General features: G+C 44.2%; 6 protein-coding genes across 10 annotated transcripts; 1 reads left to right on the top strand and 5 right to left on the bottom strand.

The window, feature by feature from the left end:
• Window positions 1-6245: 6245 nt before the first annotated feature.
• On the bottom strand, window positions 6246-10649 carry LOC128841051 (uncharacterized). The gene is made up of 3 exons (XM_054035735.1): window positions 10562-10649; window positions 7712-8738; window positions 6246-6838 (listed from the first exon to the last, which is right to left on the bottom strand). Exons 2-3 carry the CDS (start codon window positions 8247-8249, stop codon window positions 6339-6341), a joined length of 1038 nt encoding a protein of 345 aa, XP_053891710.1. The 5' UTR covers window positions 8250-8738; window positions 10562-10649; the 3' UTR covers window positions 6246-6338.
• On the top strand, window positions 10623-22385 carry LOC128841056 (aldo-keto reductase family 1 member C1-like). 3 transcript variants are annotated; one of them, XM_054035756.1, is made up of 10 exons: window positions 10623-10707; window positions 11161-11312; window positions 14269-14436; window positions 15251-15367; window positions 15783-15860; window positions 18306-18428; window positions 19311-19420; window positions 19728-19893; window positions 20932-21014; window positions 21492-22385. In XM_054035756.1, the coding sequence occupies exons 2-10, from the start codon at window positions 11226-11228 to the stop codon at window positions 21532-21534; spliced, it is 975 nt and encodes a 324-aa protein (XP_053891731.1). In that variant the 5' UTR covers window positions 10623-10707; window positions 11161-11225; the 3' UTR covers window positions 21535-22385. The 3 variants fall into 3 exon arrangements, with proteins under 3 accessions (XP_053891731.1, XP_053891739.1, XP_053891722.1); XM_054035764.1 differs by having other exon boundaries at window positions 10624-10707; window positions 11166-11312; XM_054035747.1 differs by lacking the exon at window positions 10623-10707 and having other exon boundaries at window positions 10760-11312.
• Window positions 22386-22683: 298 nt separating this feature from the next.
• On the bottom strand, window positions 22684-58075 carry USP18 (ubiquitin specific peptidase 18). The gene is made up of 14 exons (XM_054035722.1): window positions 56706-58075; window positions 53523-53892; window positions 51477-51664; window positions 50283-50419; window positions 44431-44646; window positions 42784-42880; window positions 38262-38407; window positions 35405-35484; window positions 34066-34212; window positions 31485-31580; window positions 30513-30683; window positions 29218-29349; window positions 26811-26860; window positions 22684-26306 (listed from the first exon to the last, which is right to left on the bottom strand). Exons 5-14 carry the CDS (start codon window positions 44591-44593, stop codon window positions 26258-26260), a joined length of 1131 nt encoding a protein of 376 aa, XP_053891697.1. The 5' UTR covers window positions 44594-44646; window positions 50283-50419; window positions 51477-51664; window positions 53523-53892; window positions 56706-58075; the 3' UTR covers window positions 22684-26257.
• Window positions 58076-61502: 3427 nt separating this feature from the next.
• On the bottom strand, window positions 61503-71223 carry LOC128841030 (tubulin alpha-8 chain). 3 transcript variants are annotated; one of them, XM_054035690.1, is made up of 5 exons: window positions 70932-71223; window positions 66375-66597; window positions 64609-64757; window positions 63382-64062; window positions 61503-62455 (listed from the first exon to the last, which is right to left on the bottom strand). In XM_054035690.1, exons 1-5 carry the CDS (start codon window positions 70938-70940, stop codon window positions 62162-62164), a joined length of 1356 nt encoding a protein of 451 aa, XP_053891665.1. In that variant the 5' UTR covers window positions 70941-71223; the 3' UTR covers window positions 61503-62161. The 3 variants fall into 3 exon arrangements, with proteins under 3 accessions (XP_053891665.1, XP_053891674.1, XP_053891683.1); XM_054035699.1 differs by having other exon boundaries at window positions 70938-71223; XM_054035708.1 differs by lacking the exon at window positions 70932-71223 and adding an exon at window positions 70346-70445.
• Window positions 71224-79883: 8660 nt separating this feature from the next.
• Window positions 79884-94656, bottom strand: LOC128830335 (tubulin alpha-4 chain-like). The gene is made up of 6 exons (XM_054016187.1): window positions 94648-94656; window positions 85392-85487; window positions 83157-83379; window positions 82235-82383; window positions 81140-81820; window positions 79884-80177 (listed from the first exon to the last, which is right to left on the bottom strand). Exons 1-6 carry the CDS (start codon window positions 94654-94656, stop codon window positions 79884-79886), a joined length of 1452 nt encoding a protein of 483 aa, XP_053872162.1.
• PEX26 (peroxisomal biogenesis factor 26) lies at window positions 92135-106862 on the bottom strand. Its single transcript, XM_054035678.1, has 5 exons — window positions 106264-106862; window positions 102683-102823; window positions 99683-99996; window positions 96579-96725; window positions 92135-95680 (listed from the first exon to the last, which is right to left on the bottom strand). The coding sequence occupies exons 1-5, from the start codon at window positions 106479-106481 to the stop codon at window positions 95577-95579; spliced, it is 924 nt and encodes a 307-aa protein (XP_053891653.1). The 5' UTR covers window positions 106482-106862; the 3' UTR covers window positions 92135-95576.
• Window positions 106863-120282: the final 13420 nt, after the last annotated feature.

The following is a 120282-nucleotide window of genomic DNA, read 5'->3' as shown; positions in this document are numbered from 1 at the left end:
AACAATGAACAAAGACACTGTGTTGCTTCTGCCTAGCCAGATGGATTTGTTAGTACAATGAGAAAGATAAGGAACAGCGCTAAAGTGTTACTGGGTATGGTGGGAGTGTAATATATGGGCATACACTGGAAGGCTGCCTGGCTCGTCTCTCAAGACAAGGTCAAGCAACCAGTTAGAAGCGACAAGGAGGAGGCGGAGGGGGAGGCATAAGACATACTAAAAGCCAAAGAAAGGCCTGGCCTTGGCCAGGACACAACCTCACTCCTTACCCCTCTCAGGGGAGACAAAAGAGGTGTTACCAAGCCCCCAGACTCACAACCCTCCAAAATGAAACATGACCATAAATTGTAAGGGGTGGGACCAGGGGCGTACACTGCAGGTATATTTGGGCCTGCTAGAAGGAGGTGGGAATAGGGACATGGGTAAAGGCTCTGCGGCGTCAAAGCTATGGATATGCTTGCTTGAAGCTAACCCCAATAAACATCGCATTGCCTGCACTTCGGACTTATAGATTCATAGATTCTAGGACTGGAAGGGACCTCGAGAGGTCATCGAGTCCAGTCCCCTGCCCGCATGGCAGGACCAAATACTGTCTAGACCATCCCTGATAGACATTTATCTAACCTACTCTTAAATATCTCCAGAGATGGAGATTCCACAACCTCCCTAGGCAATTTATTCCAGCCTTTAACCACTTTTTCCTAATGTCCAACCTAAACTTCCCTTGCTGCAGTTTAAGCCCATTGCTTCTTGTTCTATCCTTAGAGGCTAAGGTGAACAAGTTTTCCCCCTCCTCCTTATGACACCCTTTTAGATACCTGAAAACTGCTATCATGTCCCCTCTCAGTCTTCTCTTTTCCAAAGTAAATAAACCCAATTCTTTCAGCCTTCCTTCATAGGTCATGTTCTCAAGACCTTTAATCATTCTTGTTGCTCTTCTCTGGACCCTCTCCAATTTCTCCACATCTTTCTTGAAAAGCAGTGCCCAGAACTGGACACAATACTCCAGATGAGGCCTAACCAGTGCAGAGTAGAGCGGAAGAATGACTTCTCGTGTCTTGCTCACAACACACCTGTTAATACATCCCAGAATCATGTTTGCTTTTTTTGCAACAGCATCACACTGTTGATTCATATTTAGCTTGTGGTCCACTATAACCCCTAGATCCCTTTTTGCCCTACTCCTTCCTAGACAGTCTCTTCCCATTCTATATGTGTGGAACTGATTTTTTCTTCCTAAGTGGAGCACTTTGCATTTGTCTTTGTTAAACTTCATCCTGTTTACCTCAGACCATTTCTCCAATTTGTCCAGATCATTTTGAATTATGACCCTGTCCTCCAAAGCAGTTGCAATCCCTCCCAGTTTGGTATCATCTGCAAACTTAATAAGCGTATTTTCTATGCCAATATCTAAGTTGTTAATGAAGATATTGAACAGAGCCGGTCCCAAAACAGACCCCTGCGGAACCCCACTTGTTATGCCTTTCCAGCAGGATTGGGAACCATTAATAACAACTCTCTGAGTACATTATCCAGCCATTTATGCACCCACCTTATAGTAGCCCCATCTAAATTGTATTTGCCTAGTTTATCGATAAGAATATCATGGGAGACTGTATCAAATGCCTTACTAAAGTCTAGGTATACCACATCCACAGCTTCTCCCTTATCCACAAGACTCATTATCCTATCAAAGAAAGCTATTAGATTGGTTTGACACGATTTGTTCTTTACAAATCCATGCTGGCTGTTCCCTATCTGTTTACCACCTTCCAAGTGTTTGCAGATGATTTCCTTAATTACTTGTTCCATTATCTTCCCTGGCACAGAAGTTAAACTAACCAGTTTGTAGTTTCCTGGGTTGTTTTTATTTCCCTTTTTATAGATGGGAACTATATTTGCCCTTTTCCAGTCTTCTGGAATCTCTCCCGTCTCCCATGATTTTCCAAAGATAACAGCTAGAGGCTCAGATACCTCCTCTATTAGCTCCTTGAGTATTCTAGGATGCATTTCATCAGGTCCTGGTGACTTGCAGGCATCTAACTTTTCTAAGTGATTTTTAACTTGTTCTTTTTTTATTTTATCTGCTAAACCTACCCCCTTCCCATTAGCATTCACTATGTTAGGCATTCCTTCAGACTGAAGACCGAAACAAAGAAGTCATTAAGCATCTCTGCCATTTCCAAGTTTCCTGTTTCTGTTTCTCCCTCTTCACTGAGCAGTGGGTCTACCCTGTCTTTGGTCTTCCTCTTGCTTCTAACGTATTGATAAAAAGTCTTCTTGTTTCCCTTTATTCCTGTAGCTAGTTTGAGCTCATTCTGTGCTTTTGCCTATTTGCCCCTGCATTCCTGTGTTGTTTGCCTATATTCATCCTTTGTAATCTGTCCTAGTTTCCATTTTTTATATGACTCCTTTTTATTTTTTAGATCATGCAAGATCTTGTGGTTAAGCCAAGGTGGTCTTTTGCCACATTTTCTATCTTTCCTAACCAACGGAATAGCTTGCTTTTGGGCCCTTAATAGTGTCCCTTTGAAAAACTACCAACTCTCCTCAGTTGTTTTTCCCCTCAGTCTTGATTTCCAAGGGACCTTACCTATCAGCTCTCTGAGCTTACCAAAATCCGCCTTCCTGAAATCCATTGTCTCTATTTTGCTGTACTCCCTTCTACCCTTCCTTAGAATTGCAAACTCTATGATTTCATGATCACTTTCACCCAAGCTGCCTTCTACTTTCAAATTCTCAATGAGTTCCTCCCTATTTGTTAAAATCAAGTCTAGAACAGCTTCCCTCCTAGTAGCTTTTTCAACCTTCTGAAATAAAAAGTTGTCTGCAATGCAGTCCAATAATTTGTTGGATAGTCTGTGTCCCGCTGTGTTATTTTCCCAACATATATTTGGATAGTTGGATAGTTCTGGTCTTTTGCTTTCTGTCTGCATGACAAAAACCAGGGGAGAGGGCAAAGGGAAAGCCCCGAACATGACTGAGTGGAACTTTCTCTTATAATGCAGCTCCCCATTCTTAGTCTATCTTTGCATGAAAAGATAAATTGGGAGTTATTTGAATTCTCTCAGACACATGCTTTGTAGGGAATAATCCTGCGTTTGCTGGGAAATGGGCTGGATTATTATTGTTGAAGTACCAATAATGTGCTCAGCCCTGTACCAGGCATCATGATGTGGATAACCTAGCAGGTCTTTCCCATCTCTAATGTCTTTGAGTCACAGCAGACAGCAACTGAGCACGTCAGAGATGGTCATGAGACAAAATTAAAGGGCTTATTTTGCTTCATGCTCAGTTCCTTTCCTGAGATAGCAGAAACCTCCAGTGTGTAACTTTGTACTTGTTGTTACTCTTAAACAAAGCACACTAAAGAAAATGCTTCAAATGGTGAGGCAAAGACCATGACTCTTACATTTGGGAATGACCCGTGATGTTTTCTGAGATAATTCCTGCACTGATCCACTGAAAGCACACAGTGTGGTTTGTTCTCTGGAGGCAATGATTTAAACATGCAAACATTTCAGCAAACAACAAAAATTGCTGGCTCAGGGCTATTATCCTTGGAAGACACTAACAGTCATTCTCTTCTCACAGCCTATTGGCTCATGTTCCTACTCAGCAGAGGCAATGTGAAGGTTGATGATCATACAGACAACACTTGAAAGCTGGATGTATAAGGTTTGGGGGAGAAAATTCACTTTTAACTCCACTGAAATTCTAAGGGTATGTCTACACTACAAAATTAGGTCGAATTAATAGAAGCCGGTTTTATAGAAATTGGTTGTATATAGCCGATTGTGTGTGTCCCCACATAAAATGCTCTAAGTGCTCTAGTCGGCGGACCGCGTCCACAGTACCGAGGCTAGCGTCGACTTCCGGAGCATTGCACTATGGGTAGCTATCCCACAGTTCCCTCAGTCTCTGCCACCCATTGGAATTCTGGGTTGAGATCCCAATGCCCGGATGATGCAAAACAGTGTTGCGGGAGGTTCTGGGTACATATCGTCAGGCCCCTCCCCCTCCGTCAGAGCAACGGCAGACAATAGATTCGCGCCTTTTTACCTGGGTTACCTGTGCAGACAACATACCACGGCAAACATGGAGCCCGCTCAGCTCACCATCACCATATGTCATCTGGGTGCCGGCAGTGGTGGGACTGCATTGCTACACAGCAGCAGCAGCTAACTGCCTTTTGGCGGTAGAGGGTGCAGCATGACTGGTAGCCTTCATCGGCAATCTGGGTGCTGGCAGCTGTGGGGCTGGCAGCCGTAGGGCTGCATTGCACCAGCCCCTTGCCTTTTGCCTTTTGGCAGTAGATGGTGTATTACGACTGGTAACCGTCCTATTACAAGTTGGATCATCGCACATTAGCAGAATCTTCCCTGAGCAGCAGATCATGCAATAGGCCTGAAGGCCATCGTAGTACACTAACTGCCAAGCGCTCAGTATTTGCTGCCAAGCACCCAGAAGATGCCGAGGGCTATCAGTCATGCTGCACCATCGTCTTAAGATGTAAAAAATAGATTTGTTCTGTATTCATTTGCTTCCCCCTCCCTCCGTCAAATCAACGGCCTGCTAAACCCAGGGTTTTCAGTTTAATCTTTGGGGGGACCATTCTGTGTGACAGTTGTTTGTGTTTCTCCCTGATGCACAGCCACCTTTCTTGATTTTAATTCCCTGTACCTGTACGTCATGTCATCACTCGGCCCGCCCTCCCTCCCTCCTCCCCCTGGTCCGTCAGATACTAGTTTCGCGCCTTTTTTCAGACCAGGCGCCATAGCTAGCACTGGGATCATGGAGCCCGCTCAGATCACCGCGGCAATTATGAGCACTATGAACACCACGCGCATTGTCCTGGAGTATATGCAGAGCCAGGACATGCCAAGGCGAAACCCGGACCAGCCAAGGAGGCGATTGCAGCGCGGCGAAGAGAGTGATGAGGAAATTGACATGGACATAGACCTCTCACAAGGCACAGGCCCCAGCAATGTGGAAATCATGGTGTTACTGGGGCAGGTTCATGGCGTGGAATGCCGATTCTGGGCCCGCGAAACAAGCACAGACTGGTGGGACCGCATCGTGCTGCAGGTGTGGGACGATTCCCAGTGGCTGCGAAACTTTCGCATGCGTAAGGGCACTTTCATGGAACTTTGTGACTTGCTTTCCCCTGCCCTGAAGCGCCAGAATACCAGGATGAGAGCAGCCCTCACAGTTGAGAAGTGAGTGGCGATAGCCCTGTGGAAGCTTGCAACGCCAGACAGCTACCGGTCAGTCGGGAATCAATTTGGAGTGGGCAAATCTACTGTGGGGGCTGCTGTGATCCAAGTTGCCAGGGCAATAAAAGACCTGGGGATATCAAGGGTAGTGACGCTGGGCAACATGCAGGCAATAGTAGATGGTTTTGCTGAAATGGGATTCCCAAACTGTGGTGGGGCCATAGACGGAACCCATATCCCTATCTTGGCACTGGAGCACCAAGCCACCGAGTACATAAACCGCAAGGGGTACTTTTCAATGCTGCTGCAAGCCCTGGTGGATCACAAGGGATGTTTCACCAACATCAACGTGGGATGGCCGGGAAAGGTACATGATGCTCGCGTCTTCAGGCACTCTGGTCTGTTTCAAAAGCTGGAGGAAGGGACTTTCTTCCCGGACCAGAAAGTAACCGTTGGGGATGTTGAAATGCCTATCGTGATTCTTGGGGACCCAGCCTACCCCTTAATGCCATGGCTCATGAAGCCGTACACAGGCAGCCTGGACAGGAGTCAGGATCTGTTCAACTATAGGCTGAGCAAGTGCCGAATGGTGGTGGAATGTGCATTTGGACATTTAAAAGCGCGCTGGCGCAGCTTACTGACTCGCTCAGACCTCAGCGAAAAGAATATCCCCATTGTTATTGCTGCTTGCTGTGCGCTCCACAATATCTGTGAGAGTAAGGGGGAGACATTTATGGCGGGGTGGGAGGTTGAGGCAACTCGCCTGGCCGCTGATTACGCACAGCCAGACACCAGGGCGGCTAGAGGAGCACAGCAGGGCATGGTGCGCATCAGAGAAGCTTTGAAAACGAGTTTTGTGACTGGCCAGGCTACGGTGTGAAACTTCTGTTTGTTTCTCCTTGATGAACCCTCCAACCCCCCCCACCCGGTTCACTCTACTTCCCTGTAAACCACCCTCCCCTCCCCACTTCGAGCACCGCTTGTAGAGGCAATAAAGTCATTGTTATTTCACATTCATGCATTCTTTATTAATTCCGCACACAAGTAGGGGGATAATTGCAAAGGTAGCCTGGGATGGGTGTGGGAGGAGGGATGGAAAAGGACACATTGCATTTTAAAACTTTAACTCTTATTGAAGGCCAGCCTTCTGATGCTTGGGCAATCATCTGGGGTGGAGTGACTGGGTGGCCGGAGACCCCCCCACTGTGTTCTTGGGCGTCTGGGTGAGGAGGCTATGGAACTTGGGGAGGAGGGCTGTTGGTTACACAGGGGCTGTAGCGGCGGTCTCTGCTCCTGCTGCCTTTCCTGCAGCTCAACCATACACTGGAGCATATCAGTTTGATGCTCCAGCAGACGGAGCATTGACTCTTGCCTTCTGTCTGCAAGCTGACGCCACCTATCATCTTCAGCCCGCCACTTGCTCTTTTCATCCCGCCATTCAGCCCGCCACCTCTCCTCTCGTTCATATTGTGCTTTTCTCATGTCCGACATTGACTGCCTCCACGCATTCTGTGCTCTATCAGCATGGGAGGACATCTGGAGCTCCGTGAACATATCGTCCCGTGTCCTCCGTTTTCTCTTTCTAATGTTCACTAGCCTCTGCGAAGGAGAAACATTTGCAGCTGGTGGAGGAGAAGGGAGAGGTGGTTAAAAAAGACACATTTTAGAGAACAATGGGTACACTCTTTCGTTACAAGGTCGCATTTTTCCTCTGCCTGCTGGTTTGGTATGAGAGATCACTCACGCAGTGCCAGGCAACAGATTTCGGCTTGCAGGCAGCCATGGTAAGCCACTGTCTTTTAGCTTTTTTAACCTTCTTAACCTGTGGGAATGGTTTCAAACAGCAGCGCATTTCCCATATCAAGGATGAATTGGGTTGGCCATTTAAAATGGGTTTTCAATGTAAAAGGAGGGGGCTGCGGTTTCCAGGTTAACATGCAGCACAAACCCAAGTAAACCACCCCCACACACACACACCTGATTCTCTGGGATGATCACTTCACCCCTCCCCTCACCGCGTGGTTAACAGCGGGGAACATTTCTGTTCAGAAGAGCAGGAACGGGCACCTCTGAATGTCCCCTTAATAAAATCACCCCATTTCAACCAGGTGACCGTGAATGATATCACTCTCCTGAGGATAACAGAGATAAGGAATGGATGTTGTCTGCATGCCAGCAAACACCGGGACCATACGCTGCCATGCTTTGTTATGCAATGATTCCAGACTACGTGCTACTGGCCTGGCGTGCTAAAGTGTCCTACCATGGCGGACGGGATAAGGCAGCCCTCCCCAGAAACCTTTTGCAAAGGCTTTGGGAGTACATGAAGGAGAGCTTTCTGGAGATGTCCCTGGAGGATTTCCGCTCCATCCCCATACACGTTAACAGACTTTTCCAGTAGCTGTACTGACCGCAATTGCCAGGGCAAATTAATCATTAATCATTAAACATGCTTGCTTTTAAACCATGTGTAATATTTACAAAGGTACACTCACCAGAGGTCTCCTGTGTGCCCTCAGGGTCTTGGGTGAGTTCGGGGGTTACTGGTTCCAGGTCCAGGGTGACAAACATATCCTGGCTGTTGGGGAAACCGGTTTCTCTGCTTCCTTGCTGCTGTGAGCTACCTACATTACCTCCATCTTCATCTTCCTCATTCCCCGAACCCTCTTCCCTGTGTGTTTCTCCATTGACGGAGTCATAGCACATGGTTGGGGTAGTGGTGGCTGCACCCCCTAGAATGGTATGCAGCTCCGCGTAGAAGCGGCAAGTTTGCGGTTCTGCCCCGGACCTTCCATTTGCTTCTCTGGCTTTGTGGTAGGCTTGCCGTAGCTCCTTAATTTTCACGCGGCACTGCTGTGTGTCCCTGTTATGGCCTCGGTCCTTCACGGCCTTGGAGACCTTTTCTAATACTTTGCCATTTCTTTTACTGCTATGGAGTTCAGCTAGCACTGATTCATCTCCCAATACGGTGAGCAGATCCCGTACCTCCCGTCCGGTCCATGCTGGAGCTCTTTTGCGATCCTGGGACTCCATCACGGTTACCTGTGCTGATGAGTTCTGCGTGGTTACCTGTGCTCTCCACGCTGGGCAAACAGGAAATGAAATTCAAATGTTCGCGGGTCTTTTCCTGTCTACCTGGTCAGTGCATCTGAGTTGAGAGTGCTGTCCAGAGCGGTCACAATGAAGCACTGTGGGATAGCTCCCGGAGGCCAATAACGTCGAATTCCGTCCACACTACCCCAATTCCGACCCGCAAAGGCCGATTTTATCGCTAATCCTCTCATCGAAGGTGGTGTAAAGAAACCGGTTTAAAGGGCCCTTTAAGTCGAAAGAAAGGGCTTCGTCGTGTGAACATGTCCAGGCTTAATTCGATTTAACGCTGCTAAAGTCGACCTAAACCCGTAGTGTAGACCAGGCCTAAGAGTGTCACTGATGGTCTAGGTGTATTTAATCCTGCCTCAGAGCACAAGGATGGACTAAATGGCTTCTTGAGGTCCCTTCCAGCTCTACATTTCTGTAAATCTATAGAAAAAAACACTGCATTGAAATACGCTGGACAAGGAGAGCTTTTCAGAAAGGTAGTGTGGAACATATTGCTAAGAATATAGCTATTCTGTTTCTTTGTTGCCCTATGACTCCTTTATGCACCTTACGTAGGATTCTGTGCTGCAGAAGCTCAGGGTAAAGGAGTAGACTAAAGTGGCTTTAAACCCCTTTTGCATCCTCTTAACCCTAGGCGGTTCTGGGGGCTGGACAGATAACTGGTGTATATTAGACAGCCCTAGAGGCCTCACTAAGTTACAGCAGCCTCCTTGGGCTGTTCAGTGAGCCACAGCACCAGAGACTAAAACCCTTACCCTTACACACGTATCCCCCTCCCAGCATGCCCCTACAGCACGACCTGTGAGGGGTGCTCAGAGCACAGCTTAGGGCTGTCTTTCTCAGAGCCTGTGCCAGGGCAATCCTCACCCGGAAGAACCCAGGTTTTTAGGGCCACTTTACACCACTCTGGGTCTTTAATCCATCACAAAGGAGTTGGAGTGAGGGTGAGGAGCTCATTCTTCTCTTCCATGCTTGGAATACTATCCTGGGATTACTTCCTTTATCAGTGAAAACTAGGGTGACCAGATCACCCAAGTCAAATATCGGGACGCCGGGGGGAGTGGGGGGAAAGGGGGGGGGCAGGGCAAAAAAAAAAAACCACACACACACCCTTCCTCCACAAGCGCTGGAGGGAGGCCCGGGAGACGCAGGGGAAGCACGGGGCCGGGGTGAGTGAGAGTCCGGCCTGGCCCCGAGCGCAGGTAGGACTCAGTCGGGCGGTAGGGAGAGTAGGGGGGCGGCCCGCAGGGCCAGGCGGCGGCTGTTCTCCCCCCCCCCCCGGGGCAGTGGGACTCGGAAGCAGCCGCTGCTGCAGCTCCCACTGCCATGGGGAGAGGAAGCGGCCGATGGCCAAGCTCGGCAGCTGCGGCTCTGGCGCCTGGGCCCGAACCCCCCGAGCCCGGGCCTGCTGCGGGGACCCAGCAGCGCGCACGCTGCGCCCAGCCCCTGGCCAGTCGCGTCTGGGCTGCTGCCCAGCTGGTGCTATCCCGCGGTGGCCCCGGAGTGGGGGCAGCAGGCCCCAGCCCCCCGACTCGGGTCCCGCAGGGGTCATATTTTCCCAGTGATGTGATAAACAACTTCAGTGCCAAATAGGGTTACCATATTTCAGCAAGCAAAAAAGAGGACGGGAGGAGCCCCGCCCCGTCCTGCCCTGGCCCCGCCTCTGCCCCTCCCACTTCCTCCCTCAGAACCCCCAACCCTCCCCCCGCTCCTTGTCCCCTGACTGCCCCCTCCTGGGACCCCTGCCCCTAACTGTCCCCCAGGACTCCACCCCCTACCTAAGCCTCCCTGCCTCTTGTCCCCTGACTGCCTCCTCCTGAGACCCTCCCCCCATCCTAACTGGCCCCCTAGGACCCTACCCCCTACCTGTACCCTGACTGCCCCAACCCTTATCCACACCCCCACCCCCTGACAGCCCCCCCCCCAGAACTCCTGACCCATCTAAACCCCTCTGCTCCCTGTCCCCTGACTGCCCCTCCCAGGACCCCTGCCCCTAACTGCCCCCCAGGACTCCACCCCCTACCTAAGCCTCCCTGCCTCTTGTCCCCTGACTGCCCCTCCTAAGACACCCCCCCCAATACCCCCCAGGACCCTACCCCCTACCTGTACCCTGACTGCCCAAAACCTTATCCACACCCCCAGAAAGCCCCCCCCCGAACTCCCGACCCCCCCCCTTGACTGCCCCCTCCAGAACCTCCCTGCCCCTTCTCCAACCCCCTGGCCCCCTTGTTGTTGCCCTTCACCTAATGTCTCTGTGATTGTTCGTCCCGGCAGGCTGGTGAGCAGCGGGGGAGGAGCTCCAGACTGCCAGAGACGATCTGTGAATGCAGGGAATGATCTCTGCTGCAGGGGAGAGGAGGAGGGGTCTCTCTGGCTGTCGGAGCCCCATGTAAGTGGCACCATCTGGCCGGCTGCCCTGTCAGCCGCGCGCGCTCTGCATGGGGGGGGGGGGGAGAAAGTCCGGACATTTACAAATTCCCCCTGACGCTATTTTTAGCTCAAAAAGCCGGACATGTCCGGGGGAATCTGGAGGAATGGTAACCCTAGTGCCAAAGAGAGAATGAATTTCAAAGCAAGTTGTTTAGGAAGGAGGAGACCTTAATTCCTCTTTTCAGCTCTTTTTCAGCGGTGATCAGATTAAATATCAGATCCCTACCACCACCACCTTTGAGTGTGTGCATTACAAAAACTGACTAATCTTTGAGCCTTGTATTAAGCAATGCTGAACATCTCCCAGCTGGTTTGCTGTGTTGCATTTTTGACCCCTTTGGAGACTGCAGTTATAGGCTTGGTTACTCCCTCAGTCTCCATGCCTCAGTAAACAAAAATAATATTCTGTCAGGGTAGACGTGTAGCAACATTTCAAGCTTCAAGAAAGAACTTGCATAAACCGTTCAGTGGAGGACAATGGCGTTCTGCAAAGATACCTCTATGGAAATGAATGATGGGTACAGAATTCCAGTGGTCGGATTTGGTACCTACGCCCCTGCTACAGTGAGTAAACCTTTTACAGATTATTACACAATAGGAAGTTTGTGTTTGTTGTATGAAGTTTGCTGCTGTGCATGAAAATGAGTGACTGACAGCACTAAGATCTAGATAGTGAGGGTAGGCACGGTACAGTTTCCTCCACAGAGCTCTCCATCCCGGCATGCAGCACTTTCTGCAGTTCCAACAATGGGCCCCATGCAGGTCTGCAATGAACTTCAGCTCTGACTTGCAGTCTGGTTAGCTGTTCCATTCATGGGCCCACATGCCTCTCTGCAATACACCTCAGTCCTGACCTGCTGCTTGCTTTGCTATTCCAGTTCTTTCCTCATTTAACTGCCAATTTGTTCTATACCGGGTAGTTTTTATACACTTGTGAAGGATTTCTATACTGCAATATTTGGAAAAAGGAGGCAACGCAGCTTATCTTTGTTCATCCAGCTATTTGTTCACAGCTTGTTCGCCATTGTGTTATATCTTCTAAGTGCCTGTCTGACTATAAAAATATGTTCACAACTGCAGCTCCTACTGCTGTTTTTGGGAATCCATTCCACACCTGAATTCCACATGCTGTGCTTAAAGGCACGTCTCCATGTCTTTCAGAGCTTTAATTTATGCTCCATTGTTTTTCACCCTGTTACTCTCTTGAGTAATTTTGTGTCATCCTCTCTGGGCCATTTAAAATGTTATACACCTCAGTCAGGACATGTGCTTTCAGCACTAACCTGTATTTCAGGAACATCCCTCCAACGATAATACTAAGCTGATGACAGGTGAGTGTCACTTTTGAGTGAGGAGGGAGAAGAAGTTGGTGATCTTATTTGTAACTTAATCACTACTTACAGTCTGCCAGCACCATCTGTTATTTTTGTTCTCTCTCCCTCTCTCTCTCGCTGACTGTGTAGTTACAGGTAAATACATGTTCTGTGCCAGATAAACAATAAATGTGCTGACACCATTCCAAACTGTATTTGCATCATGGGGTGAGCAAACAAAGACTGACCTTGAAAAGAATAGGGGACTTAGGTAATGGGATACAAAGCCTTTTATCTCTGTCACTCACTGGTTCAGAGTCCATCCAAATTAGTAGTGACTAAAAATCACTATGTTGTACTTACAGCCCTCTCACCCTTAGATCCCAAGCACTTTGCAATGGAAGGTCAGTATCACTATCCTAATTCTATACATAGCGAAACTGAAGAAAAGAACTTGCCCTAAGTCACCCATCAAGACCCAAATCTTGAAAATAGATTGGCATGGGCAGGCTCTTAGTCCATGCAGAATCCCTTTAATGTCACACTCACTCATGTACAGGGTTACCATCTTTCAGTTTCCCCAAAAGAGGACACTGCCTTGGGAGTGGGGGAGCTGCAGGGGGGTACAGTTGGGGGGTGCTGGAGGGATATGTGTGTACTGTGATTGGGTATTTGGGGGGCACTAGCGGGATATGTGTACTGGGAGCATAGGTGCAGGAATTAAGGGTGCTGGGGGTGCTGCTGTGCCCCCTGGCTTGAAGTGGTTTCCATCATATATAGGGTTACAGTTTGGTTCAATGGCTCTCAGCACCCCCACTATACAAATTGTTCCAGCACCTCTGACTGGGAGGGGGTACTTGGGGTGTGTGGGAGGAGGGTTTTTTGGGGGTTGTGGAGGGGTCTGTGTACTGGGAGTGGTATGCTGGAGGGGATATTTGAAGGGTACTAGAGGGGTGTGTGTACTGGGGGGGTATTTGGGCAGTGCTAGAGGGGGCACCTGTGGCCTCACGCGCGAGATGGCGGGCAGTGTTGTTCCCTGTCAGTGGCAGTGAGGCTGGCGTAGATCCAGGACGTGGCACCAGCCATCAGTCAATGCCTCCCTGCCTCTCCTCCTCCCTAGGGCTGGGAGCAGGGGCCTGGGTGGGCAGGATCTGGCAGCTGCAACTGCAGAGGAGGGACCAATCAGGGCATGGAGACAGCTTTTTCTGAGCTTGCAACACCTGCTCCACAAAAATCCCAGACATTTTATCTTATTTGAAAAGTCCACCTAGTCAGAGGGCTGTGTGGGTCAAACCTTTAGCTCCTTACTTGATTGTTATTCACTCCTTCAGGCAGAACTCTCATTGACTCAGATAATTAAGGACCCTATTACATTGACTCATTGTGCAGATTATCTGCATTCCAGTGGTTTAACTTGTGATACTCTCTGATGTATCAAGGGTTACTGAAATCAATGGAGGTTGCACTGGTATAAATTAGGACAGAACTTTCCCCCTCACTTTTAGGTGATTAGTGACTACAAGTACGGTTCTAGTCTGAAAAGCGACTCTGTAAAAGTTATAGTGTGGTTTCATATTATTGTCTTTCAAGTGATTTCAGGATTAAATGTGTTCAATTTACAACTGAAAAAATGTATTTTCTGACTGCTAGGGCTGCAAAATTGATGTTCAACCTGAGAGGCAAGCTGTGTTCTTTTCTTCTTGTGTATCATCGTCAGTAAAAGGGTTGTGAAAGCCAAGTTCTGGTCTCAGTGACACCTGTGCCATCCCCTTATCTTTAATAGATTGGCCTATAGCCCTATAAAATTTAATAGGGATGAAAGTAATAAGATTTTATAGCAATTAAATAGAGTTCTTTAAATGGTGTCTAAAAGCTTATTGAATGTAATAGAAATTGATCACTTTTCTGAAGAATTTTTAAACCAATGTGAGACTTTATTAGAAAATTACATCTGTTCTATAGAATCTGTAGATTGGTTTAAAAATTCTGTAGAACTATGGTGATTGTCAATTAAATTCTATAGGACTTTTCCATGATGGAAAATTTACTTTTTTCACTAAAGTAAGCAGAGGTGAGTGTGAATACACGCAGAGAAAGTGTCTGAATAAAAAGGTGACATTTTTGCAGTCACTGGAACCACACTTTAAAATATTGTCCCTGAGCCAGACATGTTGAGGCTTTTTCGTCTTTCTGTTTTTAATTCATAGGTTCCAAAAAGTAAGTGTGAGGAGGCTGTAAAGGTGGCTATTGAAGTTGGCTACCGCCATATAGATGGAGCCTATTTATATGAGAATGAGGAGGAAATTGGGCGAGCCATTCGAGAGAAGATTGCAGATGGAACAGTCAAAAGAGAGGACATATTTTACACAGGAAAGGTAAGTGGGTTTTGTTCTAAATCCCATCACTTGTTCTCTTGCTTCTTTCTGTGCTGCTTTTGGGCAGCAAGAAAACAGTGACTTCAGTGAGGGGTAAGTCCAAGTTGTAGCAGGCTGAAAGGATTTGCCTGAAACCCCTCACCTGTTACCAGGTGCTAATCCTGTGGGTAAAGGATTATATGTACTAGTACCAGCTGGAGCTTTAGCAGGCATGGTGCCTAGATACAGTTACCAGATAAAAACTACATTGAACTGAAGTTAAGGGTGAGTACGTGTTAGTAACTTAAGGCTAAAAGCATTACAGGGATGCTGTAATTTTCCCAACCAATCATTACAGACCAGGTGATAGAGATTTAAGGGTATACTTGAAAGAAATCCAAATATGTTAAGCTATGGAAATATACAGGTTAGGTACCTAAACGATCTTAACTCCTCCAACTGTAACTATGTATGCAATAGCCATATAATTACGATTGGTGCATTATTTGTGGTCCCAGACTGGATTAAATTGATTTTTGAAAGACACATTAGTTGTTTCCATTTTCTACCCTCATGGTGCCCCTACAAGACAGAGTTCCTGTATGAATGTTCACTTTTTAATGCTGCAGAGTATGATGATGCAACGTTAATTAAATGTCGGGCACCCTTAGACTTTGTATATTATTAAAATTAAAATTTGGATAAAATAATGCATAATATACTGTGTATACACTGACCTTTCATGCTTGAGATATAGCAGAATAAAGTTATTGAGGGAATCAGCCTTGTGAACATATAATTCTGATGGCATTTGTTCTCTTTTCACTTTTTACAGCTTTGGAGCACCTTTAATGCTCCTGAGATGGTCCCCTCAGCCCTGGAAAAGTCACTGAAGCGCCTGCAATTTGACTACATTGATCTCTATATTATTCATACACCCCTATCTTTAAAGGTAAAAAAAAGTTATGTCTGAACACAGGAGAATCTTGTCCCCACAGTTCCCCTTTTGCTTTAAGACAGACTGTAAGTTAACTGCTTGATTCAGAGACGCTGCTGTAAGGAACAAGAGTTTACAATACCAAACAATTTCCCTACGTATATTTCTTCCAGATCAGATGTAAAATGGGCTTTCATTTATATTAGGGATGCAGAGATAATCAAGAGACCTGATGGACTGAACATCCATCAGGTTTCAGAATGAACTTTGCACTTAAAAATAAAAGTGAAATGTACTGTGAATACTGAGTTACTGATATGTCACAATAGCTTAATATATTTCCAGAATTTCTCCAGAAAGCAATTCATGTCATCAAGTGCCAAACCAAAGGGGAGGTTTATCTGATTACATTGTTTCTTTTGTTTTTAAGCCTGGAGATGATTTATTCCCAGTGGATGGAAATGGAAAATTGATTTTTGATAACGTAGACCTGTGTGCCACTTGGGAGGTGGGTATCATGTACAAGTATAACATGAAAACACCTTTGCAAAACTGCCATGAAAACTTACCAGGCCAGGCACAAAATCTACATACCCATGATTGTATGAAAAAACAAAAATCAGATCTATATTTCAAGGCATAAGCCAAATTCTAAGAGGAGTTTAGGAAGAAACTTTTATTGGAGGTGGGTTATTTCATAGCTGTCCAATTGTGGATTTCTTGTATCTTCCTCTAAAGCGGCTGGTAGAGGTCACTCTTGGAACAGGACAAAATGGCCCACTGATTTGCTCCAGTATGGTAGTTCCTATGATCCTACTCACCTGCAGAAAAATGTTACTCACCTGGGAGAATGGGCGCACGGAATATTGTAAAGCAGGGGCAGTCAATAGGCGGGCTATGGGCCAAAACCAGGCCACCAGACGCTTTTGAACAGACCCTGAAATCTTTTTATTTACTTATTGAAAAATGTTTCTTGGGAGTCTGGACCTTGCCTGTACCTTGACCAAGAAATTTGAACCTTGACCAAAAATAATTGACTACCCCTTTTGTAAGGCTATATTAAGATACAAGGCAGTTCTTTATTAGTCCAGTAATGATGACGAAGGTGTATTGTGAGAGTCCCTCCTGATGCTGTTTTTCTAAAAGAAACGAAGAGCTTCTCTAAACACAAATGTTACTGTTTATCTCCCTTCTGGGAGAAAGAAGCTATGCCAGTATTAAGCACCCTTACATCAGTATAACAGCATCCACACCAGGGGTTTACTGGTACAAATGTTTTGGTTAAAAAAAACAAACAAACAAAAAAAACCCTAACTGAGATAGTTATTCCTGGTACAAAAACCACATATAGACCAGGCCTAAAAGTTACATGGTCTCAGGCTGCCATGGAAACCTCCTGGAGGAAAGAGGGGGAAGGGCAAGAAAGAAAATAGAGGAAGAATTAACCTAGATTTTATTAGCTTTTTTCTCTACTATTTCTTTGTACCTGTTTTCTTGTTGTAAAGGGGGTATGTACACCACCTATACATTAGGGAGTCCAATCCTCGGGCCCTTTCCCGGCTACTTTCCATTGCTCAGGCAAACCACAGTTCATCAAAACTCATGTTGTCGTCACATGAGAGGCCTAGGACTAGAGCTAGGTAAATGACTGATCTTTCAGTTTGGAAAATTCAAAAAAAAAAAGAAAAAGAAATGGTTCGGGTTGAACTGAATCTGAAGCTTTCCAGGACTTTCAGTGAATTGCAAAAGTCCGTTTTGGTCTGTTCCAGAGCGGGGATTCTCCCTCGGGCTCCCACATCCCTGATGAGTTCCCTAATCACTGGGCTAAACTTTATTAAGGGGGTGGCTGCTAGGGTTAACACCTGACTGGTGTTAGGTCAACCTGGCCAGTTTTTTTATGGATTTGCCAGTTGCCAAAAAAATTATTTAATCTGCCAGTTTTTTTACGTGGGTCTAAAGATTTGAATTATCATCACAATACACTGGGATATCTAGTGCTAAAAGTTTCTGTGTCCAGCTAAAGATGCTTCAGGGTTCCCACTTGCACAGTTTAAGCAATAACAGATCAAAACTGTTGAAAATACAACAGCCATCTGCCCAGTGCCCACCACCACACAAGTGCACCACATGTATGTGCGAGAGTGAGGAGACATGCAATGTTATCAATCTTATCTATATGTGTTATCTCTCTAGATACAATGAGTGGCTGTTGGGGGGCGTTGCGGAGCTACTTTGTGGGGGGGTTGTGCTGGGTTTTTTTCATTTCTAAGGTAATAACCCTAATGGCCGCACCACCATAATCACCAATTCCTTCTCCTCATCCGGCCATTTTATGAATTGCCAAAACTATTCATGTCCAATTCTCGAATAGTTTTGGATTGATTGAAACCACATTTTTTGTCGAGTAAACTATTTGTCTGAAAAATGTCTCACAGCAGTATCCAGGACTGATGATACAGGGGGGTTCTAAGTCAGAACTGAAGTGCCCAGTTTTCCCAACTCTCACAGTTTTATTGTGAGTCTCGTGATATTTACTATTTTTCTTAAAGCACAACTCCCGGAATGCTGTTATTATGTGCTAATCTCAGCTTTCATTTAAACAAAACAAGTAACTTTCTAGACCCCCATGGGTTTGGAGAGAAGCTTCTAAACATGACTCAGGTAAACCCTAAAGGTTCAAAAACCAAAAGGTAAATCAAAAGAGCCCCTCCTTTTTTAAGTCTCATATTTTTTAACCAGATATTTTCAGGCCTGATTCGTGCTTTTTGAACACTTGGGCTTGGCAATACTGAGTGCACCAACAGATCTCTGTAGGGAAGTAACACAATGACAGCAAAAAACCAAAGCAGTCTCTAGTATATACTAATAGGCGCCAGTCCTGCAAGCTGCATTGTGCAGACACCCATGCTATAGGCACCAGTGATAATGGACCTGACCATATTTTCTTTCCCAGGCCATGGAGGCATGTAAAGATGCAGGCTTGGTGAAGTCCATTGGAGTGTCCAACTTCAACCGCAGACAGCTGGAGATGATCTTGAACAAACCAGGGCTCAAGTACAAACCTGTCTGCAACCAGGTAACACTGAGCTTCGGCTAAAATGAAGGCCCAGAAGGGTTCATTGTGATTCCATAAAGAGAACTGGAAAACAAGAGTCACGCAGCAGAGCCTGGGAGAGAGAGAAGGGCTAGAAGGCAACCCAAGCCAAGTGAGGCAAAGCCAGGTCACTCTGCACTTTGCTGTGCTTCTCCTTTCTCCTGGAAACACCGATTCAGATAGTAATGAACTTCCATAGAAATCAGACTGTATTTTAAGGGAAAATAAAGAAAATCTACTCCTGTCTTGGGGGCTTTCTCCTCTGGAAAATACTTATGCTCTTGTTTTTAGCCAGTCTTCAATGAGGATTCAAATACTAAGTGTGCCATTATATTTCAGCTCCTTAACTGCAGGCACGTTTCTTTTCGCCTACAACAGTACCCTTTTAAATACCGAGCTGATTTGCAGGTGCAGTCAGGTATTTAGATTTCTCAGTACATGCAGTTACCGGCACCAATAAATGTGCCTGCCTTTAACTACCGACACACACTGGTGGCAATTTTGGACATGTAGGATAGAGATAATGATGTTAGGTGATCAGAAGTTTTTGAGTTTTTACCCTTCTGGCCCGGATATATTTCATAGGTTGGCCTTTAGGTAAGGAGTCTGGTATGTTCTTGTAACATTAATATTTAAAGTTTGCAAGGTTACCTAAAGGATTGTATTTTATTTCAAAGGAAGTTATTTGATATTTTAATATAATTTATCTTCTTAAAGTAGAAATGCACCTAGATGCTCTGGTGAAAGGCATATTATAAACACCTAGATAAATGAAGCCGATGATAATAGATAATTGGGGGGAGGGGAGTTGTGTGACTGTCACTGTTTGTACAATTGGAAATCTCCATTTTTCTAATGCTTCAGGTTGAATGTCATCCTTACCTCAACCAAAGGAAATTGCTGGAGTTCTGCAAATCCAAAAATATTGTCCTGGTGGCTTTTAGTGCCTTGGGATCTCACAGAGATGAGCTATGGTAAGGAAAGAAGCTGACTGTAGAGTCTCATTACTGAAAGAATGCATCTGATTCTCCACTACCTTGATCTTGTGTGGTCATTTACATGGGTGGAAAGTGGGCATAGCATGCTACCAAATTGGCATGGCTGTGTTTTGCACCCATTTGGTACAGATATAAATGATCACACAAGGAGACAGGCAGTGGAGAATCAGGCCCAATATGTTTGCTAAATATCTGATGATAAATGAGTATCGCCTCCAACAGGCTCAACTCTCACTGATCCTGAGATCAGATACGCTCACTCCGTGTCTGTATTTCCTTGCAGGGTGGATCAAAGCACTCCACTTCTGCTGGAGGATCCAATACTGAACGCTCTGGCCAAAAAATACAACCGAAGCCCAGCTCTAGTAGCCCTGCGCTACCAGCTGCAGCGTGGTGTGGTGGTCCTTGCCAAGAGCTTCACCAGAGAGCATATTGAAGACAACTTCAAGGTAAAGCAGTGGAAAGGAGAAATACCATTAGAAACGCTCACAAGTTTGCAAATAGTGGATGTAAAATATCACTGATAGCTCCTGCCCTACATGGACATGGCACCTCAAGTTGAGGACTGACGGCACCTCCATGCACCGTCCACCTGAATATAGCCAAGCTCCTTAGGACAGGGATTGTCATTTGCCCTGTGTTTGTGCAGTCCCTCGCACAATTCGAGCCCAGGTTGGTTAAGGCCACTAGGTGCTACTGCAATATAAAGGTTGCATAGTTATAAAGGGACATTTCAGAGAGAGATTTGTTGGACAAAGACCAAAGTGTTATCCTGTACGTGTTTCTCATTACCAAGTGAAGCTATAAGCAACTCAGGCAACACAAATTAATTCATGCAGAGAGGTTTTGTTCAGAATTTCTCTGCTAATCTAGAGCCAAATTCTGAGGTCTTTACTCAGTTTCTGCTCAGTTGTTCAGTTCAGTTGTTACTTAATCCTGACTTGGGCAAAACTCACATAGTCCTCAGTAAGTAATGATTGGGTGAGGACTTCAGTATCTGGCCTTTGCTACACATGCAGCAGCAATGTGCTGGGCCCATAAGCCAGAGGTTAGTGGATTAAAATCATCCTCTACTAGGTTGCATTTGGGAGAGGGAGGTTGGTTCAGTAATTGGGGCACTGGACTAGGCTGTGGAAGTCCCAGGTTCCATTCCCTACTCTGCCATGGATTTCCTGTGTGACCTTCGGCAAGTCAGTTACTCTCTCTCTGCCTGAGTGTTGTTTTCCATTACAAATGGGGATGATGATAGAGATGCGTCCCTACCTCCTAGAGATGTTGTGAGTATAAACACAATAAAGATTGGGAAGTGCTTTGAAATCTACCGATGAAAAATGCCATATAAGAAATAGGTATTATTATTATTTCAGTGATGGACACTCTAAATGACTAGCATGTTAGAACAAATAAAATCCCTTCCTGCTTTATGAAGGGCCAATTTGGTCCATCCCATAGGCAAATCTGATGATTAGCATTTTTTTCTCTGACAGGTGTTTGACTTCCAGTTGACAGAAGAGGACATGAAAGCTATTGATAGCCTGAACCAAAACCTTCGCTATGACCCGTGTCAAGAGTGAGTTGCAGTACTTGGGTTTTAAGAATTTTTAAGTGTGTAGAAATCAACTGTGGGCAATACAGCCTGACAAAAGACAGATTGTGCTAGTCTCGCAGCACAGTCAGGTTTGATACCTTCCTGTAGGTCCTGCAATGCAACAGGTAGTAGAAATTTGGAATCTAAGGCTCACCATCAGTTCTTTGCTCCCTAGACAGCACAGACTAGAAAGTTCTTGGAGTGGCTCGCAGTAATTGCTTTGGACGCTGAAAAGATCTCGCGGGCAAGAAGCTTTTCCTGGCAATCAGACCTGTCTCAATCATCCTATTAATTCCGGTTATATCCTCTTATACGGACATTAAATAATCCTTGATGATTATCATAAGTGTTGCATAGTTTGCATAATGCATATATGGAAGCCACATCTTAACTGCTTGCAGTTTGCATGGGGATATTTCATGGAAATTAAACAGCTGTTATCTGCATTTTGTTTTTTAGATATTTGGACCATCCTGAGTATCCATTTGCTGATGACTATTAAAGAGGATTCATTTGCAATTCCTGTGTTGTTAGCAAATAGTAATAATGCTCTATACCTAGGGCCAATTCTAGAGGAAAAATACCATTTATAACACCGTTTCCATCAACTTCTCTACTGTGTAATTTAACCTAAACAGTAAGCAGCTAAATCTCATCCTTACAATGACTTGTCTTCTTGCTTTTGATAATGCTGAGGGGGGAAAGAGGTATTTTGTATATAATCAGTTCCTGCCCCTGATCTTTCATAAATATTTTGTCTTCATTCTGAGCTGCTAGAACTTAATCCCTGGGAATGCACTGTGCCTCTTGAAAATCTCAGCCAAGCTAGTGTGTAAAAATTTAGTGACTAACCAAACATTAGATGGTGGTATAGCCTTGTTCATTCCAGGATTTTAGGTAGACAAGGTGGGTGAGGTATTATCTTTTATTGGATCGGTTTCTGTAAGTCAAGGAGGCAAGCTTTTGAGTTACACACAGCCTACACGACCTGAAGGAGAGCTCTGTGTAAGCTCGAAAGCTTGTTTCTTTCACCAACAGAAGTTGGTCCTATAAAAGATATTACCTCACCCCCCTTGTCTCTCAAACATCAGGTACTCATTTATGGCTCAATCCTGGAGCACTCCCATGGGAGTGGAGGATGCTCAGGTTTGGTGTCAGCTAGCATCTCAGTACTATCACTGAGCTCATCAGGCACAAATTTTCACTTAACACAATCCTGCCCTCACAACAAATATGTCACAGTATCTGTCAAACTAAATGAAGAGGAAATAGAAGCTCTGAGCTCCATTTAGAGACTTATTTAGCATATTTCATTTGACTCCATCATAATAATAAAAATTCTTAATACACCCATTCCTTTCGCTTTTCCTCCATTTCTTTTATATGCTGACAAGAAGGGGGTTGGTCACACTGAGTTTAGCAATCTGCAATTCTCAGGGAAGCAGGTGGTTGGCTCTGCTGCCCTCTGGCGGCTGCCAGGAAAGTCTGACAGGAAAGTGGACTTAAAAGATAAGTATCAGAGGGGTAGCCGTGTTAGTCTGAATCTGTAAAAAGCAACAGAGGGTCCTGTGGCACCTTTAAGACTAACAGAAGTAGTGGGAGCATAAGCTTTCATGAGTAAGAACCAGAAGTGAGGTTCTTACCCACGAAAGCTTATGCTCCCAATACTTCTGTTAGTCTTAAAGGTGCCACAGGACCCTCTGTTGCTTTTTAAAAGATAAGAAGTACAGTGAGGGACAGGCACCTGTTCTCTACATACAGACCTCTGACCTGTTAAGATGAAATTTAGTTTTGCTGTGGAGAGATGAAATCCCTGAGGTCTTACGTTTCGTGTCTTTAATGAGAGGAGTTTCTTTGATTTTGTTCCTAATTCTGTAGAACTATGTTTTGTGAGACTGATGTGTTCATGTGTTAATGCAGCATTCAGGATGGGAGTTTAATCACAAGTCAAATGTTTTATAGTCAAAGATGCCACAACAATTCCAGGCTTCTTAGCCTATGCATCATAATACGGCCTTTCAATATATAACAACACACAATATATTTGCAGTCCAAAAATACTACATCTGTGCATCCACATTGATGGACAGTGGCACTGCCTTTGCATTGCATTATGTGCCCCATAGCACAGGGGTCCTCAACACAGTGCCTGTGGGCATCATGGCGCCCGCCGGGACATCTAAGTGCGCCTGCGTACTGGCTGGCAGACGAGCATCCGCCGAAATTCTGCCGACAAGCGGCAATGTCAATAGGCATCGCCGCCGAAATGCCACCGAAAATCGGCGGCATTTTGGCGGCGATGCCTCTGGATGACGCTGCTTGTCAGCAAGCAGCAGCATCCAGAGGCGTTGCCGCTTGTCGGCGGCATTTTGGCAAATGCTTGTCCACCACCACGGTCCTCCGTGGCTCGTCGTCTGTCACTCACCAGACGAAAAAGGTTGGAGACCACTGCCATAGTACATCAAAGTGCTCAGCATGAGAATGTAAAAAAAAAACTTTCTGCTGTGGGGAAAATACTGAATTTCTAAACTTTTGCCCAGTTTCAATTGCACCATTAACATAGCTTTGTGAGTTTCATAAAAAAATACTGGGCCTCATTCTCCATTTACTCACACCAGTGTAAGGAAGGAGTAACTCCATTGAAGCCAAAGGAGTTGTGCTGGTGTGAAAATCATGTAAGTGAAAGGAATTGGGCCCAGTATCTTAACATTCTAATTCCACAGTGAATTGACCACAGCTCTTTGTGTTCCATATCCATATGAAACTGGTGGTGGTAAATTGGGGGGAGTTAACAGCAGAGTTTTGTTAAATGATCTAGATATATCCTCAGATATCAGGCCATGGGAGAAAATGAGGGCAGTTCAGTTGCTCTGGGAGTGGAGAAGAGACTGCTTGAATCAGGTGGAAGTGTGTCTTGGGGAGGGTGGCCAGAAGGGAAGAAATGATTGTCAATGAGAGATGGGGGCAGGGTGTAAAGGAAGTTGGGGAGAAGGGCAAACATTTGGCTAAACCAGGTCCAAGTTAGGCTTGATTCGCCTTTGGTTCATAGTCCATCACAGCAGAGAATACACTTTAACAGAATCCAAGCAGTAAGTTGTCAACTAGGTTTCAGAGAAATAAGAGAGAGCTTATTTTCAAGGGACACTGCCACACAATGTTTTATTCATAATAATATAAAAATTATATGTTTGTGTCACAGTTTATGATCTTTTGCATGATAACTGACTGAACGGATACTTAATATATATGATCAAATGCTTCTCAGTATAACGTTTGAGAGATATTAAGCACCAAAATAGGTTGCCCTGTATTTATATATTTTAGTTTATACTGAGCCAACCAATACAACTTCTGCAATAAATTAAAGCTATTAATATAAGTTTCAAATAAAATGCGGCAGAACAGAATAAAATAGATTGTCCAAACAATGGTGTAATTACCTGCTAATTAACTATAATCAGTCTCTCAGTTACACTCTAGCTCTTTCACCTCCCTTTTCCCTCTCCCCCTCCCAAAAGCCCATTTAAAATCTACATAAAAAAAATCTATCACTTATAGGCATTATCTTGGGAATTTCTTCATGATAACAATAAAGACAGAACACATACAGCTTCTGTCATTATTAAGTTGGTACTACACTCCTTCTTATCAGATATGAAGTGGATGCCAGAGCAGATATTCCAGGATGATCTAGTCTAGGTACAGAAAGCACTCTCTTCAGCACCGCCCAATGTTACTGTCTCTTTCCCAGGACTAGCTGCACATAGGCACTGTAAAATGTGGTCCTAATAAAAAATTATAACTTTCCCTACTGAGAAAATGTGAAACCTAGTGTACCTGATGATGAGACTTTATAAATATGTGTACTTCTGATTTTTACTTGTCATTGATGTCCAATCCTCTTCCTTCCTAATTCCCAAGTCCTCCCTCCAGCTGCATGACACTGAAGTTGGAGCCAATGTGCAAGCTGAACCAATGGCACAAGGAGGTCATGAATATGTGGCACAGTATAAAGATTTTTTTCTGCTGATTAAGATGATTTTCATTTTCTTCATAGACCCACTCCCTCCTGCACAGCCTGGAAGGCAGTAGGAAGCGTGGTTGAGAGGCAGTCTGCAGAGCAGAGTCATTGGCAGCAGCAGGCATGAGTGAGAATGACAATTTCTGTGCAGCAGCCACCAGAAAAAAACAATGGCAATCTGGGCAGGGTTGGGGGGGAAACAGAGGCACTGCTTGGGGGAGGGCAGCCCAGAGCCCCCCAGATTTCTCAGACCCCCTTTCACTGGGACACCCAGTAGTGAGAGGCAGCGGCTCCCCCTGGCTGTGTGTCTGTGCAGTGCGGAAAGGGAGGATGCATCAGGGCGTCTGGCTGAGCTCTCCCCTTCCCACCCACACACACCCGCCCCACTACATGGGGCTGCTTCTCCTTCCCTTCCTGCTGCCTGCTTTGTAGACCACCCCCAGGGGTGAGTCACGGGGGCATCTTCAAGAGGAAGCCCCACCCTGGAGCCCCATCCAGCCCGAGAACCCCATGGGTGAGTGAAGGGAGCAGGCTGTGGGGGGACAGTGGGAGCAGACCCTGTTGCTGCTGTTTCAATGCATCTGCAACCGCAGCTTGCTGCTACTGGGGGTGCATTGAAACAACAGCAGCCTCCAATGTGCATATCAAGGGGAAGGCGATTTGGGGGTGTCATTTACTCCCCACCCCCCCAACAAAAAGTGAAGGATAATTCTCCAACTTCTTGTTAACTGAGGTGATCCAGCCCCAACCACCATCCCACCCTGGCACCACCCACCCTGATGGCGCATGGGGGATTGTGCATCCCAACTGTGTCGCTCCTTTTGTTGGTCTTGATTTGAACACTTACTAAGTTGAATGAGGATTGTTCAGGCAGGGAGGATGCCTGCAAGCTCTGTGGGCAGCACAGGACAGAGAGCAGGAGGAGGAAGTGGTTGCTCTTCTCTGTTGTCTGATACATATCAAGTTCCGGGAGGTGGAGGCTGAGACAACACAGGGAGTGGTCACGGGCCCCCACAGAACCTTTCCATTCCCCCATACTCACACTATACACAGTGACGTGTCACTGCTGAACTGAGTTCAGGTCTCCCACTCTGCTGTACTGATGAATTTGTAGATATTCTTCTTGGAACAGGGTTGTCAGATTCCATAAATAGGGTGGGGCCTGCGTACAGCCCCCAGGTCCCTGAAGCAGGCCTGGATGAGGCTACTGGGGATTCTTTCTCATGTAAACCAGGAGATAGGCAGTTTCACTCCTAGCAGAAGAAAAGAGCAAAACAAATGTGTGCATGAGGCGCGTTGTAGTCAGACACGCTCCCCGGGGTTAGCTTTTATTCATTTGTCCTACCATAGGGTCAGGTGACCTCATCCTTCCTTTTGCACCCCAGATAGCACTGTAACTGTGACTGGGTAAAGGTGCTATATTGGCAGGATGGATTCTCTCTACCTTTTGCTCTCTTACGAGTTATCAGTGCAGAGGGAGGAGCGAGAGAGACCCTGACTGACAGGGTCTTCAAGTGTTTAGCACCTCACTCTCTTTATGGGCTGGGTGGCAATGGGGGGGGGGTGAACAATGAAAGATCTCTTTTGCTCACACACTTGTGACTGTACAGTATTACTACAGCCAGGTAGTAGTGTATTAACGTGGCCATAATGTTGTCTCCTCAGACAAAGACAATTCAGATTGTTTTCCATACCACCACTAACCCCATTCCTTACCGCAAAGCAGTATCAGATAAAATAAAGATACACCCCCTTACCAGTGGGTATGTGAATTTCCATAGGTACATTTGACATCATCCCACGATACCTGCAGTGAATCAAATATACATAGAGTGCTGGTAAGAACTCTTAAGTGCTGGTTAGACACATCATAGACTCTCTGATTTAAGGTCAGACAGGACCATCGTGATCATCTAGTCTGACCTCCTATACGTTGCAGGTCACAGAACCTCACCCACCCTCTCTTGTAATAGACCCATAACCACTGGCTGAGTTACTGAAGTCCTCAAATCATGGTTTAAAGACTTCAAGTTACAAAAAGAACAGGAGTATTTGTGGCACCTTAGAGACTAACAAATTTATTAGAGCATAAGCTTTCATGGACTACAGCCCACTTCTTCGGATCCGAAGAACTGGGCTGTAGTCCACGAAAGCTTATGTTCTAATAAATTTGTTAGTCTCTAAGGTGCCACAAGTACTCCTGTTCTTTTTGCGGATACAGACTAACACGGCTGCTACTCTGAATCAAGTTACAAAGAATCCATCATTTACTCTAATTCAAAGCAACCAGTGACCCGTGCCCCATGCTGCAGAGGAAGGAGAAAAAAAACCCAGGGGCTCTGCCAATCTGACTTGGCAGGGGGGAAAGGGGAATTCCTTCCCAACCCCAAATATGGAGATCAGTTAGACCCTGAGCATGTGGGCAAGATCCAACAGCCAGACACCTGGGAAAGAATTCTCTGTAGTAGCTCAGAGCTCTCCCCATCTAGTGTCCCATCTCCAGCCATTGATTATATCTGCTACTAGCAGTCACAGACAGGCCACAAGCCAGTGCAGGCAGTCTCATCATACCATCCCCTCCATATACTTATCGAGCTCAGTCTCGAAGCCAGTAAGGTTTTTTGCCCCCACTGCTCCCCTTGGGAGGTTGCTCCAGAACTTCATTCCTCTGATGGTTAGAAACCTTCACCTAATTTCAAGCCTAAACTTGTTGATTGACAATTTATATCCATTTGTTCTTGTGTCAACATTAGCCATTAACTTAAAGAACTCCTCTCCCTCCCTGGTGTTTATCCCTCTGATGTATTTATAGATCCTTTGTTTGGTTAGGCTAAACAAGCCAAGCTCCTTAAGTCTCTCTCATAAGGCAGGTCTTCCACTCTCCTAATCAGCCTAGTAGCCCTTCATCTGTAGTATTGTGTGCAGTTCTGGTCTCCCATGTTTAAGAAAGATTCATTCAGACTGGAACAGGTGCAAAGAAGGGGGGGGGGGAGGGATAGCTCAGTGGTTTGAGCATTGGCCTGCTAAACCCAGGGTTGTGAGTTCAATCCTTGAGGGGGCCACTTGGGGATGTGGGGCAAAATCAGTACTTGGTCCTGCTAGTGAAGGCAGGGGGCTGGACTTGATGACCTTTCAAGGTCCCTTCCAGTTCTAGGAGATGGGATATCTCCATTATTTTAAGTCTAACCAGTGCCTTGTTTAATGGTGATAACACTTCCCTGTCTCTACTGGAAATACCTCACCTAATGCCTCCTAGGACTGCATTAGCCTTTTTCACAATCGCATCACACTGGTGGCTCATTGTCATACAACAAATGACCAGTACAGCCAGGTCTTTCTCCTCCTCTGTCACTTCCAACTGACATGTCCCCAGCTTATAGCGAAAAATCGTATTGTTAGTCCCTAAGTACATGACCTTGCACTTTGCACTACTAAGTTTCATTCCATTTCTATTACTCCAGTTTCCAAGGCCATCCAAATCTTCTTGAATGATACTCCAGTCCTCCTCTGTATTGGCAATACCCCCCAACTTTGTGTCAGCTGCAAATTTAATTATTGATCATGATAACTGCACAGCCATTCCCCAGGGAGGTTCTACTCATCCCCTTCCAATAATTGCAGGTCCACTGATAAGGGGGGCGTACCCCATAATCTTCTGTGAAAGGCAGCTCCATTCTATCTACCCCTTTCCTAAAGGGTATATTGAATAACTATATGAATGTTGGACAACTGTATCTGTGAACTACACCTTAATGCCTAAGGACTATACTGTCTGCAAAAACTGGCAGCCATTTTGTGTTCAGTTCAGTGCATGTTGTTAAAGAAGAGAAACACGTGGTGTGCTCTCTTAGGGAGATCATTTAAATTATTGCCTCTTTTTGTTCTCCCAATCTAAAATAAAAGTCACTCGGACTGAAAGTATCCATTTGCTCACTGTGTAAGAAAAACATGACACTTCTGGTGGCTGGTCCCTCTTCTTGGTTGGCACTAAATCATCCACAGACATTTGTAGCATAAGGGAATGGGATGGAGAAATGAACTCAGCACCAGTCCAGCCACACACATCAATTTGAGTTAGAGGTGCTTTTTTTGTGTGGGCATAGCTAGAGAGCAAAAGAATGCACAGCAGAGAAGACAGAAGAGTTGTGGGTCTGGTTTTCTCACCTGACAGACACTGGAATCATTGAAGCAGTACCATTTGCCTTCTGTGAGACTCCGAATGTAGGCACAATAGTGACCAAAGCTGGCTAATCCCGAATGAGCAACAACACCAAAGAGTTCATACTGCCAATCTGCCTAAAAAGAGCCACAAAGAGATACTATCAATGCAGCAGAGACCAAATTCTGGCTGATGAGGAGAGACAAACACCCATAACAGAAGTCCATTTCCTTCAGGAGAAGGTGAAACATCCTCCCCAGTCAAACGAGGCGACAGGACGATGATGGCCCTGTCTAGAAGATGAAGATCATTTTCTTCAGTTTTGTGTAACGGGAATTCTTCCTAACTATTCAGTTCTCCCAAACAGGCACCTGGATACCAAGGCTCTAAATGCTTCATAAATACACCAGTTAGATTAGATGTTCCTGTTGTTCTTATAGCCAAATCCTGGTTCCTCCACACAATCTGAAGAAACCGGTTGTGAGCAGGGAAGTTTCCTGGAGACTAGGTGGTGGGAAGAAAGGAAAAGTTCCTTTCCAAATCAAAGTATGGAACAGCAACAAAACCAATCTGCAGCCAGAACTGCAACCTCAAGGCCTTGTTGCTCCCTCATGACTTGAGGAATACAGGAATTTTGACCAGCAGCTCCACATAGGCACATATCCACCAACTATGCCCCTGTCCTGTTGAGATGAAACCCTCCTGCAGTGGCATAGATGGATCCCTGCTAAACATAGTTCCATGGCATGCACCAGTGTGTAGATTGCTGTGAGTGGATGCCCCAAACCCTGGCCTCCCACACAATGAAACACCAGCTCTGCTGCTCATTGAGGCTTCAATACTGATAAAGTTGGGGGGGCGGGATGTAGGCCAAGGCAGGATTTGTCTCTCAGACACCATTGTGATTAAATAAGACATAAGGGGAGTGTGTCTTGATTTTTTCTGTAGCAAGCTGAAAACAAGGCAGTACTGAGACAGCCAGGCTACCTGGTCTCAGAAGAAGGAAGGTATAAGTTTTTGAGTCAGGTCAGCGTGGTAGATGGCCCTGGTAGCAACTGTCTTGGTTTGCTGGTTTAGCAAAGTCTAAGCACAAAAGTTGCATAGTGCCTGAAAGGGTTAAAATCACAGGATGTAGAACACCATTAGGTACAGCTAAAGCCCAGGGCATGACTCTATTAGAAAGATGGAGAACATTGAGGGTAATGTCTGTCTGACCTCCGAGTCTCTTCTTGTGAGAACTGAGTGAATAGAAGAGAAGGAAATCTGCTTCCCCGAAGTGCAACGGATGAGAATGTCTCACCTTCTCTTTGGCATCTGGGTGACATTGCTCTTGTGTCAGGATCTGGTTGAAATCAAGGCTTTGTGGAAAAGGCAGAGAGTAGCTGATCTTCTGAGTCCAGGAAGATTTCTTGTAGTAGAAGCGCTTTAGGTGAAGGGTAAGGGTGTGTGGCAGACATGTTAGCCTCATGCCCTGCAAAGCAATAAACACTTGATCTGAAAACTAAAGAATCAAGAATGGATGAAGATGCTGAGATCAGTGTGAGTGCAATTAGGGTGGAGAATGGTTAGTGGTACAGTGAATTAATTCCCCCAACCTATCACTTTAGAAGATCACAGTTCAGCTTCAAGCATATATAAAAGGCACTTGTTCACATTTTATTCCTAGAACTGGAATAGCATGAAGAGCTGTAGGTCAGAAATACAGGCATAGTTGTTTGGGGGATCCTGGAATGCAGGTGCTAAACATTTCTATATATATATATACACACACACACCTCAGCCTTAAGGTGTCCATTTTGTGCACTTCACTTTCTGTCTACTTTCCTTACCTGAAGCATGTACTATTCATGTATCTGCTCCCTCTGCCTCTTACACAAGGACACAGGAGGGAATGGAGGAGAGCACCTGTTAGAGGGATCACAGCAGGCACAGGCAGGCATGGGAGTTGCATGGTGCAGCATGGTGGGATGCTGACAAGAATAGTGGGCTTTCCTACAAAATGCAGGATGGGTGAGAGATAAGCTAATAGGGAATGTCCCTATTGGGCAATGGCCTGCAAAGGAGACTTTAAGCAGTACTATCCTAACTTGGGTGAGTTATACTCACCCTGACAGATACTTGAGGGGTCTTTCTCTTTTATTTTGGCAACATTAATATAGCTTGTCTTGCCAATTAAGCCTCACTGCACTGCTATATGCCTAGAGTGACAGCACCCCCCACCCCCCAATGGCAATTCCATGTCTAGGCAGAATTAGGGGAAACACTCACTTACTTGCAGACATGGTGTTTTCCTTTCACACTGTTCACAGAGACACATGTTGTTGTCAGTCAGCTGCTCAGGCTGGAAAAAGCAACGCAGGGAATCCTCCTAGAAACACAGAGAAGGATTCTATCAGCCAAATAGAACTTCTCTGAGAAGTTACATTTCTATTTCTGCTTCATTTCAAAGGCTGTAGTTTCAAGGCAAACCTTCAGAAGGTATTGTATTTCAAGGTGTCTAGCAAAGGAAAATAAATTGGTTTTGTTGCTACTTTATTGTGAATAAAGGAGACCCAAAAGGCATGTTGGTTGGTTTTAAAGGCTTTTTTCCTCCTTTGCTTCTTTTTCGCATTAAAAGTTTAATTTTTGCCTCTCCTGTTTCCCTCTGTCATATTGTTGTACTGTAGTTTAGGCTCCCTCTTAGGTTATAAGCTAACACAATTTTAAAGAGTTAAACTGTGTGTGCACTAGGTGTTAGGTGGTGTTTCAAGTCATGTTAGCCACATCAAGTTACCTTACTCCCTTTTTAAAAAACACAATGTCTCCTAGTCTACACAGGCCCAGACAGAGCTCCAGTTATGCTTTCTGTTTAGTTCAAACCCTAACAATCTTGGTTTCATTTCTTTTCCAGCACAGGACGGAAGGGAGTAACTTAAGCAAAGCATTGTTTGTTCTTACAGATACCAACACATTGTTTAAGTAGGGTTACCATATTTTAATTTTTTAAAAAGAGGACACTCCATGGGGCCCCAGCCCCGCCCCAACTCCACCCCTTCCTCGCCTCCAGCCCCACCCCAACTCTGCTCCCTCCCCTGAACACTCCGCCCCCTGCTCCTCCCCCTCCCCTGCTTCCCACAAACATTTGATTCGCAGGAAGCCTGAAACAGGGAGGCAGCAGGTAAGCTGGGGCTGGGGCGGGGTGCAGCGCAGCCCGTCCGGCCCCCCTGGCCGAGTGGCTCCCTCCAGCGGCCGGCCAGCCCAGGCCAAGAGGCTCTGGCCCCGGCGTCTCCCGCCCGGCTCGGCTCGGGCCCTGGGGCGCCGGCCCCCAGCCAAGTGCCTACGCCCCCGGCTCCGGCTGAGCACCGCACCGGCCCCGGCCCCCGGCTGAGCGCCCGTGCCCACACCCCCAGCCCCGGCTCCGGCCCCAGCTGAGCACCGCGCCGGCCCCAGCCCTGGCCCCGCACCCCCGGCCCCAGCCCCTGCTGAGCACCACCAGCCCCGGCCCCAGCGGCCCCGGCCGAGCACTGCCGGGCCCTCCCTCCCTGTTTTCCCGGACATGTCCAGCTTTTTGGGATTTCCCCCCGGACGGGGATTTGAGGCCCAAAAAGCCGGACATGTCCGGGAAAATCCGGACGTATAGTAACCCTAGTTTAAGGAGTGTTCTGTTAGAAAGGCTGTGGATCAAGCACAATGGAATGTGCAACCCTCCACCAAAAGCATGAAACTGCATTTGTGGACATTTTGGCCTACATTTTCAAAAATGATTAGTGGTTTTGGATGCCTTCATTTCTGTGGGCCCAGTTCGAGAAGCCTCAAAGGGGACTGATTTTTGGAAAGTGCTGAGCACTCATCCTCTGAAAATCAGGTGCCTTTAAGGTCTCTCAAGTTGGGTTCCCAGAAACTGAGGGGCACAAAATCACTAGTCTCTTTTGAAAATCTTGGCCTTCTAAATCTTCCTCTTCGCCCCAGGGCTTGATAATGTTCCCATTTGAAGTCAGTGTCAAAATGCTCATAATCCCCACTTTACCTATCCTCCAATGTTGGAGTCTTTAAAGAAGAAGTATGGGAACGCCCTTCTGGCATGCTGGAATGGCATTCTGGAGCATTCCGGCACAACTCAAGCCCTGCTACTACCCCTCCTAGCCCACAAGTGGCTATGCACACACACATGTATATTGTGATTCTGCTGGATCAGAACTCCTACCGAAATTCCTGTTTTAAGAAACAAATCTTTGGATTGATCTTAACTGGTGTCCCCTCTTTCTTTGGTCCCTGAGACAACAGTTGAAGAGATAAGGAGGACTGTTGATTCAGGAAAAAGGTGTTGACATGTAAATGTAATTTACAACCTCTTTAAGATCCCTTAAATGTACACTGCTACAGCAGTGCAAAGGAGCCTTAGTATAAATGAGAATCAGGCCCTTTGAATCCAAATATCATTGAACAACATAGCATCTATCTATCTAAACATTTATACGACCCCCTCATCGCTGTAGTATCTGAGCATCACTAAACACAGTACTACAGTATTAATAGTACAAGGACTCTGTAGGCAATTGCAGTATTTCTGCATCTAAGCTCTGATAAGCACAGAGAGCTTTTAGAGGAGGTGTTTTACCCAGAGAGGGGAATCCTAGCCTGGACACCAGAATTTTCCCCTATGCTTTTCAGAAAGGAGCCTCAAGAGCTTAATTTTCCACCTGTAAATCCACCTGGGATAAACAGAGTTTTACATCACTTGAAAGGTCAGTATCCCTTGCACAGACACTAGCTACAGCCCCTAGGAGGAGAAGCACCGGAAGTGGATGCCTGTGCCTGAACAGAGTGGACTCTTTCTCCCCATTAAGTGCGGAGTTTTGGATGGCTGAACCTACCAGTGTCTTCAGTCGCTGAGAACAGGAATTAAACATTGGGAGTGGGAGGCTTAACATGTTGCTGTCCCTCCTTGTTTCAAAGGAGCACTTCTGACAAACCAGATACTCCTGCACCCGGATAGTGTACAGCGTGGTCAACCTGTCAGCCTGAAGAGTAGAAAAGAACAAGAAACGGATATGAACCACACAACTGATGCTTTTCCCTCTGCAGGTGTGACAGTGGCTGTATTGGATACTTAATGCAGTGTCACTTCTTTAGGACTTGAAACCAGATCTTTCATCTACCTAGTCAGAGAGTACCTCACAGCATCTAAATGAGGGCAATATAAATCAGTGGTTCTCAACCGGGGTACACAGAGGTCTTCCAGAGGGTACATCAACTCATCCAGATATTTGCCTAGTTTTACAACAGGCTACATAAAAAGCACTAGCCAAGTCAGTGGAAACTAACATTTCATACAGACAATGACTTGTTTACACTGCTCTATATACTATACACTGAAATGTAAGTACAATATTTATATTCCAATTGATTTATTTTATAATTATATGGTAAAAAGGAGAAAGTAAGTAATTTTTCAGTAATAGTGTGCTGGGACACTTTTGTATTTTATGTCTGATTTTGTAAGCAAGTAGTTTTTAAATTAGGTGAAACTTGGGGGTACGCAAGACAAATCAGACTCCTGAAAGGGGTACGGTAGTCTGGAAAAGTTGAGAACCATTGATATAAACGCCAGGGGAGATTACATAGTCAGGCTACGGTAGCAATAGGGCCTTAACTGTGAGACACTTCTATGTATAGTTTTGTATTGAACCTGCATGAACAAACTGTGCTACTAGTGTGGAGGAAAGTCAGCATTACTGTTTACTGTTAGCCTAGGAGCCTCCGATGGGAGGAACTACCATCCAGATAATATGTAAAACATTACTGAATATTAGCGGCAGCTGACAGACATTAATGCAAGGAGAGGGGGCTGTTTAAAGATAATACTGAACAATATTTATGTACATTTGAGGTAGGAAGAAACATGAGTTAACCAAACCCAATTTTGCAAAAGGAACGTGTTTTTTCCTATTAACAAACAGTCTCCCCCACAAAGGGAATTACCACCTTGGTGTGGTCTGAAAGATGTACGGATATATTTTAATTGAGACTTGAATTGCCAAAGCCCATGGCTGCAAGATTCCTTGTGGCTGGGAGGTGAGAGGCAGGATTGCTTGGTAGCAGGATGGAGGTGACTTGTGTAATCTCACAGAGAACCAAGGTTAGTGAACAGGGAAAGCTGTGGAATCTCTAGGGTGCAGGTGGCACGTTCCTTTTTTCAGTCAGAGCACTTACCAGCTGCCCGTCTGTGATCTGACTCTTAATTAGGTTCCAGAGGCTCAGGAAGAGTTGAGCAGCATCATACTGGACAAACACTGGACAAACAGAGACATTACAACCAACATTAGCATTGCAAACAGCACATTTCATTCCTTGGAACCCCTCTCAGAGATCTGAGGTTTCCATCCACTTTCTTATCTGCAGTCCTCCCCGGTCTCAACCCCCCATACCATGCCAAGCACCTGCCTGACCTATGTGAAAGGGTGGAGTTTCCCCAGGAGTCCAGTCAATGTCGCTCTAGAACAATCTCTGTGTCTTCCAACCCAGGGGCTGAACACATTGCTACCACAGCACTCCTTGCCAGCTCAAGAAGTCAAGTACTATGCAGGAATCTTACACTTGGAGTTCTCACTGGTCCCAAATGGCACATTTACAAACCTAGATGCATGGAAGATAGTTTTCTGCAGGGCTTGCTTAAAAGAGCCCCATTGAGAAAATGCCTGAGAATTGTACTTAAGGAAAAAATCCTGTGCCTGCCTCCATGGAGCAGAACCAGTGTAGCTCCACTGCTCAAGCTGGAGCGAGGGGGGCAAAATTTAGGAATCAGGCAGAGAGCGCACACATACTGCGCAGCACAGAGCCCTGTTCCACGGAGGCTACCTGTGCAGTAGGGGCAGCTGAAATTACCTTTGTGGAATGGCTCCACAGCCTGTGGCACAGTGTTTTTGCCTTCAATCTCCCTGCAAGTCTGCCCAATGCCCAATGCAGATACTTAGGTTGTGTTCTTGCATAAGGATCTGCTCCTTAATTTGCATACCACTATGTAAATTACAGTCATCCATGCCTCTAATATGGAGGTATAGCCCATAGAGTTTACAGGTCCCAGGATTTAGTAGTCCATCCCAATCCAGACAGAGCATTGTAGGCTAGAGTCTATTGCCGGGGTGGGCAAACTATGGCCCGTGGGCCGTTTTAAGCCGACCCGCAAGCCGCACCAGGTGCCTCAGTCCGGCTCTGGCCAGGGTGCTGGGTCGGGGACCGCACCAGGAGGCTCGGCCCTGCTCCGGCCAGGGTGCTGGGTCAGGGGGCCGCACCAGGAGGCTCAGCCCTGCTCCAGCCAGGGGGCTGGGTCAGGGGGCTGCACCAGGAGGCTCGGCCCCGCTCCAGTGCTCCAGCTGGGGCGCAGGATCTGGCCCGCACCACGTGGCTCCCGGAAGCCACGGCATGGCTCCGCTCCAGCTCCTACACGCTCCAATGGGAGCTGCAGGGGCAGTGCCTGCCCCAGCCCTGATCCCCCTCCCACTCTCCAAACCTCTTGATCCCAGCCCGGAGCACCCTCCTACACCCCAAACTTCTCATCCCCAGCCCCACCACAGAGCTCACACCCCCAGCTGGAACCTGCACCCCTTCCCACACTCCTGCCCCAGCCCTGATCTCCGTCCTATCCTCTGAACCCCTTGGTTCCAGCCCAGAGCACCCTCCTACACCCCAAACTCTTCATTCCCAGCCCCACCCCAGAGCCTGCACACACACCCCCACACCCCAACCCCAATTTTGTGAGCATTCATGGCCCGCCATACAATTTCTATTCCCCAATGTGGCCCTCGGACCAAAAAGTTCGCCCACCCCGGTCTATTGTGTCTATGCACCATTCCTCCATATTAAAGACAAGAGAGAATGTGGGCCACATTGTAAAACTCTGAGATTTATTTGGCCATCTCTCTTTAATTGGAACAAAGAAGGCTAAATGTAGGCAACTCAATCTCAAAGGGACAGATTTAGCTCTGATGTAAGTAGGCACACTCAACTGCTTCCCTCCTGCCTATACCATGTCTGAATTTGCTGGTATATCTCTACTGTAGCTCTCTTAACACTGTCTTGTTCTGCATTTTACATGATAAAGATTAGTCCAATATATATGCAAAATTTTGCACATGTATGTGTGTGTTCACACCGACACACACAACACTAATCACTATTGATTGCATATGTACAATAATAGATCTGCTTTTGACACATGCTCAGCTGGAAGGTTGATCTGATCAGGTCTTCTCTCAGTATTTATGACAGAGCTAAAAAGTTGGATATGTTTTATAAGCTCAGGGATTTGAATGAGTCCAATCATCCACGTTCCTGCTCTTCCTTCCAGCTGACACTTAGGCGATGTCTACACTTATAAGCTTACAGCAGCAGAACTGTACCAATATAGCTGTGCCGCTGTAAGAGCGCTCATGTAGCCGCGTTATGCCAATGTGAGAAAGCTCTCCCATTGACATAATAAAACCAGCTCAACGAGTGGCTGCAGCCATGTTGGTGGGAGAGCGTCTCCCATCAGCATAGCGCTCGGCACACAGGCACTTATGCCAGCAAAAATTCTGTCACTCAGGGGGTGGTTTTTTTCATACCCCTGAGAGACAAAGGTTTCGCCGACATACGTGCTAGTGTAGACATGGCCTTATTTTCTAATAAGAGAGAGAGAGTGCAGCTTCCCCTCTATGATCATGCCAATATAACAAGATATGTCGAGCAGTAATCTGACTCGCTCTACTCCCAAAGCATTTCACACCTCTGTCTAGAACCAAAGTGCCTCCCTTCACCTACAGAAAAACATTCTGCTCCTATACAATATGTGCAGCCATCACATCCCCTGGCCAAAAGTGAGGTCGCTCTCCAGGGCGTCGGTCTCCTCTGATCTAGAAATAAGGCCCAGCTGCCCTTCCCCAGCGGGCAGGCTGCTGCAGCCAGCATGGCTCCGTCCTACCACTTCTCCAATTCCTAGAACACATGAGGAGGTGAGTCAGAGGACACACTGAGCTTATTAGTGCTTGGTGACTTCCCCTGTTCAGACAGGGGCTGGCTGGTTACTGCTTACATTTCAGATTGTGCCAAGTGAGACAGCTGACAAGTTCCTGGGGATACACGGCTCTCCGTTTGCTACGCTGCATCTGTTCCAACAGCAAGAGCATTTGGTATGGGACACTCTTCTTTTGTTCTATATGTACTGTCGGCACTCTGATCCTGTGAATAGAAAACGCAACAGGAGCAGTGAGCAAGCATCACAGGTATGAAGTACCAGGCATCATAACCGAAGGGGCAGAGTAAACAACACAGACAGCAGTTGAAGAGGCAACCATTACATATATGCCTACAATAAAAGAGTAAAGAAAGAAGACTTGCCAGCAGGAGGCAGCTGCACTACCTCAACCAGTGGGGCAGGTAGCATGTTTTAAAGAGAGAGGCCTTGATTCTAAGTTTCTTCATCCCTGCATTTGGGGCAGAATGGATGGGCCAGAAATGCCTATAAGTCACCCTGGGAAACAAAGAATAGCTGTAGCACAGTGGGCTCCAGACATATATACCTCTTCCTGCCCATCACCCACTTCCGTCTGCTCCAACACACCCAAAATCCTGCCCATGCTGTGTGCTAGGAAAAGGGTTGGTATAAAGCCCTTATTTCAACTCTCCCCCAGCTGGAAAGGTGCCCTGCCCGGGAAGTTATTTTGCCAAGGCTGTGGAAAGGGGCCTTAACATGACTGAAAATCAGCCTCATATTAGGTGGTAGAAATAGCCAATTTCAACAGGTGCAGTTTCCTGCTCTTGGTTAGAAATAGGGTGCCGGGGAGGAGCAATGGGGTGAAGGAAATGGTAACCAAGGACAAACTAGGATTAAGGTGACACCAGGAAGGGAGGAGGCTGGCCAGAGCACATTTTAGAACCTAAGAAATGCAATGGAGTTTTGTGGTTGTATTTCAGCCCTGGAGACCCAGAGGCACATCCCGTGATATGTTTGGGCTCAATCCTGTGATGCGCTGAGCACCCTTAGCGTCTCTTACTTCAAGGGGAATTGAGGGCACTCAGCATCTTGCAGACTGGGCCCAACACACAATGGTCCCTCTGTGGGCTTTTCTTCATTGCAGTGTTAGCTCAAGTTATCTACTCTCAAATTACTTACGCTGTGCAAAATGGCGCAAGGGTTTGAGGGGACCCCTGGAGGGTGTATTCCGTGTGTGGCACTCAGTTCTGTGGCAGCAGCAGCGCCAGACTTACACCTTATGTATCCCTAGGCACAGCATCTTCAGTGCCCCTCACCCCCTTCCCCTCCGCCTACAGCTGATGTCATAACTATAAAGGGAAGGGTAACCGCTCTCCTGTGTACAGTACTATAAAATCCCTTCTGGCCAGAGACTCCAAAATCCTTTTCCCTGTAAAGGGTTAAGAAGCTCAGGTAACCTGGCTGACACCTGACCCAAAGGACCAATAAGGGGACAAGATACTTTCAAATCTTGCTGGGGGGGGGGGAAGGCTTTTGTTTGTGCTCTTTGTTTGGGAAGTTGTTCGCTCTTGGGACTGAGAGGGATCAGACATCAATCCAGGTTCTCCAAATCTTTCTGAACAAGTCTCTCATATTTCAAACTTGTAAGTAAACAGCCAGGCAAGGCGTGTTAGTTTATCTTTGTTTTCTCAACTTGTAAATGTACCTTTTGCTAGAGTGTTTATCTCTGTTTGCTGTACTTTGAACCTAAGGCTAGAGGGGATTCCTCTGGGCTCTTTAAGTTTGATTACCCTGTAAAGTTATTTTCCCTCCTGATTTTACAGAGATGATTTTTACCTTTTTCTTTAATTAAAAGCCTTCTTTTTAAGAACCTGATTGATTTTTCCTTGTTTTTAAGATCCAAGGGGTTTGGATCTATATTCACCAGGGAATTGGTGGAGAGTCTCTCAAGGCTACCCAGGGAAGGGAATTAGCTTTGGGAGTGGTGGCAGCGGACCAGATCTAAGCTGGTAGTTAAGCTTAGAAGTTTTCATGCAGGCCCCCACATTTGTACCCTAAAGTTCAAAGTGGGGAAGCAGCCTTGACAGCTGACCTTTGTGTTTTCCGTAAAAAATGAAACCAAAAGAAATATAAACACAGCCTCTCTAGGAATGCACGGGACCCTTGGCCACGCATGGAGCTCCCACCCTGAGCCGGGTGCAGCCCACCCACCCCAGGTGAGGCGCAAGGGGGGAACTGTAACTGGGTGCCTTCCATACCTCCCGCAGCCCAGCGCAGTAGCCGCGCTCCGGCTCTGCCTGTGCAAGTGAATGGGGCGCTAGCCACACCCTCCCTCCCCGGCACGGGGGCAGAGGCAGCGGGGCGGCCGAGATTGGGAAGGCGCTGGGACACTCCCTGCACCTTCAGCAGCCACCCGGCCCAGCCGTGGCTCACAGCACCCCCACACGGGCTGACTCAGATGCTCACCCTGCTCCAGCCCCACATGCTCAGTAGCCACCAACCCATGCCAGGAGCCCGCAGGGGAGCTGTATATATTAACTTTTTAACTTTTAACCCGCTTTTAACTTTTAGGCACCCCTAGAACACCAGCGCCCCTAGGCACGTGTCTACTGTGCCTAACTGGAAATCCGGTCCTGGGCAGCAGGTGGGGAATGAGCAGGGGTTCAAAGTCAGCACAGATCCCTCTTCTTTTCTGAAAGCAGAGGGGAGCTCCCCTTCTTCTCCTTGGGCTGGTAAAAAGCTCCCTCCACATCTCCCCATCCCCCCTTCAACTCCCCTTAGCCTGGGTAAGCAGTGCCCCCCTCCTCCCTAGCTGATGCAGTAAGAGCTCCCCCTCCCGGCTCATTCTACTTTAACACCAGGGCGGGGGGTGGGGCCAGCTGAAACATGGGGCTGTCCCTCCCCCACCATCTCTTTGCCTGGGGTCTGCCATAATGGCTCTGGAGCTGCCCTGTGGCTATGGGGGGAGGATTCCTTCCCTCCCCTCCCCTCCACTGCTCATTTCCCCACTCCTCATACCAAGCCTAGCAAGCAGACATCAGTGACATCTCTATGCCAGTTCTAGTCTCTCTCCACATCTCTGCAGCACTGCAATCCTGTCTCTTTCCCCCTGGGCGTGTATGATGGGGAATACAAACCCCACACTGGAGAGCAAGGGGTTAAAGAACAGCTCTGGTGGCCCTGCCCAGCCACACCTGCAATGCCTGCACAAGCTGAAGGCAAGGCTTTAAAAGGGACAGTGGCAGAGCCTCAGAAGCAGGCAGTGGAAGGGAGAAAATGGCTGTTTGGAGGGGAAAATACTGTGCTGGAGCTCACTGCTTGGGACCTGACCCCACAGCCCTGTGCAAACCTGCAGAGAGAGGAGAGAAGAGGCTGGTGACTGAGTATACAGGTCAGAGCCTGGATTGGAGTGATTTACTCCTGCAAGCTAAAGGAGAGTTGGGTAGGAAGTGGTCTGGGGGTGGCTGCTTAGCACCCCAGGGTGTTGAATGTAGCTGCCTACCATTGGGCCCTGGACTAGAACCTGCTGGAGAGGGCAGGCCTGAGCTCCCCTACGCACTCTGAGAGGATGTTGCAACAACAGGAGCTTTTACTAGGGTGAGAAGCCAACTGGAAAACACCTTGCCTGTTCAAGGGCCCAGTCCCCCAAATCTCTGTGTGAAAGGGGAGGACTAGAAACCTCTGGTTTCGGGGTGTTGAAGGACAGGACTGTGTCTTCAATGGGGAGATGACCTGCCACAGGCTGGTACTGTTGGTGGCTGTGAACTTTCTACAGCATGTCAGTGAGTGTATCATTCCTCTGGGAAATATGGAGGTAGTGGGGAATATACAGAGACTATCCACTTTAACGAAATAAACTGTAGTGAGCTGAACAAACTGGAAACAAATTGAAATAGCTGTCACTGTGGTCAACAGAAAGGTGCAGGGTCCAAATCTGCCCTGTCTCACCTGTTCTATGCAACCCCCTGAAGTCAATGCAGCACAATAAAGGGGCAAAACACATTCAAGCAAACCAATGGGACACTACATGCTGTCTGTCCACCCAAACAAATATCTATCCCAGGCAGGCGTAAGGCTGTGCAATTTGGGCCTATAGCTGTGGAATGTTTATAGTTGTGAAGTGAATGATTTATATTGTGGCACAGGGATTATTTTCCATTGATATAACTAGAATAAAACGATGTGCTGTTATGGATAGGGTGACCAGATGTCCTGATTTTATAGGGACAGTCCTGATTTTGGGGGCTTTTTCTTATATAAGCACCTATTATCCCCCACCCCCTGTCCTGATTTTTTACACTTGCTATCTGGTCACCCTAGTTATGGAAAAATATAATACTTAGATCAGTATACATATTATCTCAAATATCCCAGTCTGGGATTAAATTATATGAATGTGCAAATATGGCCTATTTTCAGTCTCTAATGAACCCCCGTGAATCAAAATTGCTGTGTTTTGCAGAGCCCTAGTCTTCCGCCTCAGGCATATTCAGGGCCCACTCTTGTTTGGGAAGCACCTGGCAACTCCTGATAAGCCATTCCTTTGGATGGACATTGCACTTGAAAACAGGTGAGGCAGTCTGAGCTCAGGGAATGGGCACTGCTCCTGTGCATCGCTTACCTTCGTAGTATCACGGTGAAGTGTGTGTTCATGAGGAACACCTGAAGCAGAGAATTCAGGCAGCAGCTCAGTCCCATATTGTACAGCCCAATGGCTCCTGTAGGGACAAGAGGAAGTGGGGCTTAAAGCTCACATGGAGGCAAGGAGAGTAAGGGATGGTGAGAAGATGGCAAATTTCCCTTTGGTACTTTCAGCCTATTTAACATATAGGCCCAGCATCTTCACCAGGATGGTGGAAGGGTCCAATCTACTCTTACTAGGGTTGCCAATTTTGGTTGGGCACATTCCTGGAGATTTCCTCACATGACATAATCTTTAAAGCTTTCATTCCTGAAGACTCCAGGCCAATCCTAGAGGGTTGGCAACCCTATCTTACACCCCTTTAAAATCTTAGCATTGGTTTGCCTCTGACAGCTGGAGAGAGTTGGGAGGGTGCCTCCAAAAATGAGTTCAAGCCACAAAATCTGGATCTAGGTTAGTCTGACTTCGAAACCCATTCCCCCAAATATGTGAGGGTTGTCTGGATGAGGGAGTTTATTCAGACTTCTATGGAGCTAGGCCCTAATCACAAAATTCAGATCTGGCTTAGGGTCCGTATTTCAAAGCCCTGTCACACCAGTTCAAGGAAATAGATTCAGGGTTCCTGTTCAGGTCTGACAAACTATCTCCAGTATTTTAACCAATTTGCCCAGTTTCAAGGAAAGAGACAAAGCTAAAGGAGAGGAGGTAAAGAAAAGTAATTTTCACTCAGAGGTGTACGAGAAACAAAAGCTTCTGTTTTCATGGGAAGTGGGGTAAAATGGGTAGAGGTGAGATGTGTTGTCCCTATCAAGGTAATCAGCTTACGTCAGAGACAGACACTCACAGGATTTGTATTCACTGCAGTGTTACTTTGAGCTGTTGCCTGTAACTGGACTCCAATCCACACACACAAATCTCTAGCTTGAGTTGAGTGGCGCTTTAAATTTCAGCTAGCAGGCTCATCAGAGGGCATGGGTTAAAACTCAAGTGCTGCTGCTGCTGGCGCTATTATTGCAGCTGGGACTTGGCTACCCTGTTGCTAATCCAAACAGTCTGTAGAGCTGGAATGTTGTTTATCACTGTGACCACACTCTCTAAAGCTAAGCTAACTTGAGAGGAGGTAACTGGAGTATAGAGAACTTGAGTTAACACTGCAGTGAAGAAAAGGCACAATGGAAAGGTGAATATAGTGGGTGAGAAAGGGTAACTGCATGGGATACAACAGTATCTGCATTTTAAAAAGTGAAGAAAGCTTTTGAGAGGCTAGTCCAGTGATCTACCTTGGCGATTAGGGTCCATAACCTAGAAGTGACCCTTCAGCAAACCCAGGAGCAACTTTGATGTAGTGTGGAGGAAGATGCAACCAACATCTAACCATCCTTAACTAGAAAGAAAATCTGCCCAGTTTAGGGTTTTAAAGGGAAGTAAACAGTTGGGATCCTCAAGTAGCCCTTTTCTAAAGCACAAAGCTTTCACTTGGTACGACTCCTCCATGTGTGAATTTTAGCAAAGGGAAAAAGAATAGGAGAGAGAGAGAGAGAGAGAGAATGAGGAGAGAGGGGAGTGAGAACAACATGGAGTGAATGAGACAGAAAAAGGGGGGGGGAGGAGAGTCAAAATAATTACCATTGTTTAAGTCTGCCACACCACGGAGAGCTCTTAGCTGCTTGTCACCTCTCTCCACAGCTTCCTCTCTGCCCTCTTCTCCATCTTCCACCTTCTTCATGCTCTGATTTAGTGCGGGCTCTGACTTTCTGCTTTTTTCTGGGCAGCCAATTCCCTGGCCCATCAACAGCACAATGCAACACAAGGACTACAGTAATACAAAAGGACCTAGAGAGACTGGAAAGATGGGCAGAACATAGTAAAGTGAGATTCATCTTAGCATTTATTATACAAACGCAGAACAGTTTTCACAATGAAGAATGTTAGTAAAATAAATATGATTAACATCATTACATGTTGGCACCGCAGAAGTATATTTGCAGGGCAGTATGAGTGGAGATCACACTGCCACTGGACATCCTGTACCTGTTTTGTGGCTAAATTAAAGACCCTGGTCTGCAGGGCTGTCTGTTAGGCATCTTTCATCAACACTAAGTTTCTTTAGACACAAAGGAAAACAGAGAGAAATGTTCAGAATCCCTGTAATCTAGCTGGCTGGCCTTGTCTGGTATGCCACAGTAGTATCAGACTATTAGTTTATAGCCACACAGATGGAATTACAGTAATTTAGTTGCCAAAAATCTTTGAACTCCTCTTTATTTGCCTCAAATGTTTTTATATGATCAGGAAACCAGGCTAATCCTATCATTCTCAAACAATGAAAAAGCTGAAAAACATACTCTTGATATCAAGAGTGAGGAAGCCTCAACTGTTGTACTGGCACCTAGTGTAATAAAAAATTAGTACAACTTCAACATTTTCTCTACAATAGAGTAGATACTCAATCCTGCAATTGCAGCACCACTTAGTGAGAGAATTGTGAACATTCCATTTCAGGAAGGCAGGGTGAATGAAGGCACAGACATCTGTGGAACAAAAAGTGTTGCAACAAAACAAATGTTCTTTTAACAGGATGCTGGTGTGGTTGTTAAAAATAACGTTTTCTTTAATCCAGCACAAAAGGAAAACACAATACATCATTAGGTAAATTTTCAGAAGAGTTGCCTACCCCTTGCAGGCACAAATCTCAGTGGTGGCTCATTTAGTTATCTGATAGTTGTTTTTCCTGTCTTTGAAACTATTTTTTTTTTAAATGCTACTAATCTCTGTTGTAGAACATGGGGTGGGGATTTTCAAAGGAGCCTTAGAAGTTAGGCACTTACCTGTCTCCTTCATGCTCCTTGGGAAATTCCAGCCTTAACAGCTTAGCAAGAGAACTATTACAACTCTCATGCAGGTCAAGGGGTGCTGAGAATGTCATTACCTCGAAGAATGGGGCCTTTAGCATACACTGATGGGCTTTCAAAAAATCGCCACAATAAAGCTGCAAAGCAATGTGATGCCCTATACTGTTCATCCAGTAGCATATCTGTATAGCCAAACTCAAACATCCATCTCTGAACAGTCACAATGTAAAAAAATGTTACAACTTAATAGGAATGAGCAATTTAAAAAGCACCAATAGCAGAAATTGACTGCAGTATCCTGAGGAGGCAAGAACAGGTACAAATATAACCAGAGTAACCAGCAGCTAGAACTACGTAACAATATCCAGGATACCATAGCCAAAGGAGCCAGCTAGTACCAACCGCTGGAGCAAAATGATTCGTTGCATGGCTGGAGTCTGAGTGCTAGGCTGGGAGAATACCATCAATAGTGGGACTAAGATGCTAAAGGACAGATTTTCAAAGATATTTATACACCTAAGACCATTTGAAACCTAGCCCTAGGAGAAGCTTGAGCACTATGACGGACCTTAAACTCCCTCTCTCTTGTGAATGGGTAGGATTTAATCGTAGGGCTCATCTATACTAGGGAAACTTGCATCAGAATAGCAATACCATACTAATGCAAATTTTATTAGTATAGATGAGCTCTAACATTAAATCTTACCCATTCACAAGAAAGAAGGAGTTTAAGGTCCTTCATAGGGCTCTAGCTTCACTGTTAAATATGTTTAGGTGTCCAAATACCTTTTGAATATATCTATATTCAAATCTCTAGTAGAGATAGAACTTTAGCTGGGGTAGGCATAAGGACTGGACACAGCCCAAGATGGTGGCATGAGCTAGACATAGCCAGAGATGGAAGTCTTTACGCCAGTTTCAGCTAAGAGGGGAGAACTTTAGGCCAATCACAATTCAGGGGGTAGAGCAGGTGACAGGGCCGGCTCCAGGGTTTTGGCCACCCCAAGCAGCCAAAACAAACAAACAAACAAAAAAAAGCCGCGATCGCGATCAGCGGCGGCAATTCGGCGGGAGGTCCTTCACTCCCAGGTGGAGTGAGGGATCGTCCGCCGAATTGCCGCCGAATACCTGGATGTGCCGCCCCTCTCCAGAGCGGCCGCCCCAAGCACCTGCTTGAGAAGCTGGTGCCTGGAGCCGGCCCTAGAAGGTGAAGAGGATTTTTAAATCTGTTACGACTCTGAAGTGGCCATAGCTGAAAGGGAGCACTTGAGAAAAGGGAGGAATACTGATTGTGTAAGCGGCAGACAATTGTGAGGATAAAATTGATAAGAAAAGCAAAGGGACCCCTAGGAGAAATCTATAGCCAGCAGAGTTAAGGACAATAAAAAGGAGATTTTTTTAAAGTATATTAGGAGCAAAAACAATCCTGACAATAGTGTTAGTCCATTATTAGATGGAAATGGTAGAATTATCAATAATACATAAAATATTTCTGTTCTGTACTAGGGAAAAAAGCAAATGATAACATTATGGATGTTTCCATGCCACTAGTATCTCAGGAGGGTGATAAACAGAAACTACTAAAGTTAGATATTTTTAAATCAAAAGGTTCAGATGACTTGCATCCAAGAGTTTGTAAAGAACTGGGCTGAGGAGTTCACTGGATTGTTAATGTTGATTTTTTTATAAATATTTGTAAGGCCATCCAGCCATGGCTGGAGCAGAAGCAGGTACAGGCTAGAGCTGGAATAGTATGACTGAACTACCAAGCATCTGTGGGAGTATCCACAACAAGGTAGTGATGCTGAGCTGACTGAAGTGGCTCCTTTCATTCGGAGTCTATATATCTGCCTTGGGGGCCATCTGGTTAGATCTTTGCTAGTGGATTGGCTGGATACTTAGGACTCAGGCTCAGAACATCCAGGCTCAGGGATAACTTATCAGGCTCAAAACACTCCTCACAGTCTTGGAATACAAGGGAAATTCCAGAAGACTGGAAGAAAGGTAATATTGGGTGAATACTGGTGACTCATGTAATTATAGGCCTGTCACACTGATATCAATCCAGGAAAAGATAATGGAGCTGCTGATACAGAACTTGTTTAGTAAAGAATTAAAGGTCAGTAATATAATCAATGCCAATCAACATGCATATACAGGAAATAGATTCTGTCAAACTAACTTGGTATCTTTTTTTGATGAGATTACAAGTTTGGTTGATAAAGGCAAGAGTGTTGATATAATATACTTAGACTTCCGTAAGGAATTTTACCTGGTACTGAATGATATTTGATTTAAAAACTAGAAAGATATCAAACTAATATTTACACATTACATGGATTAAAAGCTGGCTAACTGATAAGCAGGGCCGGCTCTACTTTTTTTGCCGCCCCAAGCGGCGAAGCAAAGAAGAAAAAAAAAAAAAAAAAAAAAAAAGCGGCCACAGCAGTGCCGCCAAAGAAGAAGAAATGAAGAAGCTGCCGCCAAACTGCTGCCGAAGAAGGAAAAAAAGAAAAAGCTGCCGCCGAACTGCCACCGAGGAAGAAAAAAAGAAAAGGCTGCCGCTGAAGTTCCACTGAAGAAGGGGGGGGGGGGAAAGTTGGAGTGCCGCCCCTTCAGATTTGCCGCCCCTTCAGATTTGCCGCCCCAGGCACCTGCTTCCTTAGCTGGTGCCTAGAGCTGGCCCTGCTGATAAGCCTCAGTGTAACTGTAAACGGGGAATCATTATTGAGTGGGTGTGTCTCTAATGGCATCCCCAGGGGTTGGTTCTTGGCCTTATGCTATTTAACATTTTTTATTAATGACCTGAAAGAAAGAAAAAAAATAAAATCATCACTGATAAAGTTTTCAGATGACACACAAATTGGGAAAGTGATAAATAATGAAGGGGACATGTCACTGGAGCGATCTGGATTGATTGGTAAACTGGGCACAAGAAAACAATATGCATTTTAATATGGCTAATGTAAATGAATACATCTAGGAACAAAGAATGTAGGCCATATGCACACGATGGAGGACTCTATCCTGGGAAGCAGTGACTGAAAAAAATTTGGGAGTCATCGTGGTTAATCAGCGGAATGTGAGCTCCTAGAACGATGCTGTGGCCAAAAGAGCTAATGCAGGGGTTCTCAAACTGGGGGTTGTGACCCCTCAGAGGGTCATGAGGTTATTACCTGGGGGGTCGCGATCTGTCAGCCTCCACCCTCAAACCACACTTTGCCTCCAGCATTTATAATAGTGTTAAATATAAAAAATGTATTTTTAATTTATAAGGGGGGGGGTCGCACTTAGTCTTGCTGTGTCAAAGGGGTCACCAGTGCAAAAGTTTGAGAACCACTGAACTAATGCAATGCTTGGGTGCATAAACAAGGCAATCTCGAGTAGAGAGGTTATTTTACCTCTGTATTTGGCACTAGTGCAACCGCTATTGGAATACTATATTCAGTTCTGGTGACCACAGTTCAAGAAGGACATTCATAAATTGGAGAGGGTTCAGAGAAGAGCCACAAGAATGATTAAAGGATTAGAAAACATGTTTTATAGTGATAGATACAAGGAGCTGAATCTATTTACTTAACAAAGAGATGGTTAAGGGATGACTTGATTATAGCCTACATGGGGAAAAAATAATGGGCTCTGCAATCCATCTGAGATTAGCAGAACACGATCCAATGGCTAGAAATTGAACCTAGGCAAATTCATGCTGGAAATAAAGCATACACTTTTAATAGTGAGAGTAATTAACCACTGTAACGATTTACCAAGGGTTGTAGTGGATTCTTCATCAGTGACAATTTTTAAATCAAGATTGGATGTTTTTCTAGGAGATATCCTCTAGGAATTATTTTGGGCAAGTTCTATGGCCTTTGTTGTACAGTGCATCAGAGTAGATGACCACAATGGTCCCTTCAAGGCCTTGGAATCTATGAATCAGTGTAGAGTTTCATTTCCAAATCACATTATGTTTTACTGGCTTCAATAGCTTTTCAAACTGAGGTTCAAAGGGATAATTTTGACCAGGCTTTTAGCAATTTGACAATTTTTATATAGTATGCAGATTCATGTACACAATGTTAGCAATATCCATCTGAATAAATCTGCCTACATTTTTAAGGGGAAATTTAATCTTCACATATGCCTCTTTAATATTTCACAAACATTGCACTATATGTGAGTTAAATTTACATTTGCCCTGCGAATCATATGCATCTAAATACCAGTGATCTGATATTCACATTTTGTCTTCAATGTTCATACAAGGAAATCTCAGAATTTCTATAGTACCATTTACCTTCCTAAATACAGGAAATCCTGGTTCTGCTTTATAAGAGGTGGAGAAATGGTTTAACACAAGTGCTGCTAAATGTCTCCTTTCAAAATGTACTGTTTTTCAGGCTAACTGTGCCTAACTGAGTCAAATTTAGAAAGTTTTTAAAGAAGTGATAGTCACATCACTGACACGGGACCTACTTATTTTCTCTCTAAATCATAAATGGATAAAGAGCACAGATTTCTCAGATCCATCTTAATTTTTACATAGACCTTAAAGACTACTAAATGAGAATCACAATTCTGTCAACACCAAAATATAACCATGCTTTTGAGGGGAAAAAATATATTTACCATTGTCCAGTGAGAGAAGCAGCAGGATTTAGGAACTGAACTCAGGTCTAGGAGTTAGGAAAAACAAAAGTTCTAACCACAGTTGTCGGTGACTGGCTGTAATCTTGGACAAGTCATTTAACTTTTCTGTGTCTCATCTGTAAAAGAGAGAGAACATTATCAACTTCACCGACATGTTGTGAGGTTTGTTTACTTAATGTTTATGCTGCACTATATAGAATGTTTTATTATTCTTGTATATGATTTACAGATTTCTCTCTCTAGTTCAAAAGAAAGTGAACCCATAATGTTGCATACAGTTTTGTGGGGGGTTGCATTTAATATGCTATTCTCTTAATTTCATAAAACACATCTCCTAATCTGATTTGGTGAAGAACCACAGGAGTGCTGGAAAAATGTGTATATTGGAGGTGCTAGGAGTCATTGAACCAATCTGTAAACCTTGTATATAATGGAAACCACTTCAAGCCAGGGGGTGCTGCAGCACCCTTTATTCCAGCACCTATGCGACAGAGACTTTTTCAATGTCTTTCCTAGTATCCTTGACCTATCTCTGTTCCCCACAAAAAGATTCTTTTCTGGGTTTGCTAGGGCAAAAATGTTTGTAGTTCATGTGAAACTTCATTAAGAGCCTTCTGAAAATTCTACTTTGATAATGGTCACAGAATGATATGGGAATTTGAAAGAAAACGTTTCTACTAATTACAAAGTAATTCACCCCAGTGCTGTAGTAAAAACAGAAATACCGCTCATAGATCTTAATAATTCTGTGTCCCCTGAAAAGCGTTAACATATCAGTTTGGTAGTTTGTATTTTAAATAAAGTTAGTTTAGGGGGGATGGAACCTGCAGGATTGCTGGTCCTCACACCCGTAGTCTGATGAAGGAGTACCGCACAGCCATCTGCAGTGCAAACTTTGTTGGCTCCCTTGCCCTGACTCGGAGAGAACACTTGCAGCGATGCGAAACTAGATACGTTTCCATATTCTTTAAGTGCTTGGTCTTTATTCTGAGACTGCCACCAAGTTAAGTCAATTTGTATTGGCTTGGACTAGACGTGAGCTGACAACCTAGAGATGAAGGTTTAAAGCCGTGTGTGTGAGCCATGCATTTCTCCGGAAATTGCCGCTAAAAACAAAAGTCCAGCCATGCAAAATCGAGTATATGAACTCTGAGTGAAAAGGGTGGTACTTACTGCAGCTTCGGGGAGAACGAAGAGCCCGGTGGACTGCTTTCTGCTTCTCTTCGGTTCCCTGAGCTAGACAGAGCTCCGATCTCAACGGGAGTCTCCCCTTATCTGCCTGTGAAATGTCCTCCCCTGCAGCCTCAGGGGGCGGCATTGCGCACAGCCTTTCGTTCAGTTTTGATTTCCCACTGAACACGCTGGAAGCATAGAAAGTGAAACTCAAGAGCTGCTGCGGTGACGGTTTCCTATGGACAACATGAGGCTGCTCCTCCCTTTTCAACCAGGCGGAACACAGAAGCAAGCGGGGTGCCGTGAATCAGCTCAGAGTCTAGCTTTTAAATTAAAAGTTTGACTGGAACCCTGGCCCGCTTCTTTAAGGTATCCCCCCACTGGTTCACACAGCACTCTGTTGCTTAGGGGAAGAATCCCAGCACAGGTACGGGGGTGAAGGGAAGGAGTCAGGAGCAAAAAGCGGGTATACAGAAAAGGGAACTTCTAAACTCTGCGGAGGCACTCGCATAGAGTCATTGATCACTGCTTTGAAATGCAGTTAGATTAAAAAACAACAGTCTAAGGCAATTAGAGAGACAGGTGGGTGAGATAGAACCTCACCTGCCTTGTCTTTCCAATATGCTGGGCCCAATAGGGCTATATAACTCTCTAGACTCTCAGGCAATTGTATGTGAAGGGGACAGGATGCCTGCCATTTGTGGGGGAAAGAGGAATCCTTTCCTGTGGCAAGCTGTCTATTTTTTGTAAAGGTGGCTGTTCCAAGAAGGTTAGGGGTTGAAAAGTTTTGTGTTCCAGGAAGATGGATTACTGGGCAGAGGGTGTTGTCAAAGGTATGTGATATATTTCCCGGACATTTTAGACTGGAAAAGGTGTTTACTAGAGCAGGGATGATTCCTGTACTGCAATTCTGCTCCTCTGAGGATATCATTTCACAACATTCTCCTCCACCCAGAGTTTGAAGGGTGGGGATGTCTCCCTCCAGTGATGTTTATGTCTGCATTCTTTAAACTGTCTTCTGCTTTTGAAACATGCTTTCTCAATCAGCATTATTTGGTGGTTAGTTTAATTTTTTATCTGATAGAAATGACAGCCGTGTGATGAATTGCACAGGCAAGTGAAAAAATTGATTACCTTTGACGATCTCACCTGCCCTCTGCCTGCTAATCCATCCCCTCACTGGATTTACTCTAACAAGACTGCAAGTCTTCTAACAAGAAATTCGGTCAAAGAAGCAGTTGCTGTAGATATTCCAATCAATAACATAAGAACGGCCATACTGGGCAGACCAATGGTCCATCTAGCCCAGTATCCTGTCTTCTGACAGTGGCCAGATGCTTCAGAGGGAATGAACAGAACAGGGCAATTTTGAAGATCCATCCCATCATCAATTCCCAGCTTCTACAGTTGGAATTTAGGGACACCCAGAGCATGGGGTTGCATCCCTGACCATCTTGCCTAGTAGCCATTGGTGGACCTTGTGACAGAATCCTTGGGGTGCAGCCTGGGACTGTGGGACCACTGTGCCCCCTTAAATCTCTCCAGCCTGGGCTGTCTCTCACAGTGCTTTGCTAGTAACAATCAGCAACTCCTTCCAGGTACTGTGATCCCTCAGCACAACAGCAAGTGGAGCCCCTCACCCAGCTATATTGCATGAATGCACCCAGAGCCACTCATGAATCACACTGAGAAAGGCACCAGAGCCATATCCCCCCACTCCCAGAACTGTACCTCAGGAATATATGGTCTTGCACTGCTCAAGACGAGCAATGCAGATTTATTAATTGGTTCACCACTTCATCGATGGAAAGTGGATATACACCAGCCTTTGCAAACTTGAGCAGATTTGCCACACACTTCATACAAACTCACTGGTAAAGATAAACAGTAAAACAAATTTGACTACAAAAAGTAGATTTTAAGTGATACCTGTATTAAGTGATGGGCAAAAAGTCAGAGTTAGTTACCAATATATATATATGCACACAGTCTAAACTCTCAACCCTATTAGACTGGGCAACATCTAGACTAAGCAGTTTTTCTCACCCTACTGGATATTGCAGTCCTTAATATACAGATTTGTCCCTTAAATCTGGGCCAGTCTTCTGTCTTCTCAGTGTCTTTGTTGCTTGCAGTGTAGGTGGGTGAAGGAGAAGAGACCCCGCATGTGGCCACTGTGTCTGTTTTATAACCTCAGTCCCGTGTGCTTGGGGAGCACAAGTCCAGGAATATCTGGGGGCATTGCTGAGTCTCCTGGCAAGGTTGAGCAGTTCCCCTGATGTGGTGTCATGCAGGTGAGTCATTGTATTGTAGCTCCCTTCTTGGACAGTGGTTGTTGATGAGTTGATTGATACCCCGCCCAGGTGTTGGTTACTTCCTTGCTGTTGCCTCTGGGGAGCTTGTGACGTTGTGCAGTCTATATGGTTTTATAAAAATATGATAATGAATATAATATAACTGGGATATGCTTCATGCAAAAGGTCTCTTGTAAGGTATCATTATAAAGCTTATAATCTATTGAGTGTGATGATCCTATTTGTATAAATGTACCACTCTTGTATCTGAAACTAGAAATATAACTCTGAGGGCCTATTGTAATTATGCAAAGTGTGGGCCATTAATGGTGGTTTGGAATCTTGATGACTCCCATTAACCAGGACCATCGTCTGCAGATGGCTGTGTTTTACCTGTGAGTCTTCCTGTATACGTGTGTGCTGGCAAGTGGGTAATGAAGTCTTGCAGTGACATGTGATCATGTCACCTGAACTGGAATCCATCTTTAACCTGGTGTCTTTCCATTGAGGAGGAGGGGGTGGCAACTCAGAGAGGGACAAAAGGATTCCCACCTTATGCAAAAGATATATAAATGGTGGAAGAGAACAAAGGGGAGAGAGGAGCCATCATAAAGAATCCCCTAACTACCACCTGAGCTGGAACAAGAGCTGTACCAGGGGAAAGAATTGTGCCCAGGCCTGGAAGGTGTCCAGTCTGAGAAAAAAAACTTACTGAAGTATCTCTGAGGGTGAGATTATCTGTGTTCAGTTTGATTAGGCATAGATTTGCGCATTTTATTTTATTTTGCTTGGTGACTTACTTTGTTCTGTCTGTTACTACTTGAAACCACTTAAATCCTACTTTCTGTATTTAATAAAATCACTTTTTACTTATTAATTAACTCAGAGTATGTATTAATACCTGGGGGAGCAAACAACTGTGCATATCTCTCTATCAGTGTTATAGAGGGCGAACAATTTGTGAGTTTACCCTGCATAAGCTTTATACAAGGTAAAACGGATTTATTTGGGTTTAGACCCCATTGGGAGTCGGGCATCTGAGTGTTAAAGACAAGCACACTTCTGTGAGCTGTTTTCCAGTAAACCTGCAGCTTTGGGGCAAGTAATTCAGACCCTGAGTCTTTGTTGGAGCAGACGGGAGTGTCTGGCTCAGCAAGACAGGGTGCTGGAGTCCTGAGCTGGCAGGGAAAACAGGGATAGAAGTAGTCTTGGCACATCTGGTGGCAGCTCTCGGGTGGGTTTCTGTGATCCAAACCATCGCAGAGCTAATATCTGGCTGATTCCCCAACTTACAGCATATTTTAGTGACCACCATACAACACAATTCTCATAACTTCATATGCATTAATGATATACATATATGGATAGAGAAATTACTTTCAGCAGATCATAATCTTTCCCCTGATACCCTACAAAGCATGCTTTATATGTAAGATCACGATTATATAAAAATGAGGAATATGGGGGTTACAGGATGTTCCCCCAAGGTATAGAATGTCACAGACCTATCCTCCATATTAGAGAAATGATTAGGAAGGCTTTCTACCAAGGTCTGTAAGGACCCATACATTAAGTGGGGGTTAAATTCTGTAAAAGATCTCTTTCCTCCCCCGCATCCCCCTGCTAGTTCAATCCTTTAATAAGCACCTTAGTAGGCTAGTCCTAGAGCTATTGTTTCAGTGCTGGGATGTATTGAATTAACAGTCCTGTACTATCTTGAAGTGGGAACTCATTAGGCGGGGTGTTATGACTTTTACTGCCATTTAGAAAAGAAACTTTTGCAAGGACTGTGATAGCCCGTTTACAAAGTGGAAGCATTCCCCATTAGTTGTTACAGTTTAGCAATATATTTTTCAATATAGTATCCATATAAATGTGTTTTAGGATGGGAGATAGTTATGGCTGTAACCCTAATAGTATTCACAGATAGTCCAGAATGTTTAAGTGATGATATCCTAATAGTACGGAAATTGTGGAAGTCTTAGGATTAGACTCTTTTTGGAAGACCTGTATTGAAAATGGCTTCCATTTCAAGGCAATTATCTTTCCAGTGTCATGATCATTAAAATATCTACTTGGGCATGAGGCTGTAGACCATAGGATTCAGGCAGCTGCTAACTCTAGTGGAGGTAAGAAGATCGTCAGACAAGGAAATGCATCTTTATTTTAATTTTTCCTCCATCCCTCACCTCAGTCTCTGAATCTGTCAGTGAGGACAGAATGTGTAGAACCAGACCAACTAAAATGACCCTAGATAATTTAGAAAGCATTTAAAGCAGACAAGACATCAAGCAGTCTTTTGTGAGAACTCAAAGGTTAATTCACACCATCTAGTTCAAGTTCAGCAATAGAAACCCACTTGGAAATTGTGGCAGGAGGTGCTTGTGACATACTAGGGTACAATCCAAACTGATGAGCAGCTGTGTCACCCCTACCCTGCAACTTTGGGTGCCTTACAATGCTTTGCTGAAGGAGTTCCTCCCTGGGCTGCTCACAAATAGACTTCCAGCACGCAAGTCAAACCCTGAGTGTCTGTCTGTAACTGCAGCCGTCCAGTCACACTTGGGTTACACTCTGGCTCTCACCAGCCTTGGTTATACTGCAGGGTAACCTCAGCACAACCCCAGTCCCCGATTTTCCCCCAGAAATGTATGTTCTGTGCTTCCCAGCCCTCTCCTAGACAGTACAAAATACTTCAAGTCTTCTATTCCTTGAAAGGAATAATATACATTTTATTATCTCAAATAGTTATTCAGACACTTCAATTGAAACACACTGGATTAGATAAAACAATAAAACAAGTTTATTAACTACAAAGAAAGAGATTTTATATGAGTACAAGAAATGAGCCATAAAAATCAGAAATGGTTACAAGAAAAATGTTTACTAATACTTAACTTAACAAACTATATCAGGTTCAAGCAAAGTTTCTCACCACATGCTTTCAGCAGTCATATTGACGAAACCCTCTAGGTGAGGACTCCCTCTCCTGGAGTCCAACGAATGATTCCTTTGTGCTTCAGGTGCAGTGAATGTGATAGGCGGGGGGAGGGGTGCCTCAGGGTGTTTGTCCCTCCTTTTTATAGTTTCAGTCCCTCTCTTGAAAAACATTTCTTGATGGGCACTAGGAGACAAAGAGTCTATGTGTAAGGATATTCCCTGCTTGCTTTTTCTCACCTGTTTGAGCTTTCTTTGTTTCCTTCCCTGCCTGGTGACTTTGTTTACTTATTAAGTGCAAATTAAGCAGAGGACACATTTCTTTGTTTAGGACAGACCTATTTGCCAACTTCTGTTTGGACAGGGCGGTGGGGTTTGGAACATGTGTTAACGCCATACAGGGGAATCTTATAACTTCGCATACAATGTTGCCACATATGTTACCAAGACAATACTGATCAGCAAATTATACGTTTTCAAATGAGACCTCACAAGGCATACTTTATACAAAGATTATCACAATAGCGTGTAGGGTAGGGTATGGAGACAGGAGTGTACTCTATCACAGTGCTATAGCAGCTACATAACACTGTGTTGATGCAACAGCTGAATGAGAGTGTCAAGCTGCCTGGAAATGCAGTTGAGGAGTCAGATTACTTTTTTTGCTTGTTTTGTACTTCAGGGGCAATTAATCTTTTAAATTGCTCACATTAGACATGTGCAGAAAAAAATACTTGATGTATATGTTAATCACGAATAATGGGCAAGGCTGTTTTCCTATATTAGGAAATCTCTTTGTTATGTACTTTAGGTAGGGAAAAAATGCTGTAATAGTGGATTAGGCACAGTACATACCTACGAAACTGGAGAGACAGATTTTATTCTAGAAAAGATTTCCTTGGTGACATTGGCCAAGTAATTTAGGCCTAAATTTTCAAAAGCTAGTATATATGTAAAGCCTCATATAAGTATTCAAGTGAAGGCATAGGAAGGAAGGAGGTATATATGGGGTTTTGAAAGGGAGTGACGACTTCTCCACTGCCACCATCACTTTTGCTGCCTCCACTGAAGAAAGCCAGCTGCTAGGCAACGACATTCTCTCTGACAGAGTTGTATAGAATTCTCCTCCTGTTACAGAATTCTGTTAGCAGGGATGTAGTTGCCTATCGGCCAACTCCCTTCAGTGGAAGCAGCAGCAGTGGTAATGAAGAACATCCTGGAGCTTCAGAGGGACAGCAGATGGGCACAGGTTTCAGCGGTTTCTCCTCCAGCTGTGAGCAGAAGGCGAGCCACAGGTGACAGCTCCTATCTCTTCCTGGGGCTCCAAATTAGGGCTAGAACTGTGCTGGAGTTCTGTACTCAGCAGTGGTTTAGATCCAGTGCTATAAGGTTCCTGTCTCCTATTAGCTTCTGTAGGATTTTTCCATAGGGATGTTCTCATGTCTGCCTGAGAGAAGGGAGAACAGTTGCAGGAGCTGCCCTTTCAGTTTCTTGAGAGGAACAGCTACCCCATACTGAGGGAAACCAAACACACCCCACCAGAGAAAGCCCAACTAAGGAGTCGGGCAGAGTCCAGGCAGCGGGTTGTACTTGCACCCAACCAGTGGATCTGAGAAAAGTAGAACAAGGTTATAATTAATTGTTAATTAATTAATAAAGAAAGCTAAATTGAAGGTAGCATACATGATCCCAGGGAGCCAGCCCACCAGGTCCCTGCCAGAAGTGAAGCCCAGCTGAGGCAACTGTAGCTGAGCCAGGGAAGCCCAGCTCAATGATCTCTAGCACTTGTTACTGGCCGGTCAGAAACAGGCTCCTAGATTAGATGGACCATTGGTCTGATATAGAATGGTAGTTCCTATGTTCTGTTGTATGGCTTGTCTGTTGTGTGATTTTTTCTTTCTCTCTCTCTCTCTCTCTCTTTCTGTAAAATGTTATTTTGTCACTTTTTTAGAAATGAGTTATAAGTGCAGCAATTACTCAGGCCATGTCTACACTTATGCTGCTGTGATCGATGCAGTGGGGGTCAATTTAGCGGGTCTGGTGAAGAGTGCTCTCCGGTCGACTCCAGTACTCCACTGGAACGAGAGGAGTAAGGTAAGTCGACAGGAGAGCGTCTCCCCGTCGACGCAGCACAGTGTGGACACTGTGGAAAGTCGAGCTAAGTTACGTCGACTCCAGCTATGTTATTCACGTACCTGGAGTAGTGTAACTTAGATTGACTTACCCCAGTAGTGTAGACAAGGCCTCAGAATTGGTAAACTTGCTGTTATACCTTTTTTTTTTTTTTTTTTTTTCCCCTCAAGCTGTTCTCTATAGCCTGGAGCTATATTCCAGTATGCTAATATGCTAGTATCCTTCTTGTGCTGTCTACTGCTCCCCTATGGACCTATCTCCACTTCTACTTATAAATATGAGAACTTATGTGACTAGCTTACTATGTAATTTGGCACATTTTTGTTTGTTTTAACTTTTGCCCCTCCTTTCTCTTCTATGTCTAGTTTCAGTCTGGGTTTGCCTCATTCAGGGACAGATTCTGATACCTTTACATTGAATAGTATCTTAATCCACTAGTAGTCCTGTTGAAATCATTAGTCCTTCTTGTGGCGTAAGGTGCTACTCTATGGCTACATCTATACTGCACACTTCTTTCGGCAGCATGTCGAGTATGTAGTTGGGTAGCCCTCCTAACATGAGTTTAAGTAACAGCATAGATCTGAAGCCTGGCTTAGGTGAGTAGAATACAGACACGCCTGAAAGATGTGTGTATATGTACCCGAGTACATACTCTACATTGCTTTCTACTCACCCAAGCTGTGTCTCCATGTCTACGCTGCTATTTTTAGTCATGTAGTGTCCCTCTGCCTCCCGGCTGCTGGTGCCTTTCCCCACCACAGGAAAAGACTCCAGCAGCGTGGGAAGGCTATGGCAGCTCCCTGTTGCCTCCCCACTGTCAGTGCCTTTCACTGATGTGTAGCTACATACCATGGTATGGATATAGCTTGCTTTTCACTGCCAGGTGTAGCTATGCTTCACCCTATGCGCCAGCAGAAGTGGTGTGTACTGTAGACATAGCCTCTAAGTAAGGTCTGGTCTATACTACCCGCCTGAATCGGCGGGTAGAAATCGACCTCTCGGGGATTGATTTATCGCGTCCCGTTGGGACGCGACAATCGATCCCCAAATCGGCACACTAACTCCACCAGCGGAGGTGGTAGTAAGCGCCGCCGACAAAAAGCGGCAGAAGTCGATTTTGCCGCCGTCCTCACAACGGGGTAAGTCAGCTGCAATATGTTGAATTCAGCTACGCTATTCACGTAGCTGAATTTGCGTATTTTAAATCGACTCCCCGCTGTAGTGTAGATGTACCCTAAGTGGCTCAGAATCTGGCCCTTAGCTTGGATGGGATGTTTTTTCAAAAGCAGTTAAGGGAGTTAGGCACTCAACTCAATTACAAATAAATGGCAGTTGGGCCCAGTGCCTCAGCAGGTCGGCAGGGGTGCTATGCTGCTGGACATGCTTTGGAGATTTTACTCCGTTTACACCTTCACATTTCTAGAGACTCATTGCACTTTCATGGATTTTTTGCCTATGTTTTGCACACTTTTCCATATATGTAAAAAGCCACTAACTTATGCTTCTCCCTTAGACCTTTTTATAATTTGACACGTAACTGAGTCAAAATTTGGGCTGACAAAGGGGATTTTTGTCAATTTTTTTTTCCATTTCTTCTCTTCTTGCTCTATCTCATTTCCCATCCTGCCGCTTTCTTTAAAAAAAAAAAAAAAAAATCCAAGCTAGGAAATTAAGTGCAGAATGTTTCCATAAATACAAAGGAAGGGTTTAATAATTAAAATCAAAAAGCCAGGAGAGGAACAAGTCAAGACTTGCAACAGCTACATGAATTCAGCTGTGTTTCACACGTAATATTTTATATTCCTGTTTTAGGCCTCAATTCAGGACAGTATTTAAGCTTAAATCCATCCCTATTCAGGAAAGCACTTAAGCAACGTGCCTATGTCCCATCGACTTCAGTGTTTCTCATTCATGTGCTTAAAGTTAAGCATGTGATCAAATGTTTCCTGAATAGGGATGTTTTATTTAACTGAAATGCTAATCGTGACATATGTTGTTTAGTATATTACTGTTTATGTAATTAAGTATGTATGATCAAATACACATAATGTGCAGCAAGTATAAGTTACTGTTGCAGTGGGAACTTTAATTTTTGCATTTCTTGGGATTTTTAACTGTGGAACCTTAACATTGATTTAATGGAGGTGCATTACATTTAATATCGTACATACCTGGTGCAAAATAAATCATTAAATAATAACTCTGCTCGCTCTGCTTTTTGAGACACATTACTACAAAAAGGAAACCTAATAAAATAAAAATAGTCCACCATATTTTCACAGGATAGCAACAGAGAGCACTGAAAGCTTCAGGCAGAGCAGGGGTCCTCTAGACAAAGGTATGCAGAGGAGGTTTCCTTGTCAGGAATTACTGGCACTGCCTGGCAGATTGTGAATCAGATAAATTGTGATCTTTATGCACCACTGTAAAGTATCTTTAGATGTACATTTAATGCCTGTGTTGCAAACCCATGTTCAGATATCACCATCCTCCACTAGATCAAAGATGGCACAGACAGAAGAGAGGCCTTCTGGATGCAGCAAGGATATCACTCGCAGAGAAGGAGCTCTTCACATGGAGCAAGGACCATGGGCAGACCAGAGATGATTTTACATACATGAAGGGGAAAAAATCCCCTTTTGTCTGCTGCAGTTTTATTAGTGATTTTTGCACCCAGCAACAACTGATTCTTTCTTTCACAAGAAAGTACAAACTTTTACCAAAAATATGCACTAGGTTTCCTATTGCTGTAACATTTCTAAGGAAATTCCACACATATATCAGAAATGGATGTTTCACAGGACAAAAGAACAGACACATCCCATTTGGATCCCTCAGGTGGAGATCGATGAGACAGTGTGTCCCACAGAGCAAAGGAGGACTCAGTTATCCACTTACATTGTTCCCTGATATCCCCAGGAGCAAAAGGTAGCGGTAGGTCAAATGTGAGGTCTATGCTATTTTTCTTGTGACTCGACGAAGGCTTGTAAAACTGGAATTGGATGCTCAGTTATGGTGACTTTAGTTTGTATGCAGAAGGTTAAATTGCTAATTACATTTGGGATTGGAAAAGAAAATTCTCCCAAGGTGGACTGGCAGAGAATCTACTGCTTGTTACATTCCCTTGTATTGAGTGAGGATCAGGCATTATTAGGATTAGGTGGTCATACCAAACATGATAGCTTTCCTGTGTTTTGAGGGCCTTTCTGATCTTCATTCGCTATATATTACACACATGGAGAAGGTACCAGACAGGAATGCAGACACATGCAGTAAAGAAAGACAGAGACAATCCGGTGCTATTGAATAACACAGTGTATTTTAAAATTCCTCCCCGTCATTTTCTTCTTCAAATGAGTCAGTTCCCACTTCCTCGTAGTCCTTCTCCAGTGCAGCCAAGTCCTCTCGGGCCTCTGCAAACTCCCCTTCCTCCATGCCTTCACCAACATACCAGTGCACAAATGCCCTCTTGGCATACATCAGATCAAACTTGTGGTCCAGCCTGGCCCAGGCCTCAGCGATGGCTGTGGTGTTGCTTAGCATACAGACGGCACGTTGCACCTGGGCCAGGTCTCCCCCAGGAACTACTGTAGGAGGCTGGTAATTGATGCCAACCTGGAAATAAAATTAAGGATGGAGGAGAAAGGGATAAAAGAGGGATCAAGAGAGACAACAAAAATAAAATAAATGGGTTGAGAAGACAGGGGATGGGTATCTCAAACCACAGTATTGAAATTACCCTAATGGCAAATGTCATCCATGTTGCCTTTTTCTGGACTACCCCATTCTCAGCTATAGCACATAAGAACAAGGGAGAGCAACCAAAAATGGAGACAGGACCCCAAATGAAGGAGTTCAACTGAATCTCATTATAATCACCAGTATTATTTTTTCTCCCTTTTTAATGCACACCAGCATCTTACTTTCTGAGCCCACAGCTATTCCATATGAAACTAATACAGTAAGCATTTTCCATCTACAAATCTTCAAATTCAGAGCCCATTAATACGTATGAGAAAAATAGATTGTTTTTTTTTTTTTTTCATTATTGCTGTTGTCAGCATTGCTCTGGAAACCAGGTCTGTCCATGCTGCTGTGTAGCCAGCAGGGGGAGCATAATCACTTGTGTGATGTCTGATGAAACGAGGCTCTCAAAAAAAAAAATTGGTAAATGAAATATGAGTACTATATATCTCTGATTTTTTTGCTTTTAATTAAACATTGATAGTCTAGAGGAACAGTCTTCCCATCTGCTAAGTACTTTAACTCTTATAGAGTGGACTTTTTTCCAGATAGCCAGCTAGGTGACTGCTTAAGAGGCTGCGTAAGTAGGATATGTAAATAGGACATGTCCATTTTCCATAGGACTAACTGAAGATCACTCACACACACACACACACACACACACACACACACACAATTCTAACCATTCCCTTTTCTCACAAATGGAAAATGTTCAAGAGTTGAAATCACAATTTGGGCTGGACTACTTGACAATGTCCCTTTAATATACAGTACCAGTATGTCTCTGTCCCTCTCACCTTGAAGCCTGTTGGACACCAGTCCACAAACTGGATAGTTCTCTTGGTCTTGATGGCAGCAATAGCTACGTTGACATCTTTGGGGACCACGTCACCGCGGTACAGCATGCAGCAGGCCATGTATTTTCCATGACGTGGATCACACTTCACCATCTGGTTGTTGGGTTCAAAGCAGGAACTGGTGATTTCTGCCACTGACAGCTGCTCGTGGTAAGCTCTCTCGGAGGAGATGATGGGTGCATATGTCACCAGGGGGAAGTGGATGCGAGGGTAAGGCACCAAGTTGGTCTGAAACTCTGTCAGATCCACATTGAGGGCACCATCGAAGCGCAGAGAGGCAGTGATTGATGAGACTATCTGGCTGATGAGACGGTTAAGGTTGGTGTAAGTGGGGCGCTCAATGTCCAAGTTGCGACGGCAGATGTCATAGATGGCTTCATTGTCCACCATGAAGGCGCAGTCTGAATGCTCCAGGGTGGTGTGAGTGGTCAGGATGGAGTTGTACGGCTCCACTACAGCAGTGGAGACTTGAGGGGCTGGGTAGATGGCAAACTCCAGTTTGGACTTCTTGCCATAATCCAGGGAGAGGCGTTCCATCAACAAGGAGGTAAAGCCAGAGCCAGTGCCCCCACCAAAGCTGTGGAAAATCAGGAATCCCTGTAGCCCAGAACAGGCATCTGTCTGAAAAGCCAAACAGAGAACAAAAGGAATCAGTCTAAATCTCTGAGACTTCCATGCGTGCATCCTGTGATTGAAGCTGGGACATCTGTATCCAAAACACAGCATGGAGATCAGCCCAGGTCTTCCCGGGAAAAGACTTGTTAATACTCTCTCCTATGCTCTCCTTCAACAGCCCAATCCATGAAATATAAATCAGACTCTGTCTATGGAGTTTAACTTGGTGAAATTCATACCTCTAGAATCTAGAGCTTACTAAAACAACGTGAACAGATATTTAGCTAACTCCTCTCGTACCAATATATATCTGTCTTGGGTTGCTGTTACCACAATAAAGTTGAAGGTTTTAATCCCAAGAACCACCTTTCAAAACCATCTGTCTGACTGACAGACCTACAGACCCTTTTCTCACTTGGACCAATAATGGAATCCCCATGGATCTAATGGTCTCAGCTCTGAACGAAGTACACTACCAGGAGCAAAAAGAGCTATCTGTTCCCTTTCCTTCACAACAACCTCAAGTCCTATTTCAAAAGTACTGGCACTTACCAGCTTACGGATACGATCAAGCACCAGATCAATGCTTTCTTTACCAATGGTGTAGTGACCACGGGCATAGTTATTGGCTGCATCCTCCTTTCCAGTGATCAGCTGTTCTGGATGGAAAAGCTGCCGGTAGGCACCAGCCCGCACTTCATCTGTCCAAGAAAGAGAAACTATGAGAGGCCTGGAATGGACACACTCCAATGTTGATGAGTTCTGTTGAACACCCCTATGGTTGCTAACTGGTTGTGCTGTATAATGTGAGGCAAGGAAGACTTGAGTGTTGGAAACAAACTTGAGTCTTATTCTCTTTCAGGACTCTGGTAGAAAGTGTAGGTCTGGCTTGACATAAGTAACTTGGCTCATTTCTTAGTGGGCATAATTGGGAAGGTGAATGGAAGGTTAAGTTGTAAATAAGGGCTTGACAAACACTTTGCTGAAGTTGGGATGTCTGTGCTTGCTAAGATAAGCAGCAACACCTTGATGCTACGGACTATGGACAAGATAAACTTGGAATATAAAGATCAGGTTCCAGGTGAACAGCACATGGACAGAGCATGCTGTACAGGTTTGGCTCCTGCAGAGTAACCATTCCATTTAAACAATGTGTGATTTAATGTACAGCAAATGCAATGTGTAAATGTATGTAAAGGAAGAGGTTGTCTGTATCAGTGGCTTTCAGCCTTTCCAGACTAGTGTACCCCTTTCAGGAGTCTGATTTGTCTCACATACCCCCACGTTTCACCTCACTTAAAAACTACTTGCTTACAAAATCAGACCTAAAACACAGAAGTGCCACATCACACTATTACTGAAAAATGGCTTACTTTCTCATTTTTACCCTATAATTATAAAAGAAATCAATTGGAGTATAAATATTGTACTTACATTTCAGTGTATAGTATATAGAGCAGTGTAAACCAGTCTGTCTGTATGAAATTTTAGTTTGTACTGACTTCACTAGCGCTTTTTATTAACCTGTTGTAAAACTAGGCAAATATTTAGATGAGTTAAGTTATGCCCTAGAAGATCTTTGTGTACCCCCAGGGGTATGCATACCCCTGGTTGAGAACCATTGGCCTGTGTAACTTTGGATGTGTGGTAGGCCCTATACCCACCCCTGATGCTTGAGTCTGATCATCTCAGCATAGCTTTGCTGTATGCCAAATAAAGGAGCCTGAGTAATGAAATCCAGAGTCAAACTGGATGAAATGTTCTCCTAGAACTGAACAAGGTGTTCTGGAGTGGAAAAGGTCTTGGAGGGAATCCCAACAAAAAGCTAACGTGACTCACAAAGATGAGTACGCAGCATCGACGGGGGAGCCTTCCTGCCGCGTCTGGACCCGCGGTAAGTTCGAACTAAGGTACTTTGAATTCAGCTATGTTATTAACGTAGCTGAATTTGCATACCTTAGTTCAAAGTGGGGGGTTAGTGTGGACCAGGCCTAAGAGGATAGCTATTTAAGCATGGCACCTTATTGATCCAGGATGTTGAAAGGTAGCAGCACCATTATCAAAGTGTAGTCTAGCTGAAGTTTCTACCCTAACTATCCTGTAGGTATCTTCTCCTTATTGAGATAATGGAGTCATGAATAGAATCGGGCACTAAAAGTCTTAGGTTGACTAATTTTATCCCAGGGCCTAGTGATTAGACCAAGATACAAAGACAGAGTTGTTCCCATGATACACTGGAGACTGGAGAACACAACACTGACACACAGAAGACGCACAGAAGGCTCTTCTCCATTTTCCAGTGTTAATTCTATACTGACCTACTACTGTCGGTTCCAAGTCCACCATGACAGCCCGTGGCACATGCTTTTCTGTGACTGTTTCACTGAAAAATGTATTAAAGGAGTCATCGTTGTTGATTTTGTTGGGCTGATTCTTGAAGGTGCCATCTGGCTGAATGCCATGTTCCAGACAGAAGAGTTCCCAACATGCATTACCAATCTGAACTCCAGCCTGGCCAACATGAACAGAGATGCACTCACGCTGTAGAGAGAGGGAGGAAAGGTCAGGAGAACCAAAGCACATCGCTCCTCCTTCTCCTTCTTAATAGTTATTAGTGTCTGGTACATTATTATTCAGATCTCTGAAATCAACCTCCACCTGAGTTGGTTTGCATTCCCTAACGTGATATATACAGCAAGAAGCGGTGTACGCAAGGACCCATGGAACTGGGACTTAGCCACTGTTCTCTGCCTGCAGTAAAAGTTGCAAATGCTGTTTACAAATACAAAGGTGAAAGTGTTTTGCTGCAGAGCTAAGCAAGGAAATAAACACAAAGAAAACTGGAAATTTGCAGGCATGCACTAATGCCTGTGCACACCAGATACATGCCCTCATGTACATCTATACACACACATACAAACATAAAAATACATACATGTACACCATATGCTATCTTGCTCCTATCCAGACTATGATAAATTCCAGCTGAGGAGCATGTGCTAGATCCATTTATTTTTATTCCTAGCTGGGACCTGACATAGCGGTGTGGCATTTTCCAACCATATGTAACTCAAGAGGGGTGCAGTGTCTTCTGATCCCTTAACCCTCTTATGGCAGGCTGGGCCGGAGACTGAGAAGAGTTGACATCAAGAAAAGACTTGTGACTCTCCAAATATGAAACGAATATTCCTGAGAATTCCTACATACCCATGGATTTATACCCTGCATGTTCAGACATGGTCATCCATTTGCATCATCGCATCCTATTGTGAACACATGCTTAAATATTTAATTATGAACGTAGTTATTACAATAGCAGACAGACACTTTAGAGAACAGTAAAACAAAAAATAAAAATAGCTATTACATGCTAAACAAAACAAATGTTTCTTGCCCCAGTGGTCTGCACAGGAGTATGTATTTCAAAGGTCCATCTGGGAAAGCACTGCTATTGGATATAATTAAGGCTACATTTTAGTCACGGATATTTTTAGTAAAAGTCATGGACAGGTCACAGGCAGTAAACAAAAATTCATGGCCTGTGACCAGTCCATGACTTGTACTATATACCCCTGACTAAATCTTGGGGGGCGGGGGGAGACAGCCTGGGGTGTGCCACAGATGCTCATGGGGGGCTGGCCCGGGACCCCCCGGGTACTGGGGGCGAGGGTGTTGGGGTGTTGGCAGGCTTCCGGCCCGGCTCCTTGCTGCTCCCCTGAAGTGGCAACATATCCCTCACTCAGCTCCTAGCTCCGCACGCTGCCCCCACCCCAAGCACTGGCTCCGCAGCTCCCGTTGGCCAGGAACCGTGGCCAATGGGAGCTGCGGGGGCGATGCCTGTGGGCAGAGGTAGCACATGGAGCTAGGAGATGATGGGGTTGCACAGACACTGGGGTAGCTGAAGGTGTAATCTGGGGATATTTAGGTATCACTGGAGGTGTATTTTGATCTGGAAAAATCTTAATTACTGGTGATGTTGCACCATAAAGAAAGACCCTAGCTTGTCTGTTGGATCTCAGTGTGAGTTTACAGGGTTGTGAGTTAGAAAAACAGCTCTTTCCTTGTAAACTGAGCAAATATGTTGTTGAATCAAAAGAGACAAGAAGCATGCTGAGCCCTTGATAAGGACGGCTCTTACAGAGTGACTTGTGGACCAGAACCGCATTTAAAAGCCCAGTATAACCCTCTGGAACCTTTCTGAGACAAAGCAGCAAACCCACCACAGAGCTACTCTTCCTCGAGAAGCTACAGGTGAGTCAACCTTTCAAACCTTTCCATTTCTTCACAGACTCACACACTTGGGTGATTGCTCCGAGAGACTTAGTAGTTTCATGGCTTGATTTATGACTAATGGAGACCAGAGATCTGCTCCCCTCCCCACTGTTCAGAGTTTTCAGTCCCTCTGATTTGAAACCCTGACCATTTCCTTTAAATATCTCAGCTCTTCCTCTCAGCCAGCCTGCACTGGTGACTCCCAGTGTCAGAGGTGATCTGCACCAATCCCAGTTCGATCTCAGACCAGCTGCAGTTTGGAAATGCTCTAACACGCAAGGACAAAAATGCCAATAGAAACAGGAGATTTGAAACCAGGGTTTTCAAAGTAAACTGCTTTAAAATAGGTCACTATAGCTTTAACAGTGAAGAGCATAGTATTTCCTCAGAGTCCCTCGCATTGTAAACTGATCCCGATAGGGTATTTAAATCCTGACCCTTTTCTCAACTCAGATTTCAAATCTCTTTTCTAAGAGTCTGGGGCTCACATTAGCTCTTACTAACTGTGGCTCTGATACAAAGCCCAAGTCAGTGGAAAGACTCCTATTGACTTCAGTAGGCTTTGGATCAGGCCTTCTATCCACACTGTTCATTGATAAAAGCAGACCCTGTCGTGTTTGCAGTCATGTGGAGCACAAGCTGGTGTAGGTCTTAACTGTACTGAGGTAGATTTAAATCCTCTAGCTGCATCTGTACTGTTATTTCTGAGATGTATCTGCTGCAGCAAGCCCAGTTGTAAGGTTAGGTCCCCCTAAATAGATGAGGAGCCTGCACATGTGTGCTTCCAGGTGTGGTGGGAGTGGTCTCCAGAGCTTAGCTCTGTTCCAGTGGAGAATAATAAAATTCTCAGGACCAAAATAAAACCCTCTTCTGGATGTAGATTGGTATGCAAGTTAATTAAAAACACTCAGAAAAATAAGCATTTTGTTAAGTATGTTTCTAAAATGATTTCTTTTGAGTTTAGAGGACTCTACAAATAATACGCAACTATCAAATCTCATACTGTTCAATATCAGAACCACTCTATGCTACTAAATAAAGACACAGGAACACAAGCAGAAGCCACTGAATAGTTAAGAGGTACAGAACCAAATTAAAATCTTCATTGTAATTCCACTGATTTAACTGGAGTTCCACCGAAGCTGAATTTGCCTCAGTATGTTTTTCCCAGCCTGTATCTGACACATTCTGAACCTCACATGCTCCCCCTTTACTTAATGAGGTCAGCGTTCTGTGACACAAACCATTGATGATCACCACGGGTCTGATGCCATAATTGGAGCTGTGGGCACCCTTGAAGTTGCCTTGGACCCACGGTGATGGGGGAATGCTCACATATTTTAAGATTGTAGAGTCCAAATGCCAGCTCTCTGGATTAATCAGGTGCAAATTTCTGTATTTTTAGTCTAGTTGTATTGCCTTTGTGATGATTGAAGTGATGGATTGTGGAAAAAGTAGCATGTGTGTCCATATACACAGAAGATGAATGAAGCCAAAATTTATTTGTCATGGTCACTTTCATGTCATCTGGATTTACTAGTCTGCCAGCATGGCTTTTTGTAAGGAAAAGGGATTGAATAGGAAGGGTTCATCCATCCTCAGATTTCCTCTTCTTCCACCTGCCCTCCTACAGAACCGGGAGGTTCACCATATTAGGGCAAGTTCCAAGGCTTAAGGGTTTCAATCTGCCTCTTAAGGGATGGAGCAGAATAAAATGCCCAGATGTAGAACTCACCCAGCAGCAAAAAGGGTACCATATTGCAAGATTGGGGCCAGGATCACCCTGCCCATCCAATGTAGCACCAGGAAGTCCTGACCAAGTCCAGTGGCATCCATCTCTAGTCTCATCCCCCCTCTCCCCGCCTCGAATCCAGACACTGAAGCAGAAAGCAATCTGAATCCTCTGCCACTCATCAAGCTCCACAATAGGGCAGATCGCAGATCTCCCTGACTCTGGCCACCCCCAGAATCCTCCTGTTTCCTTGATGAGTGTGGAGTTCCCATAGTCCCCCCTTACCATGCTGTCGCCAGTGGTGTTTGCTTCCCGTCTCAATCAGCAGTAGTAGCCTTTGATACTGCTCTCTCCACGGTTGTATCAGTCTGAGCTGTTAGATAGGAAGGGGCCTGGGCCATGCACCAAACACCTGCTACTATCCTTCAGTGTCACAGTGCAGGGTAGGGAATAGGTCACAATCCTCCCACCTCTGCCCAATTACATCACCAGCTCCTTACTAACACACACACACACACACACACACACATACACACACACAAAATCCATCCCTATCTCGAGTATCCCATATTCTTTCACTACAAATCCCTACATACACACTACATCTGAATGTACCCAGAATCAGCCCATATTCCACACCCACTAACCATTAATGCCCCCCACACACACACACACACTCTAACAATTCAAACCCTACACCACAGTATTCAATTACAATCCAAATTCCATATTCCTTCACAAATAACCACTACATGAACATGAGAATCATTCCTACCCTCCAGTGCCTGCAAACAAGCGTGAGAGAACAAATGAATGGGAAAGAGAGGGACAGAGAAATAGAGCAAGAAATAGAGAGAGAGAGAATACATACGGTTACCATTTTTTAAGAGTGCTGTACCAGAGTGGTCTTAGCTGCTGCCCAGTCCTCTCTATGGCTTCCCGTCTGTCCTTTCTCCCATCTGCCTCTCCTCTTATGTTCTGATTTACTTTTACTGGTTCTCTCTGGATATAGGCAGCTGGAACATCAGCAGTGCCCTGCAACATGAGGGCCACAGTCCAACAGATCTGCCCAAACAGAGAGAGAGAAATCACTTCTCATTGCAGTGTTTATAGCAAAGGAGTGACTGGATGGGCAGATATACAGACAAAGATACTTGTCTTGCTTCCAGTTAGTGCTTTACTGTCTGCTGTTTCTATTCCAGGCTGAGTTTAGGAAAGAGGACACCTGTCTGAGTGTCAGAGCTCAGATTACAAGCAGTACAGACCAGTTAACTCCTTAGAATCGGAAGAGTCTACATTCCCTCCTTTCTTTAGAACCATACTGTTTACATTTAACATGACATTTAAACAATAACCATTTAAATACATAATTCCTAAACTTTAGGTTAAGAGTAGACTACCTTCACCCACTATCGGTTAGTAAATTATTGAGCCTGTGTTGGCACCCAGCATCTAACTATATCTTCCTTTAATTCCACTCATAATTTTTTAGATATTTGAGGGGATTTCGTTTTGATCGGTTCCCTTTTGTTTCTGGTACATACAGTCTACATTTTGGAACTCTACATAAGCCTCCTTCCCCTGGTTTGACTATGGAGAGTTATATCTCTGGTTCAACGAATGCTTTTACAAAGGAAGAATTCCGTATGAGATTTTCTTTCTGTCCGTTTTTTTAAAGCTACTTGATTCCCATGTTTTGCCAGCAAACAATAACGCTTTAGTGCAGAGGCTGAAGAATAGTTAGTTCTGGTGTTCTTGATCCAATGCAACTTGGTTGGTCTCAAGAATTCTATATCTAACTTGCTGTGGCGCTGACAGCTAGCCAGCTAAGGTCACACCCGCAAGGAAGTGTTAAATGTACCAAGTCACTTGTTAGAACAGAACAAAAGGGGATGTTATCACATTGCCTGTACTTGGCATGTGCCCAGTAATTACAATTGCTTTAAATGCACGACAGCTAGTGAAATGATGATGATTTTGACTTCACGTGTTTTGTGTGATTGCTATCTTTGTTCTTAATTAACCTTAATATGTGTTGGGATAAGAGTTTACTTGATGTCACATTGTTCACGAAAACTAATTGTCTGGATGTCTTACACTCTGTAACTAAATGTGTTATAGAATCATAGAACTGGAAGGGACCTCGAGAGGTCATTTAGTCCAGTCCCCTGCACTCAAGGCAGGACTAAGTATATCTGTCCAACCTGCTCTTAAAAATCCCCAATGATGGAGATTCCACAACCTCCCTAGGCAGGGCCAGTGCAAGGAAGTTTCGCGCCCTAGGCAAAACTTCCACCTTGCGCCCCACCCCCCCCAGCCCTGCGGCAGCTTCCCGCCCCACCCCCGCCCTGAGGCGCTCCCCCCAAGGCAGCTCCCCCCCGGGGAGCCGTGCGGCAGCTCCCCACCCCGGCTCACCTCTGCTCCGCCTCCTCCCCGAGCATGCCGCCCCCGCTCTAATTCTCCTCCCCTTCTAGGCTTGCGGCGCCAAACAGCTGATTGGTGCCGCAAGCCTGGCAGGCGGGAGAAGTGGCCGCTGCGCTGGGAGAGGGAGTCTGAGCTGCACGTGTCAGCGCGCCGCCGGCAGCCCAGCCCAGGAACGCTGTAAAAAAAATTGGGGGCACCACTTTTTGGCGCCCCCAAATCTTGGCACCCTAGGCAACCTCCTAGTTTGCCTTAATGGTAGCACCAGCCCTGTCCCTAGGTAATTTATTCCAGTGCTTAACCACTCTGACAGGAAGTTTTTCCTCAAGTACAACCTAAACCGCCCTTGCTGCAATTTAAGCCCACTGCTTCTTGTCCTATCCTTAGAGGTTAAGAAGAACAATTTTTCTCCCTCCTCCTTGTAACAACCTTTTATGTACTTGAAAACTGTTATCATGTCCCCCTCTCAGTTGTCTCTTCTCCAAACTAAACAAAAAAATTTCAGTCTTCCCTCATAGGTCATGCTTTCTAGACCTTTAATCATTTTTGTGGCTCTTCTCTAGACTTTCTCCAATTTGTCCACATCTTTCCTGAAATGTGACTCCCAGAACTGGACACAATACTCCAGTTGAGGCCTAATCAGCGCGGAGTAGAGCGGAAGAATTAGTTCTCATGTCTTGCTTACAACACTCCTGCTAATACATCCCAGAATCATGTTTGTTTTTTTGCAACAGTGTTACACTGTTGACTCATATTTAGCTTCTGATCCACTATGCCCCCAGATCCCTTTCTGCAGTACTCCTTCCCAGGCAGTCATTTCCCATTTTGTATGTGTGCAACTGATTGTTCCTTCCTAAGTGGAGTACTTTGCATTTGTCCTTATTGAACTTCATCCTATTTACTTCAGACCATTTCTCCAGTTTGTCCGGATCATTTCAAATTTTAATCCTATCCTGCAAAGTATTTGAAACCCCTCCCAGTTTGGTATCGTCCGCAAACTTTATAAGTGTACTCTCTATGCCATTATCTAAATCATTGATGAAGATATTGAACAGAACCAGACCCAGAACCGATCCCTGCGGGACCCCACTCATTATGCCCTTCCAGCATGACTGTGAACCACTGATAACTACTCTCTGGGAATGATTTTCCAACCAGTTATACACCCACCTTGTAGTAGCTACATCTAGTTTGCATTTCCCTAGTTTGTTTATGAGAAGGTCATGCAAGACGGTTTCAAAAGCCATACTAAAGTCAAGATATACCACATCTACTGCTTCCCCCCATCCACAAGCTTGTGACCCTGTCAAAGAAAGCTATCAGGTTGGTTTGACATGATTTGATCTTGACAAATCCATGCTGACTGTTATTTATCCCCTTATTATATTCTAGGTATTTGCAAATTGATTGCTTAATTATTTGCTCCATTATCTTTCCGGGTACAGAAGTTAAGCTGACTGGTCTGTAATTCCCTGGGTTGTCCTTATTTCCCTTTTTATAGATGGGCACTATATTTGCCCTTTTCCAGTATTCTGGAATGTCTCCTGTCTTCCATGACTTTTCAAAGATAATTGCTAATGGCTCAGATATCTCCTCAGTCAGCTCCTTTAGTATTCTAGGATACATTTCATCAGACCCTGGTAATTTCAAGACATCTAACTTGTCTAAGTAATTCTTGACTTGTTCTTTCCCTCTTTTAGACTCTGATCCTACCTCACTTTCACTGGCATTCACTATGTTAGATGTCCAATCGCCATCAACCTTCTTGGTGAAAACCGAAACAAAGAAGTCATTAAGCACTCTGCCACTTCCACATTTTCTGTTGTTGTCTTTCCCCCCTCATTGAGTAGCAGGCTTATTCTGTCCTTGGTCTTTCTCTTGCTTCTAATGTATTTTTAGAATGTTTTCTTGTTTCCTTTTATGTCCCTAGCTAGTTTGATCTCGTTTTGTGGCTTGGCTTTTTAAATTTTGTCCCTACATACTTGTGTTATTTGTTTATATTCATCCTTTATAATTTGACCGAGTTTCCACTTTTTGTAGGACTCTTTTTTGAGTTTTAGATCATTGAAGATCTCCTGGTTAAGCCAGCGTGGTCTCTTGCCATACTTCCTATCTTTCCTACGCAGTGGGATAGTTTGCTCTTGTGCCCTTAATAATGTCTCTTTGGAAAACTGCCAACTGTCTTCAATTGTTTTTCCCCTTAGATTTGCTTCCCAAGGGATTTTACCTACCAACTCCCTGAGTTTACTAAAGTCTGCCTTCTTGAAATCCATTGTCTTTATTGTGTTGTTCTCCCTCCTACCATTCCTTAGAATCATGAACTCTACCATTTCATGATCACTTTCACCCAAGTTGCCTTCCACTTTCAAATTCTCAACCAGTTCCTCCCTATTTGTCAAAATCAAATCTAGAACAGCCTCCCCCCAGTAGCTTTTTCCACCTTCTGAAATAAAAAATTGTCTCCAATACATTCCAAGAACTTGTTGGATAATCTGTGCCCTGATGTGTTATTTACCCAACAGATGTCTGGGTAGTTTAAGTCTCCCATCACCACCAAGTCCTGTGCTTTGGATGATTTTGTTAGTTGTTTAAAAAATGCCTCATCCACCTCTTCTTCATGGTTTGGTGCTCTGTAGTAGACCCCTACCGTGACATCCCCCTTGTTTTTTATCCCTTTTATTCTTACCCAGAGACTTTCAACAAGTCTGTCTCTTATTTCTATCTCAACCTCAGTCCAAGTTTATACATTTTTAATATATAAAGCAACACCTCCTCTCTTTGTATGTCTCTGTAATTGGATGGCCCATCAACCACGATTGAAGCCTTAGAACTTTAGATGAGAAGGTTGTTAACTTCAAAGCATGGGTCATTGTCTAGGACAATGGGAGATCCGCAAACTTTCTCTGTGTTGAGTCAACAAAACAAGAGCCCATGCTGTGCTAGGAACACCTGCCAAACTATTTTAGGCTTATCTTCTGTGGGCAGGCTCTATAAAATACTGGATCTTGGAAATGATCCTTTAGATCTCTGATCTATTTCAGTGCTGTCAGAGGGTGTCCCAGATACAGAGTAGCGGTCCCCAAAGACATTTTGGGCAGTCCTGAGACATTTATGGAGAACTAAGCAGAAACCCATCTCTGCTATCATTTAGGACTTACAAACTTTGACTCACCTGTTATGTACATTACCTGCTTTAACCTTTCAATAACTCTCATTTCTTTTTCTTAACAAATTTCTTTAGTAAACTAAAAATGTATTAGCTATCAGTGTTGTTTTTGGTGTGTGATCCAAAGCATCCATTGACCTGGGGTAAGTGACCGATCCGTTGGGGTTGGAAGAACCTAATGTGTGGTGATTTCAGTTTTAATAACCTTTCATCAGAAAGTCCAGTTTGTCTGGGTGGTAAAAAGGGGCTGGAGAGCTTAAGGGGATTGTCTGTGGCTTCATGGTTGGACTAATACATAGTCCAGGAGTGCATGTTTATTACTGGTTTGATGAAATCTAATTACAGAATATACCAGCAGTTTGGGGTGTCTGCCCTGTTTTCCGACAGTCTGATCTGAGATTGGCTCTCTCAGTTGCAGTTACATACCAGCTACTATGACAGTTGTCATCTGTGATTAATGTATTCTTGGTCTCAAAATTTCCACTGTTGTTTCTTTTGTAGTCTCTTTCTTGTTCAATACAGTCTGTTCTGTTAAAACTGTTGAGACCTCTGGTATTTTGGTATGGAATCTCCTAACAAAGGGTAGCTCTGCTGGGTTTTTCTGTATGATCATATAGGATGTATTATGATATGCCAAAAAATGTGAGAATTCATTTTTTGGATCCTTTTCTAAGCACTATTCTAAGTACTTTGCAAAGTGTTCTATTTTGACATTCGCCCTTCCTATTGGCTTGCAAAATACTATTATCCAGTAACAAATACCAAAATTCCTTGGACAAAAATTGAGAATCGTTGTAACTGAAAAAGAGTTTAGATATCCCATATGTTTCCACTATGTTCTCAAGACTATTAAGAATAGTGATGGTGTAACCTTTTCACTATGGACACTTCCTGCCACTGTGAACAATAATCAACAAGAACCAACAAATGGCCCACCATGGCAACAGGGTATTAATGATATATCTGTATCGGATATAAGTTTTGGCCTTGGCCAAAGGCCCAGTAATTGACAGGGTGGACATGCAGCAGACGTGGGTTCTGCTTCTGTGTCTACACCCGGCCATCAACATTCTCCAACATCCACACAGCACCGGTAGCTCTTCATGTCCTAATTTTCAATGTCTGTTTGCAAAGATCTTTGGGTACCACTATACAAGTTCACTTTAATGACTCCTTATTGTGTCTAAGGTGGATAATGTCTGGATCTCTTTCAGAAGCTGCCTCTACCCCTTAAGGAGGAAAAATGTGGGGAACGACAGTGTAAACTATAAAATAGACATATTCTGCTGCCAGATTACAAATCTTATATGCTCTAGGAGAAAGCCTTGATAATGCATCAGCTGCACTGATGCATATACTTTGTTGGAATAAAATTTTGAATCAATATTGTAACAGCCTTAATTCCCATCTGTCACTTCTGGCAAAGGATTTTGATTTTGGTAGAATGTAATCTTGAGTGATTTACTATCTGTAATAAAACCAAATACAGTCTCATAGAGACATATTTGTCCACACACCCACACAACAGCTAAAACCTTTTTCTCTGTTTGGGAGTATCAGAACTTTGAATTTGAAAGTACCTTGCTTGTATAATATACAGGCTTTTAAGTACTGTCCTCCTAATCTTGGCCCAATATAGCCCCTAAACGTACCGAACTTTCACTTTACTTTTGGCTGCAGCATTATAATATGCTAGCATGATGGCACTGGTAAACTACATCTTTATCTCATGAAAGGCTGATACTTCTCTGTTGTCCCAGATGCATGCCATTCTCTTGTAGATCAATCATCTAAGGGCAGGTCTACACTGTGGGGTTAAGTCGACCTAAGTTACGCAACTCCAGCTACATGAAAAACATAGCTGGAGTCGACGTACCTTAGGTCAATTTATAGCAGTGTCTACACCGCGCTGGATTGATGGAAGAAACTCTCCCTTCAACTTATCTTATGCTTCTCATTCCAGTGGAGTACCGGAGTCGACAGGAGAGCAATCAGCAGTCAATTTAGCAGGTCTTCACTAGACCCGTTTAATCAACTCCTGGTGGATCAATCGCCTCAGCGTCAATCCTCAGTAAATGGAGACAAGCCCTGAATCAGGGATGGACAACTGGTGGCTTGGGGGCCACATCAAGCTTTCCAGTTTATTATATTTGGCCTACTAACCAGGGCATGAAATCCTCTCCCTCAGTCAGTGCACTGAAGGATAGAACTGCTCTGGGGATGAATCAGGGTTGTATAGTAAAGGACAGTTTGTCTATAGGACCCTTCCTCGTTTGTTGCAGGAGTTGGAAGGTCTGTAGTGAATGAGACGGAACTGCAGGAAGAGAAAGGACAGTCTCATGGTTAAGGCAGTTGAATGCTGCCCTGAAGAATTGGATTCTATCTCTGCCACAAAGTTCCTATGTGACTCTGGGCAAGTCACTTAATCCAAACTTTTCACAGGTGGCCACTAACTGTGTGTTCCTCATTTTCAGGGTGCCCAGCTTGATATCCTGAGGTCTGATTTGCAGATGTGCTGAGCATTCAAAGCTACAACTGAAGTCAGTGGGAGCTGTGCTTTGAACATAGAAAGGTCTGTATAATAAGTCCTCTGAAGCATCAGGTCCTGTTCATCTCAAATTGGATGCCCAAAATTAGTGGAAACTTTTGGCCTAATCACTCTGTGCCTCAGTTTCCTATCTGTAAAATGGGGATGATGCCATCCCTTCAACTCACACAGTTGTTGTGAAAATAATTTAATTTAATGTGTGTGAAGCTCTGATTCTACAATGATAAGTGCATACGGAAAGCCCATGAAGAAATGAATAATTCTGTCATCAAAACAGGGTTTAATATTGTGAAGTAAATATAGCCAGGGGCCACACATTAAAACATTAGGAGAAAACAAAATATCAAATAGCTGCTCATTAAGTGAGCACTGTCCGTCCTTGCACTGAATGAGGCAGGGGTCCTGTGGGAAAAATAGGATGCGATCATGTATTTAAAGACAATATCATAATGCATATGCACAAGGGGGGGATGAATTAAGGTAGCACAGACCATCTTAATTATGGCATTTCTTAAGTTTTGAGTGGTTGACTTTGCAACCTTAATGTTCTTAATGTTTTTGTGCATGATTTCTAAAAATATATCCTGAAGCCTTTCACTATTAATCTCTCTCTACATCTCTGTTTCCTATCAGTTGATCATGAGGGAAGTGGCAATGTCTTGTTTAAAAACTGGTTATTTATTTGTTTTAATAGATGTTTATTTACTATGCCAACTTTTTCAGATAATCCGCTTAGGTTAGAGACGTGTGACTTTCCCTTTGGAAAAGCCATCTTGGTTTGACTCCATCAGGTTAAACAGCTTCTATTATTTTGCATATAAGTGATCATGAATGAAGACTAGTGTCATAGATGTATTTTTTTAACGTTAAAAATAACAAGCACATGAACATTTAAAAATTGTGGGCATGATTCTTGTTTATATTAAGGCTACTTTATATGCTCTAGTATGAAAAGGGATCCAAAAGGAAGGGTAAATCTAACTGTAAGGCCCTTTACAGCACAAAGACAGTATAGAGGGGACTTAATACAAAGGAGAAATCAGACCCTTTGTCATTTGCAAAAGCCCTGTCTGAGGCATTTACACAGTTTTCAGAAAGCTACAACAGGGAGTCCTACATCAAATGTTTGAAAGAGAAGGAAATAGTCTGAGGGGTCTCATAGCATTGTAAACTAGGAAGGCTTTATTGACTTATCTTTCAACTAATTTGAACCTATGGATAAGCATTGCTGCTCAGTAACATTGGTTCCTGCAATAGCAATCCTCTATCTTTTCAAAGTCTCACTGCCACCACTGTATATAGCATTTTAAAGCAAATATTACAAATAAAACTTGTCAAATGATGATATTGGAGATGCATGAGTGAATCCTTAGATGAATAAATTATAGTAAATATTACATTATGATACAGTGGGACTTGGCTCAAAAAGAAACTTTCTCCCAGGGTGCATTGGCAGGATATCTAAGGTTTGTTGTCTTCCTAGGAATTATGACTTAGGAGCAGGTGGACATATCTCATATGATCATTGTCCCATGATTTGAGGGGTAGGAAAGAGCATTCTTGGAACATGGACCTCATAATATTCAGTCTATGGGAACTGTTGGGTGTATAAAACAAACAGGAATGCAGACACATGCAGTAAAAAGACACAAAGACAATCCTGCATGCAGCAAGGGGCAAAGTGTATTTCAAAATTCCTCCCCGTCATTTTCTTCTCCAAATGAGTTCGTTCCCACTTCCTCGTAGTCCTTCTCCAGTGCAGACAAGTCCTCTCGGGCCTCTGCAAACTCCCCTTCCTCCATGCCTTCACCAACATACCAGTGCACAAATGCCCTCTTGGCATACATCAGATCAAACTTGTGGTCCAGCCTGGCCCAGGCCTCAGCGATGGCTGTGGTGTTGCTTAGCATGCAGACGGCACGTTCCACTTGGGCCAGGTCTCCTCCGGGTGTTATTGTGGGAGGCTGGTAATTGATTCCAACCTGGTAATAAGAACAAGAAAGATGGAGGAAAAAGAGTGAGGGAGAAAAGAGGATCCAGAGAGACAACAAAAGTCAAATAAACATGGTGGAAAAGTCAGAGTAGCCTCATACGTGACTGGAAAGAGAGGGGTTAGGGGGCTGAAACCACAGTATTAAATTACCATAATGGCAAAAGTCATCCAGGTTGCCCTTTTTGGACTATTCATTTCTCAGCTATAACCCATGAGAACAAGGGAGAGCAACCAAAACTGGACATGAGGTCAGGGAGCACAGAGACATTATAATCATCATTACAATCATCTTTATTGTTTTCCTTTTAATGCACACCAGCATCTTACTTGCTTTTTTTAACTGCTGCTGCTTACTGAGCCCACGGCTATTCTGTCTGAACTAATACAGTAAGTGTTTCCCCCTACAAATCTTCAAATCCAGAGCCCATTAATACGTATGAGAAAAATAGATTAATTTTTCCATCTATTGCTTTTGACAGCATTGGTCTGGAAATCAGGCCAGTCAGTGCTGTTGCATAGGCAGTAAGGGGAGCATACAATGTGTGGAGAACTATGTGAAACCGGAGGCTATTTAAAAAAAGAATGTTCACAGAGAAATGCTCCTAATGTTTCACTTACCAGAATTTATTCTCTTGTTTTTAACAAAATATATTACTAGTCTAGAGAACAGTCTCCCCATCTGCTAAACACTTATAGAGTTGACATTTTCCAGACTGCCAATTAGGTGACTGCTTGAGAGACTGTGTAAGTAGGATATGTTCATTCTCCAAAGGTGTCACTGAAGATTATATATGCACATACACACACACACACACACATGCACACATACACTTCTAAGCATTCCCTTTTCTCACAAATGGAAAATGTTCAAGAGTTGAAATCACAATTTGGGCTGGACTACTTGACAATATCTCTTAACATACAGTACCAGTGTGTCTCTGTCCCTCTCACCTTGAAGCCTGTTGGACACCAGTCCACAAACTGGATAGTTCTCTTGGTCTTGATGGCAGCAATAGCTACGTTGACATCTTTGGGGACCACGTCACCGCGGTACAGCATGCAGCAGGCCATGTATTTTCCATGACGTGGATCACACTTCACCATCTGGTTGTTGGGTTCAAAGCAGGAACTGGTGATTTCTGCCACTGACAGCTGCTCGTGGTAAGCTCTCTCGGAGGAGATGATGGGTGCATATGTTACTAAGGGGAAGTGGATGCGAGGGTAAGGCACCAGATTGGTCTGAAACTCTGTCAGATCCACATTGAGGGCACCATCGAAGCGCAGAGAGGCAGTGATTGATGAGACTATCTGGCTGATGAGACGGTTAAGGTTGGTGTAAGTGGGGCGCTCAATGTCCAAGTTGCGACAGCAGATGTCATAGATGGCCTCGTTGTCCACCATGAAGGCGCAGTCTGAATGCTCCAGGGTGGTGTGAGTGGTCAGGATGGAGTTGTACGGCTCCACTACGGCAGTGGAGACTTGAGGGGCTGGGTAGATGGCAAACTCCAGTTTGGACTTCTTGCCATAATCCAGGGAGAGGCGTTCCATCAACAAGGAGGTAAAGCCAGAGCCAGTGCCCCCACCAAAGCTGTGGAAAATCAGGAATCCCTGTAGCCCAGAACAGGCATCGGCCTGAAAAGCCAAACAGAGAACAAAAGGAATCAGTCTACATCTCTGAGACTTCCATGAGCGCATCCTGAAATTGAAGCTGGGACATCTGTATCCAAAACACAGCATGGAGATCAGCCCAGGTCTTCCTGGGAAAAGACTGGATAACAACCTCTTACATAATGGTGTGGGCTCCATAGGTATCACTACTGGTTTGCTGTTACAGTGATAAATGTGAAGTATTTAAGCTGCAGAAACCTACATCTTAGGCTTCTGTCTGAGTCTTCCATCCATCTGGGAACTGACCTACAATACAATCAATCTCTACTCTGAACCAATGACACTATTGGGAGCAAAACAAGAGCTGCCAGTTGACATATATGTCCTATTCACCTGCTCACCAACCCCAAATCTTGTTTCTGATGTACTATCACTTACCAGTTTACGGATACGATCTAATGCCAAGTCAATTCTGTCTTTGCCAATGGTATAGTGACCACGGGCATAGTTATTAGCTGCATCTTCCTTTCCAGTGATCAGCTGTTCTGGATGGAAAAGCTGACGGTAAGTGCCAGTCCGCACTTCATCTGTCCAAGAAAGAGAACCCATAAGAAGCCTTGAATGGACACACTCCAATTTTGATGATTTTTGTTGAACTCCCCAAATAGTTGTTAATTGGCAGTGCTGTTTGTTGGCAGGCACGTGACATGGGAGACCAGGGTGTTAGGAATATCCTTGAGTTTGTACAAAAATGAAGGTGTGTCACAGAGATGATGCTCTCTAAATTCTGAAGGGAGAAGTGAATGTTGCTTTATAAGCCAGTCTCTTTCTCTTAGCAGAATTAGCCAATTTATGGAATGATTTGTGCCTGGCCAGGAATGAAATCACCTGGCCAGAGGGCAAGTCATCAGAAAAGAGAGATTTGCAGAAAAAAGGGATGGGAAATTCTCAGGAAACACCTACCACCAGCAGCAGCTTCTCATGTCTCCAATCTGAACTACCCCCAAATGGCAAAGGAAAATATCACCCCAAACAAGATCAGAATTAGAGGATCTTATGAGGAGAGGTACTCTTAGCATACTTAGCAATGTTAACCTCCTGACTCAGCTAACAGCAAGGTGGGGCACTTATGGGAAAGTTTATTCAGTGTTCTCCCCTTCTCTCATCAGTAGACTTAATCTCCTTTGAGAGATGAGTGTTTATAACTGCCTGGCATTAAAAACTTTATCCCAGTTATGGGGTCACACTGAAATGCAAAGAAGGGACTGCCCCACCAATACGCTGGAGACAGCTAGACCCCAACCCCGACCCACATAAGAGTAGGATCTTTTCCATTTTCCATTGTTAATTTTATACTGACCTACTACAGTTTGCTCCAAGTCTACCATAATAGCCCGTGGCACATGCTTTCCTGTGCCTGTCTCTCTGAAAAATGTGGCAAAGGAATCATCATTGTTGACTTTGTTGAACTGATTCTTGAAGGTACCATCTGGCTGAATGCCATGTTCCAGACAGAAAAGTTCCCAGCATGCATTGCCAATCTGAACTCCAGCCTGGCCAACATGAACAGAGATGCACTCACGCTGTAGGGAGAACAAAGCACAGGTCAGAAGAATTAATACACATCAACCCTTCTCCCTTCTGATAGTCACATATGCGTGTCATAGCTGCATTCAGAAATCCCAAACCAACCTCTGGTTTGGAGTCTCCAACCTCGCATACCCAACTGGAACTGGTGTGCACATGGACCCATGGAAATGGGGCCTAGCCTCTGTTCTCTGCCTGTAGTAGAAGTTCCAACTCTTATTTACAAATAGGATGGCGAATGTATTTTTCTGCAGAGCTACACAAGGACATAAATAGCAAATCACAAAGAAAAATGGAGATTTTCAGGCACTCACACACATACCTGTGTAAACCAAATACATGCCCTCATATGTACACATACATATACGCACACAAACATGTATACACTGTGACAGATCCCAAATGAACAGCATGTGCAAGGTCCATTTATTTTTATTCTTGGCTGGGACCTGACACAGCATGCAGCATTTTCTAACTATATATAACTCAACAGGGATGAGGTGTCTTCTGAGCCCTTAGCCCTCAACTGGGAGACTGGACTGGAGGATGGGAAAACTGCTTTCATCAGTGCCCAGCTCAAGGAGTTGTTGACTCAGCCTCATTCCCTTGGCACTTTAGTTTCACATGTGAAAGATCTTATCTCCTGAGAGCTCATACTCACACACTTACAGGTGTGCACCCTGCACGTTTAGACATGGCTGTGCTGTCGGTGTCATTGAAGCATATTTTGAGCAAGCACGTGTATATATATTTCACTAATTTCCAAAGTGGTTATTGCCATGTCAGCAAGGCACTATAATTATGGTACATAAAACTAAAACACAAAACAAAAAGAATTAAATGCTAAACAAAATAAATGTCTCTTGCCCCGAAGGTTGCGCTATTGACCACCAATGAGTAAGAATTACAAAAAGCCCTTTGGGTGAGCACTGCTGCTGGATGAGGTATATTCAAACATAAGATATTTTAGCAAGCACTTCCTAGTCAGTCGTAGGGTATGTCTTCACTGCAGCGTGAACTCGTGTTATCTACACTTGAATTACTCCTCTGGAGTTAAACTAGCTCAAATGAGAGCAGCCACACTGTCAAACACCACTCAATCTCTTGTGTCCACGTTGATGCTCCACTCACTCGTATGGCATTAAAACTTCTGGGGGCATATCACATGGTTCTTTACAATGCTGCAAGCTGTGATGTAATATGATTTCTTTCTCAGTGAATTATGGTAGAACTTCTCTGTCCTGCTTGGGCACATGGTGGGGAATTCAAGTGGCGCTAGCCTGGGTCCACACAGCAGAGCAGTCATGGACGAGTTGTGCTAACTCAAGCTTTAGCTTATACTCCCTGACAGATTAGCCAACCTGAGCTAAAGGTGCAACCATATTTTATAAAACCTTGTTGACCATGTCTCAGGTTTTCAAGAACCAAACCCAAAGCTAGGAGTGAAGCCATGTTCTATTTTTATTTAAACACAAATAAGGTTTTTGTTTTTAGTGAGTGAAAGAGTCAGATGAGGTAGGATTTCATTCTGTTTTCTGGCCCGTGTCTTCTCCTGCTGTTATAATGAGCACAGTCTGTAAATACACCTCTACCCCAATATAATGCTGTCCTCGGGAGCCAAAAAATCTTATTGCATTATAGGTGAAACCGCGTAATATTGAACTTGCTTTGATCCACCGGAGCGTGCAGCCCCGCCCACCCGGAGCACTGCTTTACCTCGTTATATCCGAATTCATGTTATATCGGGTCACGTTATATCGGGGTAGAGGTGTAAGTTGAATATGCCAGCTCATTCATCAAAAAAGGAAAAACCTCTACCCAGTTCATATGAAGACAGAAGCTGTTTTCTGGTAATCAACCTTCTTTCTATATCTTCTCACACAGCGGGGAGCTTGTTCTGGAGAGTTATTCATTTCATAATAGGACTTGTGCCTCATAAAGGCTGCAGATCTGCCTCCTTTTCCCCTAATCAGATCTTTTTCCTTTCCAGTGAATATCTTAACTCTACCTTTTGAATCAGCTCCGTGATGAATCCCAATGGCAGAGCAGATTTGCATGAAACCCTTTTCTTCGCTACACTTGCTACAATTTGGAAATGCTCTGACTGACACAGGAGAAATGCCAAGAGAAGCAAGAGATTTGAAATGGGGAGTTTCAAAGTAAATGGCTTTAAAATAAGTTACTGTTCCTTTAACAATGAAGAGAGTGGACCTTCCTCAGAGTCCCAGGGATAGTAAACTGATCTCTGTAGGATATTTAAATCCTGACCCTACTCCAAACTCGTCTAACAGTCTGGGGTTCACATTTGCTCTTATTAACTGTATCCGCACTGCAGTACTAGAAGACCAGACCCTCTACAGTTTGCAGACATTTAGAGCACAGTCTGATTTAAGCTTCATCTGTATTGAGGTAGAGTCTTATCTTCAAGGTAGCAGCTACCTTGTTGTTTTTCATATGTACTCACTACCATAAGTCCACACATGTTGTTAGAGCCATCTAAGTAGATGGTGAAGCTGTGTGTGTGGTGGGGGATGGAACTCCAGAGCAAAGCCCTGTACTAGGAGAGAATTTAAATATAATTGTAGGGACCAAAATGAAAGGAAATTAATTGGAAATGTTTTCTTCCCATCATAGTTCTTCAGGAGTCCTATGGACAGAATATGCTATTGCTAATTGTAAGCATGAGCGTTTCCATGGAATAATGGCTAATTCAATTGTGCTTATTGAAGTGGGAGTGAAATGGGAGTGCTTCCGTTTATTTCAGTAGGCTTTGACCATTTCTCTTTCAGACTATATGTTTTGGAGGGGTTTCTCACACCCAGACTGGGCCTGATTCGCATTTATACTAAACCCCTTTTATCCCACTGTGGCAGGGTAAAACAGCCTTAAAGTGGGAATAAATTATGTTTACACCCACTTGAAGGCTGCTTTATACTGCCAGCACAGTGTAAAGGGATTTTAGTTTAGATGAGAATCAAAAGGATGAACGGGACATAAATGAGGAGTTAAGTTAAAAATAATCAGAAAAAAAGTTTGTTAATTATGTTCCTGAAATTATGACCTCTTTTACATTTCTCATAGTTTTGTGTCATTTCTAGATTCCTATTATGAGAACCATTCTATGTTACTAAAGTAAAGACACAGAATCATAAACAGCAGGCACCAAATAGTTAAGAGGTGTAAGACCAAATTCCTCCTCTTCGTAATTCCACTGATGTAATGGTGTTCCACCCAGGATGAATTTGCCTCACTGTTTTTCCCAGCCTGTATTTGACACACTATAAATCCCATGTGCTTTCTGTGATAAATAGCACGAGTCTCTCCCTTGTCCTGTCAGTGAGGTCAGGGGTCTGTGACACAAACCACTGATGATCAGCAGGGGTATGATGTCATAACTAGGACTGTGGGCACCATTGAATGGGTGCTCACATCTTCTAATACGATCTAAATTTTCAAAAGTGGCTAATGATTTTGGATGCCTCTACTGTTGGGGTTACAAACTGAGACCCTTTAATGAGCTTGATTTTTCTGTGGGTGAGTATTCAGCCCTTTCTGAGACTTGGGCTTTGGTGATGTCTCATGTTGAGGACCCAACATCACTAGCCCCTTCTGAAAATGTATACTGTACGTGTCCATGAACTATTTCTCTGCACCCTGAACTATCTCACCACTCTCCTGGATTTCCCTTTGTGTTGTCAAAAATAACAATACAATTTAGAAGTATAGTTTTTTTTCCCTTTAATCAGATGTAATTTTGTCAGTTTAAATCTGGATGTATTTATTACCTTGGTATTGCTTGAAGTTATGGATTGAATAAAAAAGTGACATGTACACATACCCTGTAAGAATCCAAATGTACTTAACATTGTCATTTTCTAGATTATAGGCATTTCATCGTGTGTCATCTGGATATATTGAGGGTACAGTGTACTTTAAAAAAATTATTAAGTTAAAAAAAGTTCACGCCTCAGTTAAAAATGCAAACCTTGCCAGCATGTTTTTAAAGTGTGTGTGTGTTGGAGGAAGAGGGGGATGGAAAAGGAAGTAGTCTCTCCCCAAATAATATCTGCTTCTTCATCCCCTTTGCACGTATGAGGGTTAGCTTCTCAAATCCAGCATTTCAGTTCCCCTGTTATGAGATGGAGCAGAATAAAAAGCCTCCACCTAGTGCATCACAGGGTCTGGGGCCAGGAGCATCCAAACCCTGTGCATGCCAGACTTGGTCCAATTATTGAAGAGTTGCAGAGGATTTAGTAAAGAGCTGCAAGAATTATTCCAGGACTGGAGGACACACCTTACAGTGGCAACTTGATCATGGCCTCTAAGTACCTACACAGGAAGAAGGTATCTGGTACTAACCAGAGGAAACTTCAATCTAGCTGTCAAAAGTGTAACAAGATAAAATTGCTGGAACCTGAAGTTAGGAAAATTCATACTGGAAATAAGGCATAAGTTGTTAAATGAGGGTCATTAAACATTGGAACACCTTAGCCAGGGGTGTAGTACATTTTCCCTCGTGCTAAGTCTTTAAATCAAAGCTGGATATCTTTCTAAAAAGTTTACTCAAGTTCAGTTGCAAATGATTGGGCTCAGTGCAGGAATTACTAGGTGAATTACTAGGTCTCTGCAGACCTTTTAATCTATCAATCAAAGACATCAATCTCTGGTCCCATTCACCCCCTTCTCCCCCATCCCAGATTCCAAATACTGAAGCAAAAAGCAACCACAATCCTCTCCCTCTCACCCAGCTCCAGAGCAGGTAGTAGAGAGAATAGAGTCTTGTGTCCTCACATTCCCAGAATACCTTGTTCCCTCCTTGAATGGGGAGTTGCTGCATTCATCCTTACCATAGTGCCTCTAGTGGTGCGGACTACCCTTTCGGATGAGAAGCAGCAGCTTTGGATAGTGATGTTTCCACTGCTGTATCACTCTAAGCAGCTTGATAGGAGGGAGCCCATGCCATGCATCCCACACCAGCTGGTGCCCTACAGCATCACAGTGCCGAGAGGAGGTCACAATCTCCCCAAGGCAACCCTCACTTTCCACCACCCCTTGCCTATTTGCATCACTAACCCCTATTTGCATCACACACAAGACCACCCCCCTGTAACCAGATACACCCCAAATTCCATTCTCTCTCGCCAGGAATCCCCCACACTTTTCCCCCCTGTACCCTGCATTCATTCTTGACGAATTTTTCCTTCCAACAAATCCTTTATACCAGAGCTGGTTGGAAGATTTTCAACTAAATATACTTCATCAGAATATGTTGTTTCATCAAAACTGAAACATTTCATGGAAATGTATCGATTTCAACAATTTTTTCATCAGGAAGGATTCTGAGGTCCAGGGTGGAGAGAGAGAGAAAGAGACCTGAACTGGAAACCTGACCTTTTCAATCTGAAAATGGACATTTCAACACAATTCTGTTTCATGAAAACTTTTGAAAGGTTTTTGTTCTCATTCCAATGAAGAATGAAAACAAATTTTGAAACCCCAAAAGTTTTTGCAAGACAGAATTGCCATTCTCTTGTCAGCTCTACTTTATACCTTTTTGATGGCGAGCGGCCCAACCTACAGTCCATGTATCCCACAGTGCTTCAAAGGAACTAGATAAACATAAAATAATATTATTACTATTGAACTTTAACTATTAGATAAAATAGTATTATTTTCACTTTATTCTGTATCTTTAATAATATTCTGACCACAAGCACCATTAGAGAGGTGTTTTCAATTCATCTTCATTCATTGAAATGCTTCTCTTCCTCAGAGCTGAAATGAATAAATAAGTGTCCACTAATTTGGATCTCTTGGGTGCCCAACTTGAGAAACAGGGATTGATTTTCAGACATAAGCATCCACAACTGCCAAGTCAGTGGCAGCTGAGAGTGCTCAGTATCTCTGAAAATTAGGCACTTAGTATCTGAAGTGGACACCCAAAATTAGTAGTCATTTTTGTAAATTGGTTCCTGACTGATTTGTTCTCTAAAATGGTTGTGTTGGTCGCAAAAAGGCAAGCTGATACATCAAGCAGCATGGCTGAAAAAAGACACAGAAGATATATGGAAGGTATGGTATTCCTTCTTAGCACCTATGAATTACCAAGTTATTTGTAAAGCCTATAAATATATTCAATTTTCCGTCATGTACAACTTTATCCTTGCTAGAACATTTGGAAAGGAACCCGCCTTCAGGAATGTTTTCTTTTACTGCAGAATCTGTAACCAAGCAAGAACCTCGCTGAGTTATGTTGAAAACTAAAATGTTATTTCTGGAGTGATCTTACTTTACTGGAGTTGATTTGTTTAAAAATTATCATCAGACAACTGGGGCCAGATTCTGATCTCAGTCACACCACTGTAAAGCCAGAGCAACTCCACTGAAGGCAATGGAGGTAATCCAGATTTGCAGCAGTGTAACCAAAATCAAAATCTGGCCAATGGTGTTTTGATGCTTTTGCTGAATATCCCTGGAAAACCCAGAATCTCTGTTGTGCACTCAGGATCATGAGCTCTAGAATACCAATCAGTCATGAATAGGGCACGTGTCTTCATGGAGGTTGCAGAAGTCACGGATTCTGTAACTTTCCGTGACTTCTGGAGCGACCAGTGTGGCTGACCCGAGGGCTGCCAAAGCAGCTGGCTCCAGGGCCAGCTGCTCAAACAGGAATAGCCCGAGCAGCGGCCCCTGGGGCGGACAGAGCAGCCGCTGCTCCAGCGGCCCCCAGCAACGACCCCCAGCAGCCGTCCCTGGGGTGGCCGGAGCAGACTCTGCTCCAGCAGCCCCCAGCAGCTGATGCCATTACCCCTCTCAGTAGCAGACCTCTGGGGCACACCCCACCCAACAGTGGCCCCCCCAAGATTTAGTCAAGGGTATTTATAGTATAAATCATGGACTGGTCACAGGCCGTGAAATTTTGTTTATTGTCTGTGACCTGTCCATGACTTTTACTAAAAATACCGTGACTGAATCATAGCCTTAGTCATGAAGCAGTACTTTTCTTTTCTTTTTTTTTTTTTTTTTTTGGTAATCAGTGAAAGATAGGTCGATGGTTATCTGCACTGGATCTTAAAACTCTTTGTTCTATAGACATGTTCCATTTTTAAAGGATTCATTAATACCGAGATATTTTCTGGCTTTTGTATTGCCGGACTTAGGAAAATGGCTGTTAAGTCTAAGCACCAACAACAATATAAACTTTGTAGACTGTATGTTACAAAATTCATCATGAACTTTTTTTCTGGTTTATTTCTACTGCCCTCAATTGTGATTATTAATTAATCAAGTGGAAAGCAAAGGCATCAAACCATGAAGTGAATTGGGTTATTTTGTAAATTTTTTCATGCATGGTTGTGAACACTGAGTATCAATTAGCTTGAGATTAAATTGCAATACTGCTACATTTATAGAAAACTACGAGTGTTACCTTCGGATGGCACTAGAAAAGAGGGCATTAAAAACAGACACAGAAATGAGGCTCTTAAAGACTTCACGAGACTTGTCAGAATACCTTGGTATCTTGGGATATGATTGTCAGAGGGGCTGAGCACCCACAGCAACTCTTTACTTCAGCTGGAAATCCGGGTGGTCATCACTTACAAAAAAGTCACACCTCTGGTCAAATTGTGAGCTGGGAAACTATATTCTTCCCATAAACTTCCCCTTTAGTTTCCCTTCAATTGAATGTATCTTTCATTCCTGTGCTTAACTCTTGCACTATTACTGCAAGAAATTTCAATTGCTATTCTATTAACAGTGCAGTTAATAACAATTAACTTTTTTGAGTGAATTGCGATTGACAGCCCTGCTTGTTACTAACTTTCCATATAGTTAAAACTCATTAAGTGGTGACTATACTGCACATAAAGAAATGTGTTTGTAATTAAGCAAAATTAACAACAATTATTATAATTATAGTCAAGGCAATGTCAATTGCTGAGCTCATTTTTCTGTTGTGTATCGGCCAGTTTTCACTGGCAATATTAAAGTGCTGCCACGGCAGTGCTTTAACGTGGCTTGTGTAGTCGCAGCTACTAGCGCTGGGAGTGTGGCTCCCAGGCCTGGCGCACTGTCTATACTAGCACATTACAGTACTGAAACTTGCAGCGCTCAGGGGCGTGTTTTTTCACACCCCTGAGCGAGAAAGTTGCAGCGCTGTAAAGTGCCAAGTAAACAAGCTCTAAGGTCCGGATATTCAATGCGTGTTAGGTACCTAAATACCTTTGAGGATCTGGGCTTATGTGACATCAGAGGTAACTGGAGGGGAATGATGGTGATTGAGTTATTTAGCATGTTGTAAATTCTACTGATTGAAATGTGTCAGTGAAGGGAAGGAGAAATGTATGAAGAGATCTCAGTGGTAGATTATTTGATCACCTGTGCACAACAAAAAGTCACCAGGCTTCATCCTCCTCCTGGCTACAGCTCCAAAGGCTCCACTTCGAAGCAGTTGAGTACAGATGCTGCTGTACTTCTCCCCTGGCATTTTTCAATTCCCTGTAGGGAATATGTGTCAATATAATCTTCAACCTCCTCCAACAGGAAGTCAGATAGCAGTAGAATCATCTCCAACTCCTATGCCTGGAGATATTCAGCAAAAAGTGCAAACACCCCTCCCCCCTACAGCAAGGGTTTGGTGGCAGAATTATCACATCTACAGAAGGTATGTATGGTGGCATCTTCCCCTATGGTAACAAGCTCTTTGATTGTGGTACGGGATAGGGGAAAATGATGAAACTACAAATGAAGAATTATTGAATACTTTACTTTATGTTGCATGTTTCTGTAAATTCTTGGCCACTTAAGTATATACAAACATACATAAATCATGAATAGACAAATACTGCTTCATATTAAAAAGTTTAACATATGAACAATATATGTTGCATCTTTAATTGAGAGCATCTGGGAAGATATGCAAAAAAATATTCAATTCTCTGATCCATTATATGAAAATACATGCATTAGTGTTTGCAGGGTCACAGCTTACGAGTAGACTTAGTTGGGTAATTAGTCCCATAGAACTGAATGGTACTACTCACCTAATTAAAGCATGTGTTTGCAGAATCAGGGCCAGTGTTTGAGGTGAAACATACTTCCAATGTGTTTCATTGGAAATATTTACTGAATGTAAATATTTTTAACAACATATGCCAGTGTTGTGAAAGACTGTTTTGTGACCAGCCCGACTGAGCATCACAGTATAACGGACTACATAATTTTCAGAATAAAAATTACTAAAAGTATTTAAAATTAAATGAATAAAACCATTAGAATTGCATAACTGACATTTTTCTGTTTCTACCATCCTTTGTCTCATTATGTGCTAAACACAATGAAAAACATTCAAATTAAAAAACAAAGTACTAGGAGAAATTTGAGGTGGCTAATCTATGTATCACTCACACATATTAAAAAGATCCATGGAAATGAACAGTTAAGACATTATCAAGCAACCTCGAAGCAGAAATCGAGAATATCGTGCATACTCCTCACAGAACACAATCCCAATATCACAAGCATGGCTACAATCAGAAATTTGCAACAATGAGACAGAGGAAATGTGAACTGCCACCTAGCTAACGGCAGAAAGACAGACTACATATGATCAGTAAGCAGAATTTGACACCCTCAGATACCTCTGTAAATAGGTCATAAAGCTATGTACATAGATAGATCCTGCAATATAGGAGACTGGGAAGTACAAACTAGTCATTCTTAGAAGAGTTACAGAGAGGACTTGTCTAAGTTGTGTGGCAGTGCACTCTACAGGGGTGTGATTTCTAAAGTTCACTAACGTGTTGCACACTTATCAGACCATGTAGACCCTGCTGGTGTGTACCAGAAGTTCCTTGTTGCACTTTAACGTAGTACTATTTGAAACAGAACTATGTTAAAGCATGATAGGGAACTTTTAGTGCATACCAGGAGGGACTACACGGACCAATTAATGCGCAAGCTAGTGCATTTTAGAAATCACGGCCCCATTGCCACACCATGTAAACAAGCCCAGAACCTTTCTCCTTAAGAGTCTTGATATGATTATTTTATGCTGAAAGTCTTTGAAATGATGAATCAGTGACTGAGCTCATGGAGATATAATGGCGATAGGTGCATTACAGATGCATGTAAATAATAACATGAAGCTCCAAAATGTGTAAAGTCTTCAAGGCTTTGTCTTAACTGCCTACACATGTTTTTCACAGCAAGACAAATGCACAATAGTTATCTCACTGTAATATCCTAGTGGAGACAAGCTTCCTGTACTTTCTTTTGAGTGAAAGGTAGGCAAAGTTAATAATATTACCACCCCCCACTGCATCATTGACCTTGCCTGGTTTACCTCTCAGTAAAACTACAGAGCCTTGTTTCCACTAGGATTTCACAGGATAGTTCATGTTAGTTATGCCATAGAAAAACAGGTATGTTGTTGAGCAGCGAAGACGGAACCTCAGACTCTCTTAAAAGAGGAGGAACCGCTAACAAACCATAGTAGTGCATTCAGCCAGCTGTTGTGACACCTGTGTGCTGCTGCCATTTTTGAAAGATTAGAAATAGCCCCCACAGCACTGTATGGTTACTGCAAAGGCAGAAGGCCGTGTGGGATGTTTCGTAGAGGACTCACGTTATAGAACACTGCACAAGGATCTGCACTGGATGCCTCTTGGTTATCAGGGAGGTGGGGAGTTCAGGTGTGGTTTGGAACTTGTCTACCTGAATAATCACTTATCTCCCTGTTTTATACTGTTAAAGCTACAATCAGCTGAGGCAGTTGAACTGTGAAGCCAACTTGGTATAGGGGCGGGAACTGCTGGCAAAGTGTTCTCCAGGAGGGCCCTTTGACTCTGGAAGTCGCTCCCCCAACCACTGGTCTGAAGTAGCTTTGATCTATTGACCATCAGAACACTATGTGCTAGAGCTGTTGGGGAGAACAGGGGTCTAGGGTTTTGGATAGAGGGGGAAATGTATTTTGAGGCCTGTTAATTTACTCTTGGTGTGAAAGAGTGCAGTTTTGCTGCTGGATAATTACTCTGTGGATTAGGATTCTAAATACTTGTTGGAAGGTCTAGGCATGTGGCTAGGAGTCTTGTGTATTTAAATCTAAATATGTAAATAGAAAGCTCATCAACAGAAGATACAGAGACATCTAAAGTATGCAGTGAAACTACATGACAATTCAAGTAATGGGGCAGGTTAGACTCTAATAAATATGGAGCATATTAAGATTAACAAGAGCAACTCTGTTGGCTCTTGCCTCTCACCATCTCCATTTCTCCGCTGTCCCCTATTTTAACTTATTCAGTGTCAAATATTTAGTATTCATGATCATCTGAAAGACAGAAAGGTCTATAATTGCTTGTGCTGGATGCAGACAGGGGACAGAATGGGCTGACGGATCCATCTTTATAATGCGTCCCATCACCTTGATATGCTTGCTTAGCCACGATTGTTGAACCCGAAGTGAGAATGATTATGCCAAGACACATCAGGGTCACAAGAGAAACTCTGGCCCTCAGAACAGAATGGGCTCCAATTTCAGTCTGCAATATTTTATAGTGTTCCACATATTTGGCTTAAATCCCTCGCTGCAGAAACTGGGCATTTAAAGGGTCCTGAGGCTGGGCATTTAAAGGGTCCTGAGGCTGGGCATTTAAAGGGTCCTGAGGCTGGGCATTTTTTTGGCTCCTAGGGTTCAGTGTAGACCTGGTACTCTGAGATCTTTCATAACCATACACTCTGAAATTCCACTCCCACTTCTTGGACAACTTCAAAAACATTTGCAAGGATAGTGCAATCTCTCAAAATGCCTGTCATTGTTCTTTGCCAGTGGCTACAGGCTTTCACTTGGGACCCACACCAAAAGCAACCACTTTCAGGGGACATCTAAATAAGACATGGATTAGAGGAGGAGGGCTAAAACCCTGTACGTGCACATTCCTCCAGGGTTAGTAGTGTGCTGCAGAGCTCCATAGCACAGGGAGACAAGTAGCAGAGGCAGTTTCAAAATCCAGACAGCACTAGGTCAGGTTCTTAGTCTGGCAAGAGAGGAAGATGTCACTGCCCACGTGTGGTCATTTTAATTAGTACATTGATCTCAGGAGTCCTTGTAGAGCCTGATTAAAATCTTCAAGACAAACTGCCACTTGCACAGCAACAGAGACAAAAGACTTGCAACACATCGTAAAGCCGCTTAGTCTTGAACTGGAGGCCTGTAGAGCGGAGAAAATACAGCCACCCATGCCTGATGGCAGAGCTGGACCAGCCTGTAAAGGAAGGGTAGGGATGTGGGAGCAGCTGCAGAATAAAACAAAAGTATTTCATTAATGTTTCCTACCCTTCTCTTTATAAACTCAGACTTAGAAAGAGCTGATCCCCACTCGGGTTAAGGGAAGCCATCAGCTTTTCTTTCTCTTTATTCCTGCCCAGGTGAGAGCTCAGACTCTCACCTAGCAGAAGCTACAGGGCAGAGAGAAGAGGGTGCTGCTCTCATCCCCAATAAGCTATGCTTCACCCTCCAAAGGCTGATTGACAGAACGGCACTGAAGACTCAAAAGTCCCCTCTGAAGGGTGGCACTGAGCATGTGCCTCAGTAATGAAGATTCTTAGGACTAGCAGAAACACAGGAAACTCTCATTACAAAACGGGGGTGGGGGGATCTATATCCACAGACTTTCTGAATGCTAATGAGTGCCTTTTAGGGTAGTTTTGGGTTGGCTTGTAGCTTAAGTGGATCAAGGTTGAGGTTAGAGCTAAATTACTTTTCTAAAGTTCACCAATCACAACCATTCTTACCACTCTGTACTTCCCACAGCCAACACCTTTGCAGCATCTTTCTCTGACAGAGGCAGAGTCTGGCACTGGATAGCTGCGAACTGCCCATAGCCTGTGCTTCAGAACAATTTCCGACAGTAATTTTCGTTAGGAAAGCTGCAGCTGCAGTAGCTATAAGTTTATTTACAGCCAGCTGTCCTACACATCTCCTTTCAGTGACCTTTTAGTGGAAAAAGCTGGAAATATAGTAGCTGTGAGCTCCCGCACACCCACCACTCTTGCACCATATCTCACAGTAACTCCTAAGGGGAGAGGCTTGAATAAATGTTCCCCTTCCAAGCCCAATGCTAGCAATTCCCAGTTTCTTGTTCATAACCATAAGACAGATAACAAACAACATTCAGAAGCCTTAATCACATACCCGGGTCTAGTCTCACCACAACAAGGCATACTATGAGAGCAGCCAAGAGCGTCTTTTTGTAAGGGCTGGAACAGAAGTGGCTTGACATGGATCCCAGTGCTCTACGCAGCACTGTTAATATGGTCAATAACTTTCGGGACACAGAGCCTGGAATACAAGTACAAGAGGAGGTTAAAGGAAGGGGCAAGGAAAATAAGACCGCACAGAAGAGCTGCTGGGTTCCAAAAGCTACCTCAATGGAGCATGTGATCGGGCGTCTGCCCCACACTGGACTAGGAAGGGTTAACCTCAGCAACGAGCAGTGGAGGGGAGTCCTCCGAGTGGTCCAGAGAGGCTGCGTGAGTGCAGCCAATCAGGGAGGAGTTGCAGGGAACAACCAATCAGGGCCAAGCAAGCTCACATAAAAGGAGCTGCAGGGTAGAGCAGAGTAAGTTGCTGCTGGGAGCTCAAGGAGTGAGGACTGTGTCTCTAGTAGGCTGAAAGACCTGCGGCACCTTGGACAGAACAACTACTCACAGAGATGGGGGAGCAAGATAGAGCTCCTGACTGGTTGCTGGGGCTGGGTAGTTGCATGTCCTGAGGCTAGGGCGAAGAAGGTGCTGGTGCCACGGGGAAGTAGCCAGGGAAACTTAGCAGCATTGGGAGAAATTAAAGAGTCACAGCAAGAGGCTGCTATCTGTAAACAACCTGGGTTGGGACCAGGAGTAGTGGATAGACTGAGACACTAACCCCTAGAAGGGGCGGGGGGGGGGGACATGGATGGGGACACAGCTGGAGGGTCAAGTCACGAAGAGGGTGCTGTGATTCCTGAGGCTGCAAGAGGGGCCACTGGCAGATGCGAAGACAGAGTGATGATGTGCAAGCCATGGATGGGGGTGGTGGCCTCCAGCTAATCTCCAGAGTGGCCAGGAGGAGGTGCCAGCCCACTGGTGAGTGATGCACCCCATGACAGGGCAGCTATTAGAAGAGGAACACTTTGTTCATCCCTGGGCTCCTCAAGCGCTCCTGGCCTGTCTGCTATTAGCAAGGATGTAACATCACATTGGCTCCTGCAATCCACATGACTTCCTAGTTGGGCCACTATTAACAGAGGTGTGTTGCTTTCTTTTCCTGCTTTCTTTCTAAAAGCTTTATGGTAGTTGTTACTGAGGAGGAAGCTTGTACCCAAAGGACTTTATACAATTATCAATACTGATGTCCCATAAGGGAGGGATGCCCTCTCCAGCTGCTGGAGCCCCCTGGAGACAAGAATACCTGGATTAGTTGGGAATTCTTAGGTCTAATAGGTGCTTAAGTCCCACCCATAGATTCTACTACATGGGCTCAAAAAATGAGAATACAATAAGAAAATTATTCATAGGAAGATAGTAGAAAGTTCACACTAGCAACTACATAAGCCCTTAGAGGAAATGTCATCTGTCTTAAGTTTTAATTGCAGGTTTTTACATATTTCTTCTGTAGTACACCTCTACCCTGATATAACGTGACCCGATACAACATGAATTCGGATATAACGCGGTAAAGCAGCGCGCCGGGGGGGCGGGGCTGCGCGCTCCAGCGGATCAAAGCAAGTTCAATATAACGCGGTAAGATTTTTTGGCTCCCAAGGACAGCGTTATATCGGGGTAGAGGTGTATATTTTAAAAACTAGAAAATTGCCTTTGTCTTTGCCAAAGTGAAAGATAAACTTCGCCCTTGCAATTCTTATCAAGCAAGAGCATTTGTTTATGCACATGCCATGTAAGAGGTCAGAAGGAACATCCCCTGGCAATATTGTTAGTTAACAGTTAATACCCACTAAGCCAGCAGACTAAGGCCATGTCTATGCTATGGAAACTAGCATAACATAGATATGGCACTGTAGCTATGCTGGCATAACCCTGTAGCGTAGATGCAGTCTACAGTGACGGATGGGGTCTATCGTTCTAGGAAATCCATCTCCCTGAGCAACTGTTAGGTCAATGGAAGCATTCTGCTATCAACCTAGCTGTGTCTACACTGAGGGTTAGGTTGGCATAGTCAGGGTGCACAGGGGTGTGGCTTTTTTTACACCCCTGAAAACTGTAGCTAGATCAGCCTACATTTTAAGTGTAGACCAGGCCTAATAGTATGTTGGGTAGCTGCTCCTGATGCTGCAGCAGAAATGGGTACCAACTAGTGCCAGCTGTGATGGAATTTTGATGGAATTGAAACCACTTCCCATAAGACTTTCAGTTACTACCAACCTTGGATAGGTTAAGAAAGGGGAACTGGCTGTACAGTCATCCAACTGGGCATAATAAAAAAGAAAGAGGTAAAACTGGTAATGGATACAGAGCCTCTTCCTTCTAAAGCACCAGTTTGAATCTAGCCCTAGTTGGTAATGAGAACTGAACAGTCAACCCATGTAATGGCAGCTTGATGTGTGGAAATAAGTGGGTGGCTTTCAGATCAGTTCCTAGTGGACAAGTTTCTAAATCCCACCAAAAAAACACCACTGCAACTGGCATCCAGCAGAGAGGTCAAACACTAAACAGACATGGGGAGCTTGGAATACTATGGATTTCCAAGCACAGTTTGAGGTCTTTATTTTAATTTAAAAGCCCTTAAGTAGTTTGGGTTCATTGAGGTACCACCTCTTCCCCTCCTAAATGCTGCCACTGTTGTGAGGACTGCAGAACTGCAACTCCCTCATTGTAGATGGGGGAAGGCTACTTGCAGGACAGTTCTCTGTGAAGGGCTTTTCGATTTGAAACTCGCTTCTCCTCTCGACCTACCAGATTTGCTGGCCTTCTGGACATGCTGCAAAATCCATCTTTTCTCCTGAACATTTGGGAAGGAGCCTAGCTGAGGGATCTAGGGTACAAGAAAGGGGGCTGAGATGGATTATTTATTAGCAGACAGTGGTTATGTGAGGGGGAGGGGTAATCTGTAGATTGTATGTGTTGAGCTGCATTTTGATATTGTGAGTTTTAACCAGAGTGAAAGCACCAAGAGCAAGTAGGTAAAACACTTAACATAAGTCTAAATACAAATAAAGAGTGATTTAGCCCAAGTTCAATGGCTCCCTCTTCTACACCTCAGAAGAAGAAAGCAGGATTGTGAGGGTTAGAGAGCGTACCTACCTAACAGCTTCTCCCTCGCTGTGGCTGGTTGCTCTTCAGGGGCTGACTGTGTCTCTTCCTGTTGCACCCACTGATACCTCCTCTCATTAATGGTCCTCAGGGCCTCAAGTTGTTGCTCTTTGTTGAAAGCGTCACAGCCCTGTACCAGCTCCTCTGCCTCCACAAATTGTCCAAGGGGAAGCAACACATGCAACAGATGCAACTCCATCAAGGTACCATACGAAGGCAGGCTCTGATTGGTTAGATCTCTCAGCCAATAACTGTCAACTTCCAACATCACATGGGGCTCCTTCACTGTGCTGTACAAAAGGATGCTAGAATGCAAGAAAAAATGAATGTTCCACTACAATCTATTTGCAAAGTTGAGATCACTTACAGTTACCCACTTCAGTCATCTATGACTGGAACTGGACATAGATCCCTCAGTGAGGATCTGCACTCCCCGCAGAGCGGGCGGGAGTCCCTAGAAAGCAATATGAAGAAACCCCTCAGCATGTGCCTACATTGCAGCAGGGAGGTGTGATTCCCAGCGTGCGTAGACAGACATGCACTAGCTCAGGCTGAGCTACTACACTAAGAACAGCAGTGTAGCTGCTACAGCACCGGTGGCAGCTTGGCCTAGCCACCCGAGCTTGGACCCCGGGGGGGTTTGGGATTCGGATGCTTAGCCCAAGCTATCGCCAGCGCCACAATGTCCACACTGCTATTTTTAGTGCACTAGCTTGAGCTGAGCTAAGGCGAGTCTATCTACTACAATGGGAATGACACCTCCCAAATGCAGTGCAGACACCCGCAGAGGCCAAGCTTCCTTCCTCCCCCAGCAACGTTCCCAGCCTTTCATCACCTGATGCAGGGAGCAAAGGGAGCAGCAGTCACTGTTAAGATGCAAGAGATATTATCTTAAACACATGCTCTTCATTGGTGGTGACATGGGACTTTCTCCCTGCACTTACTGAGGGCATCACAGCGTCTGAGTCTTTGCTAAGGCCACAAAATTCATGACGTAACAAGACACATCAGGCAGTACATTACTGGGCAGTTCTCGGACCCTTTGGGTTTTGACATGAGGGGTCATGAGGCTGGCAAATACACAGATTTGACTAATGGGTGAAATGCAGTATCCAGAGAATCCAATGTCCCGAGACCCGTTACACTCAATTTAAGGCTCTCAAACTGCATGTGGCTTTTCATAGCTCTGAATAATACTCTCTGCTCAGGCTTGGTTAATCATGATCTGCAGCACCCAACCCCCTTTCCACAGCTGCCAAACCCTCCTCAACCTCCTCCATAACAAGCATCAAATCCATTTTCCCCTCCTTCCTAGAGAGGCCAAACCCTTCCACAACTCCATGCTCTCAGTAATAAGACTCCTGCGCACCTTCTTCTAAGATGCCTGTAATTCTGAGGGAGACTAGATTTGCTCCAGCAATCACTTGGAATGGTACTTACCTGCCTTTGTAAAGTGCTTTGAGATCCATAGGTGGAAAGCCCTGTAAATATGTCCTTAATACTTATATATTCAACTTCTTGCAGCACTCTTTTTCTCTTCCCGCTAAAAATTGAATTTAAAAACACACTTCTGATAAAGAGAAGATTCTGGATTTTTCATAGGTATTTACTATAATCTCATTCCATTAATTGATGAAGTGGTTCTTTGGCTATTTATAGGTCAGGTGCCACTGCATCTTTCATCACAAGGATTCTTATGAGAACATAAGAATGGCCATACTGGGTCAGACCAAAGGTCCATCTAGCCCAGTATCCTGTCTTCTGACAGTGGTCAATGCCAGATGCTTCAGAAGGACTGAACAGAACAGGTAGTCATCAAGTGATCCATCTTGTCGTCCACTACCAGCTTCTAGCAAACAGAGGCTGGGGACGCTCAGAGCGTGGTGTTGCATCCCTGCCCATCCTGACTAATAGCTATTAATGGACCTATTCTCCATGAACTTGTTTTTTGTTTTGTTTTTTTTAACCCTGTTATGGTTTTGGTCTTCGCAACATCCCTTAGCAAGGAGTTCCACAGGTTGACTGTGCACTGTGTGAAGAAGTATTTCCTTTTGTTTGTTTAAAACCTGTTGCCTATTAATTTCATTGGGTGACCCCCTACTTCTTGTGTTATGTGAAGGAGTAAATAACCCTTCCTAATTCACTTTCTCCACACCAGTCAAGGTATTATAGACCTCTATCATATTCCCTCTCAGTCGTCTCATTTCCAAGCTGAAAAGTCCCAGTCTATTTAATCTCTCCTCATACAAAAGCTGTTCCATATCCCTAATCATTTTTGTTACCCTTCTCTGTACCTTTTCCAATTCCAATGTGTCTGTTTTGTGATGGGGTGACCAGATCTGCATGCAGTATTCAAGAAGTGGATGTACCATGGATTTATATAGGCAATATGATATTTTCTGTCTTATTATCTATCCCTTTCCTAATGGTTCCTAACATTCTGTTAGTTTCAGTCAGGAGACAGTCACAGTAGTCTAGCCCTGCTAGTGAAGAAGAGGAGGGAACAACATGTCTTTCACTGCAGTAGAGCACTAGGGAGATGCTGCACTGTTTGAGGCAACGTATTCTAGTGGAGATGTTAAACCAATGCCTGATTACAGGTGCTAGATAAAGATCACATAACACCTGGGATGTGTGATCTTGGTGTCAGGGCAACATCCCTTCTCACACTAACAGGTTCCAGTGTCTCTAGCTGTGGAAGAGGCAAAGCTGTGGAAGAGGCAAAACAACCTCTAACCTATCACTGTGGCATTCCTTGAAAATGAAAGATGCTGCAGAAAACCAAGTTCAGCTCTGTTTTCATTCTGAAAAGGTTCCCTCTCAACAGCTGTGCCTGGCCCCCCTCTTGTGCAGGGGGGGGATGACAAGAAAGGAGGAGGGGCATGGAGGAAAAAGCCCAACTAGAACCCCATACAGCACACTACACATATAGGTTGTGGAACCTGGGTATTTTAGGCAGAACATATCCGGAAAGTACAGATAATTACTCACCACAGTTCCAGAATTTTTGGAGGCAGACGTTCAGGGACCTGGTAATACTGTAGAACCCAAGACAGAACTTCTCTCCACCGGTTCATCTCTGCCAGGGCCTGGATGCCCACAATGCACAGGGAGCACTTCACTTCTGCAGAGCTGTCCAATGGACAAGACAGGCCAAATGAGCACTTGTGAGAAATGCTGTTTCAAAGTCCTTCCCTGCCTGACACATCTGATGCTGGGGGCTTTCTAATTCCTCCTCAGTAGCTTTTCCCCAAAAACACAGACAACATTCAGCCTTTTTTGCAGGACATGTTTGTTACACATCTCCAGCAGAAGTCCCACATCTCTCAATCATGCACAAACCCCTTTTCATACTAATCAGGAGTTGTCTATATTCAAAGATATTAAAGCAGCCAAACCAAGAAAATGCACCTGTAAATTAGTTTAGGCTTTTAACAATCTAGCCTCTAGTAATGGTTTGGTGACTAGAAATCACGACAAGGACTATTGGCATCATTATTATTTTAGGACTGACAATGTGTTGAAATTGTGATTGTAAGAGATTCCAAACCTAGATAAAAATTCAAGAAAACTGGGTTCAGTTCCTCGCCCTGCTTGTGCGACACAGAGTCAGTGATTCAACCATTCTCTCTGCCTCAGGCCCGGTCAACACTAGGAAATTAGGTTGGTATAACAAAGTCAATCAGGGGTGTGAAAAATCCACACCTCTGAGTGATGCAGTGAAACCAACCTAACCCCCAGTGTAGAAAGTGATAGGTTGATGGGAGAATTCTCCCAAAGACATAGCTACTGCCTCTTGAGGAGGTGGATTACCATTGGTATAGGCTTCACTGAAATGCTACAGCGGTGCAGCTATGCTGCTGTGGCATTTTAAGTGTAGACAAGCCCTTAGTTCCCCGCCTATAAAATGAGGATTCTACTTCTTCCCTCACACCCTTTGTTGGTCTTGTCTAGTTAGACAGTCCGCTCTTTGAGATAGGCTGTGTGTTTGTGCAGCACCTAGCACAAAGGGGCCTTCATCGCCAGTGGGGTCTCTGGGTGCAACTGTAATATATCAAGTAAAATATCAACCTAAACCACTCCTTTCCCATCGGGGGGGATTTTTTTTTATAGTGTCCCTCCCTGGCTCTTCGGCCAGGTAACAAGTATAGGCTCTATCCTTGTTGTGACTAATCCTAACATAATTCCAATGCTATCTTACACACGTTCTTCCAGGGAATTCTCATCTTCATGCCCCACCCCACTTTTAAATATGTTTGTGGGTCGTTTAGTATCTAGTAGTACCATAAGAACCTCTGGACTATATTCTCCTGGGGCATAATAAACTCAGTAAACTACATCATTCTGATGGCTTTTGAACTCATCATAACTAACAGGCAAAGCAGAGCTTCCAGAGAAATGGGAGTTACAGGCCTAAATACATTGGAGGAGCTGTGCGTAAGTCCCTTAAGAGTTCATCTGTTCCAGCTGTTCATTTCCTCCACCACAAATCATAAACCTGAATTAGGTACACAGCTTTGGAAATGAAGAGGAGCAGGAGGAGTATTTTTGTCTTCAGATCGGGGGAGAGGGGGGAAATGAGCAACAAGACTAGAAGACCTAAGGCACTCAGATTCTGTTTCTATGCATCTCCCTAGTAATAAACAAAGGAACAAAACTATCCCTAAATATAGTGATGTATAAAGGGCTAACAAATTATAGATATTCTAAGCATGTTACAGAGATAAATAGTAAGAGAAATTCCTAGATTCCAAGGACAGAAGGGACTATTGTGATCATCTAGTCTGACCTCCAGTACAACAGAGGCCATAAAACTTCTCCAAAATAATTCCCAGAGCATATCTTTTAGCAAAATATCCAATCTTAATTTCAAAATAGTCAGTGATAAAGAATCCACCATGACCCTGGGTAAATTGTTCCAGTGGTTAATTACTCTCACACTTAAAACGATATGCCTTATTTCCAGTCTGAATTTGTCTAGCTTCAACTTCCAGCCATTGGATCATATTATACCTTTCTCCGCTACATTGAAGCATCCATTATTAAATATTCTCCATGCAGGTACTTATAGACTGTAATTAAGTCACCCCTTAACCTTCTCTTTGTTAAGCTAAATAGATTCTGCTCTTTTAATCATTACCGTGGCTCTTTTCTGAACCTTCTCCAATTTATCAACATCCATCTTGAATTGTGGACACCATAACTGGACACAGTAGTGCAGCAGCAGTCCCACCAATGCCAAATACAGAGATAAAATAGTCTCCCTACCCCTACTTGAGATTCCCCTGCTTATGCATCCAAGGATTACATTAGCCCTTTTGGTCACGGCATCACGCAGGGAGCTCATGTTCAGCTGATTATCCATCATGAACCACAAATTATTTTCAGTCACTGATTCCCAGGAGAGAGTCCCCCATCATGGCCTACATTCTTTGTTCCTAGATGTATTTAGCCATATTAAAATGCAAACAGAGTTATAAGCATGTCAGTAAGTGTTATAGATGGCTATAAGTCATGTATTGACTTGCACTCTAAAACAATACATTAACCATTTACTAAAACATGCACTAATCATTCATTAATCCTTTATAAATAGAACCTTAATATAAAGTGTGATCAATAATCCCACGCTTCATTTTTCTGAGTTCTTATACATTCTTAGACCTATTATTATCAAAATGCCTTGATTCTCAAGGATCTCCAAGCTCTTCATATACAAGAATCATTTCCCTTACCTATGACATACAGTTACTGCTGGGTGAAACAAATCAGCTGTTTGTATAGAGAACAGCAACATTACATCCCACTTCAGTGTTGAAAGCAGGAAATAATGTATTATTTCCAACTGAAACAGCATGGAGGAGTTAAAAACTAATTAGACAAATCAGAATTTGGACAAGACACCAATATTAACACTCTCAGTACTGTAAAAAATGCTGCTATGAAATTTTTAACTACCAAAGATGATCAAGGATCTCTCCTTTACGTGTCATACAAAAGACAACAGCACTGACTGACCAGTAACACTTGCAACCAGGGCTTTAGAGCGGAGCCTGGAGCTGGAGCGCGGAGCAGCACTGGAGCAGTGGGAGCTGCAGGTTTTTGCCTGGAGCCGGAGCACAGCTCCAAAGCCCTGCTTGCAACTCTACCCAAGTAGAAGGTTGAGGGGGAAAAAGGGGCAAAAAAATCCCAAACCAGAACCCACAATAGCAGAACTGTTTCTAAGCAAAATATTTCAAAGGGATTGATGAAAAATATTCAGTGTCGAGTTCACAATGGAGTCCCCGAAGGCAGGACTGAACAGATGTTACACTGATACATTAGCTCTTAGCTGAGTCCTGTCAAACATCTCAGGCCTGCTGTAGTCCAGTGTGGTCACAAACAAAAGCCAAGACTTTTCTGTCTAGGAGTCACCTGGAACAGATTTCGTCTGCGCTTGGATCTGAGCAGATTTCGCAGGGAACCGGCTGCACAGGCCCTGCCTGCGTTTGCCCTGAATAACTAAGCAGCGGGAACCTCCTTTGCTCCATGCCCGGGTGACTGGGAACTCGACCCCCCCCCCCCCCCCGTACCTTTCACAGTCAGGGTCCGAGGCCAGGCTTTCGCAGCCCCGCTCACACCTGTCCAGCGCAGCAGCAAAGTCCAGGTGCACCACCAGCAAATCCGCAGCCTCCTCCAGCAAAGAGGTCGCTGGGGCTGGCACGGGAGACAAGGACAGAGGCTCGCTGCTCCTGAGGAAACCTGCCGGCCCGCTGAGCCCAACTAAGGACACAGGCAAGTCGTTCTTCATGGTGCCCGGGGAGTGGCGGCTGTTAGCGTCTGGGCTTGGCTACGTGCCTTTGAATCCCGACCCCATCTCCTTCGGAGCCATCGCTTGCTGCTGTGCCCCAGCAGCTGCCGGAGCGCCCTCCTGTGCACGTACGGGCTGGATTCTCCCACACGCGGGTTCAAGCTCCAGCCATGCACCGGGGAATGGAGCGCAGCGCACGGCCCGAGAGCCTGCGTGCACCGAGCTGGCGCTCTGCGCCCGCGATCGGTGCTGTGTCCTGGCTGGCGGCTTATGCCCGCTGGTTCCAGGCGCAGCGTGCAAAGCCAGCCGTCAGAGCCCGGACCCCCAGAGCCGGGGGGAGCCCATGTTTGCTGCGTTTCCGAAAAGCCAGGGGCATGGCAATCTTCCCCGCCTCCCCGCACGCCTCGCTGCGCTCCAACCCTGTGCAGAGGATTATGGGAATTGTAGTTTCTTTGGGTCACTGCTCTTGGAGGAGGAAATCAAGCAGAATTCCGTCTAAGATTTAAAACTGAGCCGAGAGGATGTGAGGGGTTTGTAGATGTAGAGTTTAGATTCAGGTTCCAGGGGTTATGCTGAGCAGGGGTGGGAAGGGCTGGCCCACTTTCCCTCGGATGGCTGCAGAAATGGAATTACTTTATCTGTTGTTTTTCTCCATTCTTTATGGCAGAATAAATCTTCATTGAGCTGCGGTGGGTGTGGACTCTGAAGCCCTGAACACAGCAAATGCTAAGCCACAGCTTTCCATGCAAGGGACTTGGGACCTGATTTTAAGAAGTACTGAGCATCCACAAGCATACAAGAAATCAGCTGGAGTTCAGCATCTCTGAAAATAAAATCAGTACTTGGTCCTGCTAGTGAAGGCAGGGGGCTGGACTTGATGACCTTTCAAGGTCCCTTCCAGTTCTAGGAGATGGGATATCTCCATTAATTTCAATTTCAATTTCAAAATCAGGCCGTGGGTGCCTGAAATTCCACAATTGCTGTAAAGAGATAGCTTTTGTTGTACTGCATTAGAACACAATAGAGCATGAGGGGGGGGAATGACTTATTTAAAGAAAAAAGCAGGTTCTCTGGAATCCAGACAGAAGCCCTCTAAGTGTTTTTAAAAGCTATTACTGTTGGTAGTTATTGTATCAGAGGGATACTACTCATTGAACATGGGGCAGCTATGGTCACTCTAGATAACTGAAACTGATAATGGGAGTCATCAGGAGTTCCAGGTTCTGTTCTTCTCTCTGTCACTGACTTGCTATGTGACCTTAAGAAAGTCACGTATGGCCAAATTGTCAAAAATGTTGAGCAGTTGGAACTCAGTGGGAGCTCTAGGGGAGTTGTGGGTGATCAGTATCCTCAAAAATCAGGTCACTTATCCTCTGTTACCTGATTTGTAAAGCTCTTTATCGCTACAGCTGAAAAGGGCTGTCTGTGCAAAGCATCATTATGTAAGCCATACAAAATTGTCATGAACATTTACCTGCTCACACACAAGACCCTCTCACCTACTGACTACCAGGAAGCTAAATTATAATAAAAAAGTTACTCACCTTCCAAAAACAAAAAATATTTGCTGTGTGAGAGTGGGGGAATTGAATTTTGCAAGTCTATATTATCTTATTATTATTTTTTGGAAAATTAATGTCTTCTGTAGACAAAGGGACCGAGCTGGCTGGAACCAATCAAATGTAAAAGGCAGCATGGTGCTCATAGCCACTCTAACTTGGCCACATTGCAAATATATTGCATTTTAAGTCCTTGAAGTTAATACTATATCATAATACATGTAGTGAAGGATCATTCCCAATTAAAAGTGTGCTCAGAGAGTCATGCACATACCATCCTGAAAAGTTTCTAAAGTGAACTATGTTATAGAGAAATGTAGGGATTATCTTGTATTGTGAAAGGATTGACTTCAAGATGGCATGCTTATGCATTTCTGTCTATAAATCCCAGTTTGAATGGAGTGGTGGCATGCTGAAAAGACATGAACAGCCCTGGAAGAGAGGAAGATCTGATGTTGCAAGTCTGTGTATGCATGAGAGAGAAGAGTTTTCTTGATGTAGGATAGGGTATGTGTCTCTATCTTAGTGATGAGTCTCAAAGGGCTTGAGTCTCAGAGTTTGCCTTTGGTTCAAATAAGGACACAAAGCTTATCAAAATCTTTGACTTCTCTGGCCACCAAGACTTCTCCTATAAAAGAACTGAGTCTAAGCCAAAGTTTCCACCTTCAGCTCCACTGGTAAGCAGGAGAGTCAAAGAAGCCAGAATCAGGAGGACTTGGAGACTGCATTTCGTGCATTTCTGCATTTCGTGCAGTAGCCCACGAAAGCTTGTGCTCTAATAAATTTGTTAGTCTCTAAGGTGCCACAAGTACTCCTGTTAGTCTCTAAGGTGCCACAAGTACTCCTGTTCTTTTTGCATTTCTTCTGTTTAGTCACAAGGTGTCGCCCTAACAACATACATTTACTCAACCAAACAGTTTTCAAAGACCTAGAGAACAGTTATTTTAAAGTAGCCAAACTCAGAGTTCGGGGTCAGGTTGAAGTTTGCTCCATTAACTGGCAAAAGCTGACTAGCTAAAGTTGAGGTCCCAAGCTTTCTCTCTCTAAATAAATAAACAAAAACACTAGCAGGGAGCAGACTTGAGAGAAAGGGGCAGGGCTTACACTGTGAAATATGTTGGATCTGGGCACAATGCACAGTTTCTTTTTTGAAGGAATTCCTGTTTTTCTTCCTGTTTCTCCTCCATGATCCTCAAGGGCCCTGTATTGTGGCAGCATGTGGCTGGCTCCCTCTGAAACCTATCAGTGGTGCTTCTTGGAAAGTTTTTAAAAGGATGGTGGTGTACTCAAGGCCAGTAGCTTCCTGATATACTAGATAAATGCAGGCCTTCCAGGGCTTCTTCTCCCTACATTGTACTACACACCATCAGATCTCCTTTTTGTGCATGAGTATTCATGCATTCATTACTACAGTACTTTTTAAAAAGGATGAAATGGTTTGTCCAATGAGCTGCAGTGTGGGCATTACAATTGCCTCCTTCATTACATGACCTCTCAGTGTACATGCAATAATATAAAATACTACATATGCTTAACAATTATGGAAAATAGCCCAGTTTGAACATAAATCAGTATTACACAATGAGAAAACTGCCTCCAACCATATACTTCCAGCTGAGAGGCAGGATAAGTTATGCTGTTTTGTATGTTTGCTAGTTGTCCACTATTGTGTGTGATCATTTAATGAAAGTCATTAATGCAACGCATATGCCTAAGGTGGCAGAGAAAAGGCTTTAAGGGGGATTTAACTCTGATGTTTCTGATTGGAGGGGTAGTGTGATTGAAACGTATCAGCTTTACTGTTGCCCTATCCTGGTTTTTGCATATAATTACTTAGCACAGGCAAAGAGGAGCACCTGCTCCCTTCCATAATGAGATAAACATATTGTGCAATAGCATCACTTACCAAACTAGAATGTAGTAGGGTCTTCAATGTGTGCTTTATTGTGTGAGGCACTCATACGCCATGGTGATGACTGCAGTATGAAAACTTAGATAGATATAATTGAGGAGGAGAAGGTATAACAAACCAGAGGATTAAAACACGGTTAAAACGGGGGATGGGTTATAATTAAGAAGGAAAACAAGGGTCATCCTCAGACATCTTTCTTTCTGTTGCCTTTGCTGGCTGTCTGCATGTTGGAAAACAACATTCCTTGCTGGAAACTATAACTCCCAGTGTGCACTGTGGGAAGAGAATGGGTTGTACCAGTTAGTGCCCAACACAAATTCCCAAATATGGAGAAGGAATCAATTTTGAAAGAGGCAAACAGTTGCGGAATAGTCCCCACTGAGAATCAGACAGGGAGCAAGAGAGAGAGAGCATGAAAATGAGGTAAGTTAGCAATATGCAAATATACTGTTCAAGTGTGTCATTTAAGGAGGACGGCCAAGAATATTTTGGTCCTTGGAAGGAGAGAGCGGTGTTGTGTTGGTGACATTAGAGTGGTTGCTGTGGGGATGAGTGTGATTTTAAAAACAGAGGATCAGTGTTTCAGGGGGAGGGGGAAGTGAAAATAAGCAGCAGGAGATCAGCTCCTAAGTGACTGACTATTTCCATGCAAATGTCCCTGCTAATAAAGAAAAGGGGAAAGAAATAAAAGCAACAACAATAATACAATTATATTACAGGTATAGAAAACTGGAGAGAGGCAGAGTTGTTTTTAAACCAAAGGTTTGCATGAGATGCAGGCTGATCTTTCAAGAAGCTCAGCTGGATTGGTAGGCATCATAGTGTAAGTGATGGAATAAAAGTTCAGTTCTGCTCTGTGAGGCATGGGGGAATGTTTTTGTACTTCTTTCTTTATTCCTACAGGGGACAGTATGGTGCTTTGAAGGCAAACCTCCTACAGTCACCATTAGTTACACACACAATAGTACAGTAACTCAATAACAGGGTCACTTATTTCATTGGCAGCTTACCAGGCAAAATTAAAATATGTTGATCTTTTAGGGAGATTAGTCCTGACTCAGAGACTACAGTTGCCAACCCTCCAGGATTTTCCTGGAGTCTCCAGGAATTAAATATTAATCTTTAATTAAAGATTATGTCATGTGATGAAACCTCCAGGAATACGCCCAACCAAAACTGGCAACCCTATCAGAGACAAGCCAACACCAGCATAGCAGTTTCTTGGAGATTATTTTATTTTTCAGAAGGAGTCCTTGTCTACATAGGAAAGTTTTACCAGTTATACCAGTATAGTTATACGGGGTGTAATGCTTCTGCGTGGACATTTATTCCAGTATAAGTGTAGCTATTTTTAAGCTAAACCAAAATAAAAGAGGCCACACTTACAATGGACTCAGAGTGCCTCCATGGAGGGTTATACCGATATAACTATCAGTTTAAATTCATATGTGAGTTTATACCAATAAAACTTTCCCATGTAGACAAAGCCTAATTTCCAGAAAACGGATTGTGGTATTAGAAAGGATTAAATTCAGGGAGATCAGCTGTCAGTTTTATACAGTAAGAGGGAGATGTTGTTTTGGGGTACATCATAATGCATTTTGTCTCGTATGTGGGATGTCCGTCTCTGCCTAGGTGCCCCTTAGCTGAGAAGGGAAGGATTTCTGTTCCCTATAATTGTGATTTTTATGCAGAAAAACAAATGAAATGAGCCTGAGTTGTCCGAGGGTTTTTATTTTCATGTTTACCATCTGTAAACTCATAGGTTCCATGCTTCCCCTCTCCTGCAGTAGCTCAAAGCATGTTAGAGATATACGCACGTGTAACAAGGCTTCCTGGGGTAAATCTCTTCAAGTATTAATCCAGATCTGACCAGCCCACGGTCACAGGGCCAGAGAGCTGGTCTCTGGCAATCTCTGTTTCTCCTGGTGTCTGCTGTGTCAGTAGGATGTTAATATGAGATTAGCAGCATTAGGAAGATTTTGAGCTGAAAACAGTGAGGCCCTGCACTTGAAGAAGGATATATTCATAGACTCACACGACATCAGACAGCAGAGACTGCAATATAAAGGGCATGTAAGCCAAGACAAGACAAAGTGCAGCCTCTAGGACAGGTATGAGCCATGACGTTCTGTAATATAATGTAGCATACAGCCAACCACATCTTTAATAGGGGGATGTGGTCCACAGAGATTATAGATTCCAGCATACAATGTTCCATCTTGATCAATGTTCCTGTTCTTGCTCTTTGAGTCAGGACAGAGGTGTAGAGCATTGCATGCTGGAACCTACTGTGAGCAACAGTACCATATTAAATATAAAGATGGATAGCTGCAATCTGCTTCATTTAATCCAAATTTGGTGTACCCTCAAGTTCTTGGCAAGTTATCATTGCAGCCCAAAGTTGGGTGAAGTTTGGATACTCCTGTTATGCCCCTGACAAAAAGGCTGAAAATGAAGTCCAGGTTTCCCATTTTCACTGTGTCTCAGCTATTAAAAGGACACAGCATGAAATCTAGTCTTTTTTTTTTTAAATGAGTAAATGTCTTAGGTACTATATCTGCCTCTAAGATCACCTGTCAATGTTTACTGTCACATTGTCCTATTTTTAAAAAGTGTTTGTCTCTCCTCGTGTTGCTGTGTGAAAGACCCACACAAACAGCAGAAATGACCGTTCCGGAGAAACAGTAAAGGTAACTAGACACCAAAATGTTGTCAGATGAACAAAGTAAACAAACTGGAAACATAGGGAAAACTATATTTTCTGTCCAATTTCTTTCACTTATAGTAACCTGAGGTGTTCCTTGTAAGAACAATAGGTAAAAATTCAGAAAGAAGGGTGATTGTTAAGTTGATTATGATCCTTTCTCTGCTCCATAGTAAACAAAATACCCAACAACACACAGAACTTGAGACACAACATAGAAAGAATAACAATTACTTTATATTTTCTTTTCACTGTTTATAATAGCAATAATTACCACTGGGCTGGGTATTTCAAATCACTTTGGCCCAGATCCTCAAAGGTATTTAGGGTCCTAACATCCATTGAAATCAATGGAAGATTGAAACCTAAATACCTTTGTGGCACCAGGCCTTTCTGACCAGCTTAGTTAAGAGCTCCAAGGCTTCTCATTTCCCCCAGACTGTCATTAATTGTCAGAAAATACTAAATGCAGGAGGTCAATATTGCTCAATAAAATCCTCTTTGCCTTACACAGCCCTGCATCACTTTGCTGTCTCTGAATCAGGGTTGCCAACTCTCACAATTATCTCATGAGTCCTAGTGATATTTGATTTTTTTTAAAGCTGAAATTAGGTTTTTAGAACATAAGAGCGGCCATACTCAGTCAGACCAAAGCTCCATCTAGCCCAGTATCCTGTCTTCCGACAGTGGCCAGTGCCAGGTGTCCCAGAGGGAATGAATAGAACAGGTAATCATCATGTGATCCATCTCCTGTCTCCCATTCCCAGCTTCTGGCCAATAGAGTCTAGGGACACCATCCCTGCCCAGCCTGGCTAATAGCCATTGATGGACCTATCCTCCATGAATTTATCTACTTCTTTTTTGAACCCTGTTATTGTTATCTGAGAATTTCAGCTTTTTTTTTTTTAAGTAAATTTTTGGTCATGGACAAAACCTTAACAATGTGAATCATAAATACGCGAACACCAGAAGACAAATGAAAGAAATCTAAAATGTATTATTTTCAAATTTAATTATTTTAAAGCTAAATTCATGAATTTGGGGGACTTAGCTCTTGAATTTTTTGTTTTGTTTTGTTTGTTAAATGCTTGGAATTGTCAATACTGCTGATTAACAGGGCTGGCCCTCATTTTAAACTCAAAGTTTATCTCCGTCCCTCCGCTAATTATCACTGTAAATTATTGACCTCTGAAATGTTGATTCTTGAAACTGAAGCTATATAAACATTAAAACATGATATAGACTAAAGGAACAAAACCATGTCATTTCAGACTTTATTTCTGTCTCTTTTTGCTGTGTCTTGTGATACTCATTGAAGGGTTAATTAAGGGTTCTCTGAAGTTGCTAGGTAACAGTGTCTGGCACTTAGGATAGGATCAGCTAAGAAGGGATTGTTTTGATGATGCAATGCTTCTGTCTTGTGTTTCATTAGTTGAGGGTTTCATGAGTTCAGTGTATTGCCACTCCACATGCTGCTAGGGGACTAGGTGGATGGAATTCTGGAATAAACCAGAATTTTCCTGCTATCTTGCTCATATAGTTGAATTTATTTATTATTGAAAGAAGTTGTTACTTTTCTATTTTTCTTCTGGACTCGTTTTAATATAGTCACTCCAGAAACAGTATTTCTTATTTGGGGTTTCCCCCCATATTTTAAAGATCCATGTCCTACATTAGCATCTCATTGGATTAAGAGCTATCTTTGACCACCGTATGTATAAAATTAATTTGCGTTGCTTTTCTTTGCCCTCGCAAACTGTTTTTCTATCTCCTTCTCTTCCCTTCTCATTCCCTGGCTTCTCTCATGTCTCCCAGAAGGTGTCATAGCAATGTTGGCTGCAGATGAAGATGGGATTAGGTTTCTAATTAGTTTACTATCTCTGCACACAGTTGTTTACTTGTCAGCAGTGGGGGCAGGGCAGCTGCAAGAAACTTTACTGCTTTCTCCCCCTTGTTTTCAGCTTTAAATGAAACCTGAGCCAGGAGGACCATCTGGAAAGGCAGACCAGGAGTTTTCTAGACACTCTTCATTGTTGCTTTCCTGCACATATCAACTGATAGATAAAGTAGAAGATTCCATCACTTAGTCTTACCAAAGCTGAAATCATCTCTAATTTAGGGTGAGATCTTATAGTCACATCCATATTAGGGTTGCCACCTTTCTAATTGCTGGTAACTGGACCCCCAAGGTTCTGCCCCCTGCTCCACCTCTTCCCCCCAAGCACCCGCTCCCATCACTTGCTCCTCTCCCTCCTTCCCCCTTGCTTGTTTGATCATATCCACCTCCCTTCCCCCCCTCCTCTCCCCCCAGCTGTCTTCCTCTGCCCTGGGGCTTGGACAGGAGCTGCTGCACCCTGACAAGGAGCCTGCCTGCAGGTAGGAAATAGCCCCTGCTGAGCAGGGGCTGACAAGGGTTAATGACCCAGTGACTCCCCGCGCAACACAGTAACCGGAGTTTTGGTGTCCAGTCAGTACATCAGACTGGACTTTCCTGTTGAAAAGTCCTGTTGAAGACTTTCCTTCTTAAAAACCTCCAGTGATGGAGATTCCACGACCTCCCCTGGAAGCCTATTCCAGAGCTTAACTACTCTTATAGTTAGAAAGTTTTTCCTAATGTCTAACCTAATCTCCCTTGCTGCAGATTCAGCCCATTACTTCTTGTCTTGCCTTTAGTGGATATGGCGAACAATTGATCACTGTCTACTTAATGACAGCCCTTAACATAGTTGAAGATTATCAGATCCCACTTCAGTCTTCTTTTCTCAAGACTAAACATGACCCAGTTTTTTTAACCCTTCCTTGTAGGTCCAGTTTTCTAAACCTTTTATCATTTTTGTTGCTGTCCTGTGGACTCTCTCCAGATTGTCCAAATCTTTCCTAAATTGTGGCGCCCAGAATAGGACACAGTGTGCCAGCTGAGGCCTCACCATTGCCATGTAGAGTGGGACATTTACTTCCTGTATCTTACATACAACACTCCTGTTAATACACCCCACAATGATATTCACCTTTTTTGCAATTGTATTCCATTTTTGACTTATAATCAGTTTGTGATCCACTATAACCCCAGATCCTTTTCAGCAGGACTGCCTTCTAGTCAGTTATTCCCCATTATGTAGTTGGACATTTGATTTTTTTTCCTTCCTAGGTGGAAGTACTTTGCACTTGTCTGTATTGAATTTCATCATGTTAAATTCAAACCAATTCTCCAAGGTCCCGGTTGTTTTGAATTCTAATCCTGCCCTCCAAAGTGCTTGCAGCACCTCTAAGCGTGGTGTCATCTTCAGATTTGATGAGCATACTCTCCACTCCCTTATCCGAGTCAGTAATGAAAATATTGATTAGTACTGGATCCAGGACTGACCCATGCGGGACCCCACTAGATATGTCCTCCCAGTTTGACAGTGAACCATTGATGACTATTTTTTGAGTATGCTCTTTTAACTAGTTTTGCACTCACCTTATAGTAATTTTATCTAAACCACATTTCCCTAGTTTGCTTATGAGAATGTCATGTGGGACTGTGTCAAAAGCCTTTCTAAAATCAAGATATATCACGTCTACTCCTTCCCTCCCCCTTCACCATTCCACTAGTCCGGTAACCCTGTCTAAGAAAGAAAGTAGGTTGGTTTCACATCCCTGCTAGCAATTCCCTATAACCCTCTATCCTCTAGGTCAGTGGTCTCCAACCTTTTTATGCCTAAAATCACTTTTTCAATTTAAAGGCAATCCAGGATCTACCCCGCCCCTTCCCCGAGGCCCCGCCCCACTCACTCCATTCCCCCCCATCTCCATTGCTCGCTCTCCCACACCATCACTCACTTTCACTGGGCTGGGGTAGGGGGTTGAGGTTCGGGAGGGGGCGCGGGCTCTGGGCTGGAGCTGAGTCAGTAGGTTTCCAGTATAGGGTTGTGTTTATGTGACCATCTGATGAAGTGGGCTGTAGCCCACGAAAGTTTATGCTCAAATAAATTTGTTAGTCTCTAAGGTGCCACAAGTACTCCTGTTCTTTTTGTGGATACAGACTAACACGGCTGCTACTCTGAAACCTTCCCAGAGGTGAATATAATGCTTTCCTACAAGAAAAGCAACATAAAGATGCTATTAAGGACACCATATAAAAATAAACTTGTTTTAATGTTACAGATGAGGTGGCTTGGTTCTTCCCCACATTTTTTATCTGTGTTGTTTCTTTCCTCTCATTGAGTGAGGGACTTTATATTTATGAGGACTGAATCCCCTCTCGCTGGCTAAGTTATGAGGTGAAGAAAGAGACACTGTGCTATGTCACCAGGCTGCTTTCACATTGCTAGGCCAGTCAGGGGTTAACAAAGAAGCTGTGTTCCGTGAAAAGACAATTCCCAGTGAAGAGTTTCACCACCCCACAACTAAATTACGAAGCTCATCGTTATCCAGAACAATAGCTGGCTGTGTATAGGATTTAATGGGTTAAGTGGTAAATCCTATACAGAAGGCCAAATCCATAATAGAGATTAAGTGGGAAAGATTCTCTCAATCCGATTCCCCAGAGAAATGTTTCATGCTGTTACACAGATGGATATGCCTATAAACACCATGAAAACCATCAATAGGTAAAGTGCTGTGGGTTGAATACACATGATACACTTGATGATACACTGATCTGGGTGAAACAGCAGCAGCCTGAGTTAATGAGCCAGAGGACACAAGGATTTCCCAGCCCCTGCAGCATGATTAGGGCCAAGGACAGGGAGAATCTGCACCATGCTCCCTTCCTGCTTTGGTGAAGGAGGATGGAACACTCTTGTTTATTGTCTCTTCCTTCGGCCCAATCTCTTTCCCTCTTGAGGAGAGCCTTGCTGTTTCTTTGCCCCCTTTACTTCATTGAAGAATAAGGCTGTGATAGGAGCTTTTGGAAACTGCTCTGAAGATTTCTCTGAGTAGGCATCAGCCTTCAGCTGTGGTTTGTACCAAAGCCGTCATTCCGTGCTCACATCCGGCAAAGTCAGCTGCCAGTCAGGATGGAGAAGAACACTCACTATTGTAAGCATTTTCAGGTAGAGGAGCCATCCAGCCTCCAACCGACAGTCTCCCCACAGCTGCATAGACCCACACTGTAAGCACAGATAAATACATTCCTCAACACACATACTCACTATATGTACACCCTGTCAGAAACACATACGGGCCTCAACACTCACTTCTACACTCACACACACACACTTTTCCCAGAAGTCTTATGATATTTGGTGTTTTTTCTTAAAGCTGCTGGAATCAGGAGACTTTATGAGAATCTTAGCTTTCTTTTTTTTTTTTAATTTCATTTCTAGCCCTCCTAGTTGTGAAGAAAAGCTTGAAAATGCAAAGTGAGTGCACCCCAAATGATCTGGAATGAGAAGGCAATTAAAAGAACTCAAATTATTTTTTAAAAAATCTTTTGATTTTTACTTCAATCTTGTTATTTTGGGAAGCATGATTTTTGAGGCTGGCAGTATTGCACACTGGGATGGGGCAAGGCTAGATGGCTACAGTAAAGTAGTGAGGAACAGGTATGTTAGCCCCAGGTTAAACAAATCCTTGATACCATGGTAACCAAATGGCAGTTGCTCCAGGTTAATCAAGACACCTGGGGCCAATTAAGATCCTTCTAGAAGGCAGTGGAGATAGCTACATTGATTGGGACACCTGAAGCCAATCAAGGGCTGGCTGGAACTAGTTAAAAGCCTCCCAGTTAGTCAGTGAGGTGTATGTGTGAGGAGCTGGGAGTAAGAGACACAAGGAGCTGAGAGGGTGTGCTGCTGGAGGACTGATGAATACAAGCATTATCAGACACCAGGAGGAAGGTCCTGTGGTGAGGATAAAGAAGGTGTTTGGAGGAGGCCATGGGGAAGTAGCCCAGGGAGTTATAGCTGTCATGCAGCTGTTACAGGAGGCACTATAGACAGCTGCAATCCCCAGGGCCCTGGGCTGGAACCCGGAGTAGAGGGCGGCCCAGGTTCCCCCCAAACCTCCCAACTCCTGATCCAACACAGGAGGAGTTGACCCAGACTGTGGGTTCCACCAGAGGGGAAGATTATTGAGGTGAGCAAATTGACCAATAAGTGCAGGACCCACCAAGGTAGAGGAGGAACTTTGCTACAACACATATAATCACCTCCCATATGTGCCCAGACACACACCTCAACAACTGATCTTTATACTCTCTCTGCCACATACGTTAGCTTCCACACACACCTCTACTAACATATACATGGATATTCCCATCCTTTTCACATGCACACACATTCACGCTTATAAGCCCTCAATGTCATCTGCCCATGCACAAGGGCCCCAACATAAATGAACTCTTCTGGTAGTTCAACTAGATTTCTAGGTGTTTAGAGATAATAGGGAAATCAGTTGAGATCAACCACATAGCTCAGAGAGGAGAATTTTACCTGGAGTTTGGTCTTCATACATTTCTGTCATATTTTCTTCTTGCCGTCTTTCTTCTTCCCCCCCCCCCCCCCCCCCCACCATTTGCTGCCCATTGTTTCTCTCCTTGGCACTTTTTCTTTATTTCCTTAACTCACTCTTTTTCACCCTCCTACTCTGCGCTTTGCATTTGTGTCTCTGTCTTACTCCCTTGCTCACTCTCTTTTTTTTCTCCTCCTGACTCTCTGCTCTTCAGTTGCTGGTTTACCAGGGCTCCTCACATTTCACAACACTGGAGATTGCATTTGGTTGTCTGATATGTTTTGCACCCCCTGTGGTAGAGGCTATTGTTGTGGGTCTCTACCTGGAGAGCCCTACAACAGAAACCCTTCCTCACCCTCCTGGCTGGCAGCTCTCTGTAGGAGACAGTAAGAACAGGGATAAAAGAAATCAGACTGTCAAAGTCCCCTGATAAAATCATGCCTGTAGCTGCTTATATCCTAAAAGCAGCAAGTAAGGAACAGGGCATTGTGGGAGGGGAGTGATTAGAGTGAGTGTACTCTCTGTGACCTCTTTTACGTGTGCTGGCCATCCATCTCCTTCATGTGCCACACCAGGAACCTTGTCCACGATGACACCTCCCCTCCGGAAGACTTGAACTCTGCCTCCATCACTTTCCTTTGATTTCTCAACTCGGAAATAATCTTGAGCTAGTGGCTTTGAGCCAGACCAAGAGAAAAGCAGCTTTATGAAGCTTTATCCCTTTGGAGCTGCCATTCGCTGCCTTGGTGTCTTTGAGCGACTCCTAGAGGGACTGCATCAGAGACCCCAGAAGGAGTTAAAGTAACCTGGAACATTAGAGAGTAACCTTTTTATTCAAAAAAGTCTCCCCTTTGTGTATAGTCAGATCTGCTGAGTTTAATGACACAAAGAGCTTTGCTGTTATTAGCCCTGAAGAGCCAACACCCCTAAGAGAATGAGAAACACAGCGGGGTTCTCTTCCACCTTGTGCAGCCTCAGCAGAATTGCCTACTATGTTCCATTCAGTTACACCTGTGTAAATGCATTGAGAAGGTCACTGAGGGTCTAATTTGTCCACAGAATAATTTATCACTTGTGTTATGAATAAGAGAGAAGGAACTCAGCTTGAGTCTGATATCCTAGCCAGAGTTAGCAGTTAAAACACACCCACCTTTTTGATTTGTAAATTGAACACATTTGATCTGACGA

Source organism: Malaclemys terrapin, chromosome 1, assembly GCF_027887155.1.
Source record: "Malaclemys terrapin pileata isolate rMalTer1 chromosome 1, rMalTer1.hap1, whole genome shotgun sequence".
NCBI classification, from domain to species: Eukaryota; Metazoa; Chordata; order Testudines; family Emydidae; genus Malaclemys; species Malaclemys terrapin.
This window is presented reverse-complemented; position numbering and strand designations above follow the sequence as displayed.

What these genes read in the sequence shown, in the direction of transcription:
- PEX26 (XM_054035678.1), bottom strand. Translation starts at nt 106,481, where the DNA reads ATGAAGAACGACTTGCCTGTGTCCTTAGTTGGGCTCAGCGGGCCGGCA. An exon ending in CCAAAAATTCTGGAACTGTG is followed by an intron (nt 99,997 to 102,682) that starts GTGAGTAATTAT and finishes CTTGCATTCTAG; the next exon opens with CATCCTTTTGTACAGCACAG. An exon ending in TGTGGTGAGACTAGACCCGG is followed by an intron (nt 95,681 to 96,578) that starts GTATGTGATTAA and finishes TTTATTCTGCAG; the next exon opens with CTGCTCCCACATCCCTACCC.
- LOC128830335 (XM_054016187.1), bottom strand. An exon ending in CTTGGAGCAAACTGTAGTAG is followed by an intron (nt 82,384 to 83,156) that starts GTCAGTATAAAA and finishes TTTCTTGGACAG; the next exon opens with ATGAAGTGCGGACTGGCACT. An exon ending in TAGATCGTATCCGTAAACTG is followed by an intron (nt 81,821 to 82,234) that starts GTAAGTGATAGT and finishes TTGGCTTTTCAG; the next exon opens with GCCGATGCCTGTTCTGGGCT.
- USP18 (XM_054035722.1), bottom strand. Translation starts at nt 44,593, where the DNA reads ATGGGCCAGGGAATTGGCTGCCCAGAAAAAAGCAGAAAGTCAGAGCCC. An exon ending in GGAAAACACCATGTCTGCAA is followed by an intron (nt 30,684 to 31,484) that starts GTAAGTGAGTGT and finishes ATTGCTTTGCAG; the next exon opens with GGCATGAGGCTAACATGTCT. An exon ending in ACCCAGATGCCAAAGAGAAG is followed by an intron (nt 29,350 to 30,512) that starts GTGAGACATTCT and finishes GGCTCTTTTTAG; the next exon opens with GCAGATTGGCAGTATGAACT.
- LOC128841051 (XM_054035735.1), bottom strand. Translation starts at nt 8,249, where the DNA reads ATGGAGTCCCAGGATCGCAAAAGAGCTCCAGCATGGACCGGACGGGAG. An exon ending in GGGCACACAGGAGACCTCTG is followed by an intron (nt 6,839 to 7,711) that starts GTGAGTGTACCT and finishes CTCCTCCACCAG; the next exon opens with CTGCAAATGTTTCTCCTTCG.
- LOC128841030 (XM_054035690.1), bottom strand. An exon ending in TTGATCGTATCCGTAAGCTG is followed by an intron (nt 64,063 to 64,608) that starts GTAAGTGCCAGT and finishes TTGGCTTTTCAG; the next exon opens with ACAGATGCCTGTTCTGGGCT. An exon ending in GGTGTCCAACAGGCTTCAAG is followed by an intron (nt 62,456 to 63,381) that starts GTGAGAGGGACA and finishes TTTTATTTCCAG; the next exon opens with GTTGGCATCAATTACCAGCC.
- LOC128841056 (XM_054035756.1), top strand. Translation starts at nt 11,226, where the DNA reads ATGGCGTTCTGCAAAGATACCTCTATGGAAATGAATGATGGGTACAGA. An exon ending in ACCTGTGTGCCACTTGGGAG is followed by an intron (nt 15,861 to 18,305) that starts GTGGGTATCATG and finishes TTTCTTTCCCAG; the next exon opens with GCCATGGAGGCATGTAAAGA. An exon ending in ATATTGAAGACAACTTCAAG is followed by an intron (nt 19,894 to 20,931) that starts GTAAAGCAGTGG and finishes TTTCTCTGACAG; the next exon opens with GTGTTTGACTTCCAGTTGAC.